The following is a 137,166-nucleotide window of genomic DNA, read 5'->3' on the forward strand; positions in this document are numbered from 1 at the left end:
AAATTTTATTTTTTAATTATTTAATTATTTTCTAAATTTAGCAGTGATTTTTTGAAAACTGCCACAAAATTAAATGTTTTAATGAATTTTGCGACGAATTTTCAAAACCGCTACAAAATGTTAAAAAAAATGTTGCTAAAAATGCATTTTGCAGCAATTTTTCCATGTTTTGCGACGGTTTAAAAATCGCCGCAAAAAAACCGCTGCTAAAAATTAATTTTGTTGTAGTGTAACCAGATATATTTTTTTTCTCTGTATCATGTATCTGGATATGTTTTATTTATACTTATCTTATATCCGAATAATTTTTTTTCCTTGTATTCCAATATAGGCTTCTTTGTTCGTCTTGTATTCGAATATAAATAGAATATTCCGTTATTAATTTAAACGGATATTAATTTTAGTTTTAATATTTATTAATTTAATTATTTCATTACTAATTCAATTGAAAGTTTTATAAATTATTATATTAGCAACAAAAAATTCAGTCCTAATTTTGATTTTAATTTGTAATTTATCTTTTATTAATTTTACAACGATAGAATATTCATTCACTAATTTTAAATTTAATTAGAATTTTTATAAATTCTACATTTAACTATGAAAAATTTATTTGTCAAATGAGATTTTAAATTTAATTTAAATATTTTATGAATTTCATATTTTAGCAACGGAATAGTTCGATCACTAAAACTTATAATTTAATTTTTAATTTTTTTAATTTTAGCGATTGAAGAATTTCATCTTTAAAAGATTTTAATTTTAATTTTAATTTTTTCCCATTTAAATCAATCATTAAAAAAAATTCTAAATTAAGTTTTAATTTTATTTTCTTTTAACGACGAAATTATTTCTTCGCAAAATATTTTTAAATTAAATTTTAATTTTATTTTATTTTAGCTACGGAATTATTCTGTCGCTAAAAGAAATTAATTTTATTTTAAATTTTTTTCATTTAGTGACGAAATTATTCTGTAGCTAAATTAAAAAATTAATAAAAATTCAAATTAAAAAATAAATTTTAAAATTAAAATCACAAAAATTATTTAATGTTAGGCGTATACAACAACAACAACATATCCAGCCTTTATCCCATTATGTGGGGTCGGCTACATGAATTCTAGACTTCCATGTATTTCTATCTTTTGTTATATTAGTGTCAGGCATATATATCACTAAATTTTAGAAATATTAAAAATTATTTACCTAAGGAAAGACCTGTCGCTAAACTAATTTAAAAAGGTTTTAAAAAAAATTTAGTGATGAATATTTCGTCGCTAATTAGAGATAAAAAAAAAAAAATCGTTGCTAAATTCCATCACTAAAAGTATTTTTCTTGTAGTGCATTAACATATATACTTCCTTAGTCTCACATTGAGAAAATATAACATATGCCTCATTTTTTTCTTTCTCTTTTTGTTTATAAAATGTCATGTTTTTCATATCAATAGCATTTTCTATCTTTTGCCTTCCTTGTGATTTAGATCTATTTCTACCTTTTTTTCTTGCCACTCTTATTTTGTCCCTCACCACTCCTAGTTTGAGGTCTTCCCCTCACAAAATGTATTTATCTACCTTTTCTCTTATTTCTTTAAGCTTTAATGTCTCTCTCCTTATACTAAAGAGATTCAACTACAATACCTAGGGTAAGAGTCTCCCTCCCATATTTGATAGCATTCTTGACCTCTTTATATATGTCAGGAATAACATTTAAAAAAAATGATAGCTTTATATTCGTTGGTAATTTTTTTTTACCACAATTAGTAATATCTTGAACAAGTTTATTGAAAATATCAAGATTATCATCTATATCTTTAGAGGGTCAATTTTAAAGTTAAAGAAACTCTCAGGTAAGAAGAGTTTGTTAGGAGTAGACTGAATTAAATAGAGTTTCTTTAGTTTTTTTTCTAAAGTTCTTGAGTAGTATCATGTTTACTAAATTTGCGTAAAATTGAATCAGACAAATGTAAGATAACAAAAGTATATATAAGTTCATCACTTTCTTGTTTTTCTTAATTAGTGACAAATTTATCAAAAGAATTATCAATAACTTTTGAAACCTTTTGTTGAACCAATTTTTTTTTCATTTTTTGTTGCCAAATTACAAAATCACATTTTCCATTAAACACACCTAACTCAAAGTGTTGTATAGTCATGAGATGCACAAAGCACACAAGTTGTAATAAAATACATATTCAAGTAAGCTTTTCTATACTACAAATACAGCCTGCTTTTAGACCCTCTAGATGCCAATATAAACTAATTCTTAGGCTAAGGAATGACTAATGCGGTATGGTTTCAAGGTGCAATTTTAACAGCAATTAAACAAATAGGAAATCAACAAATAAAATTGTCACTTAGTCACACATAGAAAAAAAAAAGTGAGTTAAAACCAAAATGACAAATAGAAAAACCAAAACAAAAGAACTCCTGTTGTCCTCTAATGAATCGTCAGCAATGGAGGAGATGAAGGTGGGGCTCTATTTGACTCCTACCTTTGTGTAAAATTTACTACTTTAAAGACACACACAAGGGGGTTACACTCGCCAGCGTACGAAGTTTATATAGTACAGAATTTAAAACTGGTAAGCCCAATTCATTTCCATAGAAAAGTCAATTATTAAAAGAAAAATAAAGACAATGTATGAAAGTCAATTGTGATATAGTATGATGTGATATGGAAAAAATTTAGATAGTGAATTGACACTAAAAATAAAACATCTTGGAACAAGACAATTTCAGTGCCGATCTATTCATTCCCCAAGCAAGCATAAAGTTATAGTATTATCAGGTTTGAAAATTAGATTATAAAATTTTGCTATTAATTACGTTTTTGAGATGATGATGGTTCTATTTTTAACATCTTCCATATATGACATAAGAAAATCTAATTTAAGTAACTATCATAAATCAAATATAAATATATTACACTTAGACTTGAGTATGGTATGACGGTACTTCCAATTTGGACAACCCACATACTTGGCATGAGGGTTCCAAGTTAGGCACATACTTCAATCCAAATATTTGACAAAAAATTTTAATCTAATTTCAAAACCTCAACTAAGCAATGGAGTTATGCTTGTTTGGGTTATTCATGGCATCAGACACTGTCTTTACCTCAGCCCAAGACTTACTTAGCCACATGCCTCTATTTACAAATTAATTGATAAAAATTAAATGACGAAAATTTAAATGACAAAAATTAAAAAATAGTATTTAAAGAACAAAAAATAATTACAATAAATTAAAATGGTAAAGCATCAATAGAAATTAATAACATCATGTAATAGAAAATAAAAACATCAGAAATGAAAACAAAACAGAATATAAAGCATCAATGTAAATCTAATAGAGAAATTTATAACAAAATGTAAGCAACGACAGAAAATAAAAATAAGAACAGTAATGAATAAAAACTGAAAATTAAGACTAATTCCTACTGTTATGCGTAAATTAAAAGATCTTCCGTTGCTGTGCGCTCATCTCCTTCTCTCACTGTGCGATTGCCTTCCGTTTTGCTGTCCAAAAATTCCCAGTGCACTGGGGCCGAGAATTTCCTTCCAGTGATGTGCGAAGGCTCCAATCCCAGTCACTGTGGCCGAGAATTTCAGCGCCCCAGCCGCTGCGTCCTTCTCCCCACCTCACTGTGCGTATATATCTCATCTCCCCCACTGTGCGATCTCTGCGTGTGTGTATATATATATATATATATAGCTCACGACCTTGCGCTTGGAGTTGAATGGATTTACAGGACCAGGAATTCTATTCACAGCAAGAGTTTTACTCTTCACAGTTTTTTCTCGTCAAAATTTTTTATCATTTTTCAAAAATTCTATTTTACCCATCAGTCATTGGTACCATATGATCTTCCTTTCCTTTTTACTCTGTACAGTCACTCCATCTTTTTTTCTCTCTCATTATATTCATTTCTTTCTTTCTCACACCCATCTTTTCATCTCTCTCTTTTAATGAGCACACACACAAATATATATATATATATATACAAAACATACACAGAGATAATTTATTATAATAAAATAAAATTAAAAAAATATAAATAAATAAATTATTTTTAAATATCTGTATTTTAATTCAATATAAATTAGCTAATTATAAATTTTTTAACTAATTTTAAATTTTAAATTGTCGTGAGTTAAATTTTTGATACTCAAAAAAATTTAAAATTAGTTAATTTATCTTATTAAATTACTTAAAGATGCATATACTTAAAATTAGTTATTCAATCAACTAATTTAATAAGATATATATCTTTAAAAATTAGTTGAATTTATTTAAAGATATATGTATTTTTTTAAAAATAATTTATTAAATAAATTCAATTAATTTATTTTAAAAAAATTAACTAATTTATTTATTAAATAAATTCAACTAATAAGATATATGTATCTTTTTAAAAAGAATTTATTTATTTGTATTTTTTATTTTATTATATTATAACAAAAAAATTAATTAAAATAAAAGAAAACTTTCCCAAAAGCCAGCTTTCGGGGAATGCTGGGTTCCCCGTGGCTTTCAGGGAACATTTTGATACTCAAAAAAATTTAAAATCAGTTAATTTATTTTATTAAATTACTTAAATATACATATACTTAAAATTAGTTATTCAATCAACTAATTTAATAAGATATATATCTTTAAAAATTAATTGAATAGAATTTCACTTACAGCCTAGGGACCGCATGAATTGACATTGCATGTGATTGGGTCTTTAATTCCAATCATGGGCCTTCAAATTTTGGGCTTCAATTGCACTTGAAGCTGGGCTTTAAATGGGGCATGCGCTGGGAGCTTCTTCAATTCCAATTTTCAATTGCATGTGGGCCCCAATTTGACTTCCTTGATTTGGGCCTCCCAGTCCCTGCTTCACGCATGCAATTTCAATTCAATTGTAATATGTTATATCATTATATATTATATATATGTTTATATGGTATGTTATACGCTTATATATTATATATTATATGGTATATATGCTTATATTATATATTATATATATGCTTCACGCATACACTTGTATGGTATATATTCAGGCATGAATATATATATATATGTATTATATTTATATATGTACTATAATATATTAGATCTTATATATATTTATATATATTACAGATTCTTTTCAACTTAATTTTTTTGATAAAAAATTAAAGGGAAATATATTTTTTTCCAAAATTTCTAATTTACCCCTAATTTTTTTTCTAAAATCTGATTTTTCTCTAAACCTATATATAACTACAAATTGCACATAAATATTCAATTAAATTAATTTTAAAATAAAATATAAGTATAATTATAACAAAATTGACCACTAATCAGAGTTCAAGTCTTAGATCGATTATGTAATGCCCCGTTTTCCCGAGCGCGTTATATAACTTAGGACAATTTCAGGACAATAATTTTTTTTTTTCAAACATTAAAACTAAACCACATCATATCTCGAATCCGTCACAGAACTTCCAATCATTTTTCTCGACAAAGAATCACTATACACATCAAATGCGGAAGTAAAGATCGAAACTTGATAACTTAACATTAATCATAAATAAATTCAATATTTCTCAAAACGTTCAGAATTTAAAGTAGCAGAACTCAAATATAGGGGCTATGTAACATATATTTCATTCTTCCTGCACTTTGCTAAGTGCTATTTCATGCCTCATTGATCCTTGTATCTGCTACAATTTTCTCCTGGAACGTTTGAAAATTTCAGGGGCAAAACTCAAGTTAGATGATGAATCATTTAAGTAAGGGTACATAATGCTATGTCATGTGTATATGCAATGTCTTTCATCGTAGGTGTCAACTGCACCCCTCATGCTATCTACCATTTTTGGGGCCACCTTTTTCGAAACTATGGGTGCACATTTGGTAAAGCAGCGGTGCCAGTTCGTACTTCCTACGGCGTCAATACGAGTGATCAATGATATCAACGTGTATTTATGCATTTCATAGTCATGTCATGTATGCAGTCTACGTGATTGATATATATCAGAGTATGTCAATATGATGAAAACATTTTTGAGGAAATACCACTTACCTTCTTAAGTTTATCGGGCTACCTCGAAATTCGTGCATCGCCTCGATTTGCGCACACTGCCTCAATTTGCGTGCCAACATCAAAATTCGCACAAGCTACTTCAATTTAAACCTCAAAGCATCCTAATCACCATATTTATTTAAATAAACATTAAAACCTATTTTTCCATTATTTCTGGTATTTTCTATAATTTTCTCTCTATTTCTTCCTATTTTTCTTTAATAAATTCAAACTAAATATTTTTAAAATATTTTCTCCAATATTTCACTACGAAAATTCATAAAATAATATTATGGAATTTCTAGAATTTTCTAGAGAATTTTACTCACCTTAACTTAGCATCTTCGGTTTCCTCGATATGCGTGCCATATTCCCGAAACGCGTCCCCGAACTATTTTGTCACCCAAAATCTCCAAAATATTAATAAATACCCAAATCCTATTTTTCGAGATTTTTCCAAAACTTTTCTCCAATTTTTTTTTTCTATTTTCCTTCTTTTTCTTTTTTTTTTCTTCTTCTTTTCTTTTTTCTCTTCTCCTCCTTCTCTTCTTCTTCTCTTCTTCTTCCTCCCGCCTCTGCTCTGCGCACAACCATGCTCATTCTTCCTTTTTCTTTTTCCTTTTCTTTCTTCCTTCTTTTCTCTTTCTTCTTCTTCACGCAGCACATGCGCGCACCTAGCAACTGAGCTCACGGCCATGGTTTCCATGGCCGTGGCTTTGCTTGCTTTTGGCTGCCATCGGTTGCAAACACTCCCACTTCAGTTCGTTCCGACCTCGCCAGCTGCCTCCATGCTACTTCGCCAGGCCCCATTGATGGCCTTTGATCGCTCGACCTTGCTGGAAGCTCGCGGCCATGGCTGTCGCAAGCTGTTGCAGCCAGTTTTGGCCGACTCCGACCACTTCCTCGGCTACCTTCGACGACCCACATCGCTCTTCTCTCACTCGCACAACCTCTCCCTCTCTCTCCCCATGCTCGGCCATGCTCTTCCTCTCTAAACTCTCTGTAACTCCCTCTAATTGCTTGCCCCTTGGCTTCCATTCTTCATCCCTATTTATAGCAAAATGTAACTTGGGCATTACTCAACTTGGCGTGCAAAATCTTCCAAACTTGCAGAGACGCGGCAAATTTGGAGTTGTAGGGCATGGCCATTGCATGCCTTGGTTGCTTTACAGAGGCATGGCCTCTGCGTCCATATATATATATATATTATATATTTTATATTATATTACACATTTAATTACATATAAATCCCAATTTTCTTCTTATATCACTTGGGCAATTTCGTAATTTCAATTATACCATTGAACACTAAATTAAATTACATTTTAATACAGAAAACGCAAAATTAATAATCCAATTTTTAGTTGAAAATGACGATTTCACCCTAGTATTCTTACTGGGCTGTTGTTTCATCCCAAAACCACTAAAGGGTTGCTCATTATGTAAAGCCGGAGCCCCCCTAGGGTTCTGTTGATTTTTCGGGAGCTTCCTACAACACTTCAGTTTTTCAGCCTAAATGGCAGTTGTATTTTAGTTGTACCGAAAATTGTTCTCGATCAGATTTCTTTCGATGTCATAAATCTTATCTCGATACACTCGTCGAGACCATATAATTTTCCTTAGACAATTTCACTCTGAGGCACTCTCTACAGTCGATTCGGTACTTATAACTGCTATCAATTTAATTTTTCGGTATTCTAAACTTATTAAAATTACGTGGCGGCCTTATACAAACATAGGGTATTACAGATTAGTCCTGAACCCACTAAGGTCCTAAGAATTGGTCCCAAGGAAAACCCAAAATCACCTTAGATCGAACTCAAATTTGTCCAAATCGAAAGAAAATAACCTCAACCCGAGAATGAATTCCAACAACCACTCGTTTTCTACTCTGACTATCACTATCACTTTCTCTCTCTCTCTCTCTCTTTCTAGCCAGTTTTAAAAAATTACCCTTATAAACACAATATATGTAGATAACTATTGAAGAACCAGATAGCATTTCACAAAGATTAGAATAAACTCCCTAGGTATTCGGAAGAGATGAGATGAGGGTAAGGAAAAAACTAGGAGAAACAAACTTGGATTTGAATGGCGCTAACTAAGTCTTTAGCAATTTCAAATAGGTTAGATCAAATAAGATGAGTAATAGGCTAACAGAGAAGAGTGATGGGCTAATAGGCTAGATAAAGATAAGGAGAATAATGGGTTTTAGATAGGGCAACTAATGGGCTTATGCCAAAAATGAGTTAGGCTTGGTTCTTATTTTGAGCAATTGGGCCAAGTCCATTTTCCTAAAAAAACAATATAAACTTAGTTGTCTTTTTATTGGGCTTCTTGTAAGTGGGTTTGGACTTTTCTTTAAATTTATTAATCTCAAACTGAAACTTATAATAATTTTATATTTATCTAATCTTACTTGGACTTATTGGTCATCACACCCCAACAATTATCTTTCAAGACAACGATTAAAATGTCGACCCAAGCAAGGCCACTGCTAGCCCAACCCATAACTCTTTTCTTCTCCTCCGTGTTACTCATCGGAACAACAAAGCAGCACATCTGTGATTATGGGTTGGGCGAGAACGGAACCAAGGGTTAGTTGAAGGGTCAACCGCATCTTCAACATTCCTTGATGTTTGATCATTGTGCATTTAGCAGCAGTTAATTAATTTGATGAATGTAGGCGGGCGAGGATAATGCGCGGGGATGATTGGAAACAAGGTTTGATTATGAGTTATTTTCCGAAGTTAAGGATAACAACAAAGGAAAAAGAAAAGATTCCAGCAGGCTTCACACAATAATTTCGTTAACAGCAAAATGGAAAAAAGACTAGTAAATTACTTTCCCATACTGCAGCTGGATAATTTGGAAGGACTGTGTATTACGTGGGATTATCATGTAGAACCACCTTAAAACAAACTTAGGTTACATCCCTCACAGAACGTTGATTGAGTGAGATCGTTGAAACCTTTGATTCCTTCCTGCGCATTGGACCTTAAATCTGGAGGTATAATTGTCTCTTGGTCTCCATATATGCCAAAGTGCATGAGTAGCAGCCACACATGAGTCAGAAATTCTCCGCCATGTCTAAGCTCTTGGGCGTGGTATTTCAGTTTACACTCCTTCGCGGCATAGCACAGCATCTCCACCCACATACTGCTCATGATCTCCCATCTTTCCTCGTTCAGTTTCTGCATCAACACACTGGCAAGATGTTTCGCACGTTTCACTGTGAGACTTTTGCAGCGCTCGCGAGGTATCTCTTTCAGGTGCTCACATGCATCAGCGAGTGTAAGTTTTTGGTTCTTCAGAATTTCCATTATATCTGCACAAGCCGTCAAGAAGTCGCCATCCGTGTTGCAGAAGGGTAATGTATTAGGACATATGAGAAGAAGATGCATCATGTAATTTGACAATCTTTTGGCTGCTTCTGAATCATCCGTAGGTTCTTCATCATGATAGCAGATGTCTGTGGCAAGGTGCCACAGAACAATAGCTTCGCCAAATTCTAAGTTCATGGTCCACTTGGGCGCTTGCCCCAATCCATGTTTAGTAAGTGTCCACTCACCTGCTTTCATGGATGATATCTGGGAAGGTTGTCCTGAATTCTTCTGTGATCTCTCTCTAAGCTGATTGATGATTAATGCTTTTATAGTCGGATTTGCTTTCCTCGAAGGCAAGCAGAAATTGATGCTTAGAAGTTTCCTCCAGCCACACACAGCCCGCACCATTTTATTGAACACGGTCGCCTCATATTTGGTGCAAAAGTTCAGTAAACTGAATTGTCCCATTTCCTCAGACCATCTTTGCCCCAGAGAGACTAGATGTTCGTGAAGAAAAAGTACTGGACTTGACAACTTGCTCTCGTGCTTACAAGCCCAAACCACTGCCCAGTCTGAAACAAGTTGAAGAAGAAGTCCAACCATCTCCAAGAAAATGGCTCCAAGTAGCAGAATGATGGTAATTTGGACATCATCTTCCAACTCTTCAGTACTAGGCTTGTCAACCATGAAGAATCCCACCAACACACAAACTACACAAGATAAGGTAATAAACCGGAGAATGAAACCCCATGCTGTAAAAATTGTGCCTACCTTGCTGAAGAGCATATCATACATGAACCCCAACTCAATCTCAATCTGTTTGAAAATGTCCTCAGGATCTCTATCCTCTTTGATGAATTTGTCTAGCGGCCTCTGGAGCACATGATGATAGCCAGGAATATGAGGCTTCAAGGTCTGGAAACAGATATAACCTTCAACCACGAGCTCTGTTTGTGAAGGAGGAGATATAACCTTGTTCGGTGTAGGAGCAAAATCCATAACGGTGTAATCATTTGGTTCAAGAAAACCTTCAGAGATTCCCTGGGCTCTTGACTTGATAACCCATGTTCGCTCTGCATACTTGATAATTCCAGAAATCCACATGAACAGACTCAGAACAGAGAGTCCAGAAGGAGTCCAGGTCACAATCAATACGTAACATGCTCTTCCACCTTGTGTTAACAGCGATATTAGGTGTTTCAGCCACAGCTGAGTTTCTTCGATGTATAAGAGAGTTATTGTGTCTGGACCTCCAAGACAGAACAGGATTACCGGTGCCCATAAACCCCTTAACAAACTTTCTGGTTTATGAGGGTTGCAGATTTCATCTGGCTTGAATTTTGGCAACACCGCTTCTTTATTAAGAGTGCCTTCGTCTTTGACTTTGGAGAGCTTCCCGAGAGCAATAGTTGCCAACAAGTCAGCAAAAATATACAGCAACGACACATTCACATTGATCAAGAACTTCCTTTTCGATCTCCTCCTAAAGCGTCCAAAAATGAGGAGGTACAACTGAGTATAGAGGATGTATAGAATTAGAATCCTGAGGTCCCATTCTTCCCAGAATTTCCGTAGTCCAGCACCGAAGCTGTACTCATCAACCGGAGACCCCGTATAGTTGTTTACAGCCTCGACAAGATTGTAATAATATTCTTGACATCCAGAAGAAGAAGACAATGCTGAGCACTTGGGACACTCGGGAGGATACAGGGCGGGATACTTGGCACATATGGGATACCTTGGGGCTGTGCTGCACATGATCTCTCTCTTCTATATCTGCTGCAAGGATGGACGAAAACAGGAAAAAAATAGCGACATGTACAGAACCAAACTATATTGAATAACAGAATTTTAGTTTGAATATCTCACATATGAACATGATCCATAATTGTTGTAAATAATATTCACTAATAAGGTAAAGTCATAACTACAACATTTGGAGATGCTGAAACTTTTCCAATTACAATCAGATTACATAAACGAGGAAATGTGATTTACTTCTGTTTCAAAATCCAGAAAGCAAAATTAATTGTAAAATTCTACTGTCACTGTGAAAATTTTCTCGTTTCATGTTGCTACAGCAAGGAGGAGGGCGTTTTCATTTTAAAATTTCAAAAATTAGGAACATGATTGTTGCAAAGATATAGATTGCTGTACCTTAGAACCACACGCGACTCTAAACGAAATGCACAGATATGGAGCTAAGAAGAATACCTCGAAGCAAATCAAGAAACGAACTGCAAATAAGAAAATAATCAGTACCGGGGAAAGGTTTGAGGCCCCACAGAGAGAGAGAGAGAGAGAGAGAGAGAGAGAGATAATGTTGTTTATTGCTGGGGAATGTCCTTTATATAGACGTGGACTGGAACAATTTATTTCTTCCATTATTAAATTTGAACAACCATGAGTAGATATTTAAATTATTTGTAAGAGAAGATGATTGAGATGACGAATGAGGAATGACGAGAGCAAGACTACGTAGAAAAGTCTCTAAGATAAATAGGATCCAAAGTGAATGGTTTAGTGAAATGGGTAAGTGCGGTTACCATTTATAGAAACTGTGGTTGGTTGAAGTGTAAAGTGTGAAGTGTGCAAGTGTGAAATACCAATACCACTACCATTTCCTCTCCATCCAGACTCCAGACTCCAGCTATATATAATATATGCTGCTGTATTATGGGTATACCAAAGAATATTAGATTATATTATATGGCTTTGAAATCAAATCTAATCTAATCTAACCTAACAGGTAGGTAGGGATCATTTATTTTAAGTTTTAGTGTCTCTTCAATTTGTTTGATCATTTTAAAGATGAAACAAAGACAAACCTCAATTAAACAGGGGCAGGGATGAAGCGCTTTTGTCTTAGAATTCTCATCAATCAATTATGGTTTGGTTTGGGGCCCCCTGCCCTGCCCTGCACTGCACTCAAATTAATTTATTACAAAGAAATTAAGAAAGAAACAAAAAAAACAAACACTAAAGTAACTTTTGCAGTCTTTCAAAAAGATAAAGGTAGAAAGGAATCACCTTTTTCTGTTTTCTCTTCCCCATCGTCCCCAGTAAAAATCTTGAAAAGATCTCTCAATAATGGGCATAACAAGTTTTAAATAGTGGAAAACATATCTCTCAATTTGATACGAATCAGAGTCGTGGACCAATCACATGATTCATTTTATCATCATTATGCTTCTATTCCAATTACACTATGCATATGCATTTGCATTTGCATTTGGTGCCTAATTTCATGTCACAAAATTGATTCAATCCTATAATATTTTGTTCTTAATTATTGTAAATTTTCGTCACAAACTTGTATTAGCAACAAAATTATTTTTTCAAAACGTATCATTATTCATTAATGATTAAATTTCTTATGACTAATAATAAGCTAGCGACAAATTTATTTGCATTGGTAATATATTTACTAGCAACCAAAATATCTCTTTGTTATTTTATAGTCTAAAATAGTCTTAGCGATTTGGCACAAAAATATTTGATGTTATTTGTGATTTCACTGCTCTAACACATACATTTATAAATAAAATTCTAGTTACGTTTCATCACTAAAAAATATTTGCAGATTTAATAGTTACTAATTTTGATCAATACTGTTAGTACAATTATCACCAAAATTATAATCGTTTATGATTTATCCATTGTTTCCAATTCTGACCAATACCATTAATTCATTCTCATTTGATTAAAATTCAAGATAATAAATCTTGTACATAAGTCTCTCGTATATAAATAACACATCTTCGTAAATCATTTGATAATTTTATTATGTTTGACATAATTAAACCTACAAAAACACAGAATAAGTATTAAGTATTAGTTGGCCCCACGAACGTAACATGGATGACAGTCAGGTAGCAGATTGCAAATAATGATATAGATTCGAGTCATGGCAGCCGCAGTGTGGGAGTTTCATCCTCGTATGAGGGTGATTCCTTGTGGATACTATGCACTGTGTCTCCTATCTGATGCGTCGTCATGTCCCATTTTTAACCCCTTCTACATGCGTAAGACAATATATAGGGGCCTTAAAGGTTAGGGATTTCAATTTTTACTGACAAAGTATTAGTTATAACGCGTATAAATATCACATAATTTTGGATCATCAAGAGTGAATGGGGTGTAGGTTGTGACTAGCACTGCCAAATCACATAATTTTGGATCATCACGAGTGAATGGGGTGTAGGTTGTGACTAGCACTGCCAACAAAGTCGTCTGTTATGAACCTTGTACTTGACATCAGTCACCTGTAACAAAGTCGTCTGTTATGAACCATTGTACTTGATACGATTGATTACTTAAATTTTAATAAGAATTTATAGGTATCAATTTTAATTATTTATTATATAATTTAAAGAAATCCTCCATATCTGCACAAGTCTCCTATAATTCATATTATATAGGTCATCAGAATGATAGCAGATGCATCACTGCGACACTTGCTCACTGGGTTGAGTAATCCCAAAATGTGTATTGAGTGTTGGAAGGGGCTGCTTTACAGTGGTAGTCGTCCCCAACTCGCCATAAGTTAACATCAATTGAATTGCATAAATATTCATTATTTAATAAAAACATAAATAAGGATGAAAAATAAAAGATTTAAGGGCTCGTTGGTATAATTTCTATTTTTTAAATTTTAGTTTTCGATTCTCTCTATTTTTTAATATTGAAAGCAAAAAAAAAAAAATAGTATTTGGTTATTCATTTTCCTTACTTAAAAATTTCATAACTTTTCAAAATTTAAAAACAAAGAAAAAAAGTTTTCATTCTCTATTATTAAATAATATTTCTATTTCTTTCTTTCTCACACTATTCACTATAAGCTAATTATTTTTACGTATCTTAAATCGTATTGTTAGTTGAGGAGAGCAACTAAACTTTTAATTCTTAAGAGTCTTAGACAATCTTATTCTAACATCACTATTTGTTGCGGTTGAAAAAAGGTCAAACGAGTCACAAAAATAGGAAAAAAATATAATATTAAAAGCGAGTACAATATTTTCAAACATGCTAAATTTTTACTTTATATGTAAAAACAAAAGTTGAGCATAAAAAATTAATAATAAAAATAATTATTCTATCATACCAGCTCAAAAAAGAATTCTAAGTATATTAAAAACACAAAAGAGAGGTCAATAAATATTATCAGAAATCAAAATATTCTGTCAAAGTTCTTAAATTTGATATCTATGATAATATTTTATGTTTTATATCATATGAATATAAATGTAAAAGACATTAATAAAAAAAACTATTATTACAAATATTAAATTTAAATATCCAAATAATATTCTTATATCAAAAACTCACGATAAAATTGTGAATGCACAACACTACCCCTTCCTTTCTAGCTATGTATGGGTAATTAAAAAGAAAACGAAGGGTAAGAGATTATGATTATGTCTTTCACACCAAGTACATGAATAATTCATGTAGGGGCCTTCTACCCCTTTTCCTCTTTGTCTTTGTCGTTCTCATAATCATAGACTAAGGTAAAATTTCCGTAATCATTGATAAAAAATTTCATCTCAAAATTGCTAGTTTTCATATTCATCTAAAAATTGTTTAGATTCTGTTCTTTTATTATAGTCCTAATTTGCATGGTATTGAGTTCTGAGTTAGTTTTCTTTCCTATTCATTTTAGTAGATGTAAACATTAAATTTTTTATTTACTTTCAATTAAATTTTACACTAAAAATAATTTAAAATAAATAATAAATATAAATTAAATAAAAAAAGAAATATCATATATTTTTTTTAATAACTCCACAATTAAATCCATTTCATGAAAACCAACTACGTGGGCTAATTTTCAACAATAATTGGGATATGCATCATGCATGGTAATCCTCACCAACTAAGGAGAAGTCTTAGAAATAGGAGGACATAAATAAATAAGAATTAATATAATAAAAAATAAAAATAAAACACAATGTCGTCAGACAAGATATTAAGTTTTCTATTTTTTAAATAAAAACGAAAATTAAACAAAAATAAAAACTTAAAACTGAAAGTAAGTTTTTTATGTCAAAACTATAAATGGTTAATATATATAGTAAATATCAAATATGGGAAGGGGCCGGGCAATATCAAAAATAAAAATTTGCGACGCTGTTATATAATATTAATAATATAACAAAAGAAAAAAAGGAATAAAATGGGTTATCCATAATCCTTCTCTATTACGTGCGACAGTTGACATAATTTGTATTTGCATATATTTTGTAGAGTTATAATGAAATTGCATAGGTTATGCAAAATATTTAAATCACAACGTAATGATTGAAACTGATTTGTCTAACAACATTTTTCATGAAAGAAAACTATAAAAGTTTTTTTATACGTCCACATTTTGTCTGTCGGAGACTCAAATGGCGATACCGGAGACAGTATAGAAGCGACCAAAAATTGATTCTAACTATTGTATTTTTTTCACTGGTTTCTATGCCTATTTATATATATCACATAGATATAGATAGACATATTTTTTTAAAATTTAAATTAGTAAGAATTTGAATATGTTCCTTCTGACTTAAAAGGGAGTTGACCGTCAGATGTTGGCTTTGAGGCGTCAAAGGATCTGGCTTCGGCAACGGCAACGATGCGGCGGAGGCTGGCACTTGCAAGCACTTTAACACTTAAGTAAGAATGAAAATTGACAGTATAATAGTAAGGCCATAACAGAACATACCTTGACATGTGATCAGATTAGTTTATATAGAAGAGAAAAAATTGGGGAGTCTCTCTATATACATGCTTGCCTTGAGTGTCGCAGAGTGATGGGACTGTGGTATCTAGCATCGGCGAGGCTCCCTGACAGAGGAGTGGTGCCAACAGACCTGTCAATAAATGCGGATGGAACTTGTAATAAACGTGGATGGGCGTGGGAGTGCCAGTATGCGGTGGTGATGATGGTCGTCGCAGGTTGAAGTTGGGCCGAGGTCGGGCGATCTTTGGGCCTTTTGAACTGGGCCAAACTTGGTTTGGTCTGTACAGTTCATAATCTAATTCAAATTCCAATTGTTTATCCCATTATATTGTTAGAATTCAAATAAGGATAAATTTGAAACAAATTCAAATTCTATCTTTTCACTGAGGAACTTATCCTAGTATAACTGCAATTCTAACAATCTCCTACTCGAGTACATAAGATAATGCTCAACTCATCTCCTCATACAAGACGTCAAGGGCACGACCTTGATAACAATGATAAGAGTACTAGTTATATATAAGAGGAAAGGTCCTCCTATATGCTTGTGTTGTGTGTTTGCAGGGGGATGAGATTGTGTATTCGAGGCCAATGAGGGTTCACAGACAATAACATGGTGTCGACGAGATCCTTATTAATGTAGATGAGATCCATCTTTAATGAGAATGCGATCTGCCTTTAATGAGGATGAGATCTTGAGCAGGCGTGGGAATATCTAGCATGCGACTATAATTGTAACACCCCGTTTTTCGAGCGCGCTATAACTTAGGACAATTCTGGGATAATAATTTTTTTTTCTTAATAACTATTGTTAAACCATATCATTTCTCATATCTATCTCAAAATCTCCATACATTTATCTAAAAAAAAAAAAATCATCATAAACATTAATTGCGGAAACTAAAATCGAATATAATATCTTAACATTAATCATAAATCAATTCTTACATCCTCATTAACCATAATTAAAGTTATATATTATTATTTCTCAAAACGTTCAGAATTCAAAATAACAAAACTTAAATACATAGGCTATATAACATACATTCAACTCATCATGCACTTTGCTAAGTGTCATTTCATGCCTCATTCATCCTCGTATCTGCTACAATCTTTGTAACACCCCATCTACTCATGGCGTGTTATGTCTAAGGAAATTTGGGTCTTATTTTTTTTTTTTTCGTTACATTATTCCCTTAGACCTATCTAGTGCTTGACAAAATATTTTATACACTAGAGATAAATACAATCTTATAAAGCGGAAGCTGAAATCGAATCTGATCATAACATCATATATATTGATAATTGAACATAATTCATAATATTCAAATTCCTTGTACAATACATCAGCTTAACACATACATAATACTGGAAATATTCATAGTACAACAAAACGTGGTACATCTGGCTCATTCCTCAATAACATCGTGTCGCTATACATATTCAATATCCGTACCATCACTGCAAATCCCAACTGGAACGTTGAATATTTTAGGGGCAAAACCCGAATTAGATGATGAACCATCTAAGTAAGGGTACATAATACTATATCATTTATGTATGCAATGTCTAACTCATCGTATGTATCAACTGCACTCCTCATGCTACCTACCATTCTTACGGCTACCTCTTTCGAAGCCAGGGTGTCTGGGGGCACTCTTGGTAAAATAGCGGTGCCAGTTTGTACTCCCTACGGCCTCAATGCGTGTGATCAATGATATCATCGTGTACATATACATTTCATAACATGTAATGTGTGCAGTCTATGTGATGGGTGCATAGTAAAACATGTCAATATGATGTAAAGAATCCCGAAAAATCGGGGTTTAGACATAAACACTTATAACCGTACTAATTCGTAACAGTACACTTACTATTGAGTTGCATCGAAAAGCGTGTCGGCCTTGATAACCGTGTCGAGCGTGCTATTTCCCAATCCTCTTGCCCTAAGGATTCCTAAAACATTAAATTTATTTTCAGAATATTAATTTACTATTTTCTCATAATTCCTACAATTTCTCTTTATTTCCTAAGTCTTATTTCTTTAAAATTACATAATAATTATCTAGACTTTCATATAACCCAATTTATCTTTACTAATATTCCTTAAATAACATTTCTAGCCTTCTGTAATTTTCTTGGAATTTTCTAAATTAAATTCCTATTTTTTCCTTATTTCCATAATAGTAAAACTACTTAAATAAATAATTAATTTAGCATTTTTCAGAATATTTTCACAAAATAAGACATAAAAAATTCTAAATTTTATGGAAATTTTTGCAAAATTTTTATCTATTTCTTTTTATTTTTTTATTTTATTTTTTTTCTTTTTCTTTATTTTCCTATCAGATATGTGCCAGCCACGCACCTTTTTCCTACTCGTGGGTGCGTGGCTGCACGCGCCCGACTAGTTCATCAACTCTTGCAGCTGCCTTGCCGCCAGTGATGCTTCCAGCCTCCAAGCTTCAAATGAAGCTTCCATCCCCTTAAATCTCGACCTCCCGAACCTGAATATAGACTTAGATTTGCGAAACACATAGCAAAAATACCTCGATTTTGCATTTAAAGCCTCGGCTCCGGTAATTAGCGATTTTTCGGTGAGTGCTCAATTCTCCTTCTCCGCTGCTCCGGTGGCCACCAAACTCACCAGAATGCTTGCCCATGACGCAAGGACCAAAACCCCACTCTCAAATCCTCCCAACACTACCTTAAATGCCCGATCTAAGAAATGAAATTTTCAGATGAAGGAGGCTGCTCATATGCGGCTATTTATAGACAAACACCCGCTGCGAACGGTCTTATCAAGGGCGTCACGTGTCCTAGAGGCCATTCCCGACGTCCTTTGAGGCATTAAAAGCCTCCCTCACATCTGGTAGCCGCTTACAGGCGCGACCAAAGCATGGCTGCGCGCCTGCTCCAGATTTTTAGAGATTTTTTTTTATATACATATATATACATATACCTTTATACATATACATACTTATACATATACCTATATACATACCTATATAGCAATGCGATTGCCAGAAAACCCAACATTTCTGATATTTTGAAATTTAACTTATGGTTAAATCATATACTTTTACAATGTAAATATACCTTATATCATTTAATTACAACATAAATAAATTTTTACTACTAAATTTATATATACTAAAATTTTAATAATTTCTCTAGGGCCTAAAATCAGGATTATTATTTTTGGTGTCCCTAGAGTATTACAATCTCTATTTAGAACGTTTGAATATTCCAGGGGCAAAATCTAAGTTAGATGATGAATTATCTAAGTAAGGGAACAAAACATTTAATGCTTATGTATGTATGCAATGCACATAACATCATAACTCTCATATTTGGATCAACTGCACCTTAAGATTACCCTATATTTTTCTAGTCTCCCTACTAGACCGAGGTGTATGGGTACACCATTGGCAAAGCAATAATGCCAGTACCTAATCCCAAACTCATGCAACATATGACCATGAATCTCATCATACTCATATGCATATTTTATAAATCGAAATATGTAAATGCAATCTACATGACATACTCATATCAAGGCATGACAACATGATAAGATCATTTATATAAAATCGAATTTTGGAATCGAACCACTTACAAATCAAGCATTTTTATAAAACTAAATCCAATTGGAAAGTACCACTTACCTTGCAAAAAGACAATTTTGCACTTAGCATAATTTTGCCTCAAATTCGCATTGAATTTCCAATCATACTCAATTATGAATCTTGACGTACCCTGAGCATCATAATTACTTAAAAAAAAATCAGATTTCTAATTTTCTCTCATTTTCTTAATTTCTCCTATTTCCTTCTATTATTTACTCAAAATTATGAAATAAATACTTTCTCATAAAATTTTCTCAATTTTTCTTCACAATAATTCCTAAAACGATATTCCTAAGCACCAAAAATTTCCTCATAATTTTCAGAATCCATGTTCTATTTATTTCTCATTTTCTCTTTTATTTTTAAGCATTTATTGCCTCAAAAATCCATAATAAATACCAATCATGCATTTATCTTCCAATTTCATCATCAACAATTCTAAAATATCATTTTCATATTTCTGGAATTTTTGAAAATTTTTTCGAAAATAACTCACTTTCTCATAGAGCGATTCGGTATTCTTCTATACTACGACGAACCCTCGATTTGCGTATCCAACGACGTCTTCTGTCATAAATTTTCACACGAACTACTAAACCCAGCCTATAGGATTTTTCTAGAAATTTTTGATATTTTTCTCTATATTTTATTTTTCTTATTGTCCTTCTTTCTATTTTTTCAAATCTCTCTCTCACTCTCAAATCTTTTTTCTTACAAAGTTTATCTCTCTAATTTAAGTGCTCAAACTTTTTAAGTTTCCTCTATTCATAGAAGGTTGAATTAAACTTAGCATAATTATAGTGACCCACTATCTTTAATTATTTTGTCATATTTTTTAATTATTTTTCACTAAATCTTACTCATAATCTTTAATTATTTGTCCATACCCTACTTTATCTCTCACATTTTTTAATTATTTCATCCATTATCTTTGATTATTTGTCCATACCCTACTTATCTCCCACATTTCTCAATTATTTCACCCATTATCTTTAATTATTTTGTCACATTTCCTAATTATTTTTCACTAAATCTCACCCATAATCTTTAATTATTTGTCCACACCCTACTTTGTCTCCCATATTTCTTAATTCTTTCACCCATTATCTTTGATTATTTATCCACACTCTACTTTGTCTCTTTGTCTCCCATATTTCTCAATTATTTCACCCATTATTTTTAATTATTTTGTCATATTTCCTAATTATTTTTCAATAAATCTCACCCATAATCTTTAATTATTTCTCCACACCCTACTTTGTCTCCCACATTTCTCAATTATTTCACCCACTATTTTTAATTATTTTGTTACCTTAATTATTTTTCACTAAATTTTCTTTTAAATAGATTATTCTTTCATTATTAATTTTAAACTCACTTTCTTAATCTACTAACTCTAAATCTATTTATTTAGTCTTTATTTTTTTTCAACTTAGATCACTAGCTCTAAACTCATTTATTTAGCCTTTCCTTTTTCAACTTAGCCCATTAACTCTAAGTCTATTAGTTTTCTCAATTATAATTACTAATGGATGTTAAAAATATTTTAAATATAAATAGTTTAAATCACTAATGGATGTTAAAAATATTTTAAATATAAATAATTTAATTATTTTTATTCTTAAAATACTAGGATATTAGAATAATAATGCTATTGCGCTAAGATCAAGCTTAGGATGAGATTGAGCCGTGGGCTAAAGATAAAGTTGAAGGCCAAGATTGGACCGTGGGCTGAACATAAGGTTAAAGGCCGAGAGTGGGCCGGTACGGTCCGCCTCGCAATCGGCTTATAAACGTTTTCCTAGTCCTTGCTCTCGTCATCATTGTTCAAACCCCTGTTGGTTCCCCAAGAGGGGTGGGATTAGCCAGCACCTTCATGATGATGGTCTCAGCACAGGCATCAATCAGGCCAAGACTCGTGGCCTGTTGAAGAACACTTTCTGAGGCCCTCAGGGCCTTAATCGATTGATTCCATTAGGAAGGATTCTCTGCTCAAAATGGGTTAGGGCTTTCTTCAGTAGGTTATTGGCGCTGTGAGTTTCGGTCATCTCAAGAAAGTAAGCAAGACAGGTGAGAGGTACAACATTTTCAGCTGCCATCTTCACTTCAACACCATGACAGAATCTCACAAGAAGCTCAAAAGCTTCTGGACCAGCAGGTATGTCCCTCAGTAAATTAGAGGCATCTTCATTGGGATTTTCTTTAAGTAACGCGGTAAATTTGGCTGATTTTGCTGCCAACAGGTCCTAAGCATAACAAATTCTAGGCCCATGGTCCACTGCGACACTTGCTCACTGTTGTACTTACCAAGCGTCCATTCACCTGCTTTCATTATTTTGGAACCCCAAAATGTGTATTGAGCGTTGGAAGGGGCTGCTTTACACTGGTAGTCGTCCCCAACTCGCCCTAAGTTAACATCAATTGAATTGCATAAATATTCATTTTTTAATAAAAACATAAATAAGGATGAAAAATAAAAGATTAAGGGCTCGTTGGTATAGTTTCTATTTTTTAAATTTTAGTTTTCGATTCTCTCTATTTTTCAATATCGAAAGCAAGAAAAAAAAATAGTATTTGATTATTCATTTTCCTTACTTAAAAATTTCATAACTTTTCAAAATTTAAAAACAAAGAAAAAAAGTTTTCATTCTCTATTATTAAATAATATTTCTATTTCTTTCTTTCTCACACTATTCACTATAAGCTAATTATTTTTACGTCTCTTAAATCGTATCGTTAGACGAGAAGAGCAACTAAACTTTTAACTCTTAAGAGTCTTAGATAATCTTATTCTAACATCACTATTTGTTGCGGTAGAGAAAAGGTCAAATGAGTCACAAAAATAGGAAAAAAAATATAATACTAAAAGCGAGCACAATATTTTCAAACATGCTAAATTTTTACTTTTTATGTAAAAACAAAAGTTGAGCACCAAAAATTAATAATGAAAAATAATTATTCTATCATATCAGCTCAAAAGATATTACTTACATACACCAATATATTTGAATACCATTGAAAAAGAAAAAAAGAATTCTAAGTATATTAAAAAAATTAAAAACACGAAAGAGAGGTCAATAAATATTATCAGAAATCAAAATATTCAGTCAAAGTTCTTAAATTTGATATCTATGATAATATTTTATGTTTTATATCATATGAATATAAATGTAAAAGACATTAATAAAAAAAAACTATTATTACAAATATTAAATTTAAATATCCAAATAATATTCTTATATCGAAAACTCACGATTAAATTGTGAATAATTCATGTAGGGCCTTTCTTCCCTCCTATAATTCATGGAGGGGCCTTCTACCCCTTTTCCTCTTTGTCTTTGTCGTTCTCATAATCACAGACTAAGGTAAAATTTTCGTAATCATTGATAAAAAATTTCATCTCAAAATTGTTAGTTTTCATATTCATCTAAAAATTGTTTAGATTCTGTTCTTTTATTATAGTCCTAATTTGCATGGTATTGAGTTCTGAGTTAGTTTTCTTTTCTATACAATTTATTAGATGTCAACATTAAATTTTTTCTTTACTTTCAATTAACTTTTACACTAAAAATAATTTAAAATATTAATTTAAAAATAAATAATAAATAGAAATTAAATAAAGAACGAAATATCATATTTTTTTTAATAACTCCACAATTAAATCCATTTCATGAAAATCAACTACGTGGGCTAATTTTCAACAATAATTGGGATATGCATCGTGCATGGCAATCCTCAGCAACTAAGGAGAAGTCTTAGAAATAGGAGGACATAAATAAATAAGAATTAATATAATAAAAAATAAAAATAAAACACAATGTCTTCAGACAAGATATTAACTTTTCTATTTTTCAAATAAAAACGAAAATTAAACAAAAATAAAAACTTAAAACTGAAAGTAAGTTTTTTATGTCAAAACTATAAATGGTTAATATATTTAGTAAATATCAAATATGGGAAGGGGCCGGGCAATGTCAAAAATAAAAATCTGAGACGCTGTTATATAATATTAATAATATAACAAAAGAAAAAAATGTATAAAATGGGTTATCCATAATCCTTCTTTATTATGTGCGACAGTTGACATAATCTGTATTTGCATATATTTTGTAGAGCTATAATGAAATTGCATAGGTTATGCAAAATATCTAAATTCTTGTGAAACGATTGAAACTGATTTATCTAACGATACTTTTTCATGAAAGAAAATTATAAAAAAAATTTATACGTCCACCATTTGTCCGCCCAAAACTCGAAAGGTGATGTCAGAAATAATATATGAGCGACCAAAAATTGATTCTGACTATTGTATTTTTTTCAATAGTTTTTATATCTATTCAAAGATATCACACAGATATAGATAGACATATTTCTTTTAAAATTTAAATGAGTGGGAATTTGAATATATTCCTTCCAACTTAAAAGGGAGTTGACCATCGTACATGGCATCAAAGGATCTGGCTTCGGCAACGCGGAGGCTGGCACCTACAAGTACTTTGAGACTCAAGTAAGAATGAGAATTGACAGTATAACAGTAAGGTCAGAGTAGAATATACCTTAACATGTGATCATGTTAGTTTATATAGCTAAGAAAAAATGAGGGAGTCTCCCTGTATACATGTTTGCCTCGAGTGTCACAGAGTGATGGGACTGTGATATCCGGCGTCGGCGAGGCTTCCTGACGGAGGCGTGGTGCCGACGGGACTGATAATAAATGCAAATGGAACTTGCAATAAATGTGGATGGGCGTGGGAGTGCCAGTATGTGGTGGTGATGATGATGGTCGTTGCAGGATGAAGTTGGGCTAAGGTTGGGCGGTCTTTGGGCTTTTTGAACTAGGCCAAACTTGGTTTGGTCTGTACGGTTCAGAATTTAATTCAAATTCCAATCGTTTATCCCATTATATTGTTAAAATTCAAATAAGGATAAATTTGAAACAAATTCAAATTCTATCTTTTCACTGAGGAACTTATCCTATTATAATTATAATTCTAACAATGTTCCACTCGGGTACATAAAATAATGCTCAACTTATCTCCTCATACAAGACTTCAAGGGGCACGACCTTGATAACAATGATAAGAGTATTAGTTATATATAGGAGGAAAGATCTTCTTGTATGCCTCCGTCGTGAGTTTGCAGAGGGATGAGACTGGGTATCTGAGACCGATGAGGGTTCATAGACGATAGTATGGTGTCAACAACACCCCCATTAATGTAGATAAGATCCACCATTAATGATAATGTGATTTACCATTAATGAGGATGAAATCTCGAGCAGGCGTGAGAATATCTAGCATGCGGCTATAATGATGCTACTGCAGGCTGACATAGAATCAGAATTGAGCTTAGGCCGAGATCAGGTCGTGGGCTGAAGATAAGGTTGAAGTCTGAGATTGGGCCTTGGGCTGAACATAAGATTGAAGTCCGAGATTGGGTCGGATACTGCCCATCTTGCATTTGGCTTATACACGTTTTCCTTGTCCTCGCCCTCGTCATCATTGTTCAAACCCTCTGTTGGTTCCCCAAGAAGGGTGGGATTAGCCAGCACCTTCGTGATGATGGTCTCAGCACAGGCATCAATCAGGCCAAGACTCGTTGCCTGTTGAAGAACACTTTTTGAGGCCCTCAGGGCCTTAATCGATTGATTCCATTAGGAAGGATTCTCTGCTCAAAATAGGTTAGAACTTTCTTCAGTAGGTTTTTGGTGCTGTGAGTTTCGGTCATCTCAAGAAAGTAAGCAAGACAGGTGAGAGGTACAACATTTTCAGTTGCCATCTTCACTTCAACACCATGACAGAATGTCACAAGAAGCTTAAAAGCTTCTGGACCAGCAGGTATGTACCTTAGTAAATTAGAGGCATCTTCATTGGGATTTTCTTGAAGTAACGCGGTAAATTTAGCTGATTTTGCTGCCAAAAGGTCCTAAGCATAACCAATGATTATCGAAGAAGTAAATGAATTTATTCTAGAAAGTCAAATGTGGGATAAAATTTAGGTGATATTCTTACCCTGTCAACAGTGAAGAGGATGCCGTCAATTCGGATTTGGATTTGTGTTGAGCATTGTCTTGTATGATGATGATGATGTTGAAAAATTGTTTAGGTGGTATAATGATAAGTATATTGCAATGACTCAAAGATTCTAAGGCACAAAAATTTGCTTTTCTTAAGATTTTGTTTGTCCTAAAATATAATGCATAAGAAATCCAAACAAGTCTTAAAGATACAATGGAATCAAGAATAATATTTGTTAACGAATGTGCAATTTTCGAAAATAAATCCGAACACACGGAACTAATAACAAACACAAGAAACTTTGTATTCTAATTCTGTAGTAAAAGAATACGAAGAATAGGTTTTTGTATGTACAAAAATTATGAAGTTTTTTTGTAAGAATTTAGGAGAAGAACAAGGAGAGAGACCACATGAATTCTCAAAAATCTATTTATCCAATAACATACCAATCTATTTATAGATAATGTTACAACCCTTTACCAAAGATACAACCAATCATATGTATTATAATCCTTCACAAAATGATATATCTAATTCTTGTGTGTTACAACCCTTTATCAAAGGTACACCCCTTTGTTAAATGTTATAACCACTTAATTTAAATTTAAAACAAATGACGCACAATCATTTACTAAAGGTTACAACCATTCATGTGTGTAAATAGAATTTGAAATGTTACAATCTTCGGTTCTTAACTTGGATCTCTTCCCAAATAAGTGAAAGGTTGTAACCATTCTTTTGAAAATCTCTCCAACAGATGATGATGATTCCGTTAACTTTCTTGTGGCCAATATCTTATTTCGATTCTTTCTTTAGCTACCTCTCCGTGGAATAAGTTCTATGTTACCAAGCAGATGAATTAGGCACTCCCTGCAAATAATCCATCGCCATGGTTGATCAAAATTAGGTACTATATATGTCCTACCCCTCTGTCAACTCCATCGATGAATTTATACTACTAGCAGGGAGACAGATTAGGTCTTTCTTCCTATAACGGGAAAAAAAAATCTAAATATTAATCAATCCCATCCTCATTTAGACTAGTGCTATTTGGGTTGGTTGGTTCAATCCTTAGGCTCCCTCAAAGGAAGAAATAGTTGTTTTGGGAGACATTAAACATCATTATTAGAAAGAATGCACAGTGAAAGCATAAATGATGGGTGAGAAAGTTCTTAAGTGAACATGCTTGCCGTGGCAATGGTTTTGGACGATATTAATGCAAGCGTTGTTGAAGCAAAGAAAGAAGAAGATGAGATACGAAATGTGCAGAGAACTTACAGGAGAGCAACGGCTATCGTTTTCGTAGTATTAGACGAAATAAGGATTTCTCTTTCTAGAAATCTCCAACGATCACCATCCTTCAAAAATGGAGGTTGCTTGTATTTTGAAAATGCTGCTGTAAGATTCTGATAAGAAGGAAGGTATCAGATTTACCACCGATCCAATTTATATGGGCCAGACTGATTTTGCCACATCATGGGATGGGCCCAATATCTGGGGGGGAAGCCCTCCAGAAAACAGTCAGTCTAATCCTTATAAAGTAATTTCGTAGAGACAAATATTATGATTAATAATTTCTAATGTTTGTATTAGTTTTTAGAAAGGAAGAAGAAGAACAGTGAAAGAAACCAAGCAAGGGCAAAATGGGTAGTTTACTCATCTCCCTACTACTTGGTTTAGGGTCGCGCTCTTGGACTGTATATTATGGTTCAAAGAATACAGAAAAAGAAATGAATATATATAAAAAACTAAGATACTATGTCTAGGTTCATATGAATGATATAGTGTGTCTCTCTCTCTCTGCTGTGTTTATCTTTTATGTCTATGATCTCAGTGAATATGAAAAGCAAACAAGATACATGTAAACTTGTTGTTTGATAAAAAGCCTCACATACTTTACAAACCATCATGGTTTGGTTCATATAAGTATATGTAGTGCTCTCAGGATACATATTAAGTGATTGGGTTATGATAAATTAAAATTTGTACTAATAGATTATGGGTTCGAGTTTTTTTCCTACACAATGAAATAAAATTTTTATTTATAATTTATCTTTTTTATCAAAATTAAGAACACGATAAAAGATCGCGCAAAAATAATAATCCCAAATAGATACAGTGGCTTAGATTGTTATACCCTGCCCTTAATGTTTGATCGTACTTCATTATAAACATCACAATCATATTATTATTAAAATTGCGTTGACGTGATACATGTGGTGTCTAATTTTTTGTGGGTTGCATCATTTTAATCGGATAAAATTAATTAAATTCCACGAGTGTATAAGTAACTGACTTAATTTAGAATTGTCGAGATAATGCCAATTTAAGATAATGTCAATATTAATTGATTAGATTATAACTTATGTTATGTTTATCAGTGCTAGCTTATTTTTAGACAACATTAGAATTTGTAAAGTGTTATTTTTCTCTTGTAGATTATAAATAAAGCGCTATATTATACTCATGAATTATAGAAATTTAAACAGATTTATTTTCTTCTATCTCTGTTTCAGTTTTCATGGTATAAGAAACACTAAGCTATCAAAACCAAATGAGTTCACACGCAGTATCAATCAAGACATAGTATTCAACTTCTATATATCAGTGAGCAACCACAGTTTGCTCCTTTGTTACACTATACAATTAGAAAGTGTCACCGATCTCGATTGTGGAGCATCGATAAAGAGGATCACCGGCCGAATCAATTTCTAAATAAGCACACAAAGGTAAGAAGAGAATAGGAAAAGTAGTGAAGAGCGTAGGGCATTGTGTCTTTGATATAACGAAGAATGCAAACAGAGACATAATAAAAGGAGCGATAAGCAGTCATGAATTGATTGACCATCCCACATTTTTGCACAAGTAGTGTTCCCACCATTAACCTGGCTCAATAGTTTTCATAAAATTCTCTTCCATGGTTGACCTCATACCCTTGATAGATTTTTCAAGTTGATTTTGAACTTCAATTTTATAAATTTTAAAAATGCCAAGTGCCTTAGATTTCTCAAAATAATGTGAACACACTAATATATAATGAGAGAAGCCATCGATAAAAAGTATAAAATTTTTAATTTTATACAGAAGTAGTCCCTATGACTAATACAACAACGCTTGCCCCATTGCCAACCCGCAAAATCGCTTCGCGTTTCCCAATCGTCCTATTTTGAGTGAGATCCTGCAAAGATAAACATATATGAGAAATAGCGTCAGGATCCACAATTCAAGAAGTAAGGTATTGATCAATCGAAAGATCAATCTCAAAAATACACATAGAAAGAAAAATACCTTGACCTCCAAACTCTTTCCTTTAAAGCTCCTCAGATAGTCTTGGTAGTTTCTTTTCTAATATCCATTCTGACTGCAAAAGTAACAATTACCCTTGTCTTCAACCTCCTTACCCTTTGACTCTATCTGACCCTCACCCATGTTGGCCCAGAGAATATTTCTCTTACTCTTCTTAGATTTAGGTTTCTTCTAGGAAGAGGACAAGACAATAGCGAGAACTTCTTCTCTACCCCTTTCTTTCATTTGTGACTGAGCAATTATTAACATATTTAATAACTTAGGGGGAGAACATTTAATCTTATTCATATAGAAATAAGTAATAAAAGAAGAGAAAGAATCTGACAACAATTGCAGGATAAGATCATTGAGTGTTCATTAGGAATTTTAAGGCATCCAGCTGATCAATCATATTGATCATGCTGATAGCACAGTCTCCAACATCTGAACCCTCAGGTATCTAGGCCTGAAATAACTTTTTTAATATCTCATACCGAGCTGTCTGACTATGCTCACTAAAGAGGTCCTTAAGATGTTGTATAATGCTTGCAGCATTCATGAAATGCTCAAACTGATGCTGCAAATCATTGGACATCGATGCGAGAATATAGTTACGGGCTCTCATGCTATGTTCTTTCAAAATCTCCCACGTGATAATCTCTTTATCAGTCTCAATTAGAGGAATTTCAATAGGTGATATATAGGACAAAGTATCATCTATCTTTTCCATATTGAACACTATTTTTAAGCTCCAAAACCAGTTAGAAAAATTTGGGTTAGTGAGCCTATTGGTTTCTCGAATACGAGTTAATGGATTTAAACATGCCATTTTATCTGTAGAAAATAAATAGATATATTAGCTTGTATATTTGTAAAACTTCATTTAATTAAGGACTTTTGATTAAATTGATTCTTCTATTAAATTTTTCGAATCCTATACTTCCCTGTAGAAAACGTGACTCACAGAATCCAATAGTGGGTGGTCGATTTTTCTTTCATAAGAATACCCCTCACATTTATAGGTTTTTAGAATACTCTCATAATTGAGTAGGCAACACTTGCCATCACATAGTATATGGAGCTTAATCGTTAGTTTCTAACCCATCATAAACCTCACATTTTTAGTTACTTGGCCTGATGGACTGGATAGATCTCACCCACTGTCTGGCTAAGTGCAATGAGTTGAACATCACCCTTCCTCACATTTTAGTTGGTTAGGTGAGACTTGTTGAACACCGCCCCATCTCATGGTTAATAGGAGAAATCAAACAATTTTTGATGAAATGCACCCTCACATTTATAGTTTTTTGGATACACCCAATCAGACTAATGAACTCCTATGATAGTGGAAAGCCACGATAAATCAGATTTACTGCTTAGATCTAATATTAATTTTATAGGAAATTTTTTGGACTTCTTATTTTAAGGTCTTATTAGATTCCATCATTTATTCCATTACACATCTATTACATAATAAAATAAATAATAAATTAAAAAAGATGACCATGGGCTTGCACATAGAATAAACTTGAGCCGTTAGAGTTTAAACCATGTCACACATCAACGCCTTGATGGACTGCTAGCTTCACCGCTTCTGCTATGATCAACTCCTTAACGTCGTCTTCAATTTACAACATTTGTAAAATAAAGACTAAAAGAAGTCATTTGATACTTATGCCTCAGTACATATCCGAATGAATAAATTATTATAAATTAAATAAAATCAAACGAAGCTCTGTAATATTCATTCATTCTAACCAAGCCCAAGCTTATTCTAAACATACATTTGCTTTTGCTGTTTCAAAATAATTTTGAAAACATTTATTCTGTATATGTCAAATAATACAATCCGACATCCAAACACGCATATCTAAATCTCCATGTTAATGTCCAATGTGAATTACAGCATAACCATAAAAAAACGAAGCAATTAGAGCATATTGTCTGGCTACTGGAACCGACACGTTGATTAAATGCAATATTTGACATATACAACTACATATAAACATTAAATACTAGGTTGAGGCTCTGATACCACTAAAGGGAATCATGTGTGTGGCAATATGGGTAAAAATAAAGTTGTTACTGTATATTAGATACACATAGCAGAATATAATATACATGTCATACATAATTTGGGTATTTAAACAATACATATATTCAACAATTGAATATAAATAAATTCATACATGTTGTCTGATGAAGGGATGAAATACAGAACCAATTTTTGTATTGAAACAGAGTCCACCTCAAAATGTGGTGAGCCTAGTCGGTTCCGCGTATCACTAGTGCTTGCATCTCAAAATTATACACGTGATATTTACATTTATAATTTATGGTAACAATAGAATTTACTGAGGAAGCAGAGGAAGAAAGAGATTAGGGGTGTGCACGGTTCGGTCTGGTCAATTTTTTGCCAATTTATTCCACCGAACCGCACATGGGATTTTCACATGTAGTCAAATCGACCTGTTTGATTTGGTGCGATTTTCACGATTTGCAGATAAATCCGAACATACAGATAAATCCAAATTCAAATATCTTGATCAGACAATGTCCACTAAAGATCTCAAGCTTCTGCAGTGAACCATCTTATTAACAAAACTCAGGAATGGAAGTGCAAATGGAAGAGATACCTTGTCAAAAATGGAGTTGGTATCGTTGGATCTGTTAATCTAGCATGAGGGGGAAAACAGATATGAGTCGTCTGTGGACTGGTGCGACCGACGATGAGGGATGGGTCGTCGCAACTCTCCGTCGCTCGTGGATGACAAGGGATGGGTTGTTGCAACTCTCCGTCGCTCGTGCGACCGATGGCTGGGGATGGGTCATCGCAACAACTCTCCATCGCTTGTGCGTGGACTGGTGTGACCAGTAACGGGGGTCGTCGCAACTCTTCATCGCTCATACCTCATGGTCTGGTGCAACTACCGACAAAGGATGGTGGGTGCAAGATTGGTGCAGCAGTCGATGTGGATAGGTGCGTGAGACAGCTTTGAGAGACGAAGAGGGGGAGAAGAAAGAACTGCTGAAATGGTTTAGGGTTACCCCACCCTCTTTTATATTTTACATTTTATTTTTTATATTTTTAATTATTATAATATATATCGAGCGATTTGGTTTGAAACTGAACCGTGAAACCCCCAAACTATGTGGTGTGCAATTTGGGGGTTTCTCAAACTGCACCGGACCGCCACTCTAAAAAAATCGCGTGGTCCGACATGGTTCAATTCTGTACGAGTGGTTTTCGCGGTGCTTCAATTTTTTTAAATACCCTTAAAGGAGATGGGTAGAGGGAGAGGAGAGCCAGAGCAATTACCCTTAATTAAATAAAATCTCCCATCCCGAAATGTCCATAAGTTTAGTAACATAATCTTTTGACACCTTCAAATTTCTTTATCTTCAAGAGTTCAAACTCTCTTAAAAGTCAAAAGCTTGACTGCCTTAACCCTATCACTTCCCTCAAATTCTTCTTTCAATTTGTCCTAGGCCTCCTTTGTTGTTTTCACAAGCCAACTTCTGATACTGCAAAATGAAGGCATGTAAGTGCCTTGGGACTTTTGGTAACCTGCTCCTCATGCTTCTTGATTTCATTAAAGGTAGCATTTTCTCTCAAAATTGAAACACGTGCTGCTCCTTTCTCTACTACATCCCATAAGTTGAGAGCTTTCAAGTAGGTTTTCATTTTAATAGTCCACTAATAATTCTCACAAGAAAAAATTGGAAAAGAAGCTTACTGATGCCATAACAAACACCTTTCAAAATTTTGGTTTAGTAAAAGGATAGCCGACTTGTTTTCTCTGAAACACACAATGTTTAATCTCTAAGAAGAAAGGAAAAAACAAGAGATTATACCCATAACCCATAAGACCACTGTTGAAATTCTCCACACAAGCAGTAAACACTTAACTTACAAAAGACATAAATTCAAAAAACAAATATTGAGAGAACAAAACTCATTTAGGCTTTTCTCTCACTTTTTTCATTAACAAAGACTGTTAGCAGCTGATTGCACGGACAAAATCTACGTAATACAACTAAAATATTTATTTACTTAGACAACATTCTTAGATTTAAGAACATACACATATTCCAAAATAACATCAGATTTTTTCACCATAATTTCTAAAATTAAACTGCAAAATATCTCCTTAAAAAAATATCACACATTCTAAAACACACAATCATTTCGTTAACAGCAAAATGGAAAAAATTTAAAAAAGACTGAGTTCCACACCTTCAAAGAACGTTGATTCATAGAGAACGTGGAATTTTTCGAATTTTTCGATTCCTTCCTGCGCACTGGCCCTTAAATATGGAGGTATAATTCTATCTTGGTCTCCATATATGCCGAAGTGAATGAGTAGCAGCCACACATGAGTCAGAAATTCTCCGCCACGTCTAAGGTTTTCGGCGTGGTATTTCAGTTGACACTCCTTCGCGGCATAGCACAGCATCTCCACCCACATACTGATCATGATCTCCCATCTTTTCCTGTTCGGTTTCTGCATCAACGCACTGGCAAGATCTTTCGCACGTTTCACTGTGAGACTTTTGCAGCGCTTGCGAGGTATCTCTTTCAGGTGCTCACATGCATCAGCGAGTGTAAGTTTTTGGTTCTTCAGAATTTCCATTATATCTGCACAAGCCGTCAAGAAGTCGCCATCCGTGTTGCAGAAGGGTAATGTATTAGGACATATGAGAAGAAGATGCATCATGTAATATGACAATATTTTGGCTGCTTCTGATTCATCCTCAGTTTCTTCATCATGATCGCAGATGTCTGTGGCAAGGTGCCACAGAACAATAGCTTCGCCAAATTCTATGTTCATGGTCCACTTGGACGCTTCCTCCAATCCATATTTAGTAAGGGTCCACTCACCTGCTTTCATGGATGATATCCGGGAGGTTTGTCCTGAATTGGTCTGTGATCTCGTTCTAAGCTGATTGATGATTAATCGTTTCAAAGATGGTTTTGCTGTCGTCGACGGCAAGCTGAAATTGATGCTTAGAAGTTTACTCCTGCCAAGCACAGCCTGCAATATTTCATTGAACACCGTCGCCTTACAATCGGTGCAAAATTTCAGTAATCTAAATTGTCCCACTTCCTCGGACCATCTTTGCCTCTTAGAGATTAGACGATGTTCGTGAAGAAAAAGTACTGGACTTGACAACTTGTTCTGTGGGTGCTTCCATGCCCAAACCACTGCCCAGTCTGAGACAAGTTGAAGAAGAAGTCCAACTATCTCCAAGAAAATGGCTCCAAGTAGCAGAACGATGGTAATTTGGCGATCATCTTTCAAATCTTCAGTCCTAGGCATGTCAACCATGAAGAATCCCATCAACACACAAACTACACAAGATAAGGTAATATACCGGAGAATGAAACCCCATGCTATAAAAATTGTGCCTCCCTTGCTGAAGAGCAAATCATACATGAACCCCAACTCGATCTCAATCTGTTTGAAAATGTCCTCAGGATCTCTATCCTCTTTGATGAATTTTTCTAGTGGCCCATTGGACACACGATACCCAGGAATATGAGGCATCAAGATCTGGAAACTGATATATCCTTCAACCACGAGCTTGGTTTGATTTTTGAGTCCAAATGAAACAGGCCTCATATCTGTGCTATAATTTTTTGGTTTAAGCAAACCTTTAGAGATTTCCCGGGTTTTTGACTTGATAACCCATATTCGCTCTGCATACTTCATAATTCCAGAAATCAACATCAACAGACTCAAAACAGTTAGTCCAGAAGGAGTCCAGGTCACAATCAAAACGTAGCATGTTCTTGCACCTTGTGTTAACAGTGATATTAGGTGTGTCATCCACGGCTGATTTTCTTGGATGTATAAGAGAGTTGTTGTGTCTGGACCTCCAAGATAGAACAGGATTATCGGTGCCCATAAACCCCTTGACAAACTTTCTGGTTCATCTCGTTTATTAAACTTGCCTTCATCTTTGACTTTGGAAAGCTTCCCAAGAGCAACAGCTGCCAACAATTCAGCCAAAGTACACAGCAACGAAACATTCATAAAGATCAAGAACTTCTTTTTCGATCTCCTTCTCAAGCGTCCAGAAATGAGGAGGTACAACTGAGTATAGAGGATGTATAGAATTATAATCCTGAGGTCCCATTCTTCCCAGAATTTCCTTAGTCCAGCACCGAAACTGTACGTTTGAAACTGAGATTCCTCATAGTTGTTTACGTCTTGGACAAACTTGTTAAACTGGGCATATTCAGAAGAAGAGGATAGTGCAGAGTGCGCAGAGCACTTGGGGCACTCGGGAGGATACAAGGTGGGATACTTGGCACATATGGGATACCTTGGGGCTGTGCTGCACATGGTCTCCCTCTTCTATATATGCTGCAAGGATGGACGAAAACAGGAAAAATAGCGACATGTACAGAACCAAACTATATTGAATAATATTGGCCATACTGTCCAACCAGATCCTAACTCCACAACTACAATCACGGAACCAAGATTACTCAGTCAAAACAGAGGAGATTGCAACTGATATTCAAAAAAAAAAAACATAGGAGTTTTTTTTTTTTTTTTTGAAAGGATGGACGAAAACAGGAAAAAAAAATAGAGACATGTACAGAACCAAACTATATTGAATAATAGAATTTTAGTTTGAATATCTCAGATATGAACATGATCCATAATTGTTGTAAATAATATTCACTAATAAGCTAAAGTCATAACTACAAAAAAAAAAAAAAGGTACCGCATTAGAATTTTTTGAAATTATGAAACATTAGCAGTTTCATTCTTCTACTAACAAGTAAAATGGATTCTTTTATTTGAAAATGAAGTCCAGAAAAACAAAAGGAACTTTACTTGAGGAAATTATATATGATTTCATTTCTTTACATAATTTACGCATTACAACATTTGGAGATGCTGAAACTTTTCCAATTACCATCAGATTACATAAACGAGGAAATGTGATTACTTCTGTTTCAAAATTCAGAAAACATAATTAATTGTAAAATTCTACTTTCACTGAGAAAATTTTCTCGTTTCATGTTGCTACAGCAAGGAGGAGGGCGTTTTCATTTTAAAATTTCAAAAATTAGGAACAGGATTGTTGCAAAGATATAGATTGCTGTAATCATATATTCATAAATACCTGGCTATGCGAGATGGCCGAAATGAATGAGTGAATCGCTTGAAAAATTCAATAAACTTAAACTCCTTACAACCACACGCGACTCTAAACGAAATGCACCGATATGGAGCTAAGAATACCTAGAAGCAAATCAAGAAACGAAGTGGCGTAACACGTTTGGTTCTCAGGTAGCAAATTGCACTCAAAGATGCAGGTTCGAGTTTTGGCAGCCACAGTGTGGGAGTTTCACCCTCCTGTAGGAATGGCTCCTTGTGAGCACCATGCACTGTGCTTCCTATCTAATGCGCTGTCGTATACCGTAAATAACCTCTATCATGTGTGTGAGGCAATGTGGGAGCTCTTAAGGTGATAGATTTCACCTTTGCACCAAAAAAAAAAAAAAGAATTGTAAATAAGAAAATAATCAGTACCGGGGAAAGGTTTGAGGCCCCAGAAAAACGAACTGCAAATAAGAAAATAATCAGTACCGGGGAAAGGTTTGAGGCCGCAGAGAGAGAGAGAGAGAGAGCAATAATGTTGTTTATTGCTGGGGAATGTCCTTTATAGACGTGGACTGAACAATTTATTTCTTCTACTATTTGAACAACCGTGAGTAGATATTTAAAGTATTTGGAAGAGAAGATGATTGAGATGACGAATGAGGAATGACGAGAGCAAGACTACATAGAAAAGTCTGTAAGATAGATAGGATCCAAAGTGAGTGGAAGTGTGAAGAAAGAGCAGTTTGCAGTTTGGACCTTTCATTCAAGTTTAAGGTTGAACGAATGGTTTTAGTGAAATGGGTAAGTGCGGTTATCATTTATCGGAAACCATGGGTGAAGTGTGAAGTGTGAAGTGTGCAGTGTGAAATACCACAACCACTACCACTACCAAAGAATATTAGATTATATGGCTTTGAAACCAAATCTAATCTAATCTAACCTAACAGGTAGGTAGGGATCATTTATTTTAAGTTTTAGTGTCTCTTTAATTTGTTTGATCATTTTAAAGACGAAACAAAGGCAAACCTCAATTAAACAGACGGGCAGGGCTGAAGCGCTTTTGTCTTAGCTAGTATTCTCATCAATCAATTATGGTTTGGTTTGGGGCCCCCTGCCAGCCCTGCACTCAAATTAATTTATTACAAAGAAATTAAGAAAGAAACAAAAAGGTAAATGCAGATATTAAAGTAAAGTTGTGTTTGATAGAAGTGAAAAATGAGGGGGGTGGAATTCTAATTTCATGGAATTCCAATTTTTATCCCAATCTTAGGAATTTCAATTCTTTGATTTTTAAAAAAATCTTCACTTTTTGAACTAAAATAAAATTCTCTTTTCATAGAATTAAAAAATTATTTGATAAAATTTCTTAAAATTTAGATAAAAAATAAATTATATTCTCATTTTTCACCCATTTCAAACGCACCCCCAACATAATCACTTTTGCAGTCTTTCAAAAAGGTAAAGGTGGAAAGGAATCACCTTTTTTGTTTTCTTCTCCATCGTCCCCAGTAAAAATGTTGAAAAGATCTCTCAATAATGCAAAACATATCTCTCAATTTGATACGAATAAGAGTCGTGGGCCAATCACATGATTGATTTTATCATCATTAAGCTTCTATTCCAATTACACTATGCATATGCATTTGCATTTGCATTTGCTGCCTAATTTCATGTCACAAAATTGATTCAATCCCATAATATTTTGTTCTTAATTATTGTAAATTTTTGTCACAAACTTATATTGGCAACAAAATTATTTTGTCAAAACGTATCATTATTCATTAATGATTAAATTTTTTGTGACTAATAATAAGCTAGTGACAAACTTATTTGCATTAGTAACATGCTAGCAATCAAAATATCTCTTTGCTATTTTATAGTTTAAAGATAGTCTTAACGACTTGACACAAAAATATTTGATATTATTTGTGATTTCGCTACTCCAACACATACATTTATAAATAAAATGCTAGTTACATTTCGTCACTAAAAAATATTTGCCGATTTAATAGTTACAAAGTTACTAATTTTGATCAATACTATTAGTACAATTATCACCAAAACTATAATCCTCTATGATTTATCTGATGTTTCCAATTCTGACCAATACCATTAATTCGTTCGCATTTGATTAAAATTCAAGATAATAAATCTTATACATAAGTCTCTCATATATAAATAACACATCGTCCTAAATCATTTGATAATTTTATTATTTTTGACATAATTAAATCTACAAAAGCACAAAATAAGTATAAGTATTAATTATAACGAGTATAAACATGGCATAGTTTTGGATCATCACAAGTCAATGGGGCATAGGTTGTGACTAGCACTGTCAGCTAAGCTGTTATGAACCATTGTACTTGATACGACTCGTTACCTAAATTTTAATAAGAATTTATAGGTATCAATTTTAATTATTCATTATATAATTTTTCCTAATTCAAGAGATGCGTGTGTATATATATAGTTTATTAGGTAAAAATGAAAATATGTATTGCTGACTTTTGAATCTTGCCTTAAATTTTTAAATATTTCTTCTCTTCGTATTGTGTATTAAAAAAAATGACTTGCAAGCTGGTCAGCACCTGGGCAGCCGGTGATTCATATATCCAAAAATGAGTTTGATCGAACAGTTGATTTTTTGTAAATTTAAAAATTAATTCTATAGTTAAAAAACTCAAAACACATTTATGGAAAAACGTCGTCGGCCACCATCCACGACAGATTTTGATGATCGGAATTGACCATTAGATTCGTTTTGACTCAATGACCCACATACCAAAAAATCAAAAGCATCTAATGGTTGGATTTTAATAAATCTAAGTTTTAATGTAAAATAAAAGTTGTCAAAAACTTACCAAAGAGACTATCGACGTTGATGGGTGAGTACAGTGGTGCAAATTAGAGGAGAAAGATGTAATCATCGTTGACGTTGAAGTTGGCGTTGTTGTAAGTGTTGGAGGTCCAAGTTGACGTCGATGTTAGAGAGGAAGCGTTGAAGGTAAAGAGGAAGTGGCGGAGGTGGTTGCTTCGACGAAAACAACAACAATCGGCGTCAGAGGTAGAGAAGAAGCGTCACATCAACCTCAACGTCGGCATGGGAATGGGCGATGGTGCCGTTGTGTCGGAGAGTTGGAGACGATAGGGGAGGGAGAGGGCTAAGCAAAAGGAAGGATCGATTTGGTCCTTTCGCCCCTTCTCTTTTCCGTGTTTGTGTGACATATTTTCACTTTTGCTGTTATAGTAAACCCAAAATGAAGTTGTTTTGTAAGTTTGGTTTAGTTGGATTATTTTAGTTATTTCAAGCAAAAAATTGAATCGAACACTAAAAATCAAATTTTTCAAAAAAATTAATTAAATTGAACCAACCAAACTTATTGATTTGGTTCAATTATTTTAATTTAATCGAAATTGTAGTCACTCCTACTGGTAATATCATTTTTGCACTTGTACGTTTCTCAACATGGGATGGTTTTCTAAGGCATTTTTCTTGAAAGAAATCCTCCATATCTGCACAAGTCTTCACTCCAGCCATAATTAAGTTGCCACTAATAGCGTTGCAGAAAGGGCAATCTCTCAGGACATATGACAAGAAGATGCATCATGTAATATGACATTATTTTGGCTGCTTCTGAAGGGTCGTCAGAATGATAGCAGATGTCTCTAGCAATGTGCCAGATTCAAGGCCCATGGTCCACTGCAACACTTGCTCACTATTATGCTTACCAAGCGTCCACTCACCTGCTTTCAAATATGTGAAGTCTTTACCATGGAACCCCAATAATTGCCAAAGTCGTCATCCCCAAAATGTGTACGAGTGTTGAAGGGGCTGCTTTACACTGGTAGTCATTCCCAACTCGCCATAAGTTAACATCAATTGAATTGCAAAAATATTCATTATTTAATAAAAACATAAATAAGGATGAAAAATAAAAGATTAAGGCTCGTTGGTATAATTTCTATTTTTTAAATTTTAGTTTTCGATTCTCTCTATTTTTCAATATCGAAAGCAAAAAAAAAAAATATTATTTGATTATTCATTTCCTTACTTAAAAATTTCATAACATTTCAAAATTTAAAAACAAAGAAAAAAAGTTTTCATTCTCTACACTACAAGGAAAAGGGGTATTGCCGGCGAACTTTTCCCGGCGATTTTAACAACCGTCGGGAAAACACCATAATCCCCGGCTATTTAAGGACCGCCGGTGATATTGAACCATCCCCAACAATTTCTAAAAATCGCCGGTAATTTTGACCCATTACCGACGGTTTTATAAAACCGCCGGTAATTTTTGCACATCCCCGGCAGTTTTAAAACCGCCGGGGATATACGATTTATATACCCCCACGCTCCCCCGCCCCCACCCTCACCCAAATTAATCTTCCCCTCACCCGGCCCCTTCTCTTACAAAGTCTCCCCCTGTAAACCCTAACCTTCTCTCGCCGCTGATTCGCTGCCTCCCTCACCATCGATCACTCTCAGTCGCTATCGGCCTCGCTCGCGCACTCTCAGTCACTCTCAGCCTTGCTCGCGCACTCTCAGTCGCTCTCGGCCTCTCTCTCTTACTCTCAGTCACTCTCAGCCTTGCGAGTCACGTTGTCTCTCTCGCCCAGTCGCTGCCTCTCTTTGAATCATCAGGTATGTCTATGTCTCTCTCGCCCTCTTTGAATCGAATTTTTAAAATTTCAATTCAATTAAATTCTATTTTATGCGTACAAATTCGATTACATCATCAAATCACATTATAATCTAACAAATAATTAATTAAACTGAAACTTGAAAGTGAATATGCTATGCAACTTGTGATCCCTCTGTGAATATTGTAGTCAATGGCAGGATTTTGGGGATATTTTTTATATACAATAATTCAATAACGTGTGATCCCTCTGTGAATATGATCGAGCAAGTCACGTAATGGTCACTGACTCACTGTTTTAGACATCAATTTGTTACTATGTGTCAATTAAGTTTGTTAGCAATGTCAATTAAGTTTGTTAGCAAGTCACCGTTAATATGTCTTCTTGATTAGCACCTTTTTCTCATGGGAGCCACCTTTCCTCTTAATTAGCACCTTCAAACATGTATAAATAATGAATTTTTACTATTGAGTGTCATGATAATTAGAGCTGGTTTTATTCAGAAAAAAAAATGAAAAAAGGGAAAACAATTAAATAAATAACTAAAGAAATTGAAAACATGGACTGTTTAATTATAATCGGTGTTGGACACCGTTTAAGTATCGTTTGTGGAAAAGGCTAACACATGAACTTAATTTAAATTAAAAATAAAGGAGTTAATTTGGTACTTGACTGTATTTAAAATAGAATGACTGATTTAACTCCACATATCAAAATATACTGAATAATTTAATACTTTGCCCTTCTCTCAACAAAAATCATCCATTCTCTTTTTCTTTTCTTGATTTCTTATTGCATACATGAAAGTAGGTAGGTATGTGTAGATATATCTAACCATTCATTAGGCTTTAAACAGAAGTGAGCAAGATATCCACAAATCAAAAAAGGAAAGTACGTAGCAGTTTGTTGCATTAGGTGCAAGATCCACTGCAACAGAAAATAACAAATGAAATTAAATTACTAAAAAACTTGCTCAAAACAATATTTGATTGCATGAATTGCTCACCTTTCAACCCTCCTGATATCATCTTCTCCAATAATTGCATTACTTTGATGTCTTCATATTATTTTTGCATCCTGATTTACCATGAACAAGCCGTGTAAGCTTGAACAGGGTAAAGATTGGAAAACTATAGCAAGAAAAGAGATGTGACTTATGCCACATTGAAATGGATTTTTTTTTATTATTTTAGCTCTAAATTGCATCATGCATACACAATTAGCATGGTTTAAATTAGCATGATGTGGTATGTATATATATTTATGTTCTTAGCTTTTTATGTTTTGATTTGTTATTTTTGTTTAATCTAAATTGATATGCTAACAGATTATTTTTTACATTCAAATCAATAATAAGCAATTACACTGATGGCACCTAAGAGGTAGACTCGTTGGCCAATTGGATCCATATCACGTATTACAAATTCACACCACAATGATTCACAATCAGTTCCATCCCATCATCCAACCCCAAACCCAGTCCCGTCACATCCCCAGCATCCTGAAGAGGACTTGATCTACTCACAATCCAACCCCCATGACTCACATAGTCAGCAAGGTAAATACCAAAAATTTATATGAACAATAATAAATTACTATTATTTTCTAATTCAATGTGAACTTATTGTGTTATTATGTTTTAGCAGGTACAAGCTCCATGTCATCTACTGCCAAGAAAGGAAGAGGAATATCAAGACAGATTTCAAAGTGGGGAAAGGAAAAGATTCATATTGAATTTGATGCTGAAGGACAACCAATTGGGGAGATGGCAAGTAAGTTGGAAACCCAACTAAGTGTGATGGTAAGGAGTATTGCTCCCCTTACATTTATTGATTGGAGATCACCAGGGATGGAACCATATAAGGAACGCATTTGGCAAGAGGTATTGGTGAGTAAATAACGTCTCCGATTTTTATCTATTTGACCCTAAACTTTTATACTCTAATAAGTGTATCAATGCAGGATAACACTGATGTACCCACAACATGGAGATCAATTTGCTTACAACATGCTTCCAAGAAGTGGAGAGAGTATAAAGCCACCTTGAAGAGACATTATGATTGCCATGAGACAGATGCGGCTCGTCTATCAAAAATACCGCCTGGGGTGAACCCAGAACAGTGGAAGGTTCTTGTGGAGTATTGGGGATGTGAGCAAGCACAGGTATGTATGATTTATGTATGATAGATATATCAAATGGATTCTCTATACCTAATTCTAATATCATATTATAAGTAGGAACGTAGTGCGACAAATCGTGCCAATCGAGATAAGCAAAAGATGGGTCACACCAGCGGTAGGCGATCACATCCTCAGGTTAGACACCAGGTAAGAATAGAATGGATATTAGTTATATATATTTATTGATAATTTAATTAGTAATGCCTAAACTTTAAACATTTAATATATTTCATGTCTTATATATGTTTTTAGATGACTATTGAAAGTGGAGATGAGCCAGATAGAATCAATCTTTTTAAAAAGACACACACCAAAAAGAGCGGAGAGATAGTAGACTCTACATCTTCATATATAATCTTGTGTATTTCTAAAATTTGAAAGTTGTAGATATATTTTATTTCTTTTACTTGTCAATTTATGTAACTAACTTGTGAAATATTTCTTGAGGAACAAATGGATGAAAGGTTGTCACAAATACTTGTTGATGAACAAACCCCAGATTCGTTAGAGGATGTCTTTACTCAAATACTAGGCAAAGATGGGCATGGCAGGGTAAGGATGAGAGGACTTGGAACATGCCCAACTAAGGTTAGACAAAGACAACAGTATCAGGTGCCCCAAGAGCAGTATGACCAAATGCGTGCGCAAATTACTGCCGAGCTAGAAGAAAAATTTCAAGTTCAAATCCAAAGTCAAGTTCAAATGCAAGTTTGTGCAATACTTGAGGCAATGGGACATACACCACCGGCTCCGGACAATACAGCACAACCGAGACAGGTATGTCGTTTCATTAGTGCATTTCGTGATTTAAAATTACATGTTTACTATATATATTAACTAAACTATTTTGAAATATAGCCATCCTCATATGCTAGTGCTTCTGCCGCACATACAAGCACACCATCACTCGATGCTAAATGCGCTAGATTATCGACATCAGAACGTAGTCATCATTTAGAGGTAATATTAATAATGCTAGTGCTTGCATGTTTTATTTTATTTCATTACACTTGCATGTTGCTGAGAATTCAAAATATTAATAATGGTTTATTATGATATCTTCATACAATAATAAATGTCTAAACATAAGATTATAAATCTGAAAATAATGGATTGATATGATAGCTTCAATTTTTTCTTATTCATTGATATGCTTTAAGTTTTTGTTTTTTCTTTTGAGGCTATCAATGGCAATAAATCAGTGGCATCTATTACTTTTCTGCCAGTCTATTACTTTTCCAAAATAATATGGCATTTCTAATTATTGCTTTCCATCATTGTTTTCATCTCTTGATATTCTAATGGTCTTCTTAATCCTTTTCAAAAATTTCACAATGAAAACACAAAATACATTTTTATAAATATATTTGTCCTAATTATGTGTTGATTTTTATCCTCATTTATTCTTTTCAATGTTATAATTGGTCTTTTCAATGTTATAATTGGTCTTGGAATTGAATTAGCTTTTTGGCTTGGTTCCAAGACTAAGTTTTGGCTTGGTTCCAAGACTCTGTTGTCATGTTTTAATTTATTAGTATTTTTTAGTCATGTCTCTTTAGGGATTCAAAGAAGCATTATTTTCGTGTCTTGCCTGAAATGGCCTAAAACAACTTCTTCTTCTTCTAATTTTTTATTTATTATTTTTGGTGGGGTTTATGTTATTCAAATTTTGTTTGAACTTTATATATTTTGTATCATATAAATCTAGAATGAAATTGAATACTCATCTAATTTGGTTATGATATGCAATTTCATAGTTAATGTACATACTTATAGATCTATTGTTTTTTAATGCAAATCGAAAAAATATGATATGCAATTTTGGTTGGAGCAGTATGATAGCGTAATCAAGGGTTATTTGAGGTCACTTGGACAAGTTTTAGTTTAGAGTTGATTTGTATGTGTAAAAATGTATTGTGTAATGAGACGAGACAAGATCGATTTAAATGATCAAATGTGTTGTACATAGATTTATTGTATATAATTGTGTGTAGTGGGTGAATTTTTTAAAATTGTTAGTGGTTTTTGGTTGTACAGGTTTTGATAATACATTTGATTAATATTTTTTTAAAAAAAAAATTTGAGTATTGCAGGCGGTTTAAAAACCGCCGGCATGCGATTTAAAAACCCTTTGCCAGCGGTTTAAAAACCGCCGGCAAAGGTCATGATTTCCCGACGGTTTTTAAACCGCCGGTAAAGAATGACCTTTTCCGGCGGTTTTATTAAACTGCCGGAAATTTATCGGCAATTAAATAAAACCGCCGGTAATGTTTTTTTACCGGCGGTTTATGAAAACCGCCGGCAAAAGTAATTTTTCGGCGGTTTTCAACCGCCGGTAAAAATTTTACCGGCGATTTTTTTACTTTTTCCAGCGATTTTTTAACCGCCAAGAAAAATCAAACCTCTTGTAGTGCTATCAATAAATAATATTTATATTTCTTTCTTTCTCACACTATTCACTATAAGCTAATTATTTTTATGTCTCTTAAATCGTATCGTTGAGAGGAGAGCAACTAAACTTTTAACTCTTTCGAGTCATAGACAATCTTTAAACTATTTGTTACGGCTGAAAAAAGGTAAAATGAGTCACAAAAATAGGAAAAAAAAAATATAATACTAAAAGCGAGCACAATACTTTCAAACATGCTAAATTTTTACTTTTTATATAAAAACAAAAGTTGAGCACCAAAAATTAATAATGAAAAATAATTATTCTATCATACCAGCTCAAAACATATTATTTAAATACACAAATATATTTGAATACCATTGAAAAAGAAAAAAGAATTCTAAGTATATTAAAAAAATAAAAAAGACGAAAGAGAGGTCAATAAATATTATCAGAAATCAAAATATTCAATCAAAGTTTTTAAATTTGATATCTATGATAATATTTTATGTTTTAGATCATATGAATATAAATGCAAAAGACATTAATAAAAAAAACTATTATTACATATATTAAATTTAAATATCCGAATAAGATTCTTATATAAAAAACTCACGAATAAATTGTGAATGCACAACACTACCCCTTCCTTTCTAGCTATTTATGGGTAATTAAAAAAAAACAAAGGGTAAGAGATTATGATTATGTCTTTCACATCAAACAGGCATGAATAATTCATGCAGGGCCTCCTCTCCCTCCTATAATTTATGTAGGGCCTCCTATCCCTAATCATAGACTAAGGTAAATTTTTCGTAATCATTGATAAAAAAATTCATCTAAAAATTGTTTAGATTCTGTTCTTTGCGGTCCTAATTTGCATGGTATCGAGTTATGAGTTAGTTTTCTTTTCTATTCACTTTATTAGATATCAACATTAAATAATGTGTTGAGTAATCCCAAAATGTGTATTGAGTGTTCGAAGGGGCTGCTTTACAGTGGTAGTCGTCCCCAACTCGCCATAAGTTAACATCAATTGAATTGCATAAATATTCATTATTTAATAAAAACATAAATAAGGATGAAAAATAAAAGATTAAGGGCTTGTTGGTATAATTTCTATTTTTTAAATTTTAGTTTTCGATTCTCTCTATTTTTCAATATTGAAAGCAAAAAAAGAAAAAAGAAAAAAAGAAAAATAGTATTTGATTATTCATTTTCATTACTTAAAAATTTCATAACTTTTCAAAATTTAAAAACAAAGAAAATAAGTTTTCATTCTCTATCATTAAATAATGTTTCTATTTCTTTCTTTCTCACACTATTCACTATAAGCTAATTATTTTTACATCTCTTAAATCGTATCGTTGGGCGAGGAGAGCAACTAAACTTTTAACTCTTAAGAGTCTTAGACAATCTTATTCTAACATCACTATTTGTTACAATTGAAAAAAGGTCAAATGAGTCACAAAAATAGGAAAAAAAATATAATATTACAATATTTTCAAACATGCTAAATTTTTACTTTTTATGTAAAAACAAAAGTTGAGCACCAAAAATTAATAATGAAAAATAATTATTCTATCATACCAGCTCAAAACATATTACTTAAATACACAAATATATTTGAATACCATTGAAAAAGAAAAAAAGAACTCTAAGTATATTAAAAAAATTAAAAACAAGAAAGAGAGGTCAATAAATATTATCAGTGTTATACAAAGATAAGCCTCGACCAGACACTCAAAGCAGCAAACACAGAATATTCAATACTGTAAGCATGCAATAATAAAAAATAAATCAAACACAAAACGCCAAAAGATTTACCGTGGTTCACCCGTTAATGAGAGCTACATCCACGTTGAGATCCAGCAAAGAGAGCTCACTCCACTATTGGAACAAAAACGATTACAACCTCAGTATACACAGATTCACTCTCAATCCTCACTGTACAAAACAATTCTCACCTTTAAATTGGCCCCATAATCACAGAACTAAAGACCAGAGGCCAAACCCTAGAGAGAAAATAAACATACGTAAACTATACACAGAGAGAAATGAATTACAAAGAATGATCAGATCAAACCAAACAAGAGGAAGGTAATCGGAGGCTATGCGCGCTACTAATCTCGAGGCCACTGTAGAGGATATAAAGAAAGCTCCAACGGTGGCGATCGGGTCGAATAATGGCACAACAGAACATCAACGATCGGGTAAGCAGCAGGCAAGATGACAAGGAAGTACGCCAAGCAAAACGACACAGGGGGTTGCCGTTTCGGCCATCCACTCAGAGGCCCAAAACGTTGCAGTTTTGGGTGGTCCTGAGGGTTGCCAAAATGACCCTCCAACCCCTCCATCAATTGCAGCATTTTGAAGCTTCATAAGAATACAACAATCTCCACCTTGAAGCTTTAACATTTTAGGGACAAGTCCACAACAATGGAGCATGCTACAACCTTTGCCTTCATTGCTCATGTTGGTTGTTCCTTCAACCAACCATGACATGCAGCAAGCCCAGATAGTGTCTGAACTTGGCTGCAATCACAATTTTTGTCATATCAGCTAGGTTATTTTCTGTAGGGACCTTTTGGATAATTACCTTTCTCTTGGCCACTTGGTCCCTCACATAATGGTATTTTACATTTACATGTTTTGTCCTTTCATGGTAAACAGGATTCTTACATAAATGTATAGCATTTTGGCTATTAGAAAAGACTACCACCTTACCTTGTTACATCTGGATTTCTGTAAGGATACCTTGAAGCCAGATGGCTTCCTTAAAAGCGTCAGTTACGGCAACATACTCAGCCTCAGTAGAGGACAGAGCCACCAGGGGCTGTAAATGAGACTTCCAACTTATACAATTACCACTTAGGGTAAAGTAATAAGCTGTAGTAAACTTCTTTGAATCTCGATCACTTGCAAAATCAGAGTCTACAAACCCTACCAAATCAAGTGTGTCAGTTCTTTTCATGTAATTCAAACCAACATTTAAAGAGCCGTTAATATACCTCAGTAAAAATTTTAGGGCTTCCCAATGATGCTTCCTAGGGTTAGACATATATCTACTAAGTAAAGAGATTGAAAAGGCAAGGTCTGGCCTGGTACTGATCATGGAATACATGATGGTTCCAATTACATTGGCATAAGGAATGGATTCCATTTTTAACCTTTTAGAATCTGATGTTGGACATTGGGCTTTAGACAAAATAAAGTGACCTCCTAAAGGTGTATTTACTGGTTTGCAATTTGACATTCCAAATTTCTGTACAGCCTTTAATAAATAATCATGTTGGTGAATCTTCAAACAATTTTTACTTCTGTTTCTCTCAATTACCATCCCTAAAACTTTCCTAGCAGATCCTAAATCTTTCATATCAAAGTTTGTGTTCAACATTGAATTTAGTTCATTAATCTTAGACTTAGATTTGCTAATCAACAAAATGTCATCAACATACAGCAACAAATATACAGGGATATCAGGGAGAATGTAGTAAAGACAATTATCATATTCACTCATCACGAAACCAATCCCAATTACAAAATTATCGAATTTCTTATACCATTGACGTGGGGATTGTTTTAGACCATACAGAGACTTTTTCAACAAACAAACAAAATCTAAATGTTTTTTGTTAACATAACCAACTGGCTATTCCATATAGATGATTTCTTCTAAATCTCCATGTAAGAAGGCAGTTTTAACATCAAGCTGTTTTAATTCTAGATCATATTGAACTACTATTGCAAGCATCAAATGAATGGTTTTAAACTTAACAACAAGTGAAAATATTTTAGTATAATCAATGCCTTCCCTCTGTGTAAAACCTTTAGCAACTAATCTAGCTTTAAATCTAAGGGGCTCAGATGGTAACATACCTTCTTTGATTTTGAACAGCCACTTACACTTCACCAGCTTTTGTTTCTGAGGTCTTGGGACCAATTCCTAAGTGTTGTTGGTTATGAAGGATGCCATTTCTTCATCCATAGCACATTGCCACTTAGAGCTATCTTGAGAGCTGACAACCTCCTCATAAGAGGTAGGCTCACTGCCTCTCAATTCCATGCTTGTCACCAAGGCACAATAAACAAGGTCTGAATAGGCATACCTAGCAGGGGTTTAACTGACCTCCTACTCCTATCTTGTGCCAACTAATAGTCCCTCAAGTTTTGCTGGGGGGAGTCGTGATGCTCCACCTCAGCCTCAGGGACTTCAGTTGGTTCCTCCTGATCACTTTCATGATCAGAGGATGAGTTACTACTAGGGTTGGGATTGACAGGGGTTGAGGTAGCTGGCACATCAGGCATTCCTGATGGCTGCTCCACCTGAAAGTATGTATTAGTTCCTATCACAAAGTCTCCTGGGATACTAGGTTTAGGTTCTGTTTCTGTATTCTCTAGTTTGCAAAGGAAAACACTTTCATTAAATATAACATCCTTGCTTATAATTATTTTTACTCTTCCAGAACTCTTATCCCATAACCTATAGCCTTTAGTTCCTTCTTGATATCCTACAAAGACACACTTTGAGGACCGAGGGTCTAGCTTTCCTATAGATTGATGAACATAGGCTTGACACCCAAAGACCTTTAAATTATTCAAATTTAACTTTCTGCCTGGCCATTTTTCTTCAAGGCATATGAAATTTAAAACAGTTGAAGGGCTCCTATTAATCAGGTAGGCAACAGTGGACAGGGCTTCTCCCCAAAGGGTTTTAGGCATACCAGCTGTAAACATTAGACATCTGACATTTTCTAAGAGAGTCCTATTCATTCTTTCAGCTACCCCATTTTGTTGGGGTGTGTTTCTAACAGTCTTGTGTCTAGTGATGCCTTGTGAATTACAGAATTCATCGAAATCTCTATTATAGAATTCTAACCCATTGTCTGTTAAAAATTTAACCCTCTTATCTGTCTGATTTTCGACTAAGGCCTTCCATACCTTAAATTTTTCTAATGTTTGGTCTTTAGTCCTAAGAGGGAATACCCATACTTTTCTAGTAAAGTCATCAACAATGGATAAGAAATACCTGTTGCCACCAAGAGTTGGTGTTTGAGAGGGACCCCATAGGTTTGCATGTAAGTACTCTAGGCATACCTTCGCCAGATGAGTTCCTCTATGGAAACTCAGTCTGTGTTGCTTGCCAAGAGTACAAGGCTCACAAAAGTTTAGGGACTCTGCAGACACTGAATCAAAATAACCTTGAGAAGACAGTGCCTGTAGACCTTTCTGGATCATGTGACCAAGTCTCAAATGCCAGAGATCTGTCTTATCAGTTTTAACAGTACATGCAGAAGAAACAGGGTAAAATGAACAACCATTTAACACATATAAGTCATGCCTTTTGGTACCAGTTAGGATTAGGTTATTATTTTTAAACACATGCATGAATCCATTTTCAGCAGTATAAGAATAGCCTAATTCATTTAGAGTACCAAGTGAAATTAAATTTCGTTTTAGACTAGGCACATATCTGACCTTAGTGAGCATTCTGACTTTGTTATCATGCATTTTAAGAGTTATGTCTCCTATTCCTTTTATACTACATGATTAATTATTGCCCATATAAACAGTGCCAGATTCTTTGTCACTAAAGTTTTGAAACCATGCAATATTAGGACACATGTGGAAAGAACACCCAGAGTCCATAATCCATTCATTAGTTACAGTTTCATCAGACACAGTCAGAACTTCAGCTAAAGTGTTAGAATTACTTGCAGTTATGGTTGCATTACCTCCTTGTTTCTGTTTTCGTAAAAGGTCATAACAATATTTTTTAATATGTCCCTCTTTCCCACAATGATAGTATTTCCATTTAGGTTTTTGTTTGCCCTTTTTTTCTTTGTTTTTACCCTTATTCCCAAAACCCCCAAACTGATCTCCATTACCCGAGTTGTTTTTCTTTTCAAATTTGCCTTTCACAAACAAGTTATTAGTAGGCTTCTTAGATGTATTCAATTCAAGTTCCTTAGCTTTAATTTCAAATATGACTAAATCTAGACTAGGTACAATTCTAGTATATTGAAAAGCATGCTTGACTACATTATATTCTTCTGGCAATGAGTTTAAAAGAATCATAAGCTCACTGGTATCACCCAGGGCTTGATCCGTTCCTCTTAATAATAAAGCAAGCTTGGTGAATTCATCTATGTTTTCATCCATAGATTTAGAAACATTCATTTTAAAGTTAAATAACATTCCCTTTAAATAAACTAAATTAGGAGCAGACAATACAGAATATAATGATTCCAATTTGTTTCACAGTTCAATAGGGGAATTTATGCCATCAACTTTATGAATAACACTATCACCAAGGTGTAAGAAAATAAGATTAAAGGCTTCTTCTCTTACCTCATCAGTTCTAGCCAACTGATCTGCTGACCACTTTCTATCGTCAGGCTCAAAGGCAATAAGCACTTTGTGATGAGAAAGCAGGACTCTCATCTTCTTTTTCCAACTACTGAAGTCATTTTTCCCATCAAATGTACCGATATCATATCGGGTTGATGTCATCTTCGCTTTGCATGAAGGAACCCTAAAACCCTAGACGCCAATAGAGACTTACACAGCAAACCCTTAACTGATAGAGACTCACAGCAACCCTAGAACCTTAGACCAACACAAATAAAAGAACAAAAAAAGAAAACTATGACTCGACAGATGAAATAGCACAGGCTCCGAAAATCCTAACGGTGAATACTAGAGAAATGGCTCTGATACCACTGTTATGCAAAGATAAGTCTCGACCAGATACTCAAAGCAGCAAACACAGAATATTCAATACTGTAAGCATGCAATAATAAAAAATAAATCAAACACAAAACGCCAAAAGATTTACCGTGGTTCACCCGTTAATGAGGGTTATATCCACGTTGAGGTCCGGCAAAGAAAGCTCACTCCACTATTGGAACAAAAACGATTACAATCTTAGTATACACAGATTCACTCTCAATCCTCACTGTACAAAACGATTCTCACCTTTAAATCGGCCCCATAATCACAGAACTAAAGATCAGAGGCCAAACCCTAGAGAGAAAATAAACATACGTAAACTATATAGAGAGAGAAATGAATTATAGAGAATGATTAGATCAAACCAAACAAGAGGAAGGTAATCGGAGGTTGTGCGTGCTACTAATCTCGAGGCCACTGTAGAGGATATAAAGGAAGCTTCAACGGTGGTGATCGGGTCGAATAATGGCACAACAGAACATCAACGATCGGGCAAGCAGTAGGCAAGACAACAAGGAAGTACGCCAAGCAAAACAACACAGGGGGTTGCCGTTTCAGCCATCCACTCAGAGGCCCAAAACGCTGTCATTTTGGGTGGTCCTGAGGGTTGCCAAAATGATCCTCCAGCCCCTCCGTCAAACGCAACGTTTTGAAGCTTCATAAGAATACAAGAATCAGAAACCAAAATATTCGGTCAAAGTTCTTAAATTTGATATCTATGATAATATTTTATGTTTTATATCATATGAATATTATAAATGTAAAAGACATTAATAAAAAAAACTATTATTACAAATATTAAATTTAAATATCCAAATAATATTCTAATATCAAAAACTCACGATTAAATTGTGAATGCACAACACTACCCCTTCCTTTCTAGCTATGTATGGGTAATTAAAAAAAACGAAGGGTAAGAGATTATGATTATGTCTTTCACACCAAGTACATGAATATTCATTCATGTAGGGCCTCTCTTCCCTCCTATAATTCATGTAGGGCCTTCTATCCCTCTTCCTCGTCGTTCTCATAATCATAGACTAAGGTAAAATTTTCGTAATCATTGATAAAAAATTTCATCTCAAAATTGTTAGTTTTCATATTCATCTAAAAATTGTTTAGATTCTGTTCTTTATAGTCCAAATTTGCATGGTATTGAGTTCTGGGTTAGTTTTCTTTCCTATACAATTTATTAGATGTCGACATTAAATTTTTTCTTTACTTTCAATTAACTTTTACACTAAAAATAATTTAAAATATTAATTTAAAAATAAATTAAATAAAGAACGAAATATCATATTTTTTAATAACTCCACAATTAAATCCATTTCATGAAAAGCAACTACGTGGGCTAATTTTCAACAATAATTGGGATATGCATCATGCATGGCAATCCTCAGCAACTAAGGAGAAGTCTTAGAAATAGGAGGACATAAATAAATAAGAATTAATATAATAAAAAACAAAAATAAAACACAATGTCGTCAGACAAGATATTAAGTTTTCTATTTTTTAAATAAAAACGAAAATTAAACAAAAATAAAAACTTAAAACTGAAAGTAAATTTTTTATGTCAAAACTATAAATGGTTTATCTTGTATCCAGATATGTTTTATTTGTATTTGTCTTATATCCTAATATATATATTTTTTTGTATTTGAATATGAACTTTTTTGTTTATCTTGTATTCGAATACAGATGGAATATTCCGTTATTAATTTAAACGGATATTAATTTTACTTTTAATATTTATTAATTTAATTATTTCATTGCTAATTTAAATAAAAGTTTTATTAATTATTATATTAACGGCAAAAAATTCAGTCCTAATTTTGATTTTAATTTGTAATTTCATCTTTTATTAATTTTGTAACTTAATGATAGAATATTCTTTCTTTAATTTTAAATTTAATTAGAATTTTTATAAATTCTACATTTAACTATGAAAAATTTATTTGTCAAATGAGATTTTAAATTTAATTTAAGTATTTTATGAATTTCACATTTTAGCGACGAAATAATTCGATTGCTAAATCTTATAATTTAATTTTTAATTTTTTTTAATTTTAGCAACCGAAGAATTTCATTGTTAAAAGATTTTAATTTTAATTTTAATTTTTTCCAATTTAAATCAGTCACTAAATAATTCTAAATTAAGTTTTAATTTTATTTTCTTTTAGTGGAGAAATTATTTCTTCGCTAAATATTTTTAAATTAAATTTTAATTTAATTTTATTTTAGCGACAAAATTATTTCATTGCTTAAAGAAATTAATTTTATTTTAATTTTTTTTCATTTAGCGACGGAATTATTCTATCGCTAAATAAATTTAAATTAAGTTTTAATTTTGTTTCATTTAGCTGCAGAATTATTCTGTCTCTAAATTTAAAAATTAATAAAAATTTAAATTAAAAAATAAATTTTAAAATTAAAATCACAAAAATTATTTAATGTCGGGCGTATCTGTTACTAAATTTTAGACATATTAAAAATTATTTAGCTACGGAAAGACCCATCGCTAATTTATAAACGTTTTAAAAAAAATTAGCAACGGCTATTCCGTCGCTAATCTATTGCTAGTTAGTGACAAAAAAATTCCGTTGTTAAATTCCGTCACTAAAAAGTATTTTTTTTGTATTGCATTAACATATATACCTTTTCGGTCTCACATTAAGAAGATATAACATCGGCCTTATTTTTTTTCTCTCTTTGTTTGTTTTTCTCTACACAACAGTCTTTTATAAAATGTCATATTTTTCCGTAACAATAGCATTTTCTATCTTTCGCATTCCCTGTGACTTAGATCTATTCCTACCATTTTTCTTGTCACTCTTATTTTATCCCTCACCACTCCTAATTTGAGGCATTCCCCTCACAAAATGTATTTCTCAACCTCTTCTCTCATTTCTTTTAGTTTAAATGTTTCTCTCCTTATACTTAAGAGATTCAACTACAATACCTAGGGTAAGAGTCTCCCTCCCATATTTAATAGCATTCTTGACCTCTTTATATATGTCACGAATAACATTTAAAAAAATGATAGCTTTATATTCTTTGGTAATTTTTTTACCACAATTAGTGATATCTTGAACAAGTTTATTAAAAATTTTAAAATTATCATCTATATCTTTAGAGGGTCAATTTTAAAGTTAAAAAACTTTCAGGTAAGAAGAGTTTGTTAGGAGTGAACTAAATTAAATAAAATTCTTTTAGTTTTTTCTAAAGTTCTTGAATAGTATCATGTTTAGTAACTTTGCATAAAATTGAATTAGACAAATGCAAGATAACAGAAATATATGTAAATTTTTCACTTTTTTGTTTTTCTTCATTAGTGACAGATTTATCAAAAGAATTATCAATAACTTTTGAAAATTTGTTAAATCAAAATTCCTTTCATTTTTTGTTGTCAAATTGCAAAATCACATTTTTCATTAAACACACCTAATTAAAAGTGTCATGCAGTCATGAGATGTACAAAGCACACAAGTTGCAACAGAAAACAGATTCAAGTAAACTTTTCTATACTACAAATACATATTGCTTTTAGACCCTCTAGATGCTAACAAAAACTAATTCATAGGCTAAGGAAGATGACTAATATAGGTATGGTTTCAAGATGCAATTTTAATAGCAATTAAACAAATAGGAAATCAATAAATAAAACTGGCACTTAGTCACACAGAGAACAAACAAGAAAAAAAAAAGTGAGTTAAAACCAAAATGGCAAATCAAAAAACCAAAACAAAAGAACTCCCTCTTGTGCTTTGATGAATCGCCAGCAATGGAGGAGATGAAGGTAGGGCTCTGTTCGACTCCTATCCTTGCGTAAAATTTACTACTTTAAAGACACACACAAGGGGGGTTACACTTTCTACTGTAAAAGGTTTATGTAGTATAAAATTTAAAATTGGTAAGTCCAGGTCATTTCCACAGAAAAATCAATTATTAAAAGAAAAATAAAGACAATGCATGAAAGTAAATTGCGATGTAGTGTGATGTAATATGGAAAAAATTGAGATAGTGAATTAACACTGAAAATAAAACGTATTAGATAAGACAATTTCAGTGCCGATCCATTCATTCCCCATGCAAGCATAAAATTATAGTATTATCAGGTTTGAAAATTAGATTACAAAATTTTGCTATTAATTACATTTTTGTGATGATGATGGTTCTATTTCTAGCATCTTCCATACATGGCATAAGAAGATCTAACTTAAGCAACCATCATAAACCAAAATACAAATATATTACACTTAGACTTGAATATGGTATGACAGTATTTTCAATTTATGCAACTCACATACTTGGCAAGAGGGTTCCAAGTTAAGCATATACTCCAATCCAAATCCAAATGTTTAGGCAAAAATTTTTAATCTAATTTCAAAACCTCAACTAAGCAATGGAGTTCGACTTATTTAGATTATTCATGACATCGGAGAGTGTCCTTACCTCAGTCCAAGACTTACTTAGCCACACATCTCTATTTACAAATTAACTGATAAAAATTAAATAACGGGAATCTAAATGACATAAATTAAAAGATATTATTTAAAGAATAAAAATTAATTACGATAAATTAAAATGGTGAAACATCAATAGAAATTAATAACATCATGTAATAGATAATAGAAAATAAAAATATCAAAAATAAAAACAAAACAGAATATAAAGCATCAATGTAAATCTAATACAGAAATTTATAACAAAATGTAAGCAACGACAGAAAATAAAAATAATAACAGTAATCTTATATATAGTAATGAATAAAAATTGAAAATTAAGACTAATCCCTACTGTTATGCGTAAATTAAAAGATCTTCCGTTGCTGTGCGCTCATCTCCTTCTCTCACTGTGCGATTGCCTTTCATTTTGTTGTCCAAAAATTCCCAGTGCACCGTGGCCGAGAAATTTCCCTCCAGTGCTGTGCGAAGGCTCCAATCCCAGTCACTGTGGCCGAGAATTTTAGCGTCCCAGCCCGCTCCAGTCCGGCCCTTTTTGCCGTGGGCCTTAGCCCACAGGGCCTAGGGTGGCGGGTCGATGGGCCTGGCCCAGAGGCCCTGGTAAGCCGGGTCCACCAAGCCCGGTCTCTTTTTCTTTTTTAAATAATTTTTTTAAAAATAATACATATATAAATATCAAAATAATGTATATACAAAAATTGATTATTTTATTTTTAAATAATTTTTTATCTTAAATTTTAAATATTATTTCATCATTTTATATTTCAAAATTCTATATGCTCTGTAAATTTTTTTGTGAATTGATATGAAAAATAATGCATATATAAAAAGAAGAATGTTTATTTATAATTTAAATATATAAAAAATTTAACTTAAAAATTTTACAGCCGCTGCGTTCTTCTCCCTACCTCACTGTGCATATATATCTCCCCTTCATTGTGCGATCTCTGCGTATGAAGGGAAATTCTATTTGGAACCACACATTTTGCTCTCTGTAACTCACTTTTAATATTCCTAAAATACCCTTAGATGAAAATTCATATTTGCTCTTCATTTAAATATTTGACGCTCAATCACCCATCATTACTCTTCAAGCGCGTGCACTCACTTTCTCGACCTCCATCGCCACAGTCACTTTCTCACCCACAATTGAACATCGTGAAACTACTATTATTCAACATCGAGCAGCAGCCACTATTATTCAACACCAAACCTTGCTCAGCCCAGTTCTTCTTGTTATAGCCATTTTTATCAGCAATGGATGATTATTATCTGCAAATGTTTACGCAGAGTTTGACAAAGAAGATAATGAGAATTCCTGTTTCTGCAAGAAAAAACAAAATTTATAACATCTATCACTAGTTCAATTACATAATTTATATATACATACACGACATATGAATTAAAAAATAAAAAATACACTGCCTTGGGGGCTAGGGGATGCCCCGAACCCCGGGATTCGGTCGATTTGGGGTTCCCCGAACCCTGAGATTCAGGGAACCCTTAACTGCCCGAACCTCAGTGTTTTGGGTGTTTGAGGAACCCTGAACCTCAGGATTCAGTAAGCACCCCAAATCCATGGATTCGGGAAAAATCAATTCTCCCAAACCTATGAGTTCGAGAAAAAACATTTTTCCCAAAACCATGAATTCGGGAGAATGTAATTCTCCTGAATTCAATTATATAATATTATACTATATAATATGTATATAGAATGCAATAGTATCCATTCTCCCAAACCCATGGTTCGGGAGAATGGATACTATTATATGTATACTATACTATTATATATTATATGTATATTATAATATTATATATTATTATATGTATACTATTATATACATATATATTATAACTATATACATATTATAACTATATACATATATATATAATGATTTTGTATATAAATTATTCCGAATCATCGTTCCCCGAATCATTGGATTAATATTATATATTTTTTTTGAACTAATGTTGTTTTAATCTTAATTTTTCTTTTGAGTTAATTTTAATTTTTTATACCAATAACTCAACTTAATCTGATCCAAATTCTATTGTGCGAAATTAGGTAAGTTCAGCTTCAATTTTGTATATCATTTGCTTTCATATTTTCTATCATTGGTATCAGCTAGGTTATGGTTACTTTCATATTTTTCGAGAAACCCCTTATTTTCGAAGGGCGAGATTCGGAGAACCCCATACCCCCTGAATCTCGTTGTTTGGGGGGTTAGGGGTTCCTCGAATTGTAGGGTTCGGAGAACCCCTAACCTCTTGAAGGAGGGGCATTACCTGGTTTTGCGATTCCGGAGAACTCCAATGAAAAGGGTGGGCAAGGCAAGCGAAGTGGGAGACGGCGAGAGGTCGGCGGTGGTCTGTGAGAATGGTCTGAAGAAGAAAAAGAAGAATAACAGGGTTTGATACACGAAGAAGGAGAATAGGAAGAAGACTAGGGTTTGATGCAAAGAAGAACAACTTGGATGCGCGTGGGGTGTGTTTTTTGAGGGATGAGTATTTAGAGGGTATATTTGATATATAAATGGTTAGACAAAGTAATAAATGTGGCTATAAATAATAAAATTTAATATTTTACATGTAATAATTGCAAAAAGCAAAACTTATGATTGCAAATAGAATTTCTCATATATATATATATATAAAGCTCACGCCATTGCCCTTGGAGTTGAGTGGATTTACAGCCTGGAAAATTCTATTTGTAACCATACTTTTTGCTCTTCGCAATCAGTGTAAAGTAAAATATTAGATTTTACTATTTACAACCATATTTATTACTTTTTGCAACCATTTCTATTCCAAATATACCCTTCAAATACCATCCTCCAAAAAAGACATTCCACGTGCATCAAATTCTCTTCTTTTTGTTAGAATTATTTGTTGCTGTATTATTATAATTATAACTTTTCAAAGTATATTAAATTATTTGTAATAATATTTTATTTTAGTATTTGCTGTTAGATTTTATTTAATTTATGACAAAATATCATAAATTTAATATAAATTTTAAAGAAATAAAAATAAACATAATTTTATTACGATTTGTATTTAACTCAAAAAAAATTAAAATTAAAGCAATATTAATTCAAGAAAAAATAAATATAATATTAATCCAAAGATTCGGGGGACAATGACCCGAAATAATTTATATACATTTGAAATAATTTATATATAAAATTATTATATATAGTATAATATGCATATAATATATAATACATAGTATACATATAATATATTATATACATTTTGGGAGATTGCAATTCTCCCGAATTCAATTAATATAATGTTATATATAATATATAACATAATATAATACTATATAATATGTTATATAATTAATATAATATTATATAATTAATTATATAATATGTTATATAATTGAATTCGGGAGAATGCAATTCTCCCGAACCGAGGTTCGGGAGATTGCATTCTCCTGAATTCATAGTTTCGGGAAATTCATGACTTCGAGAGAATTGATTTTTCTCAAATTCAAGGATTCGGGGTGCTTATCGAACCTTGACATTCGGGGTTCCTCGACCACCCAAAATCCTAGGATTTGGGGCATCCCCTAGCCCCCGAACCTCGGGGTTCAGGGGAATCCCCCAGCCTCAAACCCTGAGGTTCAGGGTATCTCCCACCCCTCGAATCTCAGGGTTCGGGGGCATCCCCAGTCCCCGAACCTCGAGGTTCGGGGCATTCTCTAGCCCCCGAACCCCGGGGTTCGGGGCCAAGCCTCGAACCCCGAGATTCGGGGTTTCAAGGCGTATTTTTTATTTTTTAATTAATTTTTTTTTATTTATCCCTCGTGTATGTATATGTAAATTATGTGATTGAACCAGTGATAAATGTTGTAAATTGTGTTGTTTATCACTGGAACATTCGTTATCTTTTTCGTCAAACTCTACGCAAATAATAGTGGATAATAATCTTCTATCGCTGATAGTAACTAGTAATTGGTTATGGTGATGAGAACTGGCCTGAGCAATATTTGGTGTTGAATAATAGTAGTTGTATAATGCTCGGTGTTGAATAATAATAGTTGTGCGATGTTCAGTTATAGTTGTGGGTGAGTAAAATGGCTGTGGCAATCGTGATTGAGAAAGTGAGTGAACGCACTTGAAGAGTAATGATGGATGGTTAAACGTTAAAGATTTAAATGAAGGGCAAGGAATTTTAAAAGTATTACAGAGAGTATTTCCCTTAGGGAAATTCTATTGAGAACCCAAAAATTTACTCTTCAAAACCCACGTCCCATCAAAATTTTCAATAATTTTAATATACATTTTTTACCCTCACAACCCACAACCAACTCTCTCCTCCGATCACCTCTCATTGTCGGCCATCACCTTGCATCTCTCATCGCCAGCCATCACCTACATAAATATATATATACACACTTATATATATATATATTTATATACACACACAGCATGGCCGCGGCCATGCAACTCAACACACACACATATACACTCACACACCTATATAAATATATATATACACACTCACACACACTTATATATATATATATATATACACACACACAACATGGCCGCGGCCATGGCAGCTGCGGCCATGCAACCTAGCACTCACACACCTATATAAATATATATATACACACTCACACACACTTATTTATATATATATAACCACAAGTTTCATGGCCGCGGCCATGGAAACCCCCGCATCTCGCTACAACCCTCGCACCGCGAGGTGCGGGGGTTTCTGAACTCCCCGCACCTCGTGGTGCGGGAGTTTCAGCAATACCCGCACCTCGCGGTGTGGGGAATTAAGCCTTCCCTGACTGAGCAGTCGGGGAAGGCTGGTTTTATTTTTATTTTTTTTAACTAAATTTGTTTGATTATAATAAAATAAAATAAAAAATAATACAAATAAATAAATTCTAAATATTTGTATTTTAAGTAATTTTAAATTAATTAATTTTAATTTTTTTTAATTATAAAAAATTCAACAAGATGATTTAAAATTTAAAATTAGTTAAATTATAATTAATTAAAATATAGATATTTAAAATTTATTTATTTATATTATTTGGCAATTTAATTATATTTGCTATTTTTTATATTAATTATATTTTTATATTTCACATTTTAAATATATGTGTGAGAATGAAATCAATGATATTTTAAAAAACGAGTAAAAAAATTTAAAAGGCCTAAACTTAAAAACATAAAAAATAAATATATTAATAAAAAAAATAAAAAAATTAAAAGACCTCCACACCTCGGTGCGAAGGTTTGAGAATCCTCCGCACCGCGAGGTGCGGAGGTTCGAGAAATCCCTGCACCTCGCGGTGCGGGGTTTGCTGAGATCCCCGCGCCTCGCGGTACGGGGGCTGCTGAAACCCCCACACTTCTCGGTGCGGGGGTTTCAGCAGTTTCCGCACCACGAGGTGCAGAGGTTTTCATGGCCGCGGCCAGGCTTTTGTGTGTTAGTGTGTGTGATATATATATATATATATAAGTGTGTGTGGTGTTGGGTTCATGCCGACCGTTGTGTGTGTGTATATATATATATATATAAGTGTGTGTGTTGGGTTTATATATATAGAGAGAGAGAGAATGTGTGTGTGTATGTGTGTGCGCGCCTGTGTGTTGGGGGGGTCGGCCGCCATGGCCGACCCAGCAACTGGGTTCATGGCCGCATGTGTGTGTATATATATATATATATGTATTTGTGTGTGTATGTTTGTGTGCAGGAGAGAAATAGAGAGGCTGACAATTGGAGAAGAAAGTGAGTTGTGAAGGGGTAAAATAGGAATTTTAAAATTAATGTGAAATTTTATGAGATATGGGTTATGAAGAGTGAAAACAGGGGTTGTAAATAGAATTTCCATTTCCCTTACAGCCTAGGACCGCACGTTTAAAGCCACTGAAAGCCCTCCAATTTCCATTTTAATTACCAAATTGACATTGCATGTGATTGGGTCTTTAATTCCAATCACGGGCCTTCGAATTTTGGGCTTCAATTGCACTTGAAGCTGGGCTTTAAATGGGGCATGCGCTGGGAGCTTCTTCAATTCCAATTTTCAATTGCATGTGGGCCCCCAATTTGACTTCCTTGATTTGGGCCTCCCAGTCCCTGCTTGACGCATGCAATTTCAATTCAATTGTAATATGTTATAACATTATATTATATATATATATGTTTATATGGTATATTATATGCTTATATATTATATATTTTATGGTATATATGCTTATATTATATGTTATATATATGCTTCACGCATACACTTGTATGGTATACATTCACGCATGAATATATGTATATGTATTATATTTATATATGTACTATAATATATTATATCTTATATATATTTATATATATTACAGATTCTTTCAACTTAATTTTTTTTGATAAAAAATTAAAGTGAATTTTTTTTTTTCTAAAATTTCTAATTAACCCCTAATTTCTTCTAAAATCTCATTTTCTCTAAATCTGGATATAACTACAAATTACACATAAATATTCAATTAAACTAATTTTAAAATTAAAATATAAGTATAATTGTAACAAAATTTTACAAAATTAACCATTAATCAGGGTTCAAGGCTTAGATCGATTGAACTTAAACCCACTAAGGTAAAGCTAAGAATTGGTCGCAAGGAAAACTTAAAATTAACCTTAGATCGAACCCAAATTTGCTCAAATCGAAAGAAAATAATTTCAACTCAAGAATGAATACCAACAACTACTCGTTTTCTCCTGCAACTATCTCTATCACTTTCTCTCTCTTTTTCTCGCCAATTTTAAAAAATCACCCCCATAAACATAATATATGTAGATAATCGTCGAAGAATCAGATAGCATCTCACAAAGATCAGGATAAACTTCTTAGGTATTCGGAAGAGATGAGATGAGGGTGTGGAAAAAAATGAAAGAAACAAACTTGGATTTGAATGGTGACAACCAAGTCTCCGATAATTTCAAATAGACTAGATCAAATAAGATGAGTAATGAGCTGAAAGAGAAGAATGATGGGCTAATAGGCTAGATAAAGATAAGGAGAATAATGGACTTTAGACAAGGCAACTAATGGGCTTAGGTAAAAAATGAGTTGGGCTTGGCTCTTATTTTGAGCAATTGGGCCAAACCCGTTTTCCTAAAAAATAAGATAAACTTATTTGAGCCATTCTTTTATTGGGTTTTCTATAAGTGAGTTTGAACTTTTCTTTAAATTTATTAATCTTAGACCAAAACTTATGATAGTTTTATATTTATCTGATCTTACCATCTCGCCTTGGACTTATTGGTCATCACACCCCAACAATTATCTTTCAAGACAACGATTAAAATGTCGACCCAAGCAAGGCCACTGCTAGCCCAACCCATAACTCTTTTCTTCTCCTCCGTGTTACTCATCGGAACAACAAAGCAGCACATCTGTGATTATGGGTTGGGCGAGAACGGAACCAAGGGTTAGTTGAAGGGTCAACCGCATCTTCAACATTCCTTGATGTTTGATCATTGTGCATTTAGCAGCAGTTAATTAATTTGATGAATGTAGGCGGGCGAGGATAATGCGCGGGGATGATTGGAAACAAGGTTTGATTATGAGTTATTTTCCGAAGTTAAGGATAACAACAAAGGAAAAAGAAAAGACTTCAGCAGGCTTCACACAATCATTTCGTTAACAGCAAAATGGAAAAAAGACTAGTAAATTACTTTCCCATACTGCAGCTGGATAATTTGGAAGGACTGTGTATTACGTGGGATTATCATGTAGAACCACCTTAAAACAAACTTAGGTTACATCCCTCACAGAACGTTGATTGAGTGAGATCGTTGAAACCTTTGATTCCTTCCTGCGCATTGGACCTTAAATCTGGAGGTATAATTGTCTCTTGGTCTCCATATATGCCAAAGTGCATGAGTAGCAGCCACACATGAGTCAGAAATTCTCCGCCATGTCTAAGCTCTTGGGCGTGGTATTTCAGTTTACACTCCTTCGCGGCATAGCACAGCATCTCCACCCACATACTGCTCATGATCTCCCATCTTTCCTCGTTCGGTTTCTGCATCAACACACTGGCAAGATGTTTCGCACGTTTCACTGTGAGACTTTTGCAGCGCTCGCGAGGTATCTCTTTCAGGTGCTCACATGCATCAGCGAGTGTAAGTTTTTGGTTCTTCAGAATTTCCATTATATCTGCACAAGCCGTCAAGAAGTCGCCATCCGTGTTACAGAAGGGTAATGTATTAGGACATATGAGAAGAAGATGCATCATGTAATTTGACAATCTTTTGGCTGCTTCTGAATCATCCGTAGGTTCTTCATCATGATAGCAGATGTCTGTGGCAAGGTGCCACAGAACAATAGCTTCGCCAAATTCTAAGTTCATGGTCCACTTGGGCGCTTGCCCCAATCCATATTTAGTAAGTGTCCACTCACCTGCTTTCATGGATGATATCTGGGAAGGTTGTCCTGAATTCTTCTGTGATCTCTCTCTAAGCTGATTGATGATTAATGCTTTTATAGTCGGATTTGCTTTCCTCGAAGGCAAGCTGAAATTGATGCTTAGAAGTTTCCTCCAGCCACACACAGCCCGCACCATTTTATTGAACACGGTCGCCTCATATTTGGTGCAAAAGTTCAGTAAACTGAATTGTCCCATTTCCTCAGACCATCTTTGCCCCAGAGAGATTAGATGTTCGTGAAGAAAAAGTACTGGACTTGACAACTTGCTCTCGTGCTTACATGCCCAAACCACTGCCCAGTCTGAAACAAGTTGAAGAAGAAGTCCAACCATCTCCAGGAAAATGGCTCCAATTAGCAGAATGATGGTAATTTGGACATCATCTTCCAAATCTTTAGTACTAGGCTTGTCAACCATGAAGAATCCCACCAACACACAAACTACACAAGATAAGGTAATAAACCGGAGAATGAAACCCCAGGCTGTAAAAATTGTGCCTACCTTGCTGAAGAGCACATCATACATGAACCCCAACTCAATCTCAATCTGTGTTGCAATGTCTTGAGAATTTGTATCCCCTTTCATGAATTTGTCTAGCGGCCTCTTGAGCACATGATAGCCAGGAATATGAGGCTTCAATGTCTGGAAACAGATATAACCTTCAACCACGAGCTCTGTTTGTTTTTTGAGCTCAAGCTTCCTGTTCAGTGAAGCAGGACTAAAATCCATAACGGTGCAATCATTTGGTATAAGAAAACCTTCAGAGATTGCCCGGGCTCTTGACTTGATAACCCATGTTCGCTCGGCATACTTGATAATTCCAGAAATCCACATGAACAGACTCAGAACAGAGAGTCCAGAAGGAGTCCAGGTCACAATCAAAACGTAACATGCTCTTCCACCTTGTGTTAACAGTGATATTAGGTGTCTCAGCCACAGCTGAGTTTCTTCTATGTATAAGAGAGTTATTGTGTCTGGACCTCCAAGATAGAACAGGATTACCGGTGCCCATAAACCCCTTAACAAACTTTCTGGTTTATCAGGGTTGCAGATTTTATCTGGATTGAATTCGGGCAACACGGCTTCTTTATTAAGAGTGCCTTCGTCTTTGACTTTGGAGAGCTTCCCGAGAGCAATAGCTGCCAACAAGTCAGCAAAAATATACAGCAACGACACATTCAGATTGATCAAGAACTTCCTTTTCGATCTCCTCCTAAAGCGTCCAAAAATGAGGAGGTACAACTGAGTGTAGAGGATGTATAGAATTAGAATCCTGAGGTCCCATTCTTCCCAGAATTTCCGTAGTCCAGCACCGAAGCTGTACTCATCAACCGGAGACCCCGTATAGTTGTTTACGGCCTGGACAAGCTCGTAATAATCGTGACATCCAGAAGAAGAAGACAATGCAGAGCACTTGGGACACTCGGGAGGATACAGGGTGGGATACTTGGCACATATGGGATACCTTGGGGCTGTGCTGCACATGATCTCTCTCTTCTATATCTGCTGCAAGGATGGACGAAAACAGGAAAAAAATAGCGACATGTACAGAACCAAACTATATTGAATAACAGAATTTTAGTTTGAATATCTCACATATGAACATGATCCATAATTGTTGTAAATAATATTCACTAATAAGGTAAAGTCATAACTACAACATTTGGAGATGCTGAAACTTTTCCAATTACAATCAGATTACATAAACGAGGAAATGTGTTTACATCTGTTTCAAAATCCAGAAAGCAAAATTAATTGTAAAATTCTACTTTCACTGTGAAATTTTTCTCGTTTCATGTTGCTACAGCAAGGAGGAGGGCGTTTTCATTTTAAAATTTCAAAAATTAAGAACAGGATTGTTGCAAAGATATAGATTGCTGTAATCATATATTCATAAATACCTGGCTATGCGAGATGGCTGAAATGAATGAGTGAATCGCCTGAAAAACTCAATAAACTTAAGCTCCTTAGAACCACACGCGACTCTAAACGAAATGCAAATAAGAAAATAATCAGTACCGGGGAAAGGTTTGAGGCCCCAGAGAGAGAGAGAGAGAGAGAGAGAGCAATAATGTCGTTTATTGCTGGGAAATGTCCTTTATATAGACGTGGATTGTACTGCAACAATTTATTTCTTCTACTATTTGAACAACCATGAGTAGATATTTAAATTTTTTGTAAGAGAAGATGATTGAGATGACGAATGAGGAATGACGAGAGCAAGACTACATAGAAAAGTCTCTAAGATAGATAGGATCCAAAGTGAGTGGAAGTGTGAAAGAAAGAGTAGGTTGCAGTTTGCAGTTTAGACCTTTCATTTAGTGAAATGGGTAAGTACGGTTACCATTTATAGAAACTGTGGTTGGTTGAAGTGTAAAGTGTGAAGTGTGCAAGTGTGAAATACCAATACCAATACCTTTTCCTCTCCATCCAGACTCCAGCTATATATAATATATGCTGCTGTATTATGATACACCAAAGAATAGGAAAATTCTATTTAGAACCCGTGTTTTTACTCTTCATAATCCAAATCTAATAAAATTTCACACTAATTTTAAAATTCCTATTTTACCCTTCCCACAATCCACTTTCTTCTCCAATTGTCCGCCTCGCCTCTCTATTTCTCTCCCGCACACAAACATACATATATATACGCACACACACATATGGCCATGAACCCAGCTGCTGGGTCGGCCATGGCGGCCAACACCTTCCCCCAACACATAGGCGTGCGCGCACACACACAGATATATATATATATATACACACTAACACACAAAAGCACACACACTTTTATATATATATATATATATCATACACACACAAAAGTCTGGCTGCGACCATGGAAACCTCCGCACCTTGCGGTATGAAGACTGCTGAAACCCCGCATCGCGAGGTGCGGGGGTATCAGCAAGCCCCGCACCGCGAGGTACGGGGATTTCTCGAACCTCCGCACCTTGTGGTACGGAGGTCTTTTAAATTTTTTATTTTTTTAATTAATGTATTTATTTTCTTAAGTTTAAGCCTTTTAAATTTTTTTACTCATTTTTTAAAATATCATTGATTTCATTCTCACATATATATTTAAAATGTGAAATATAAAAATATAATTAATATAAAAAATAACAAATATAATTAAATTTCCAAATATAAATTGCCAAATAATATAAATAAATAAATTTTAAATATCTGTATTTTAAGTAATTATAATTTAACTAATTTTAAATTTTAAATCATCTTGTTGAATTTTTAATACTTAAAAAAATTTAAAATTAATTAATTTATCTTATTGAATTACTTAAAGATACACATGATTTAAGTATTAAATCATCTTAGGTGTTGAATTTTTTATATTTAAAAAAAATTAAAATTAATTAATTTAAAATTAATTAAAATACAGATATTTAGAATTTATTTATTTGTATTATTTTTATTTTATTTTATTATAATAAAATAAATTTAGTTAAAATAAAAAATAAATAAAACCAACCTTCCCCGACTGCTTAGTCGGGGAAGGCTTAATTCCCTGCACTACGAGGTGCGGAGATTTGAGAAATCCTCGCACCTCGCGGTGCGGGGGTTGCTAAAACCCTAGCATCTAGGTTTTCATGGCCGCGGCCATGGAACTTGTGTGTATATATATATATATAAGTGTGTGTGAGTGTGTATATATATATTTATATAGAGGTGTGAGTGTATATGTGTGTGTGCGCTGGGTTGCATGGCCGCCGCCATGTTATGTGTGTATATATATATTTATATATATATATATTTATATAGGTGATGAGAGATGTAAGGTGATGGCCAGCAATAAGAGATGATTGGAGGAGAGAGTTGGCTATGGAGGTAAAAGAAATATATTAAAATTATTGAAAATTTTAATGGGGTGTGGGTTTTGAAGAGTAAATTTTCGAGTTTTGAATAGAATTTCCCCAAAGAATATTAGATTATATGGCTTTGAAACCAAATCTAATCTAATCTAATCTAACCTAACCTAACAGGTAGGTAGGGATCATTTATTTTAAGTTTTAGTGTGTCTTCAATTTGTTTGATCATTTTAAAGATGAAACAAAGACAAACCTCAATTAAACAGGGGCAGGGCCGAAGCGCTTTTGTCTTAGCTAGAATTCTCATCAATCAATTATGGTTTGGTTTGGGGCCCCCTGCCCTGTCAGCACTCAAATTAATTTATTACAAAGAAATTAACAAAGAAAGAAAAAAGCAAATGCACACACTAAAGTAATTACTTTTGCAGTCTTTCAAAAAGGTAAAGGTAGAAAAGAGCCACCTTTTCCTGTTTTCTCAATAAAAATGTTGAAAAGGTCTCTCAATAATGGGCATAACAAGTTTTAAATAATGAAAAACATATCTCTCAACTTGATACGAATCACATGATTGATTTTATCATCATTAAGCTTCTATTCCAATTACACTATGCATTTGCATTTGCATTTGCTGCCTAATTTCATGTCACAAAATTGATTCAATCCCATAATATTTTGTTCTTAATTATTTTCGTCACAAACTTATAGTGGCAACAAAATCATTTTGTCAAAATGTATCATTATTCATTAATGATTAAATTTTTTCTGACTAATAATAAGCCAGCGACAAACTTATTTGCATTGGTAACATACTTACTAGCAACCAAAATATTTCTTTGCTATTTTATAGTCTAAAGATAGTCTTAGCGATTTGGCACAAAAATATTTGATGTTGTTTGTGATTTTGCTGCTCTAACATATACATTTATAAATAAAATTCTAGTTACATTTCATTACTAAAAAATATTTTCAGATTTAATAGTTATAAAGTTACTAATTTTGATCAATACTATTAATACAATTATCACCAAAATTATAATCGTTTATGATTTCTTCGATGTTTTCAATTCTGACCAATAACATTAATTCATTTTCATTTAATTAAAATTCAAGATGATAAATCTTGTACATAAGTCTCTCATACATAAATAACACGTCTTCGTAAATCATTTGATAATTTTATTATGTTTGACATAATTAAACCTACAAAAGCACAAAATAAGTATTAAGTATTAAGTATTAGTTATGATGAGTATAAACATGACATAATTTTGGATCATCACGAATTAATGGGGTGTAGGTTGTGACTAGCACTGCCAATAAAGCCGTCCCTAATGAACCATTGTACTTGACACCATTGTCACTTAAATTTTAATAAGAATTTATAGGTATCAATTTTAATTATTCATTATATAATTTAAAGAAATCCTCCATATCTGCATAAGTCTCCAGTCAAAATAAAGTTGCCACTGGTAGCGTTGCAGAAAGGGTAATCTCTGAGGACATATGACAAGAAAAAGATGCATCATGTAATATGACATTATTTTGGCTGCTTCTGAAGGGTCGTTAGAATGATAGCAGATGTCTCCAGCAATGTGCCACAAAACAACAGTTTTGCCAAATTCTAGGCCCATGGTCCACTGCGACGCTTGCTCACTGTTGTACTTACCAAGCGTCCACTCACTTGCTTTCAAATATATGAAGTCTGGACCATGGAACCCCAAAATGTGTATTGATTGTTGAAGGGGCTGCTTTACACTGCTAGTCGTCCCCAACTTGCCATAAGTTCACATCAATTGAATTGCATAAATAAGGATGAAAAATAAAAGATTTAAGGGCTCGTTGGTATAATTTCTATTTTTTAAATTTTAGTTTTCGATTCTCTCTATTTTTCAATATTGAAAGCAAAAAATATATATATATATATAGTATTTCAAAATGAAAGAATGAAAGAGAGATTTATAAATATTATTAGAAACCAAAATTGTAAGGTCCCATATTTGTAATGAATAATACGCATCATGTTCCGTTATTCTCTGACGTTAGAATAATCGTATTCAAGGATCTAAATGACAGATTGTCAATCTTTGTCAGCTGAATCGATGGAAGAAAATACCCAGGATGTAAGTATCCAAAAAAAAAGGTATATCTATGCCAAGTGTTTCAAAGCAAGATTTTTGATACTGAAAGAAATCAAATTAGAGATAGTTTTTTGGTACAATTATGACTTAGGCTAAAAAATCGAATTGTCGTAGGGAATTTTCGGAAAATCAACAGAACCCCAAAGATGTTCATATTTAGTTTGTAGAATAACCCTTTAGTGGTTTTGGGTTGAAACAAAAAGGTTTATAGTCAAAACGTAAATTCGGGCCTAAGTGTAATTTCTTAATTTTGCTTGAGGGAGGTCAAAAGGACGTTATTCCTGAATCTTCGGAGATGGAATGAAAGGTTTAGATCTTGAAGGTCGAAATGGAACTATTGGAAAGCTCAAGGGCTTCAAGAAAAGGACCAAAGTGAAAGTGAAAATTTGTAAGGGGTTAAAGTGTAATTTTACAAAACCTTGCAATGAGGAGACTGCCATAGCCGACCATCCACCTTGCTGGTCGTTGAAAGCCGCTTTCGACTACGAGAGGCTCGAGGAAGTGGCTGAGGGATTTCAAGGTCGGGCCTAGGCCAACATAATGATCGATTTTTCCATGCTTTCTAGTTGTTTCTTGGTCGGAATTTGGTGCATAATTTGAGGGTTGAAGATGATGTTTTGGCTCAATCTAAGGAAGGCAGAAGCCTTAGAGGCTTCATATTGAGTAGCCATGAGCGTTTGAGAGCTCGGGGTTACCTATAAATAGAGGATTTAAGAGTTGGTCGAATGTTTTAAGAAAATTAAATTTGAAGATCCAAGCATTTGAGAAAAAATTGAGGGAAATGGATAAGGGTCTTTTGTTCCCCATATCTAGAGGATTGTTTTTGAAAAATTTGAGCTATTTTCATTAAGGTTTGAGAGAGATATGAAGTTTCGTCGAAAAAATGAGTTTCGTCGGAATTTAGAAAAATCAGTCAAAAAATGGCTTTGATCGAGCAATTTGAAGCTATAATCCTGTAGAGGGTGAAAAGAGGAAGGCGTAGGTTCAAATGGGAGGCGAAATGGAGCTTGGAGAAGGGAGAAAATTCAAAAAAACCGAAAGTTGGTTCGTGACTGTGCGTAAGGAAGATAACCGACGTGTGTAAGTCACGCGCCGACAGGCCCTGCGAGTAGGGTGCATGAGGCAGCAAGGAGGTGGCGCATGTGGGCACATGTGGGCTCTAAAAAATCTGCAAAAAATACTAAAAAAAATCAGGAAAAATAAAATATGGGGGCTTGTGTTCAAAGCTTTGACTTTTGGGTTTCGTGATTTTCGCGCAAAATAGCCTCGATAAGCGTGCATTCAAAGAATAAGGTAAGTGGTTCAACCCAAAACCAGTTTTATGCAAATGATTCTATCATATTGACATGCTATGTTATATTATGCATTATGCAAAGTGCATTTACATGTATTAATGATGAATTATGCATATATTCACGATGATATTATTGATCATGCAACGCATAAAGGTTTGGGATTAGGGACTGGCGGCGCTACTCTGTTAAGGGTGCACCCATACACTTCGGCCTGGTAAGGAGACTGTTAAAATGGAGAGTAGTAGTTGAGTGCGATCGACTCAAATGAAAAGAATGATGTTATGTTGCATTGCATGCACGCACGAGATATGAATAATGTACCCTTACATCGATTATTCAGAATCTAATGTGGGTTATGCCCCTAAACCATTCAAACGTTCCAGCTAGGGTTTGCAGCGAAGGCACATAAATGGATGAGATGTAGCAATTCAAGTTGTCATGGTTTTGATAAAGATGTTTCTCTGCATTTTTCTTCTTCATAAAGAACCGAATATGTCCTAGTTATGTTATGTTTCAAGTCATGTTAAAAAACTTATGTTCTATTGATGAATAGTCTTATATTATGGAATATGTTCGAAACGATCATGTATTATTAATATGGTTTGATGTATGCTTAGATTCGATTCATGCTTCCGCTATTGGTGAATACCTACCCTAGCATTTATGATGTATGATGGTTCTCATTCTAGGTAGGTAAATGGGAAATTTTGGGAATTTATATGATGTTGAGATTGTTTTTAAGGAAAAAAAAATGTGACCGAAATTTCTTAAGTTATAACATGCCTGAGAAAGTGGGGTGTTACAGTTAGTATCAAAGCAAACTAAGTAAGAAACCTAGTGATGGCTTTAGGAAAATAGAATCATGGGATTTAGGGTCTTTTATATATAGAATTGCTAATGGATTTCATGATAAAATGTTAGGATGGATGGAAATTTCCCTTATCAGGTTCTAGTAGATCATTGGGCCAACCGGATTAACTCAAGGGAGCCAAACCCCAATGAGAACATTTATGAGATACTAGCAAAGATGGAAGATATAATTGAGGATATAACACTTAGCTACCGTCAGTGGCTTGACCTAGCTCAATTTCGAATAGATTTTCTGGTAGGCGTCTTGGAAGAAGAGTTGAGAACAGTTGTCGAATGGGTTCAGGAGAACAAAGAGTTGGACATATTTTTCTATTTTTGTGAGAGGATTCGTCACTTGTTAGACAAAATGAATGAGGAAATAGTCGAAGAAGAGCCCATAGAGGAATCAGAAGAAGAAAATCCTAGTGAGGATGAGGAAGAAGTGAATGTGGTTGAAATCGAGATTGAAAATGATCCCCCTGAGTTCGAGTATAGCAGTTTCAATGATGAGATGGACTTAGAGGAATCATATAGTGACCATGAGGGACCTACTTTCGAGTCTGAAAATGAGGCCGATGCATGGGTTTGGAGGTCCACCAGTCCTAAGTAAAAGGACATCTAGTAGTTGTAATAGTTTTGTGAAATATTGTATCAATAGTGTTGTATCCTGATATTTTGAGAATCTATAAGAGATATGCTTCACTGTTTTGAATTAACGATAAGTTAAATTTGGGTGAATGAGAAATTTTTTTTGCGATCTAATAGGGAACCATGTTTTCATATGGTAAACACCCCCCAAACTTATACAATAGAGCCTACAACGTCAAACCATCAGAGAGATATTGAAGGGCGTGCTAACGACATTCCAGGAAGTAGCTCAAGTCACGAGGAAAGAGCGAATGGAAGCCGATTGGACCAGATCGAAAGAATTATGGGAGGCATGGTGGGAGCCATGCAAGGAATGCAAGTCCAAAAAGGACGTACATCTAGCATGTTGGACCTATACCACTATCAAAACCTGCCCGTCTTTCAAGGGAAGCTTGGAGCTGACCCCTATGAAGGAGAGTTTTGGATCGAGCAAACCAAAACATTGCTCAACCATCTCCACTGTGGTGAGAACGAGAAAGTAAACTGTGCAACTTTTATGTTTCAAGACGAAGCGAATAGATGGTGGAAATGAATAAAGAGGACGGTGTCCGCTCAAGCACAAGCTAGCATACCGTATGTCAGTTGGGATCGATTTAAGGAGCTGTTCAACGAAAAGTATTTCCCACCTAGCCTTAGGGTGGTAACAAAAGAGAGAATTCATGGAATTGAAATAGACTGGAGACATGACTGTGGCGTAATATGAAGATGCTTTTACTCAACTAATCAAGTATATGCCGATATACGAGACCAATGAAAGAATTAAAGTGCAGAAATTTTTGGAAGGATTGAAACTAAAGATCCAGAGAGCCCTTAGTAATGTCAATACTTGGTCCTATGCTGAAGTAGTGTTGCAAGCAATGACCTCAAAGACTAATCTAAATCGAATTGATTCCATCTAAGGAGCAAGCCAACAACTTCCCATCTTTAGGCCGAGTATAGGAAAGAAGTTAGATCTCAAGAAACCTCAGGGCCGAGTATAGGAAAGAAGTTAGATCTCAAGAAACCCAGTTCAAACCCAGTAAACCTTGCTCGAAATGAGGTAAGTTGCACTCTAGGAGGCCCTGTAGGTAAGGAATGAATGTCTGTTACAACTGCAGGGAAGAATGACATATCAACTGGAATTGCCCAAGAAGGGACCCATATGCTACAACTGCAATCAGCTGGGACATTTGTCAAGAGATTGCCTAAAGATGAAGCAGATGAGACAACTTCAATGGTTAACAGGAAACTCGAGAATTCAACAGGGAAGAGTATTCAACCTGACATGACAAGACACGTTTGAGGATCCGACAGTCATACAAGGTACCATGTTTACCTCTGGTATTCCTATGCATGTATTGATAGACTCGGGAGCTAGTCATTCATTCATTTCACAAGCATTGGCCAAGGTACTAAGGGAAGAACCTGATGATCTAAACTGTTGTATGATTATAGCAATCCCAATGGGGAAATCTTTAGAAACTTCCTCATGGTATGAGAGTAAGAAAATTCAGATAGGAGAAACCGAGTTCTTAGTAGACCTAATTCTTCTTGAAATCCACGATTTTGATGTAATCCTAGGAATGGATTTCCTAACCAAGTACAATGTCACGATGGATTGTAAGGCTAAAATAGTCAGTCTCAGGAATGGAGACTCGATTATTAAATTTAGGGGCTAGGGTAGGGCAAATGAAAAGAAATGGATCTCGGCCTTAAAAGCGGACAAAATGTTGCGAAAGAGAGCTTATGGGTACCTGGAACACGTCCAAGATAAGATAGAAGACCCCATAGAAATAAAAGATGTGTTGGTAGTCAAAGAATTTGAGGATGTGTTTCCCGGAGAATTATCAAGATTGCCCCCACAACGCAAAATTGAGTTTTCAATAGAGATTTTGCCGAGAGCGAGCCCAATTTCTATACCACCTTATAAAATGGCTTTCGTAGAAATAAGGGAATTAAAGACTCAACTTCAGGATATGTTGGACAAGGGATTCATCAGACCTAGTATGTCACCATGGGGAGCGCCGGTTCTATTTGTTAAGAAGAATGATGGAAGTATAAGAATGTATATAGACTACCAGCAATTGAATGAGGTAACCGTCAAGAATAAGTACTCACTTCCTAGGATTGGGAAATTATTTGACCAATTGCAAGGAGCAAAGGTCTTTTCAAAGATTGACCTGAGATCAGGGTACTATCAATTAAGGATCAAAGTAGATGATGTGCCCAAAATAGCTTTTTGATCTCGATATAGTCATTACAAATTCCTAGTTATGTCATTTGGATTAACCAATGCCCCAGTGAAATTTATGGATACGATGAACCAAATTTTTAGACTGTATTTGGACAAATTTGTGATCGTGTTCATAGACATCTTAGTTTATTCTCCTTCTGAAGAAGAACACAAACATCACTTGAGGACTGTACTGCAAACGTTGAGGGAGCACATGTTGTATGCCAAGTTCTCTAAGTGTGAATTTTGGTTAAGTTGAGTAGCATTTTTGGGACACGTTATAGCAGCTAAAGAAATAGCAGTAGATCCAGCAAAGGTAGGGACAGTAATAAATTGGAACAAGCTAGCACAGTTACCGAGATTAAGAGTTTCTTAGGGTTGGTTAGATATTATAGAAAATTCATAAAGGGATTTTCAAAGATTGCTTCACTGATTAGTGGTTAATTTTGTAAAAATTCTGTTATAATTTCACCTTTCTTTTGATCTTAAAAATGGTTTAAATTAGATATTAATATATATTTTATGGTTATATGTAAGTTTAAAATGAAAAATGAATGAAATGAAGTTCTAAAGTAAAATTTAATAATAATAATAATAATACATATATAAATATATATAATACATATACATCAATACATGCGTGCATGTAATATATATATATATATAATATAATTTAATATATATGTGCCATGTGTAATACATATATATAATATATAATTTATTAATAACATTCAATTGCTTGTTTGTAGGCATGAAAAAGGTGGGCTTGGAGACTCAAATTGGATTGAAGAATGAAGAATTAAAACCTATGAAGAATTAAGACCCAACTTGAGCAAGCCTATGGAAGACATCATTTGGAGAAAGCCCAAGTATTATTTTTAATCCTAATGAAGATAAAGAAAACCCAATTGTAGAAATCTATTTTTATTTTTTTTAATATTTATTTTATGAATGCTTTATTAGGTATGTATTTTAGCTAAAATCCATTTAACTATTAGGTGTGTATTATAGCTAAAATTCATTTAACTTTATGAGTGCTTTATTAGGTGTGCGTTTTAGCTAAAATTCCTTTAACTTTAGGTGTGTATTATAGCTAAAATTCATTTAACTTTAAGTGCGTGAGTGCCCATTAGATATAATTATGTCTAGTTGAATAATTGAAATTATGTGGTTTGTATTGCATTTTGTGGGCTATAAATAGTTCACTTGATTGCATTTGTAAGGGTGATTATTATTTTTGAATAAAAGTTTAATTGTTTCCTTAGAATTCTCTATTTGAGAATTACTTTTGTTATCTCTTATTTTCTTTATTGTTTTCTCTTGTGATCTTATTTTCTTTCTTTATTCTCTTGAACTCTTATGTCATTATTGTTACTTTATTATCCATAGCCTAAATGGCCAGTTAATTTATGCTTTTAAATTTCTGCAATTTTAATTCTTATCATTTAATTATCCACCGGCTAAATGGCTAGTTAATTTCTGCTATTTTAATTCCTGTCATTTAAATTATGTTATTTAAATTACGACATTTAAATTTCTGTCAATTAACTTTCAAATAGAGATGAGTGGCTAAATCCAATCTTGGATTAAGACAAGGACAATGTCCAACGCTAATGATTCTCAAAGAAAGCTGCGCTTTAAATGAGTAACATTAATTTAAATTTAAGTATGAGTATGTCTTGATTATTGAGAAATCACTATGTTTGGATTGTAGCGTAAGCCTAACTTAAAGCTTTCATATCACGCATGAGAGTTACTAAAACTGGAAACATTATCATATCCAAACCCGGATGATTAATTTAGTTGTTTTTGTGTATTAATTGCAATTGGATTTATGGTAGTTGTTTAAATTAGAATCCTGCATATCATGTACGAGGATTGCTTAAACTAGAACTATCATCATCTCTAATTGTATTTAATAACAAACCCTCATATCTGAAATTAAATTAATGTTGCTAATCTTTTATTCTAAAATTTTGGAATCAACGGGTTGGTGCTGAAATTGTCTTAACTCAAGTACTATCCAATTTCATATTCTCACATTTAGTATTTATTTCAATTTCTACCTTGCTTTATTTCCTAGTATATGTTGTTTAAAAAACCATAAAAAAATTTTGTTGCCAATTTGTCCAAATGCGTGTGCTTGTGTGTGACATTCTTTTTCCTTTGCCATAAATAAATCTCTCAGTAGACGACCTAAACTCATCCAGAAAATATAAATTTAAATTTGGACTACAACTGCACTCGTACACTGATGAGTATAAATCTCTCACCAAATTAAAGGAAAAAATATAAAATTTTTATTGTGTTTTGTTTTGTGTTTTAATTGCAGGGTGAAAGTGCAGCCATTCACCCCTTACGAAGCTAACTTAAAAGGGCATAAAGTTTGATTGGGATGATCGGTGTGAAAGGAGTTTTCAAGCACTTAAGGAAAAACTCACAACTGCTTCAGTTTTAGCCATCCCGAATGGGTCCAGAGGCTATAAGGTATATACGGATGCCTTACTGAGACAGTAAGGACAGTAAGGTAGGGAGAGTAAGGACAATAAGGTATATCTAGCAAAGGTAGGGACAATAAGAAATTGGAACCAGCTAGCACAGTTATCGAGATCAAGAGTTTCTTAGGGTTGGCTGGATATTATAAAAAATTCATAAAGGGATTTTCAAATATTGCTTCACCTCTTACGAAGTTACTCAAAAGGGCGTAAAGTTTGATTGGGATGGTCAGTATGAAAGGAGTTTTCAGGCACTTAAGGAAAAACTCACAACTGCTCCAGTTTTAGCCATGCTGAATGGGTCCAAAGGTTATAAGGTATATACGGATGCCGCGAATAATGGGTTGGGATGTGTGCTAATACAACATGATAACGTAATTGCCTATGGGTCCAGGCAACTTAAGAGGCATGAACAAAATTACTCGACCCACGACTTGGAGTTAGCTGCTGTAGTGTTTGCCTTAAAAGTGTGGAAACACTATTTGTATAGTGAAAAGTTTGAAATCTTCACCGATTATAAGAGCTTGCAATATGTATTCTCCCAGAAAAATTTTAACATGAGACAACGTCGATGGATAGAATTCTTAAAAGATTATGATTGTGTTATTCAATACCATCCTAGCAAAGCCAATGTTGTGGCTGATGCCCTGAGTAAGAAGGAACCCATCTGTATGGCTAGAATGATGATGTTCGAGTGGAAGGCAATTGAAGCTTTCCGCCTAATGATAATAGGAGTTACCCCGAAAGGGAATTCTTCCTACGTAGCCAATCTCACCATTCAATCAGATTTGATGGAGCAGATACGATAAGCCTTTCATAAAGATTGTAGAGTGGAATTATGGGTTGATGAGCAAGGACAGGTGAAGACCTTGAAATTTGAGTTAAGAGATGGCATACTTCGATTTCAGGGGAGAGTTTATGTGCCTCGGGTAAAAGAATTAAGACAAGCGATCTTGAAAAAAGCCTATCAATTTGAGTATTCAATCCACCCAGGAGGCACCAGGATGTACATAGATTTAAAGATCGTATATTGGTGGCCAGGAATGAAGAAAAGCATAGCACGGTATGTTATTCAATGCTACACGTGTCAGAGAATAAAAATTGAACATCAGAAACCAGGCAGAAGTTTGCAACCGTTAGAAGTCCTAGAATGAAAGTGGGAGCATATTACCGTGGATTTTGTAATAGGACTACCGAGAAGCCCTAAAGAAAATGATGCCATATGGGTGATTGTTGATAGATTAACTAAGTCTGCCCATTTCCTAGCTATGAAGGTAGGCTAGCCTATCAATAAGCTTATCCAGTAGTACCTCAATGAAATTGTCAGACTACATGGGGTACCAGTAAGTATTGTCTCGGACTGTGACCCAAGGTTTACTTCAAGATTTTGGGGAAGTCTTCAAAAGTGCTTAGGTACTTAACTTAGGTTAAGTGCAACTTATTATCCTCAAACTGATGGCTAATCAGAAAGAACTATTCAGACTCTAGAGGATATGTTAAGAGCATGTGCGATAGATTTCTAGGGAAGTTGGGAAGAGCACTTACCGTTGGTAGAGTTTGTTTACAATAACAGTTATCACAACAGTATTAGTATGGCTCCTTATGAGGCACTATATGGACAAAAGTGTAGGTCCCCAGTTTGTTGGACTGAAGTTGGGGATCGAAAAATGTTGGGTCCTGAGATAGTCCAAGAAACTACTAATAAGATAAAGACTATTCAAGAAAGAATCCGAGAGGCTCAGAGTCGTCAAAAGTCTTATGATGACACCAGGCGAAGGGATTTAAAATTTCAAATCGATGATAAAGTGTACCTGAAGTTATCCCCTCTAAGAATGGTAACTTGAGGCCACAAGAGAGGCAAGTTGAGTCCCAGATATATAAGGCCATATGACGTTATAGAAAGAATTGGGCCTGTTTCTTATCATCTCGCTTTGCCTATAGCTTTATCCAACCTCCACAATGTATTTCATGTATCACAACTTTGAAAGCATGAGCCAGATCCATCATAGGTTATGTAACACCCCAATTCCCAGGAGGGCATTATGTAACGTAAGATTCCGGGATATAATTTTTTTTCCCAAACAAATAACAGAAACCCAACACAAACACCATTCCCTGAAGATCCCGTTACACCTTCTCAGTTTGTCAATTATGAACTATCAATAAACTAAGACAAGTACACCAACTCAAATGCGGAAGCTAGATCGAAACCTCAATAAACCATAACCGAAACCCACTTTATTAATAATATAAAGTCAACCAACGTTTACATGACGTCATCAAAATAAACAACATAACAAAAAGGACATAATATAAAACATCTTCTAATCGCCGTCACTCCTTAGCAATTCCTTTTCCCTTCGCACCGCTGCCTTCACCTGGAACGTTTGAATATTCCAGGGATATAGTCCAAATTAGATGCTGAATCATCTAAGTGAGAGTTCAAAATCACATTTTTCATGAATGAATACAAGACATGAAATAAACCAATACACCCAGTAAGCTCTAACCCAAGAGAATCCCCAGCGCTTAACCCTACCACGGGAAAAGAGAAATCTCTCTAAAAGCTATGCCACCATACCGACTCGACGACACGACGCGATTCTAGCTTAAATGGGGCTGCCAACGCATCTCACTAGAATACGTTCCCACCTTAAGCATCCAAGAACCACCATACAATCCCAACTCCAAAATTTCACATGGACCACCTAGTCATCCTAGTGCAACTTCCCTGGCCAAATGGCCTGACACGGAAACCAAAGCGACTATCCTGACATGCTCACCAGCATCAGATACCCCTATTATTCCTTCACGCCCTTGGAGAATTACGGCTACACTATCCAGACAACATCCTAGGCTGACATCCCACATGAACAACACTGTATGGACCACCTAGTCATCCTAGTGCAATTTTCCTGACCAAACGTCTGGAACGAAAATCAAGGCGGTTATCCTGACATGCACACCAGCATCAGATACCCCTATTATTCCATCACGCCCTTGGAGAATTATGGCTACACTATCCAGACAACATCCGAGGCTGACATTCCATACGTACACACAAAACTCAAGACAATGCCATATTTCACAATTCAATGTATCATGTAAACAACATTTTATAAAATGCAATGCACCAATTTAAAACGTTTAGGGATGAACCTCCCTCATAAAAACCAACCGTCACCGGTTACCATTTCAATGCACAAAACCATTTTGCATGAAATCACACACATGTTCAGATAGGACAAGAACAATAAATCAAGTTTTGGGGGCGAACACTCACCTTAAATGAAACTCAAATGCCTCAAATCTCGTGCTGAACCTCGCTTTTTGTGTAACTCCTCAAGTATTTTGACCAAACCACCTCCTCACACGCCCTCACGCGCTACCCAAGTACTCTGCGCGTGTGATGTTTCGCGTATGCTTAAAAAGCCCTCTATCCACTCAACCCGAAGCAATCTTGTCTAACACGAACTTCTCACAATTTCGAATGAGAGAATCCTTAGCCATGAACCCCTATTTATAGGTTTTGAAAACTTAGCCACCAAGAAACATATATTCTGCAATCATTTCAAATCTTCCAAAATCTTTTTCAATCATTCCAAATCTTCTAAGATTTTCTGCAATCATTGTAAATCTTCTAAGATTTTCTATAATCATTCCAAATCTTCTAATATCTTTTGCAATCATTCCAAAATCTTCTAATATCTTTTGCAATCATTCCAAAATCTTATAAGATCTTCTACAATCATTATAAATCTTTTAAGATCTTCTGCAATCATTCTAAATCTTCTAAGATTTTATATAATCATTCCAAAATCTTTTAAAATATTCTGCAATCACTACCAAATCTTCCAAGATATTATATAATCATTACCAAATTTTCTAAGATATTCTGCAATCATTACCAAATCTTCCAAGATATTATATAATTATTACCAAATCTTCTAAGATTTTATGCAATCATTGTTATCCGAATCAAATCTTATTCAAATCAAATCTTCATCCAAATCAAATCATATCCAACAAAATCTTATCCAATCAAATCTTATCCTTAAAATCATCATGAGCCTTCATCTTATCTCTAATGTCATCATGACACTTCATCCTTATTTCTAAAGTCATTTATGAGAATTTTTCCGAATCTCCCAAATGCCCCTAGTAAAAAGGTTTCAATAATTACACTTTGGTCTGAACTTTTGGATAATTGCACTTAGACCCTTTTCAACATGGTCCCTGGACTAATTTTTAATTGCATTTTAGTCCCTGAAGAATGGCTTAATTACGCCAATACCCCTGATTTTTAGGTAAATTACACTTTTACTCGAATATCAAAAATTACAATTTTGCCCTTGGCTCAGAAATTAAACTTTTATCTCTAAACATCCATAACCCCTTAAAACATCCTATTTCCTCAAGTATTTGAATCTAAAAATCTCAAGTATTACATCCCTTACGATCATTCGATTTTCTCAACTTGATAGATAGTTGTACCGAAAACTGTTTCCTATCCCACTTCTTTCATCACCAAAAATTACAACTCAAATCACTGGTCAATACTATACCATTTTCCTTGGCTATCTAGGGTCTGGGGTACTCCCTTCGTCTAATTCGGCAATTACTTAACTAAATTCTCAAACTAATTTTCAGTTATTTGAACTTACTTGACACTTTGCAACATGGGGTAGTACAGGTTATGCCATCAGAAGTTGACAAAGTTCAAGAAAATCTTTCCTACCTCGAGAGACCAGTTAAAATTTTGGATCAAAGAGATCAAGTCTCGAGGAACAAGTCAATTCCACTAGTGCAGATGCTATAGAGAAATCCAATAGGCGAGGAACTAACGTGGGAGCGAGAAGAAGATATATATGTGAAGTAATTTTTCCTTCTTGTTCGAAGACTTAGTAGATAAAATGGATTTGGGGTAAACAAATTTCGAGGGCAAAATTTCTGTAAGAAGGGGAGAATGTAAGGTCCCATATTTGTAATGAATAATACATATCATGTTCTGTTATTTCGTGACATTAGAATAGTTGTATTCAAGGATCTAAAAGACAGATTGTCAATCTTTGTCAGTTAAATCAATGAAGGAAAATACTTGTGATGTAAGTATAAAAAAAAAAAAGGCATATCTATGCCAAGTGTTTCAAAATAAGATTTTTGACACTGAAAGAAATCAAATCAGAGACAGTTTTTCGTACAGTTATGACTTAGGCTGAAGAATCGAATTGTTGTAGGGGACTTCTGAGAAATCAACAGAACCCCAAGCAAGTTCATATTCAGTTTGTAGAACAACACTTTAGTGGTTTCGGGTTGAAATGAAAAGGCTTACGGTCAAAATGTAGATTTGGGCCTAAGTGTAATTTCTTAATTTTGCCAGAGGGAGGTCGAAATGACATTATTCCCAAATCTTCAGAGATGGAATGAAAGGTTTAGAGTTTAGGGTCGAAATGGAACTATTGGGAAGCTCAGGGGCTTCATGGAAAAGACCAAAGTGAAAATAAAAATTTATAGGGGTCAAAGTGTAATTTTACAAAACCTTGCAATGAGGAGACTGCCATGGCCGACCAGCCACCTTGTTGGCCGCCGATAGCCGCTTTTGACTACAGGAGGCTCAAGGAAGTGGCTGAGGGATTCCAGGGTCGAGCCCAAGCCGACATAGTGGCTGATTTTTCCATGTTTTTTGGCCATTTCTTGGCCATAATTTGATGTGTAATTTGAGGGTCGAATGATGTTGTTTTGGCTTAATCTAAGGAAGGCAGAAGCCTTAGAGGCTTCATATTGAGTAGCCATGAGCATTTGAGAGCTCGGGGTTGCCTATAAATAGAGGATTTAAGAGTTGGTCGAATGTTTTAAGAAAATTAAATTCAAAGATCCGAGCATTTGAGGAAAAATTGAGTGAAATGGATAAGGGGATTTTGTTTCCCATATGTAGAGGATCATTTTTGAAAAATTTGAGCGATTTTTGTTAAGGTTTGGGGGAGATACGAAGCTTCGTCCGAAAAATAGGTTTTGCCAGAATCTGAGAAAAACCAGTAAAAAAATGGCTCTAATTGAGCGATTTGAAGCTATAATCATGTAAAGGGTGAAGAGAGAAAGGCGTGGGTTTAAACGAGAGGCAAAATGGAGCTCGAACGAGGGAGAAAATTAAAAAAAACTAGAGCTGGTTCGCGACTGTACGTAAGGAAGACGACCGGCGCGTGTAAATCATGCGTCGATAGGCCTTGCAAGTGGGGCGCGTGAAGCAACAAGAAGGTGGCGCATGCGGGCACATGTGGGCTATCAAAAATCTATAAAAAAATCAAGAAAAATAAAATAAGGAAGGTTTGTGTTCAAAGTTTTGGTGTTTGACTTTCGGGTTTCGTGGTTTTCGCGCAAGATAGCCTTGATAAGTGTGCATTCAAAGATTAAGGTAAGTGGTTCAACCCAAAACCAATTTTATGCAAATGATTCTATCATATTAACATACTATGTTATGTTATACATCATGTAGAGTGCATTTACATGTATTAATGATGAATTATACATATGTTCACGATGATATTATTGATTATACAATGCATAAAGGTTTTGGATTAGGGACTGACGCCGCTACTCTGCCAAGGGTGCACCCATACACCTCAGTCTGGTAAGGAGACTGTTAAAATGGAGAGTAGAAGTTGGATGCAGTCAACTTAAACGAAAATAATTATATTATCTTGCATTGCATACATGCATGAGATATAAATGATGTACCTTTACTTAGATGATTCAACATCTAATGTGGGCTATGCTCCTGGAACATTCAAATGTTCCAGCTAGGGTTTGCAGCGAAGGCACCAAAATGAACGAGATGTAGCAATTCAAGCTGTCATAGTTTTAATAAAGATGTTTCTCTACATTTTTCTTCTTCATAAAGAACCGAATATGTCCTAGTTATGTTATGTTTCAAGTCAAAAAAACTTATGTTAAAAAACCGAATAAGTTAAAAAACTTATGTTCTATTGATGAATAGTCTTGTATTATGGAATATGTTCGAAACAATCATGTATTATTAATATGGTTTGATGTATGCATAGATTCGATTCATGCTTCCGCTATTGGTGAATCCCTAGCATAACATTTATGATGTATGATGGTTCTCATGCTAGGTAGGTAAATGGAAAATTTGGGGAATTTATATGATGTTGAGATTATTTTTAAGAAAAAAAATATGACCGAAATTTCTTAAGTTATAACATGCCTAAGAAAGTGGGGTTATCCATAATCTTAATAATATAAAAAAATTTGAAACATTGTTGTATAATACTAATAATATAACAAAAAAGGAAAATGTACAAAATGGGTTATCCATAATCCTTCTCTATTACGTGTGATAGCTAACATAATGTGTATTTGCATACGTTTTGTAGAGTTATAATGAAATTGCATATGGTATACAAAATATCTAGATTATAGTGAAACGATTGAAATTGATTTGTCTAACGACCTTTCTTCATGAAAGAAAACTATAAAAGTTTTTTTATACATTCACCCTTTGTTCGCCAGAGACTCGAATGGTGATACCAGAGACAATATATGAGCGATCAAAGATTGATTCTAACTATTGTATCTTTTTCATTGATTTTTATGCATATTTATAGATATCACACAAGTATAGATAGTCATATTTCTTTTAAAATTTAAAGGAAGTTGAATCTAATTCAAATTCTAATTGTTTGTCCCATTATATTGTTAAAATTCAAATAAGGATAAATTTAAAACAAATTCAAATTCTATCTTATCACTGAGGAACCACAATTCTAACAATCTCCCATTTAGGTACATAGGATAATGCTCAACTCATTTTCTCATACAGGACGTCAAGGGGCGCGACCTTGATGATAATAATAAGAGTGCTATATCAAATAATCACCAATGCCAATATAGTACTGTTACAAAAAGAAATAAAAAAGGGCAATGTCATCTATGTCTTAAACAATACACAATACGTCAATCAAATGCTTCCAATCTCTCGAGAGTAACTTTGAACAACATTTGATCATCATTTAATATTCTTGCACTCATGATTATCACACAGATGATCGTCTGGACTATGAGATGCAAAACTTACACGACGTGGCATAGATTATCTTTCATAAAATTCGAATCAATCCATCTTTTGATTCAACCACTTGCCTCGACATGGCCTGCCTAGCTACTTTCTTGCTGGCTAATTGGGTGATATATTAAAGTAGTGTAATTGAATCTCAACTTCATGAAATAATTTTAGGTCAGAAGGCATATGTGAATAGGGTCCTACGCAGTGACAAAGAGAAAACAATCTTGTCACTTTCCTATAACAATTGAACAAGCACATGTTGTATGACGTGCATGTTACGGTGGAGCTCTCACTGATCAAGGATGTCACACTCAAAACACAGTATAGATGTCAACCCAGTCACCACATATGCATTAGTCTGAGTCACTGGCTGCACTCCCACCCTGCAATTAAAACACAAAACAAAACACAATAAAAATTTTATATTTTTTTCTTTATTTAGGTGAGAGGTTTATACTCGTCAGTGTACGAGTGCAGTTGTAGTCCAAATTTAAATTTATATTTTCTGAATGAGTCCAGGTCGTCCACTGAGAGATTTATTTATGGCAAAATAAAAAGAATGTCACACACAAGTATACACGCATTTGGACAAATTGGCAACAAAGTTTTTTATGGTTTTTTAAACAACAGATATTAGGAAATAAATTAAGGCAGTAATTGAAATAAATAACTAAAGTGAGAATATAAAATTGGATAGTACTTGAGTTAAGACAATTTCAGTGCCAACCCGTTGATTCCCAAATTTTAACAGATAAGGTTAGCAACATTAATTTAATTTCAGATATGAGGGTTTGTTATTAAATGCAATTAGAGATGATGATAGTTCTAGTTTAAGCAATCCCCATACATGATATGCGGGATTCTAATTTAAGCAACTACCATAAATTCAATTGCAATTAATACACAAAACAACTAAGTTAATCATCCAGGTTTGGGTATGATAGCGTTTCCAGTTCTAGTAACTCTCATGCGTGACATGAAAGCTCTAAGTTAGGCTTACGCTCCAATCCAAACCTAGTGATTTCTCAATAATCAAAACATACTCATACTGAAATTTAAATTAATGTTACTCATTTAAAGCGTAGCTTTCTTTGGGAATCATTGGCGTTGGACACTGTCCTTGCCTTAACCTAAGATTAGATTTAGCTACTCATTTCCATTTAAAAGTTAATTGACATGAATTTAAACGACGTAATTTAAATAACAGAATTTAAATGACAAGAATTAAAATTGCAAAAATTAAAGAGCATGAACTAACCGGCCATTTAGGCGGTGAATAATTAAAAGACAAGAATTAAAATTGCAGAAATTAAAGAGCATAAATTAACCGGCTATTTAGGCGGTGAATAATAAAGTAATAATAAATGACATAAGAATTAAAAAGAAGAAAGAAATGAAGTAAGATTACAAGAGAGAATACTAAAAAAAAGGGGAAAGAACAAGAACAATTCTCAAAGAGAGAATTATAAGGAAACAACTAAACTTTGATTCAAGAATAATAATTACATTTACAAATGCAATCAAGTGAGCTATTTATAGGCCACAAGATGCAATACAAACTACACAATTTCAATTATTCAATTAGACATAATTATATCTAATGGGCACTCACACACTTAAAGTTAAATGAATTTTAGCTATAATACACACCTAATATTAAATGGATTTTAGCTAAAATACATACCTAATAAAACACTCATAAAGTTAAATGGATTTTAGCTATAACATCCACCTAATAGTTAAATGGATTTTAGCTAAAAAACACTCCTAATAAAGCTCTCACATAAAAAATAAAAATAGATTTCTATAAATTATTTTTTTAATCTTCATTAGGATTAAAAATAATCCTTGGGCCTTCTCCAAATAATATCTTCCATGGGTTGCTCAAATTGGGCCTTAATTCTTCATGGGCTTGAATTCTTCATGGGTTTGATTTCTTCATGGATTTAAATTCTTCATGGACTTTAAATCTTCATGGGCTTTAAATCTTCATGGGCTTGAATTCTTCATGCCTAAAGCAAAAAAAATAATTTAATGTTATTAATAAATTACATATTATATATATGTATTACACATGGCACATATATATTAGATTATATTTTATATATATATATTATATGCATGCATATAATAATGTATATGTATTATATATAATTTTATATATTATTATTATTTACTTTAGAACTTCATTTCATTCATCTTTCAATTTAAACTTGCATATAACCATAAAATATATATTAATATCTAATTTAAACCATATTTAAGATCAAAAGAAGGGTATAATTATAATAAAATTTTTACAAAATTAACCACTAATCATACCCCCCAACTTAAACATTGCTAGTCCCTTAGCAATCAGACTGTACACATGCCAAGCTTTAATAACTGTATGAATGTAAAAATTTCAAATTCGAAACCGAAATGCATAAAATTGATTAAATAATTTAACATTCTAAATCAGATTTTTGGTTAAAAGTCATACAATCTCAGGAATAGTAATTAGGATAACCAACACACAGATTTACTCCCTCAAAGTTTTGACTTCAAAACTTACTATGGATTTTCCCTCCAATAAAAAGGATTCCTCAGGTGTACACACAAGGGGGTGCACCATTATAAGAGTAAATGTAGAACAAGTACAAAACTCGGTGTCATCCCAAATACAAGGAACGTATTTTCATGAAAGAACAAGGAAATTGACATAGCTTCATGATTGGAATAATGCTCTAGATGAGTAACTTCTGAATTTAAACATGATTCCCTACTCCAAACTCGAATTCTGAGATCACATGATTTATAGCATCAAAAGGGACCAGATTGGGTTGTAATGGGGCTATGAGGTTAATACGAGTTGTCAAAGAAAAGGTAGAGTGTGCAAAGGGTGTGTGGGGGATTTTTTTTTTTTCAGCATTTATTTTGAAACAATGTGCTGAATAGCTTTAGAGAATTTTTTTTTTCTTTTTTCTTTTTTTTTTCTCTCTTTTTTTTTTTTTTAAATATGAAAATAGCTAGACAGACTAATTCCCAAAATCACACCAATTTGGACAAAATTCATATGGTTATGGGTTGAATAAGAGTAATGAAAAAAGTTATACTACCAATGGCTCAAATGGGCTAACAAGGGATGTTAATTTGAAGAAAGAAAAAAAAAGTTTAATAGGCTCAAAATGAAAGAAATTGATCCCCCTATCATGCTTCTCAGTTATCTAATTCGGAATTTGAAACCAGTCAAATTCATCCACTATCATACTAGACATTCAAAGCGAATTGATGTTTTGAAGCCATTGAAAAGATAAGATAACAATAAAGCATATTTAGAGTAAGTGTTATTTCACTCAGAATTAACGGTTTAGTAGGCTCAAACACTCACTTGGGTAATAGTCTCCACTTTTGTTGAGGGATCATACAGTGTACTAATCAGCTAATTACTGTTACCTTTGACTTTATGACCGATAACCAATTTCTAAATTTTGAATCCCTGATGAATGCAAATTACTTATTCTCATGCATATACGTTTTCAAATAAGAAATCAATGCATTCATGTTTCGTATTGCAAACTTAACCGGCTATCAGTGCATAACTTCAAAGCTTTAGGAATAGCGTTATTTAAAACACAATTTTTTTTTTTTAAGAGCAGATAAAGATAATTAATTCCCACAAGACTACAAACTAGTAATAACAAACTCACAGTTAAATATGAACCAGATGATTCATAACTAGACCTTACACCCCCCAACTTGAATTGCAGTAATAAATTAGGGTTGTTAGGAATACCTGTAACTCCACAAGTCCATAGATTTGCTGTGAACTGTTAAAACTTAAACAACAAATGAGCATACCATATAGATATATATTTATATTTTCACACCAAAATAAAAATTTCATGTAAGTCATAAGATAAGCAAAATGCGTCTCAAGAGTACAAAAAGTACTCCTTACTCAGCCATCTTATCGAAGACTTTGCTAACAACATTCCACAGTTTTTTTTTTTTTTTTTTAAGAACACAACCTAGAAAAATCCTGCAAGTTGTTCAATAACTAGATGCGTCTCAAGAGTACAAAAAGTACTCCTTACTCAGCCATCTTAATAAAGAGCATTTCTCACAGTGATAATTCTAAATTAATCGGACCCCTTTGGCGCTTGTTACTAATTGCCTTAGACCAGTCTATTCGAGGCTCATGAGGATCATATTATGGAACATAAGTGTATAATTTCTCTAGCAGTTCATCAATAGTAGATGCAGAAATGAGAATCTTTCTTGCTGAAAGAGAAATGAACTCTTTGTCCACAACCTGATCAAGAAAAGAGAGTAACCCATCGAAAAAATGGTTAACATTTAAAAGTCCAATGGGTTTGGTATGGAGATTACTCTTGGCCCAGGAGATTATACAAAAGATTTCTTCAAGTGTTCCAAAACCTCCTAGTAAAGCAGTAAAGGCATCTGACTGATAAATCTTGCAAGCCATGCGTTCAGACATAGAAGTCGTTTCTATAAGTTGACCACGTGTAATCCCGGAAATATGTGGTTCAGCCAAAGGGATTGACATTACACCTACCACAGATGAATTTCCAAGATGTACAGCTTGTGAAACATAACCATTTAATCCACGACTTCCCCCTCCATATATCAAATTAATTTTTTTCTCTCCTAATTTTTTACCAAGTTCGTTCGCTGCAAGTGCGTAACAAATACCGCTCCCAAGTTGAGAGCCACAAAGTACACATATGGTTTTAATTCGACGAACTAATTGGCCTTCCATGTTTGTTCCTTTTGTATGTCCTGAAAAGAAGTTTGGCAATCAAAAGTAGCTATACAACAATTCAACAAGAAATAAATACAAAGAAAAATCATGCGTATGTATAAGTAGTTGTGATTGTGGCTCACATCTTCCTCTGGTTTTACGTCCAGAAATGGCTTAAACACTTTCTATGAAGCGGGGATAAGCTTCCCATCCAATTTTCTTATAGATTGGCAAACATGGTCGTTTTTAGTCAGATTCCCAAGACTATAGCGTTGGTGGTCACTTCTGAACTGGGTCCATAAAGCAAGAAGTTCTCTTTGCACTATTCCACATGGATGCGTCTCAAGAGTCAATCGGATATCATCCAAAGACTCCTTACTCAGTCCATCCTTTATGAAACTAATTTTATCTTCTCGATTTATGGACGTAAACCCCACAGATTTGCATCGTGTGTTACAGGTCCATCGAGCACATTTGTAACAACCATTCACTCTTTTCGCTCTTCTTTTCTTTGTAAAACTACTCTTCCCTAAGTCTGGAAAATGCTTAAAACTAGGTGAAGTTTCACCAGCTAATCGAACTTTTGCTTCGATCAGCCAACGAATATCTTCAGGGATGTTATTACGCATCAACAGACTAAGTCTTTCACACCTAGCATCATAAATTTTTTTCAGATCATTCTGTGGGAGAGATGGATAGTACTTGTGAATTTTTGAGAGATAAAGATCCATTTTTTTTTTTAAAAAAAAAAAAAAACAACTATAAGAAGAAAGTAAAGAACTATAAACTTTACAAAAGGGATGAGAGTACCTGATCGGAGAATAACATAAAGGAGAGAAGACTGAGCTCAAGAAGGGTGGCTTGCCTTATACAGATATGGAGTCTCTTATAGAGCAATGGGTATCACTATTCTACACTCGACTCGAGGCATGCCATAATTGCACCGTCAGACTTGGCGTCTCTTTTTCAACGCTTGGTGCCTCATTTTTCAACATTTGGCAGTGTGCCTCTTTCTTTATAGAGTAGTGTGATTGCACTGCCTGAAAAGAAAATGGCTACCACCAACGTCAATTTTGTCTCTCTCAATTCAAAATTTTTTTTTTATTAATTTTTTTTTGTTTTGTTTTTTTGGGGTAATTTTGTTTTTTTGTTTTTTTTTTTATTTTTTTTAGGGGCCCAATAAAATCATATACACCACACAAGACAATATTATCAAGTCATCCAAAATCAATTCTTTAAGTACACCTTACCCCCCAACTTAAATTGCATATTGTCCTCAATTGGCAATAAAATGATAGAAGATAGGTATACCTGACGGTCTTTAATGCATGAACTCGTATGGAAAAATTTTATTTAGACTGCACACAGAGAAACGTTATTTGAATAATGTAGAAAGAAACAATTTATATATATATATTTATATACTTTTTTTTAATTTTTTTTGTTTTTATTTATTTATTTATTATTATTATTTTTTTTAAATCTAGAGACATCCATTTAACCTAAATGGAAAGGTGGTCTTTTAACGTCAGATTCCCAGACGATAGAAAACTTTCCCTACTCATCAGATGATGATGGATCATCCAAATCCACAATGCCTTCATTCTCCTCAACACTACCCCGGTATGGTTTTAACCTATGACCATTGACTGTAAGAAGTTGTCCTGACTCCGGATTTTCTATCTCAAAGGCCCCATATCCTGAGATGGACTTGATTACAAAGGGGCCGACCCATCGAGACTTCAATTTTCCTGGGAATAGATGCAATCGAGAATCATACAAGAGTACCTGTTGCCCTACCTGAAAGCTTTTTCGAATGATGTGCCGATCATGTAACTCTTTCATGCGAACCTTGGCCAATCGTGCATTTTCAAATGCCTCATTCCGAATTTCCTCAAGCTCATTCAATTGGAGCTTTCTAGATAAGCTTGCTTCAGTTAGACTCTTGTTGATCTTATGAATTGCCCAATATGCTTTATGCTCAATTTCCACCGGCAGATGACAAGATTTACCGTATACTAGCCTATAGGGAGACATTCCCAAAATTGTTTTGTAAGCTGTCCTGTATGCCCAAAGAGCGTCTACTAGTCTTAAGGACCAATCCTTACGATTAGCAGCAACAGTCTTTTCCAATATGCGCTTAATCTCCCTATTGGCTAGCTCGGCTTGACCATTGGTTTGGGGATGGTATGGTGTTGCAACCTTATGCAGTACACCATATTTCTTCATTAATCCTGCCACAACTTTATTACAAAAATGAGAACCCCCATCACTGATGATTGCTCGTGGCATCCCAAATCGACTGAATATGTTTTCTTTCAAAAATTTCACAACAGTCTTATGGTCATTTGTTCTAGCCGGGATTGCTTCTACCCATTTGGACACATAGTCAACAGCAAGTAAGATGTATTCATGAGCAAATGAATTGACAAATGGGCCCATAAAATCCATACCCCAACAGTCAAAAACTTCTAACACTTGGATCGGATGTAATGGCATCATGTTTCTCCTTGACAGACTTCCTAACCTTTGACATCGATCACAATTTGAACAGAACTTGTACACATCCTTGAACAGTGTCGGCCAATAAAATCCACTCTAAAAAATTTTTGCAACTGTTTTCTTGACAGAAAAATGGCCTCCACATGCAAGAGTATGACAGAAATTAATGACACTTTGTTGCTCATGATCAGGTATGCATCTACGGATGATTTGGTCAGGACAATACTTGAAGAGGTAGGGCTCATCCCAAAAGAAGGTTTTGACTTTTCTGAAGAATTTATGCCTATCTTGCTTACTCCAATGGTCTGGGATCAGACCAGTTGCCAGGTAGTTCGCAATGTCGGCATACCAAGGGACAACAGATGATGCACGGATAACATTCACTTCAAACAGTTGCTCATCAGGAAAATTGTCATGAATTGGTTCATCAAATTGTGTGAGATCTTGACTTGGAATCCTTGACAAATGGTCAGCCACCACATTTTCTACTCCCTTCTTGTCTCTGATTTCAATGTTGAATTCTTGCAAGAGTAAGATCCATCGGAGGAGACGGGGTGGGGTTTTGCATCTTGCTTTGTGAACAAATACTTCAGAGCAGCGTGATCAGTAAAAATGATTACTAGTGACCCTACGAGGTAAGATCGGAACTTGTCCAGGGCAAAGACAACTGCTAGTAACTCTTTCTCTGTAGTGGTGTAATTCTTTTGTGCCTCATTAAGAGTTTTGCTAGCGTAGTATATCACATGAGGTTTCTTATCCTTCCTCTGCCCTAACACAGCTCCTACCGCGTAATCACTAGCATCACACATAAGTTCAAACGGGAGGGACCAATCAGGGGGCTGAATGATAGGTGCTGAAATGAGTGCATCTTTCAATTTATCAAAAGCATTTTGACAGGCAGGACTCCATTCAAACGGAACATCCTGAGACAACAAATGGCACAAGGGTCTTGTTATGGTGCTAAAGGAAGCAATGAATCTCCTATAAAACCCTGCATGTCCCAAAAAACTTCTGATGTCTTTCACATTCCTAGGGATGGGGAGTTTTTGAATTGTTTCAATTTTTGACCTGTCTACCTCCATCCCCCTAGATGAAACGATGTGCCCCAAGACTATGCCCTGTTTCACCATGAAGTGACATTTTTCCCAATTGAGTATCAGATTTGTTTCCTCACATCTTGCTAAAACCTTTTTCAGATTCTCCAAACAGGCCTCAAAGTTACTTCCATAAACAGAAAAGTCATCCATAAATACTTCAACAATCTGCTCAACCATTTAACTGAAAATGCTCATCATACACCTTTGAAAGGTGGCTGGAGCATTGCATAACCCAAATGGCATGCGCCTGTATGCAAATGTCCCAAATGGACATGTGAAAGTAGTCTTCTCTTGATCTTCTAGTGCAATTTCTATCTGATTGTACCCTGAGTACCCATCTAAGAAACAATAGTAGGCTTGGCCTGCTATTCTCTCCAGAACTTGATCCAAGAAAGGCAAAGGAAAATGATCTTTTCTTGTCACAGAATTGAGCTTTCTATAATCAATGCACATACGCCATCCTGTCTGGATGCGTGTGGGAATCAGTTCATTGTTCTCATTTTTTACAACAGTGACTCCAGACTTTTTGGGTACTACCTGTGTTGGACTTACCCACTTAGAATCAGAGATTGGGTAAATTATTCCAGCATCCAATAGCTTAAGCACTTCTTTTCTGACAACTTCTTTCAAGTTGGGATTTAATCTCCTTTGCATTTGCCTAACTGGTTTTGCTCCTTCTTCCAAGAATATCTTATGAGTACAGATCAAAGGGCTAATACCTTGCAAATCTGAAATGGTCCATCCTAATGACTTCCTGTGTGCTTTTAGAACTTCTATCAGTTGTTGCTCTTGCTGAGGTGTCAAACTTGAAGAGATCACCACTGGGAATGCTTCCCCTTCTCCTAGAAAGACATACTTCAAATCACTGGGCAATGGCTTTCTCTCAGGCGTGGACTGATGGCTATCAGGAGCCATGAGCTTACTGTCCAAGTTCCTTAATGGCTCTAAACCAGGCATCCATGTAGGCTTCTCACTTTCTTTGCCTATGACTTCCACTTCTTTTATTTCTTCAAGATCTTTATTTCCTTCTTTGGGTCTTCTCATGAACTCTTCAAAATAGTCATTGGTCAATGTTTGGATCAAGTCTACCTCCTCCACTTCACTTTCAGTGTCTTGATGTTTGGCTACCCTGAAGATATTCATTTCTACAGTCATGTTCCCAAAAGATAGCTTTAACACACCATTCCTACAGTTGATGATGGCATTTGATGTGGCAAGGAATGGTCGACCTAAGATGACTGGCATAGGAGGTTGAGGCCCCTGATGCGGCTGGGTGTCCAAAACGATGAAGTCTATTAGAAAGTAGAACTTATCGATTTGTACCAGAACATCCTCCACAATTCCTCGTGGAACTTTGACTGATCGATCAGCCAGCTGAAGGGTTACTCTAGTGGGTTTAAGCTCACCTAATCCCAATTGTTGATACACACTGTATGGCAACAAATTGACACTAGCTCCTAAATCCAAGAGTGCTCGATCAACCTTTTGACTTCCTATGATGCATGTAATGGTTGGACAGCCTGGGTCTTTGTATTTGGGAGGAGTTTTCAATTGGAGAATGGCGCTGACTTGTTCAGTCAGGAATGCCTTTTCATGCACATTTGTTTTCCTTTTGACAGTGCACAGATCTTTCAAAAATTTTGCATATGAAGGTGTTTGTTTGATTGCATCCAACAGCGGGATGTTGATTCTCACTTGCTTGAACACTTCATATATATCTGCATTTTGTTGCTCTTTTTTCAAATGATTCAACCTTTGTGGAAAAGGTGGTTTGGGCCTGTATTGAATTTCTTTTTCATCTTCTTTTTGTTTTTCATTTTTTTCATTTTTTTCATTTTTCTCATTTTTTTTCATTTTTTTCATTTTTTTCCACGGTGGATTCATGATCTTTTGGTTCTTTTTCTTCATCAACATGTTGGTTTATCCTAGGATCAGTTGGTTTCTCAATTATTCTTCCACTTCTTAGGGCAGTCACTGCTTGCACTTGTTCATGAGTGTTGGTTTCACTATTTGAAGCTTCTACTTAGTTGGTTTGTCTAATTGGGTTAGGATTAGTTTGGGATGGAAACCTTCCGGGTTCTCTCACACTCAATGTTTGTGTTATCTTGGTCAACTGGCTCCTAATGTCTTCTATGGCTCTGTTTGTTTGGTCTTGATTTTTGACAAGTTGAGCAACCTGATTGTTGATACCTGTTTGACTTTGGATGAACTGGTGCAAGGTATCTTCCAAAGATCTCTTATGAGGAGGTTGGTAAGTATTGGATGAAGAACCTTAATTTTGTTGGAAGGTGTATTGTTGTGCAGGGAAGGGAGGTTGAGAATGATTTCCAGAATCATTTCTCCAAGAAAAATTGGGGTGATTTCTATTATTGAGATGGTATGAATTGTAGTTCTGATTATTCCCATAATAGACTCCACTCTGATTTTGATTTTGTCTCCCTTCAAAGTTGTGTGAATGATTGTTATTAGTCTGCCCATACAATACCTCCTTGAAAGCAGGTAAGGTAGGACATTCTTCAGTTGAATAATCTGTTGCATCACACACAGCACACTTTACTTCCACTTGATTAACAGATTGCACCTTTTTGGGTTGCATGTTTTCAACTTTCTTTGTTAAAGCAGTTAATCTTGCATTTAAATCGTCACTCTCACTCAGTTGGTATCTCCCTCTAGGTTGTGGATTTTCTCTTGAATCAAGAGCAGATGTTGGACCAACTTCCCAGTTCCTTGTATTCTCAGCCAATGTGTCAAAGAAGTGGAAAGTTTCTTCTGGAGTCTTCTTATAGAATTCTCCATTGCACATTGTAGAAACTAGCATTTTTAATTGGGGAGTGAGTGAATCATAAAAGAAACTGACCACTCTCCATTGCTCAAAAGCATGGTGCGGACAAGTGTGAAGAAGGTCTTTGAACCTTTCCCACGCTTGAGCAAAATTCTCATTTGGTTTACAAGCAAAGTTCATGATTTGTCTTTGAAGAGTAGCAGTTCTGTTGGCAGGGAAGTATTTTTTTAAGAAAGTTGTTTGCATTTCTCTCCAAGTTCCTATAGATCTAGGTGGGAGAGTGCTTAACCATATTTTTGCCTTATCTTTCAGTGAGAATGGAAAGAGTTTTAATCTTATGACATCCTCATTTGTTGTATGGTCCATGCAAGTGCTACACACTTCCTCAAATTCTTTCATATGAGTATATGGATTTTCAGAATCCATGCCATGAAAAGTTGGCAACAATTGGATTGTGCCAGGTTTGAAGTTAAACCTATGATGGTTGATGGGAAGAATAATACAAGAGGGGGTTGTCTGTCTAGGAGAATGAAGATACTCCCTAAGGGGTCTGGTCATCTCCTGATCAATGGGATCAGGGTCACCGTGGTCACTACCACGTGCAGACATGTTGTGTGCAAGTGGTATGTTCTCATTGTGTTGAGACATGAGTGACTGAATTTCTACAGTTCTACCAGACCTAAGTATCATACACAATGGAAAAAAATAAAGTAAAAAGAAACAGAGTTACCGAATTTATCAAGAGATGCTTATTCTTAATTTTTTTTTCCTTTTTGTTTTTGCCTCAATCTCCCCGGCAACGGCGCCAAAATTTGGCTGCACTCCCACCCTGCAATTAAAACACAAAACAAAACACAATAAAAATTTTATATTTTTTTCTTTATTTAGGTGAGAGGTTTATACTCGTTAGTGTACGAGTGCAGCTGTAGTCCAAATTTAAATTTATATTTTCTGAATGAGTCAAGGTCGTCCACTGAGAGATTTATTTATGGCAAAATAAAAAAAATGTCACACACAAGTATACACGCATTTGGACAAATTGGCAACAAAGTTTTTTATGGTTTTTTAAACAACAGATATTAGGAAATAAATTAAGGCAGTAATTGAAATAAATAACTAAAGTGAGAATATAAAATTGGATAGTACTTGAGTTAAGACAATTTCAGTGCCAACCCGTTGATTCCCAAATTTTAACAGATAAGGTTAGCAACATTAATTTAATTTCAGATATGAGGGTTTGTTATTAAATGCAATTAGAGATGATGATAGTTCTAGTTTAAGCAATCCCCATACATGATATGCGGGATTCTAATTTAAGCAACTACCATAAATTCAATTGCAATTAATACACAAAACAACTAAGTTAATCATCCGGGTTTGGGTATGATAGCGTTTCCAGTTCTAGTAACTCTCATGCGTCACATGAAAGCTCTAAGTTAGGCTTACGCTCCAATCCAAACCTAGTGATTTCTCAATAATCAAAACATACTCATACTGAAATTTAAATTAATGTTACTCATTTAAAGCGTAGCTTTCTTTGGGAATCATTGGCGTTGGAAACTGTCCTTGCCTTAACCCAAGATTAGATTTAGCTACTCATTTCCATTTAAAAGTTAATTGACATGAATTTAAACGACGTAATTTAAATAACAGAATTTAAATGACAAGAATTAAAATTGCAGAAATTAAAGAGCATAAACTAACCGGCCATTTAGGCGGTGAATAATTAAAAGACAAGAATTAAAATTGCAGAAATTAAAGAGCATAAATTAACCGGCTATTTAGGCAGTGAATAATAAAGTAATAATAAATGACATAAGAATTAAAAAGAAGAAAGAAAGGAAGTAAGATTACAAGAGAGAATACTAAAGAAAAGGGGAAAGAACAAGAACAATTCTCAAAGAGAGAATTATAAGGAAACAACTAAACTTTGATTCAAGAATAATAATTACATTTACAAATGCAATCAAGTGAGCTATTTATAGGCCACAAGATGCAATACAAACCACACAATTTCAATTATTCAATTAGACATAATTATATCTAATGGGCACTCACACACTTAAAATTAAATGGATTTTAGCTATAATACACACCTAATATTAAATGGATTTTAGCTAAAATACATACCTAATAAAACACTCATAAAGTTAAATGGATTTTAGCTATAACATCCACCTAATAGTTAAATGGATTTTAGCTAAAAAACACACCTAATAAAGCTCTCACATAAAAAATAAAAATAGATTTCTATAAATTATTTTTTTAATCTTCATTAGGATTAAAAATAATCCTTGGGCCTTCTCCAAATAATATCTTCCATGGGTTGCTCAAATTGGGCCTTAATTCTTCATGGGCTTGAATTCTTCATGGGTTTGATTTCTTCATGGATTTGAATTCTTTATGGACTTTAAATCTTCATGGGCTTTAAATCTTCATGGGCTTGAATTCTTCATGCCTAAAACAAAAAAAATAATTTAATGTTATTAATAAATTACATATTATATATATGTATTACACATGGCACATATATATTATTATTATTTACTTTAGAACTTCATTTTATTCATCTTTCAATTTAAACTTGCATATAACCATAAAATATATATTAATATCTAATTTAAACCATATTTAAGATCAAAAGAAAGGTATAATTATAATAAAATTTTTACAAAATTAACCACTAATCAGTCACTCAACTAATAAATGCTCACATCATGCTATTCTTAGGTTTAATATGGAATTCGAGATAGATCCATATTCGCCTTCTTCAAATAAGCTTCATCTTAGCAGTACTAAGGTGACAAAAAATGACCTTGGATACCCCTCATGTATCAAGACACTTACACTGACAATATAAGTCTAAGAGTAAGCTGTCTCATTCTGCACACTACATAGGTGTTAAAGCGATCATCTACGTGAGAGGACCGATACAAGTCTGGTGACATTCACGAACATGTGCAGCTATTTCAATATTTTCCATCTCAACAACATAACGTCGTATCATGAAAAAGAAAGAAAAAAAAAAGATAACAAATATCCGTCAACATGAATCAATATGAATGTCACAAACAGTGATTAAATGTAGAATTCAAATTCTACGTAATCCCATACACTTAACTTGGGATTCAAACACATTCTTACTAAGTGACTTTGTCAAAGGGTCAATCAACATTTCAGCACTAAGAATATAACTAAAGATCATTCCCCTATCCCTAAATCATTTAATGTAGTAATATCTTCTTCTTATATGCTTTGCTCTATCATGGAATTTGAGGTCTATTGAGCCAACTTGCCCTATTCAAGTTTTAATGATTAACAAAAATGATATTTTGAATAAATATATACTAATTGTAGTACCAAATTATTTTTAACTAATTTATAAAATATTTTTTTATATTATATGTAGTACCAAATCTATTATTTTACATTAAAATTATTTTTTAAGTAATTTTAAAATGCATAAAATTTTTCTATAAATATATATTTTTAAAATGCTACAATAAACAATGAAAATAATAAGATGTATTCACTTTGTTCACATCTTGACTCATCAATCAAAAATTTAAATTAATCATAAAATTCTTGTAGGCTACTTATTGGCTTTGATTTGGTCTCTTAATTCACTATTTCCCTTTTCAGATTCAATCTTTTAAACTTCTAATTTCATTTCTCTAGATTTACTTGGTTTTGCCCCATAACCAAGTTTACGAATATATCTAGATTTTGGCTTCAAAACCTTTTAAAAAATTTGATATCCAATTATCTTAATACCATTTTTCATTGCTTTTTACCCAAAGAGCATTCATTTGTTTCTATAAAAATAAAAATAAAAATAAAAGTTAATTCAATATAAAAATTTATATAAATTAATAATTAAAATAATATATCATTAAAAATTAATAAAATAAAGTTACATAGTTTTCTTGAGCTTGTGAATGGGTCCAAGTACCATCACTTTTAAGATGTGACTCAAAGTAAAGTTCTACTTCAATAGGGTCGTCAATTTTGTTTTCTTGATTTTCTGTTATATTTTCTTCTAAATTTTCTTTCAAAATTTTCTCAATAAGTTCCTAAATTTAAAATTGGTAAAAAAAATTATACATATCAAATAATTTAAAAAAAAATACAAGATAATTTAAATAATTATAGTTTAACTTATAATTAATTAAGCATACCATTTCATACATGCTACATTCAGTGGCTTTTGTTTCCCTGTCTTTTTTCATCCATATACTTTTCTTTTAACTCTAACCGCGATAAAATAGAAACAGTGAGTCTCCTAGCCAGCAATTTTTCCTTTGAATAAAAATTGATAAGAAACCTCAGTGAAGAAGACGATCTAAATAAGAAAACCAGAAATAAAGATTCAATAGGAGAACTCACTCGAGCATTGAAGAAGGTGAAACACTGCTATTGACCCTAGAAAATTTATCAAAATTAAGAAACGATAGGGATGTATCAGGAAAGTGGAATAAAAAAAAAAAAAAAAAAGAAGCGGGAAAGGTTAGAGAGAAATTTTGTAATTACATCTTATATGCCCAAAAATCGTGACAAAATTTTTTATGACAAATTTTTTTTTATCATGTTACGTAAGTTGAATTGGTGCCAAAATTTGGCGCTAAGTTAATTTGACAATTTTGTAATAAAAATTATTTTATCATTATAAATTATCTACCTCCTTATATAATGACAAAATATTTTTTATTGCAACTTTACTCACTTTTTAAATTTTGCATGAGAAAATTATTTTATCACAAAAAAATACTTTCAGTGACAAAATTTAATCCATCACAATTAATTTTATCACAATATACTAAAATTCTTATAGTGTGATTTGATTCAATTTTTTCGATTATAAGTTAGTTTGATTTTTTTTGATTAATCAATCGATTCGATTTAATTTTTTTCTGATTTAATCAATTAATAAATTTCAATTGGTTCAATTATCAAACTGACCATTTACTCATCCTAACTATCAGTCTATCATCACAAATAGGGTAAAGAATCAAGAGTTTTTATACCACTTTGAATAACTAAAATTCAAAATTTAGTCAACTTGAGTCTATTAAAATTAATGGATTGAAGATCCCAAGTATAAAAAGGGGGAGAGTAAGGATGGGTACACCAGAAATTAAAGTTCTCAAAATAATGTGAACATACTAATATATAAAAGTATAAAGTAGTTGTTTGTGACCACCCAAAATTTAAATAAAAAGTCCACAACTACTAGCCCAACCCACTCCCTTATAATCAGGATCTAGTTCTCACTTCGTTGAATTATCTTTGAAGACAATGATTAAAATGTCTACCCAAGCAAGGCCAATGCTAGCCCAACCCATAACTCTTTTCTTCTCCTCCGTTTCTCTATCGGAACAGGAAGAAGCAGCTCTGTGATTCATGCATGATGGGTTGGGCGAGAACGGAACCAAGGGTTGAAAGGGTCAACCACATCTTCAACATTCCTTGATGTTTGATCATTGTTTATTAAGCAGCAGCAATTAATTAATTTGATGAATATAAGGGGGGGCGAGGATAATCTTCAACATGGTTTGATTATGAATTATATTCCGAACAGGAGGAAATTAAGGATAACAAGAAAGGAAAAAAGAAAAGACTTCAGCAGGCTTCACACAATCATTTCGATAACAGCAAAATGGAAAAAAGTTAAAAAAAGACTAGTTACTTGCTTTCCCATACTGCGGCTGCATAATTTGGAAGGACTTTATATTATGTGGGATTTCCTGTAGAATCACCATCGTGACAACTGAGTCTACTGTCTTCAAAGAACGTTGATTGAAAGAGATCGTTGAAACTTTTGATTCATTCCTGCGGACAGGCCCTTAAATGTAGAGGTATAATCCTCTCTTGGTCTCCATATATGCCAAAGTTCATCATTAGCAGCCAGACATAGGTCAGAAACGGTCTGCCATGTCTAAGCTCTAGAGCGTGGCGGTATAGTTCACAGTGAATTGCCGCATAGCAGAGCATCTCCGCCCACATACTGCTGATGATCTCCCATCTTTCCTTGTCCGGTTTCTGCATCAAAGCACTGACAAGATCTTTCGCACGTTTCACTGTGATACTTTTGCAGCGCTCGCGAGGTATCTCTTTCAGGTGCTCACGTGCATCAGCGAGTGTAAGTTTCTGGTTCTTCAGAATTTCCATTATATCTGTACAAGCCACCGAGAAGTCGCCATCCGTGTTGCAGAAGGGTAATGTAGAAGGACATATGAGAAGAAGATGCATCATGTAATGTGATAATATTTTGGCTGCTTCTAAATCATTCGTAGGTTCTTCATCACGATAGCAGAGTTCTGTGGCACAGGTGCCACAGAACAATAGCTTCGCCAAATTCTACGTTCATGGTCCACTTGACCGCTTGCTTCATTCCATATTTAGTAAGGGTACACTCACCTGTTTTCATGGATGTTATCTGGGAAGGTTGTCCTGAATCCATCTGCGACCTCGCTCTAAGCTGATCGATGATGATGCTTTTATAACCAGGCCTGATCTCCTCGAAGGCAAGCTGAAATTGATGCTTAGAAGTTTCCTCCAGCCACACACAGCCCGCACCATTTTATTGAACACGGTCGCCTCATATTTGGTGCAAAAGTACAGTAAACTTAATTGTCCCATTTCATCAGTCCATCCTTGCCTGCCAGAGATTAGATGTTCGTGAAGAAAAAGTACTGCACTTGACAACTTGCTCTCCTGCTTCCATGCCCAAACCACTGCCCAGTCTGAAACAAGTTGAAGAAGAAGTCCAACCGTCTCCAAGAAAATGGCTCCAATTACCAGAATGAAGGTAATTTGGACATCAGCTTCCAAATCTTTAGCACTGGGCTTGTCAACCATGAAGAATCCCACCAACACACAAACTACACAAGATAAGGTAATATACCGGAGAATGAAACCCCATGCTGTAAAAATTGTGCCTACCTTGCCGAAGAGCACGTCATGCATGAACCCCAACTCAATCTCAATCTGTGTTGAAATGTCCGTAGGATTTCTATCCTCTTTGATGAATTTGTCTAGCGGCCTCTTGAGCGCATTATAGCCAGGAATATGAGGCTTCAAGGCCTGGAAATAGATATAACTTTCAACCACGAGCTCTGTTTTTTTTTTGAGATCAAGCATCCTGTTTTGTGAAGCAGGACTAATGCCAAGAAAATCCGTAACTTTGCCATCATTTGTTTCAAGAAAACCTTCAGAGATTTCCCCGGCTCTTGACTTGATAACCCATATTCGCTCTGCATACTTGATAATTCCAGAAATCAACATGAACAGACTCAGAACAGAGAGTCCAGAAGGAGTCCAGGTCAAAAACAAAACGTAACATGCTCTTCCACCTTGTGATAACAGTAATATTAGGTGTCTCATCCATAGCTGAGTTTCTTCGATAAAAAAGAGAGATAATGTGTCTGGACCTCCAAGATAGAAGATGATTATCGCTGCCCATAAACCCTTTAACAAACTTTCTGGTTTATCAGGGCTGGAGATTTCATTTGGATTGAATTCGGGCAACACCGCATCTTTATTAAGAGTGCCTTCATCTTTGACTCTGGAGAGCCCCCCAAGAGCAGCAACTGCCAACAAGTCAGCAAAAATATACTGCAACGCAAAATTCGGATCGATCAAGAACTTCCATTTCGGTTTCCTTCTAAAGCGTCCAAAAATGAGGAGGTAGAACTGAGCATAGAGGATGTATAGAATTAGAATCCTGAGGTCCCATTCTGCCCAGAATTTCCTTAGTTCAGCAGGGAAACTGTTCGTTTGAACCCGAAATTCCTCATACGTGTTTACATCCTGGACGAACTTGTAATACTCGGCACGTTCAGAAGGAGAAGATAATGCAGGGCACTTGGGACACTCGGGAGGATACAGGGTGGGATACCTTGGGGTGGTGCTGCACATGGTCTCCCTCTTCTATATATGCTGCAAGGATGGACGAAGAGAGGAAAAAAACATAGCGACATGTACAGAACCAAACTATATTGAATAATAGAATTTTAGTTTGAATATCTCAGATATGAACATGATCCATAATTGTTGTAGATAATATTCACTAATAAGGTAAAGTCATAAATACAAAAAAAAAAAAAGAGGTATCGCATTAGAATTTTTTGAAATCACGAGTGTTCTTTTTGTATTTTAGTTTTTAGTTTTGAATTTATTTTTAATTTTGTGTTTTGTGTTTGCTTTAAGATTTTTAAAAACACATTTTTCTTTTTGTCATTTTAAAAAACTATTTCTCAAAACAGAAATTTGAAAAACGCATTTAGTTTAAAATTTTGAGAAAAATTATTTTATAATATTTCATGCCTAAACCAACCACAATCGTCGCCACTAGCAGTCACCAGCGACCACCGCCGACTGAAGATTTCCGCGATCAGATATTATCATTAAGGCTTAATACATAATTTAGTCCCTGAACTAATAAAAAAAATGGCTTTAAAGATATCAATTAAATTGTGCTCATTGTTCATCCCTGGACAAAATAATTTATACATTTTTAGTCCCTGACTTAACCGACGTTAACTGAGACGTTAACTTTACCACGTCATGCTGCCACGTCACCTATACGTCACTCCTCAGTACTGCCACGTCACCACGGCTTAATGCATTTTTAGTCCCTGGACTAATAAAAAAAATAACTTTAAGGATATCAACTAAATTGTGCTCACTATTCATCATTGGACAAAAAAATTTTATACACTTTTAGTCCCTGACTTAACCGACGTTAACTGAAATGTTAATTTTGGCTCGTCACGCTGCCACATCACTCATAATATCCACATCTATTGTCCATATTTTTATAAAAAAAAAACATCTCCACAGTTGGGCTCCCCGACCACGGCCATGGGGAGGCTGGGTTCCTCGATCCAGCCGTGGCTAGGACCGAGAACCTAATGGTCGGGCGATTGGCCGCCATGGCCGTCAGCTGTTGGGGGTCGGGGAACCCTTGAACCTTGGTCCCCGACCCTTAGTCGTTCCCTGATCACTGGGTTTAGGGTCCTCGACCCCCAATCGTTCCAAGGCGATCGACAATGGCTAAATCGACGATAGGTGCAGAGGCAAGAGTGGTCCAGAAAGAGGGAGAAGGGGGAAAAATGGCTCCCTATGGCCGCTGGCAGCCATGGCTTGGTGTGTGTTGAAGTTGTTTTTTTTTTTTTTATAATAAAAATATGGATAGCAGACGTGAATATTATGAGTGACGTGGTAGTGACGTGACAGCGTGACGAGGCAAAATTAACGTCTAAGTTAACTTTGGTTAAGTTAGGGATTAAAAGTGTATGAAATCCTTAAAACCATTTTCTTTATTAGTCCAGGGACTAAAAAATGCATTAAGCAGTGGTGACGTGGCAGTACTGAATAGTGACATGTAGGTGACGTGGCAGTGTGACGTGGCAAAGTTAATGTCTCAGTTAACATCGGTTAAGTCAAGGACTAAAAGTGTATAAATTATTTTGTCCAGGGATGAACAGTGAGCACAATTTAGTTGATATTCTTAAAGCCATTTTTTTTTATTAGTTCAGGGATTAAATTATGTATTAAGCCTATCATTAAAAACACTAAGCCAAGATGGTAAACATATACAAAAATGAGCCAAATTTAATAGATTGATTTTCATAGATCTAATTTTTAATTTTTGACTAAAACTGAAAACACACTGTTAATCGTCATTGGCCACTGTGGTCGGTGGTTTCTAGAAATCAAAGTCAACCACTCGACACTCTCATCAATATTGACCAACATACCAAAAAACCAACAAGATCCAATGATTGAATATCCGTAGATCTAAACTCAAACTTTCAACCAAAACCTAATTTTTGGACGGGCTAGGTGGAGAGAGGGAGAGAGACAGCAATGGCAAGAGTGACGGTGATGCGAGCGGCAGGGTGGGGGCGACTGGTGTTGGCGGGTTTCTCCCTCACGGTTAAGGCCGACTAAGTGTGGGTGACGACGGTGCAAGCAATTAGTTTAGAATTCTGAGAAAAATTATTTTATGATATAATTCATTACAAGAAAAATCGAATTTAGCGACGGAATTATTCTATCGCTAATTAGTGACGGAATTTCCATCGCTAATTTTTTTAAATATTTTTTTAATTTAACGACGGAATACCTGTCAATAAATTTAGCGACGGAAATCCCGTCACTAAATTTTAATTTTTTTTATTTAAATTTGTTTTATTTTTTAGCGACAGGAGTAAGCCCGTCGCTAAATTTTAATTTTTTTATTTTTTAGCGACGGGGTTGACCCCGTCGCTAAATTTTCATTTTTTATTTAATTTTTTTTTTTTTAGCGACGGGGATGCCCCCGTCGCTAAATTTTTATTTTTTTATTTATTTTTTAGCGACGGGAGTAAGTCCGTCGCTAAATTTTAATTTTTTATTTGATTTTTTTTTTAGCGACGGGGTCAACCCCGTCGCTAAATTTAATTTTTTTTATTTTTTAGCGAATTTGAATTTTTTTATTTAATTTTTTTTTATTTTTTAGCGACCGGGATGGCCCGTCGTTAAATTTAATTTTTTTTTTATTTTTTAACGAATTTGAAATTTTTTATTTCAATTTTTTTGTGTTTTAGGGAGGGGCATACCCCGTCGCTAAATTTAAATTTTTTATTTAATTTATTTTATTTTTTAGCGATAGGTTCAATCCCGTCTCTAAATTTTAAATTTTTTTTTTTTAAGTTTTAGCGACAGGAGTGACCCCGTCGCTAAAATTTAAAAAAATAATAAAAAAATTAAATAAAAAATAAAAATTTATTGACAAGTCACTCCAGTTGCTAAAAATTAAAATAAATAAAATAAAAAATTAAAATTTAGCGACAGGATCAATCCCATCGCTAAAAAATAAAAAAATTAAATAAAAAATTTAAATTTAGCTACGGGGTATTTCTTGTCGCTAAAAATTAAAAAATAAATAAATAAATAAAAATTAATTTAGCCATGGGGTATTTCCCGCCGGTAAAAATTAAAAAAAATTAAATAAAAAAATTAATATTTAGTGATGGGCCAACCCATCGCTAAAAAAAATTTAAATTAAAATTAAAAACTTTTTTTAAACATATCACAATAATTTTTACTAACATTAATATTAGTAAAAATTAATTTTTTAAATATATTAAAATTAAAATCAAAATCAAAACATAATTTTTCACTACTAATATAGTAATTAATAAAGTTTTATTTAAATTAATAACGAAATAAAATTAAAATTAATATTCATTTCCCTTTACTAACATTAAATATTAAAAGTAATATCATTAAATAAGTTAGAGAAATTTTGGTGTATAATATAATTCTGAAATATTTGAAAGAGAATAGTATAAATATATTTTTTATTTATCAATGAACAAGAAGGCTTCTAGATCAGTTGGCTCTTGCGTGAAACTTGGTCATAAGAGGTTGGGGGTTCGAATCTTATTGAGAGCATTAGATAAGCGACGGGTAGAACTCCCGTCGCTGATTCCGTCGCTAAATTTCAGCGACGCCTTTTTTAGCTACGGAAAGGTGCCGTCACTAAATTCGTTGCTAAATTTTTTAGCAACGAAATTTTTCATCACTAAAACGTTGATTTTTTGAAGTGATATTTTATTCTTAAACCAATCACTGCTAGCCGAAGATTTCCATGATCAGAGCTTATCATTAAAAATGTCAAGACAAGGGGGTTAACATACACAAAAATGAGCCAAATTTAACGGATTGATTTTCATAAGTCTAATTTTTAATTTTTGACTAAAACTTAAAAACACATTGTTAATCACCATCGGGTACCATGGTCGGTGTTTTTTGGAAATTAGAGTCAACCACTCGACACTCTTATCAATATTGACCAACATAGCAAAAAATCAGCAAGATTCAATGGTTGAATCTCCATAGATCTAAACTCAAACTTTCAGTCAAACCCAATTTTTGGTCGAGCGAGGTAGAGAGAGAGAGAGAGAGAGAGAGAGAGAGAGAGAGAGAGAGATGGCGATGACGGGAGCGATGACAATGCAAGTGGCGGGGTGGGGGCGACCAACGTTGGCGAATGAGACGACAGGATATGTCGGTGGCAGGTTTCTCTGTCAAGGACGAGGTCGATCGAGTGTGGGCAACGACAATGCAAGTGGTAGCAATGGTGATGTAGATGTGATGACCAAAGCCCCAGCGGTGGTAGCTGCCCGCCTGAAGAATGGAGAGGATGAGGAGATGGTGGAGTAGGTGGTGAGTGTAGAGAAAGAGGGGGGGTCGTTTTCCATGTTTTGGATTTTTTAGCATATTTTGGCTGAAAACACACATATAATATAGTAAACACGTTTTTAGTGTTTAGAAAAATTGAAAACTAAAAATAACTTGAAAATAGCAAAGAAAACAAACCAACAGTTTCATTTTCTACTAACAAGTAAAATGGATTCTTTTACTTGAAAATGAAGTCTAGTAAAACAAAAGTAACTTTACCTGAGGAAATTATGATTTCATTTCTTTACATAATTTACCCATTACAATATTTGGAGATGCTGAAACATTTCCAATTACAATCAGATTACACAAATGAGGAAATGTGATTACTTCTGTTTCAAAATCCAGAAAGCATAATTAATTGTAAAATTCTACTTTCACTGAGAAATTTTTCTCGTTTCATGTTGCTACAGCAAGGAGGAGGGCGTTTTCATTTTAAAATTTCAAAAATTAGGAACAGGATTGTTGCAAAGATATAGATTGCTGTAATCATATATTCATAAATACCTGGCTATGCGAGATGGCTGAAATGAATGAGTGAATCGCCTGAAAAATTCAATAAACTTATACTCCTTAGAACCACACGCGACTCTGAACTTAAACGAAATGCACAGATAGAGAGCTAAGAAGAATACCTCGAAGCAAACCAGAATTGCATCAAAATTCGTGCTTTCAACCACTGCGAAACAAAAGTTGTTAAACAAATCAAGAAACGAACTGCAAATAAGAAAATAATTAGTACCGGGGAAAGGTTTGAGGGGGAGGGAGAGAGAGAGAGAGAGAGCAATAATGTTGTTTATTGCTGGGGAATGTCCTCTATAGACGTGGACTGGAACAATTTATTTCTTCCATTATTTGAACAATCATGAGTAGATATTTAAATTATTTGGAAGAGAAGATGATTGAGATGACGAATGAGGAATGACGAATGATCCCTGACGAGAGCAAGACTACCTAGAAAAGTCTCTAAGATAGATAGGATCCAGAGTGAGTGTAATTTAACGTGAAATACCAATACCACTGCCACTGCCACCGCCTTTTCCTCTCGACTCCGACTATATATGTTGGGAAAATTGCGTTATTTTTCTCAAATTTAACTTCTCCATGTAAAGTATCGTATAAATAAATAATACTTGTACAGATAAATAACATGTGAATAATTGTACCAAAAATTATACTAAAAAAAATTCTAAGAAAAATTGAAAGGGTTACAAGTTTACTTAAAACCTAGAATTCTAAGACAAATTTTTCTTATAAATGCATTCAATAGCACAATATATCACTAATATCACTACAAATATATCCGACAAAAAAACTATTGAATATAGCAATAAATAGAACTCTAGAATTTAACCTAGGTCCTCGAACACCATAAAAAAATACTTCACTATTTTTCAAAGAGAGATAAATACAAATAAGAGAGGAAAATACAATTTTGGGATAGTTTTACAAAGAAATTGAGGGTTTCTTTTATAATAAAAGGAAAGCCTCCCATCCCTCTCAATCAACGATGTGGGATTGGGATAACAGCCACCAAATCAACAGAACTCCATTTTGGGCTAATTTTTCAAATTCCAACCGAATTTCTCAAAGTTCTCTCCAAAGAAGCTATCATCAATAGTGTCTTTAATTGCATTTTGAAGTGCCAATTTCAAATATTAAAAATATTAATCAAGTGCAAACAATGTTGAAACTTGATCGATGTCACTATCTTAGTCATCATATCAGTATGATTTTCAGTGGTTCGAATCTTCTGAATTTGTATCTCACATTCTTTTAGAATTTCCCGTACAAAGTGATATCTTACGTCGATATACTTCGTCCTTGCATGATAAACTTGGTTCTTTGTTAAATGAATAGTACTGTGACGATCACAATATATCTTGATGTATTTCTGACCAACTCACAATTCATCAAATAACTTATAAAGCTAAATTACTTCTTTCACGGCCTATGTAACTGCTATATACTCTGTTTCTGTTATAGATAGAACAATTGTAGACTGTAAGCTAGACTTCTAATTGATCGGTGCCTTTGTTAAAGTCAACACATAACTAGTCGTAGATTGACATTTATCCATATCACCAGCATAGTCAGAATCACAATAACTAACTATGTATTTACCCACTTTCTCATCTCGCTCAAACACTAAACCAATATTTACTGTGTTTAGAATATATTGTAGAATTCATTTTACAACTTGCCAATGTTCCTTTCTAAAATCATGCATATATCTGCTCATAACTCCAACTACTTGTGAAATATCGAGCTTTGTACATACATAGCATACATCAAACTACCAACAATATTTTTTTACGGAACTTTTGACATATAGTCTTATTCCGCAGTATTCTTCGGAGATAAGAATGCACTAAGATTGAAATGAGGAGCTAACGGGATACTCACAGATTTTGACTTTTTATTCATACCAAAACATTGTAGTACTTTTTTCAAATATGTTTTCTGAGTCAAACAAAATCTTCTTCTTTTCCCGTTTTTGATTATCTCTATGCCGAGAATCTTCTTGGCTTCACCCAAATCTTTCATAGGAAATTTTATTTGCAACCATAAGTTTTGCCCTCCGTAACCCACTTTTAATATTTCTAAAATACCCTGAGATAAAATCTCATATTTACCCTTCATTTAAATTGTTGACGATCAACCACTCACCATTACCCTTAAGCGCGTGCATCCACTTTCTCACCCACCATCACCATAGCCACTTTACTCTATTATTCAAATAACAGCAGCTATAGTAGATCAATATAAAATAATAGAAAATTATTAATTATTAATATTTTTAAAAATTAAAATAATTTCTTAATATTATCAAATAGCATGCATCTATATAATTTATATTTAAAAATAACATAATTTATAACATCGATCACTAATTAAATCACATAATTTACATACACTACGGATAAATTAAATCACATAATTTACATACATGACGGATGAATTAAAAAAAAATAAGATTAATTAAAAAATAAAAAATAAAAAATACCTTTCGAAAGTGCCTTGAAGCCCCGAACCCTGAGGTTCGGGGCCTGGGGAATGCCCCCCGAACCTTGGGATTCGGGCGATTTAGAGTTCCCCGAACCCTGAGATTCGGGGCATCCCTCAACCTCCGAACCCCAAAATTCGAGAAGTTGAAGGAACCCCAAATCCGTGGATTCGAAAAAAATCAATTCTCCTAAGCCCTGAGGTTCAGGAGAATATATACATATTTTATATATTATAATATGTATATATATAATAGTTTATGTAATATAATTATAACTATATATATAATATATAATTATAACTATACATATAATATGTATGTATATATATAATAAAATTTTTGGTTTTTCATAAAATATAGTTATAATATATATATATAATTTTAATTTTTCATACTAATAACTCAACCTAATCTGATCCAAATTTCACTGTACGAAATTAGGTAAGTTAGGGGAACTCCTTACCCGTGAGATTCGGGGAACCCCATACCCTTGAATCTCGCTGTTCGGGGGGTGAGGGCTTCCTCGAACCCTGAACAGCGAGATTCAAGGGTAAAGGGTTCCCCGAACCTCGCGGTTCGAGAACCCCTAACTAGAGGGGCATTTTTTGCTATTCCATGGAACTCCAACGAAAAGAGTAGGCGAGGCAAGCGAAGTGGGAGATAGTGAGAGGTCGGCGATGGTCTATGAGAGTGGTCTGAAGAAGAAGAATAACAGGATTTGATGCGCGAAGAAGGAAAACAGGAAGAAGACCAGGGTTTGATGCGAAGAAGAATAGCTTGGATGCGCGTGGGTGTGTTTTTTGAGGGATGGTTGTTTGGATGGTATATTTGGTATATAAATAATTGGACAAAATAATAAATGTGGATGCGAATAGTAAAATTTAATATTTTATCTGTAATGGTTGCGAAGAGCAAAACTTATGATTGCAAATAGAATTTCCCATCTTTCATTTCTAACTCCTAATTCAACCGAGCCTTTAATTTTTTAATTTCTTCATTATTTTTTGAAGTTATTAGCATATCATCAACATATAAAAGAAGATAGATGAAAGATCTATCTTATAACTTGCATAAATACACATAATGATCATATTTCCTTCTTGTATTCCTCTGCCCCAACATAAACTTATTAAATCATTTGCATCGATGTCTTGTATATTGTTTTAATCCGTACAACGATTTGTTTAGTTTGCAAACCCAATTTTCTTTACTAGCAACCCTGAATCCTTCTAGTTAAGTCATATAGATTTCATCTTCCAAATCATCGTGTAGAAACGTGATTTTCATATCCATCTAAACTAGTTCCAAATCTAATTAGGCTACCAAACCTAGCAAAATTCTAATGGATGAATGTTTCACAACTGGAGAAAAAAACATCATTATAATCAATTCTCTTTGTCTGAGCGTAACTTTTAGCCACCAACCTTGCCTTGTGGCAGACATCATTCTTGTTAGGAAATTCTTCATTTTTTACATATACCCTGTTGAGCCAACTTGCTCATATTAATTAAGTTTGATGATTACCAAAAATATTTTTATGATATAAATGTATTTCTTTCTCATATAAAATAAATAAATTTATTTTAAATTAAAAGTGGGTACAAAGAGTAAATTTATTTTGAATTAAAGGTGAGACATGTTTTCTTATTGTTGGAGAAAGTATAAATATTTTTTGAATTTCAAACTTCATATTAACCCTTTCTTTAGTGGCTAAAATGCTTATAAATACCCCCAAACTCATTTTTTGAGTATCCATTGCACATCCAAATATCCCCAAAGCTCTCAAGCTAATTTTCAAGCATTCCAAGGCTCTCAAAGATTCATTATTCATCCACCGAAGAGCCACAAGGCAAGAGAAGAAAAGGTTTTCAAGTCTTCTACGACAAATCCGAACTTCTCTATTTGAGGTTACAAATTTATTTATTTATTTAAATATTATTGTCTTGTATAATTTGTTCTTAATTGCTTATTTGTGTCCAAGTGTGGATAAATTATTTGTAAATATTTAAATTATTATTAAGGATTGTATAGATTTCCTAGATCCGTTAAAATCTAGGTGAATCTAGTTTTCAAGGTAAGCTAGGGAGAAAACCTTGATGTAGTGGTTGCCTAGAACCCATTGTAATCTAGGTGTGTATCTAGTTTCTAAGGTGAACTAGTGTGAAAACCTTGGTGATTTTGATTTAGTGGAACCCCAAGGGTGGTTAGACATTGGGAGAATGGATTAGGTGTGTGTGGAAACATTGAACCACTATAAATTGTGTTGTGGCTTATTGTATTTATTTTTGTTATATCTTGTGGCTTACATTTATTATTAATCTCAAATACAATTTATTATATTTATTAAATATATATTTTTCAATAAATTCATTAATAAAAAATATTTATTAAAATTGAAAAAAAATTTAATCACTCAATTCACCCTCCTATTGAGTGGGCATACCCTACGGGACCAACAATTGGTATCAGAGCGAGTCCTAAAATATTTGTGATTATCAATCTCAAATCTTAGGATAAGATCTTATAATGACCTCTTATTTTAACCAATCCCTAAGTGATGTTTCAATCCCCTCTAGTCCTCCAATGCTCATTAGAAATGATTATACCTTTTGAAAGATTAGGATGAAATCCTATATCATTTCCATAAGCTATCTTTTATGGAGACTTGTTAAGGATGGATTTGATCTATCCTCTCAATATGAGGAAGAATGGTCAAATGAAGACCTAAGATAAATAGAAATGGACCATAGGGTAAGGTATTTAATTCTTAATTCTTTAACGCCCAGTGAGTGTAAAAAATTGTCTTTATTCTCCACATTTCATGAATTATGAAAAGAATTAGAGAGAATTCATAAATGAACCAATAATTCTAAAATGAGTTTTCTTATGTCTCAATATCAAGGATGTAAGTTATGGTTTAGTGAGAAAATTAGTAATTTGAATGGATGGTTTGAAAAAGTCTCAAATACTTTTAGAATGCTAAGGAAAATGAATGAAAATGCTAAAGAGTATAATGAAAAGAAAACATTAGCAATATACAAAGGTGATGAGAAAAAGAAAAAGAAAAAGAAGAAGGAAGAAAAAAGAGCAAAGAAATCAAAGAAAAATGTCATTCCCGCATGGGATATGAATGATTCTAGTGAGTCATTCCAATCTAATAAGGAAAAGACACATGTATGTTTTATGGCTATAGAAGAAGATGAAGAAGAGGAAGATAACTTAGAGTTAGAAGAATTACAAAAAGCATACGAAGAAGTATATACAAAATATATATCTATTAAGAAAGAAGTAAAAATAATCAAGAAGAATCATAAATAAGAAAATGAAAAACTAAATAGTGAAATAAAGAATTTAAGAGAAAAATCACAAGAACTCAAGAAAGAAAATGAAGATAAATTAGAAGATCAATTAATTAATCTTGAAGAAGAAAATAAAATATTAAAAACTCAAAATGATAAATTATTAGTAGAAAAGAAATCCATAGAAAAAAGTTTAGCCACATTAATTTAAAAAAAAAAATTCAAAACCTAAACCAAGGTACAAAACATCTAAAAGAGAATGGAAACAACCTAGATGGAGACCCCAAACTAAGAGAAACAATATAGTATAAATGTAGATACCCAAAGGGGTAATACAAACAATGATTGAGTTAGATAATAAAATCTTAAATGTTGCTCCTCATCCACATACATCAAGAATAATTAAATCATTTGATCCCAATGAAGAAAGATTCAAGAGACCTGTCTATAAATGGCTGCCCAAGGCTAAAACTTAGCCTTATGTGTGCCAATGTGCATGAGATCCACATGGGAAACATGTTATATTTGCTTAATTGGAAGCTCATGGCACAAGAGAGGTGAAGAGTTCTATGGTTTAAACCTCACTCTTAAAAATAGGATGGAAAGCCAATGGGATAAATGGAAATATGAGAGGTTTGATTTTTGGGTAATCACCTTATTCCTAAATTCTAAAATTATTATGGCTTGAAATCTAAGTTTGTCAAATGTCTTAAAATGTGAAAAATCATCCTATGGCATATAAAAGAATTGGACTTAATAAAAATTTCCATGCTTATGTCTAAGTTTTATTCCATGGTGTTTAAATGTTTGAAATTCTTTGAGATTTTGTTTGAAAACCCTCATTTCCATAATGTTGATCCAACTTGCATGACCTATTGTGATAGATATATTTTTGGAGTCATTCAATGCAAGCAAAATTGGTTCGTTTGGAAGAAAAATGAGGTTTTGGACAATTTAGTCCTTATTTTCTAGAATAATTTTTTTTTATTTTGAAAGGGTCTAAATATGTTGTATGCTTAAATATTTCATTTATGAATGTATTAGGACTTATAGTATATATATATGTGTGAGTTACGTCATGTGTTACATAAATGTAAATAAATAAATAATTTATATATTTAAAAGCTTAAGTAAAGAATATTTATTTAATCAATTATTATGCTAAGTGTATTTGGAAGAAATTTGTTGTGCAAACTTTGTTTCTGTTTTTTTTTTAAATAATAATAATAATAACAATAATAATAAATTAAATTAAATTAAATTTAAAAAAAAACAACACAAACCTTATAGTTTATAAAAAAAAAAAAAAAAAACTCATGTTAACCCTTCGTCTCTATTCTCTTTCTCTCTCTCGTCGCCCGCGTCCTCCATCATCCCCTTGGTTGCCGTCGTCTCCGTTGTCCCCTCGTTCGCCGTCGTCTCCGTTGTCCCCTCGTTCATCGCCTTCACCACCGATAGCCATCGTCTCCCTCGTTCATCGCTATCTCGTTGATCGGTTCCACGGTGAGTTCTTATTTTCATCGCCTCTCTTGTTCATCTGTTTGCTTTCCCTCTATGATCTTCCCCCTTCATTCAGAGCTACCGTAACTTAGGCTCATCATGCTATTCTCACAGGGAAAGAAAAACGAGTAGTTTATGCTTTAGTAGCTACCGTTTCATGTCATATATTTGGTAGATCTCTCAAAAGTTTCATTCTAGTATTCGAAGTAAGTTTAAATCAGTGCCTATCTAGTTTTTCGAGGTAGGTTTGATACACTTAGAGCGATTTTTCTGTTTCTTTTGTGGTTACTCAAATATACAATCTGAATAATAGTGTCAGATCTGGCTAAATGAGATGCTGATCTAATCTACAAGGGTTAGATCTGAATGTTCGAGGTGTAGATCTGAGCGTTGGCAGCACGGATCTAACCAACGGTGGTCAACCTTTCGTCTATCTGTTTCTTCGTCTATCCATTTGTTCCTCCGTCTGTCCATCTGTTCATCCATCGATCCGTATGTTCGTCCATCTATCCGTCTGTTCATCTAGCCATATCTACTTAGATCCGACCAAATCAACCCAATCGCCCATAGCCGTTCATCACCCTTGCCTTCTTCCTCTCACCCTCACCCTCGCCCTTTCGCCTCTGTTGATCGAAACCCTAAAAATAGTGACAAGACATTTTTTTAAAAGAAAATTAATAATAATAAATCAAAAATAAATAAATAAAATAAATATAAAATAAAATAAAACCAGAAGATCATATTAGGACCCAGTTTTTCATGCGGTGCCTGCAAAGTATTAAAAGAAAATGTACTCAATCATGTGTATTTGCCCCTTACTTTTTTCATGAAGAAAGAGCTACTAATTTTGTAGCCATCCATAAGGTTTTTGGTGCCAGTAATGCCTCAAAACTACTGGACTAGCTTCCGATTAATGACCGTTATGAGGCTGTCACTATACTCTTGTATGAAGCACAAGGTAGGCTTCAAGATCCTATTTTTGGCTGTGTACCTAACATTTTTTCCCTCTAACAGCAGATCGTCAATCTTCAATTTCATCTATATTTATTGGAGGAATTACTATTTGTAACCTCTTATGCAAACCCTCTCAATGTTCAAAATTGGTTTCACCCAGAAACCAATTCAAACCCATGTTATGACAATGGATCTTTCCTCATGGATGATCCAAACCCTATTTGAAATTTTGAAAACCCAGTCATCCAAGAAGAAAATGTATCGTTTCCTTATTTCCAAGAGGCTACTTTGTAACCTTATCCAGTCGAAACTAGCAACAGCCAATGACCATTCCCAGATGATATCGATAAACTTGGATCTGTCGTGTTCAGCAACCACCATCAGCACTGAGCATCGGTAAAATCCAAAGTTATCAACGTGGATGACTTAGATTACTACTTTGTAAATTTTGTAATGTTATTATATCCCTTGACTGTACTATGATTACTTTCTTTGATATTGTGCAATCTTGAATTATGCTCGATATTGTGGATTATGCTCGATATATTTCTCTCATGAGCTATATTGTTTATATATCTTTATTTTCTTCGTTAAAAATGTCTTTTTGATTATGACAAAAAGGGGGAGAAGAATAAGATGTTATGAGATGAGAGATTATATATATGAGAGTGTGAATTGTATATTATTTTTGTATGGGGAAAAAAATATATTATGATATTTTTTTGTGTATGTGAGAAAATAATATATGTGAGAGATAGGACATCAAGCAGGTGCAATCAAGGCAATCAAGTCTGGTCTTTAAAATTCTTAAAAAATTATTTTATCTATTAAGTTATATCCAAAACATTTTTATGCTATTAGTATTTTTGAAAGGGAGAGCTTATAGTATAAAATTAAGGGGGAGTTTAAATTTTTTTTTATCACATTAAGCACCTCATAAATCATTTTTTTATCATCATCAAAAGGGTGGGAGGGAGAATGTTGAGTCAACTTGCTCATATTAATTAAGTTTTGATGATTAATAAAAAAATTTTATGATATAAATGTATTTCTTTCTCATATAAAATAAATAAATTTATTTTGAATTAAAAGTGGGTACAAAGAGTAAATTCATTTTGAATTTAATGTGGATTGTCTTTAAACATGTTTCCTTCTTTTGATCATTTATGTCTCAAAAATTTATGTCTCAAAATAATGTTTTTATTACTTATACAAAAAGTAAATTTATTTTGAATTAAAGAGAATTGGTTTTAAACATGTTTTCTCTTATTCATGCAAAAAGTAAATTTATTTTGAATTAAAGAAGATTGTTTTTAAACATGTTTTCTTGTTTTAATAATTTATATCTCAAAAACTTATATTTGAATTTTCAAATCTTGATTTCTCATGCAAAAAGTAAATTTATTTTGAATTAAAGGTGAGACATATTTTCTTATTGTTGGAGAAAGTTTATACATTTTTTGAATTTCAAACTTCATATTAACTATTTTTTTAGTGGCTAAAATGCTTACAAATACCCCCAAACTCATTTTTTGAGTATCCATTGCACATATTGCACATCCAAATATCTCAAAATCTCTCAAGCTAATTTCCAAGCATTCCAAGGCTCTCAAAGATTCATTGTTCATCTACCGAAAAGCCACAAAGCAAGAGAAAAAAAGTTCTTCAAGTCTTTTACGACAAATCCGAACTTCTCCATTTGAGGTTACAAGTTTATTTATTTATTTAAATATTATTTTCTTGTACAATTTGTTCTTAATTGCTTATTTGTGTCTAAGTGTGAACAAATTACTTATAAACATTTAAATTATTATTGAGAATTGTATAGGTTTCCTAGATTCGTTAAAATCTAGGTGAATCTAGTTTTTAAGGTAAACTAGAGAGAAAACCTTGGTGTAATGGTTGCCTAGAACCCATTGTAATCTAGGTGTGTCTCTAGTTTCCAAGGTGAGCTAGTGTGGAAACCTTGGTGATTTTGATTTAGTGGAATCCCAAGGGTGGTTAGACATTGGGAGAGTGGATTAGGTGTGTGTGGAAATACCAAACCACTATAAATTGTGTTGTGGCTTATTGTATTTATTTTTGTTATATATTGTGGCTTACATTTATTATTAATCTCAAATATAATTTATTATATTTATCAAATATATATTTTTTAATAAAATCATTAATCAAAAATATTTATTAAAATTGAGAAAAATTTTAATCACTCAATTCACCCCCCTCTTGAGTGGCCATATCTTAAGGGACCAACATACCCATTTGCATTCAATTGCCTTATTTTCTTTCGATAAGCTAGATAGTCTCCATGTGTCATTCTTCTAAAGAGACTGCATTTCTTCATTCATGGCTTTCCTCCATTTTTCATTTTCTAAATTTTGGATAACTTCATTATAAGTGGTAGGAATATCATCATTTACAATTAGAGATGCATAAGTCACCATATCAACAAAATAAGCAAGTTTTTTAATCTCCCATTGTGGCCTTCCTATTACAATTGATTCCTATTGACGTGGAGGTTCTTGGGTCGGAACCTCTTCTTCATCTAACAACTCCTTTACCGCAGGAGTGTCTCCATTTGATTCATTATTTATTGTTGAGTCAATGATTATTATATCAAACCTTACATGTTTTGGAGTATTCTCCACCTGTTGTGGAGCATCATTAATCTAGTGCACAACTTCATTTGTTACCTTATTCAACATGGTAGATTCATCAAAGATAACATCTCCACTAAATATTATCATCTTTGATTCAAGACACTAGAGTCGATATCCCTTTACCATAAAAGTGATTGCCATGAATAATGCTTTCTTTACTTTTGAATCCAACTTTGATTCCTTAACATGGTAGTATGTAGTGAAATCAAACACATTAAGGAATTATAATCATTAACAGGTTCTCCAGACCACACCTCAAAAGGTGTTTTTCACAAATAACAGTTGATGGTAATCAATTAATAAGGTGACTCGCATATGCCACAACCCTAGTCCAAAATTGTCTGCTCAACCCAACATTAGACAACATACATCAAACTTTCTCCAGCAATGTTCGGGTCATGCGTGTAATACTCGAGAACTTTGAGTAATTAAGAAATGAGTATTTTATTAAAAAAAATGGGATTTGAGGAAAATAGGTATCAAAATAGCCCTAGAAATTGACCGAATCGATTGTAGAGAGTACTCTAGAGCCAAAATGCCCAAATAAAATGATATGATAATGTCGATTATTTCAAGGAATGATTTATGGCATTGAAAGAAGTTGGATCAGAAATAGTTTTCGGTATTTCTAAAATACAACTATGGAATAGGCTGTAAAATCGAATAATTGAAGGGGGCTTCCGAAAAGTCAAGGGAATCCTGAGGGTTTTCATATTTTGTATGAAGAGCAACCCTTCAGTGGTTTTTGGAAGAAACAAAAGGGTTTGCGGCTAAAACAAAGATTCAGGCCAAAGTGCATTTTTTTTTAATTCGTCGGAGGGAGGCCGAGATGGTGAGTTTTCAGAATCTTCTAAGAAGGAATGGAAGTTTTTAGAACTTGAGGGACTCATTGGTAATATTAGAAAGTTCAGGGGCTTTGTGAAAATGGGCTAAGGCATAAGAGACCAGATTAGGTGGGAGCAAAAGTGCAATTTTTCAAAGTGGAATGAGGAAGAAAGCTTCCATGGCCTACCAGCCTCATCTGGTCACCGACCAATGCCTACTGACCATGGGGAATCGAGCCAAATGGGCCGGGGATGCATCGGGTCGGGTCTAGGCCGACAAGAGAGCTTGAGTTAGCCACATTTGGAAGCTTTCTAACCAAGTTCCTGGCCGGATTTTGAAAGCAACAAAAGTGATGATTATGATCGGTTTTAGTTGCAACTAGGTCGATCCAAGGGCGGTAGAAGCCTTAGAGGGGTCGGTTTAGCAAGCTTGGAGTGTTTGAAAGCTCGGGTTGCCTATAAAAAGCAATAGCCGAATGCTTTGAAGAAATTGAATTTCTAGATTCGTGAGTTTGTGAATAAATTGGGAGAATTGGATAATAGGCTTTTGTTTCCCATGTCCATAGCTTCGAGCAGTCTGAAAATGGCTCTGTTTGTGGGATTTTAAGCTATTATCTGGTAGAGGGTGAAAAGAAGAAGCCATAAGTTCAAATGGGGGGTCAATCGGAGTTCGGATGAAGGAGATATGACCAAAAAACTAGAGGCAACGCAGCAGTCTGGCGAGTTGAAGGTTGAAGATGACCGGCGCGTGTGGGACACGCACCAGTTGGGCCCTGCTAGTGGGCGCACGTGAAAAAACTTCTAAGGGCGCATGAGGGCACATTCAAGCTCCAAAAATTAAATTCCTCTAAAATCAAGCTTTAGAGGTCTATGCAAAAATTTTTGGATTTGGAGTTTTTGTTGTCTTGATTTTAGCACCAAACAGCCTCGTTTTGCATGAAAATGCAGCATCCGGGTAGGTCCAGTAATTTTCTCTTGAAGTTCATAGGTTATTATGATTTGTTGTGAAAAAAGATTGGAGAAAATAGATTGAGAGATATTTATTTGTATTTTTAAAGGCGAAAATGGAAGAAAAATGGAGAAATTATGTGAAAAATAGGTTTTTGATGATTATATGTTGATTAGGGTGCCTTGAGGATTAAAGTGATGTGATTTTTGCAAATTTTGAGTTTGGCACGAAAATCGAGGTCGAGCACGCAAACCGATGTGGTGCGCATTTTTCAAGGTATCATGAATTTTGTCAAATGTGAGAATTTCTACCCCAAACTTGTTTTATTGTGAGATTTCTAACTCTAAAAAATTGGTTTGGTTCTATCTTAAACTTGATTTGATCCATGCAAATGTTTTGCTGCATGTGAATAGTTTTAACCTGTGATGGTTGTTTTCATTGGGTTTGTCCCGAAATATTTTATGCATGTGCATTGAATTTTGTGCGATAAATTATGTACATGAAATGTTGTTTAAGCATCGAGTTATGATTTGTGGCATTGGAGTGTTTTTATGGGATGTCAACCTAGGGTGGCTGGTTGTACATATGGGATAGGATGTCAAATTATGATGTGGCACTTGAAGTGACAGCACTAGGGAAGCGTGCCAAGAGAAAATGCCCACTTGTGACGGGGGCTGGGAGTGTACACCACCCTGGACCAGCAAGATGGGGGCTGCGAGTAGACACCACCCCAGATGCCTTGCGTGGTAGTATTGTTTTCAATTGGACGTGGATTCCCAGGATGGTGTTGATCATCATTTGGCTAGGATTTGTGTTGACGTGTTCCGTAAGCTTCTGAGTGGGAATGTAATGATGACGGGATGGTTCCTGGGGTTCATGCATTGACGTTGCTCCCTCTTAAGCTAGGACTGTGTTATGTCAATGTGTCGATGTAGTTGTGTTGCCTTTAGAGAGATTGTATTTTCCCTGGTTAGGGTTAAGTGTTGTGGAATTCTCTTGGGCTGGGTTTTGTCATGATTTTCTGTTGTTTCATGTCTTGCATATATTCGTGAAAATATTTTTGAATTCTCACTTAGATGATTCATCATCTAATTGTTGGACTTTTGTCCCTAGAATATTCAACGTTCCAGGTGAATGCAGTAGTGTAAAAGGGAAAAAATTGCCAAGGATTGACGGCAACTTGTAGGTGGATCGTAGCCTATATTTTAGATTATATGCTTTTCATTTTGATGATGTCATGTTAAACGATTGTATAGTTTTGGATATTATGGATGGAGTGATTTCAGATTATGTACCATATCAGGTTTCGATCTAGCTTCCGCATTTGTGTGATTATATTACTTGTCTTAGCTTGATGATCTAAGTTTGATGTGTTGAGAAGGTAATCGGGATTGTCGGGGAAGTTATGGATTTAAGTGTGATGTAGTGGAAGTGTATGTCTAGGAAAATTTTGTCTAAAGAAAGACTTGATATTTAAGTGTGTCCCTTTGTGACCCACATCTCTTTCCTAGGAACTTACCTAATGTACTATTCACATACAGACACTATATTATATATTTATGAAAAATATATATATCCCTGAAATCCATGATGATGTTTTTCGCATTTATAACGCCCCTCGGTTGGAGCAAAGTGTTACAATGCGTCCTGCCACCCATTCTGTTGCAGTGTATCTATGATTGTAAAGTGTCAAGCAATACCTTCATCTTGATAGACTTTGTTAAGTGGATCATTTTTATACCCATGACCATTATCTGTTCTGAGTTATTTGATCATTTTGTCAATCTGAGTTTCCACCGTATTTTTTCATTTAAGGAAACACTTCATCATTTTTTCTTCAAAGTATACACCTATACTATTCGGGAATAATCATTGACAATGGTGACGTAGTAGTGTTTGCCTCCATAGATGTTGTCTTGGAAGGTCACCACATATCTAAGTGAACATAATCCATCATACCCTTGGTATCATGGATTGCAGTGGCAAATTTTACTCTCATTTGCTTTCCTTTGACACAATACTCACAGAAGTCTAATTTGCAAGTCTTGACACCTTCCAACAATCCTTGCTTAGCTAGAATTTGTAAGGATTTTTCAACTGCATGTTCCAGATGTATATGCCATAGTTTGGTTGCTTCTGTATCCTTGTTATCATTGGAAGCTACTGTTATCTCAATAACTGTATTACCCTGATAATAATACAGGTCATTCTCATTTCGAATCCCTTTCATTAATACAAGTGTGAGAAAGATCGCCTTCATAACTCCATTTTCTGCAATTACTTTAAGTCTGTTAGATTATAAAGTTCCCATAAAAATAAGATTATTTGTCAAACTTGACACATATCTCACATTTGTCAGTATTTTGGTTGATTCGTCATGATTCCTCAGATAGATTGTGTCAACTCCGTTTGTTTCACAAGGGGTGTCATTTTTTGTGTAAACAACTCCTACATCAAGTTTTTGAAAGTCAAAGAACCAGTCCCGATTGGGAGACATATGATGGCTGTAACCCGAATCCAAAAGCCAAGCACCAGAATAACTTGTCGAAGATGTAAGAACAAGTGAAAGGTTTGAGTTTTCATTATCAAACTCAGCTACATTTGAGACAAATTTTCCTTTGTCAGGTTTGGCTTTAGTTTTTATACGTTGCTTCTTTCTTATCTTTCTTTCTCAACTCATAACTATACAAAGTAGTACAAACTTCACTAAGAGACAGCTGAACCTTCTCGTGAAGTAGAGTAATTTCAAGAAATTCAAATTTCTTAGGAAGGGATCCCAACAACATCAATGTCAAATCCTCATCTTTGAATGTTTCATCCAAATTCATCAAATTAGCTATCAACTGGTTAAAGGTAGTGATATAATTATTCATCTTTGTACTAGCAGCATAAGTAAAGCGGAATAATCTCTTTTTCATGTAGAGCTTATTCTAACCGTTTTTCTTCAAAAACATTTCCTCCAATGCCTTCATAATGTACTTGCAGAAGTTTTCTTTAAAAATGCATACTTTTACTTTTTGGACAAGCATGATCGAATTGTACCACACGTTAATCGATTAATGGTCTTTCATTCTTTTTCTTTTCTTCAATAATGATATATAGACTTTGTTAAAAGAAAGCATTTAGAACCTTACAGTGCAACATGCTAAAATGGCCCGAACCGTCAAATACCTCCACTACAATTCTTGTATTTGTCAAATTTTTCTCCAAAGTGGACGAGGAAAAGACTCAAGAAATGGATGTTTTTGAACTCCTTTCGTTTGCCATTTCTGTTATCTTTTGTATTCAGTGAAATATCAATAATTCAAGAAAATTTTTTATGATGTGGAAGATCAGACATAACTATAGACATAACTATAATCGTAGAGCATATTAAAAAAAACTTGACAAAAAGGATATTTTTTATATGGAAGATCAAACATAGCTACAACCACAAATCATACTAAGAAATCTTGGCTCTGATATCACTTATTGAAAAAATGGGACTATTTTCTCCAAATTCAACTTTACTATAAATAGTACTATATAGATGAATAGTACTTATATAGGTGAATAGAACATAAACAATTGTACTAAAAATTGTACTGAAAAAAATTTCATGAAAAAAATTTTAAGAAAGACTGAAAAGGTCACAAGCTGTTTCACTTAAAATTCAGACTTTTAAAATAGGTTTTTCCTAAACGTGCACTTAATAACACAATATATCACTAATACCACTACAAGTATACCTAATAAAAAACTATTGAATATAATAACAAATAAAACACTAGAATTTAAAGAGATTTGACAATTTAACTTACGTTTTTGAACACCATAAAAAATATTTTATTATTTTTCAAAGAAAAAAATAAAAAATATATAATTTTAGGATAAGTTTACAAAGAATGGATAATTTCTTTTATAATAAAAAAAACCCTTCCCTCTCACTCAATCAACGATGTGGGATGGGAGAGCAGCCACCAAATCAACAATATATACTGTATTATGGGTATATATTACGAATTTAAATCCACAATCAAATCATCAATAACTCAAATAGGGAATTCTCATCAATCAATTATGTTTGGTTTGGGGCCCCCTGCCCTGCCCTGCCGGCACTCAAATTAATTTATTGCAAAGAAATTAAGAAAGAACAAAAAAGCAAATGCATTCAAAAAGGTAAAGGTGGAAAGGAATGACCTTTTTCTGTTTTCTTCTCCATCGTCCCCAGTAAAAATGTTGAAAAGATCTCTCAATAATGAGCACAACAAGTTTTAAATAATGGAAAACATATCTCTCAATTTGATACGAATCAGAGTCGTGGACCAATCACATGATTGATTTTATCATCATTAATAAGCTTCTATTCCAATTACACTATGCATTTGCATTTGCATTTGGCGCCTAATTTCATGTCACAGAATTAATTCAATCCCATAATATTTTGTTCTTAATTATTGTAAATTTTCATCACGGATTTGTGCTGGCAACAAAACTATTTTGTCAAAACATATCATTAAAAACGTATCATTAATGATTAATTTTTTTGTGACTAATAATAATTTACTGACAAATTTATTTGCACCGGTAACATACTTACTAGCAACCAAAGTATATCTGTCTTATTTGATAGTCTAAAGTTTGTCTTAACTGCTTGGCACAAAAATATTTAATGTTTGTGATTTTGCTACTCTAACACATACATTTATTTCATCACTAAAAAATATTTATCGTCTTTGATTTAATGGTTACAAAGTTACCAATTTTGATCAACATTATTAATACATTTATTATCAAAATTATAATTGTCTATAATTTATATGATGCTCCCAATTTTGAAGAATACCATTAATTCATTCTCATTTGACTAAAATTCAAAATAATAAACATTATACATAAGTCACTCATACATAAATAATACACCTTCTTCTAATTTTATTATTTTTGATATAATTAAACTTACAAAAGCACAAGTATAGAGATTAATCATGGTGGGTCGCTTGATGGGGTACAATTTTGGATCATGACAAGCCAATGGAGCTTAGGTTGTAGCATATCACTGCTAATTAACACGTTGCTAGACTTGACACCACCTATTACCAAATCTTAATGAGAATTTATAGGTCTCAGTTTTAACTATTCATTATATAAGTTTTGCTAATTCAAGAAATGTGTGTTTATATATATATAGTTAGTTAAAAAATGAAAATATATGTTGCCGACTTTTGAATTTTGGCTTAAATTTTTAAGTATTTTTCCTTTTTTTATTGTACTAAAAAAACTGACTTGCAGGCTATATAACGCTTGATGACTATACAAAAAAGGAAAAACATAAAAAGTCTACAATATGTTATTATCAAACCTCTACAGTAAGTTCAAAACGGAAAAACATTGACACTAAGTTATGAGAAGATTTAAATCTCCTTGAAAGGAGATCAATGGTGGCGGTTGGTAGGGTTTGCTTCTCCGAAAAAACATTTATGTGTTTTTTTTTTAATTGTTTGTTTGTATACAATTACTTTGTAGGTATATATTAAGAAAAATTATTTTTAATACACAATAATATATAAATGACTTGCACCACATAAAGTAGAGATTATATGAACCCATTGTATGGAGATTTTTTAACCTTGGTTAACCTAAAAAGGACCCCTCCAATTACCCTTTTGTTCCTTTCAACCCAGCGAGATTGGTTGCAATAGTGATGAAGTGTCGTGATCCGATGATCTGCATGGCAGAGGGTGGTCGACACCTGCAAACACTCCGACGCTCAAGTCAGTAGGGATTCAGAATGTTAGATTGTGGATAACGGTTGGAAAGAATATACCTTGGCTTGCAATTAGGCTGGTGTATATAAAGATGAAGGTACCTTGCGTGACTCCAATCGTCATGTGAGAATAGAGGGTCGAGATGCACAGTAATGATAGGGATCATCCTCAATGATCTTGGATTTGATGAGGATTATAAGCTAATGAGGATCAGTGCACGACTTGTTCGGGGTTGATGAAATCTGTTATTGGCGCAAAAATCTCGACTTAGATGGAAACATTATCCGAGCTCTTGGGCCAAGATCTAGCCTAGGAACCAAGTTAGGTGCCAAGTGGTGGGCCTACTATCTGGGCACGACTTAATGGGTCAGTACGATCCAGAGCCCCCTAGGTTGGATGTTAGTAAGTGTGAGCATCCGAGCTCAAAATGTAGCCGAGGTGGTGATAATCCCTGGTTTGCTTTAGCCTCGCACCAAGGTGGTTGGAGTCGAGCTTGCTAGGGTCGAGTTTGACGGAGTCGAGCCTAATAGTTCCAGGGAGCATTTTTTTGAGGTATTGACAAGTAGCTCAGGCGATCTTGAAATTCAAGGTGTCAAGTCCAGAAGAAAAGGGCGTCGTGAGCAGATAGAGAGCCATTCCGTCACTCCCATTCATGGTGTTAAACACATGTCAAGCTGCTTGACAGGTGGTGTGATCTCTGTAGGTGATTGACGACGCCTGATCTCTATCTGTTGGATGCATCGAGCCTCAATCTCGATAGTTGAGTGATATCTATATAAGGGCATCTATAGGTCATTTTCCCACTTTTTTATTCCATTTTCTATATTCATAGGCTATTTTTAGACTTTTATTCTTCTTCGAACTTCTTGATGACGAGAATCAATACTTGCTTTAACTTATGTATAATTCCAAAACATGCTTTATAGCATTCATATAAAAAAATATAAGTTTAACACTTGAAAACTTTGTTTTAATAGAAAGAAATGAGAAACTTAAATAGGTTTATTTATTAGATATCCATAAAAAAAAAATTGAAACTTAAATTCTTAAAATCACCACACGCTACGTCTATACTTTAAACTCCTTATTCATATTCACCTGAGGGGGAAAACATAGAAGGGGTGAGATAAATCTCAGTAAGCACAAATGAACTATTAATCATATTTAAACATAAGATAACTTGAACTTACATCATGAGGAGACACGAAAGATTCTATTAACTTGTAGGGGTAAGAACCTTCGTGCATAGCTACTAAACTCCAGTCCCGAAACTTGCCTGTAAACATGATATGAAAAACCATAACTTGATTTCATAAAAACACATAAATAGATCATAATGTACTTACCTTCAAACTTGGTTGGAAGAAAAATAAATCTTAATATTTTTCTCTTAACAAAACCCTCACACCTTGTTGTCTAGGTTATAGCAAGGAAGAAAATTTGAGGAGTAAATGGAAGGATGAAGAGTATTTATAGTCATAGACTTGAAATTCCATCCAAAACTAAATTAGAGCAAGATTTGAAATCCAAAACTAAATTGGAATAAGATTTAAAATCCAAAGCTAAATTAGAATATGATTTGAAATCCAAAACTAAGCTAAATTGGAATAGGATTTGAAATCCAAAATCTTTAACTTCCACATTTTCCCTTTACATTCACTTAAACCCATTTTCCAATTTATATTTGCAACTCAATAAATTCTACAAACTCTCAATCGCTCTCCCATATGAATTCAAACCTTACATTTTCTCTTAAAGATTAAATCATAACAACTTACTTAGAAAAATCAACTTATTCATGTCATATCTAGAGAACTTAATTTATTTATATCCATAAAATTCAAAAAATCCTCAAGAATATTCTAGAAATTCATGTGTCATGGTAGGGCTAAAATCTGGATTATCTAAACTTTTCATTTTGGTCCCTAACGATTGAAAATACTTATGCACCTCGTAATTGATTAAACAAGTCCTCGATCCTAGGAAGAGGATACTTGTTCTTAATAGTGATTTTGTTCAATTCTCGATAATCGATGTACATCCTCATTGATCCATCTTTCTTCTTGATGAACAATACCAATGCTCTCCATGGGGATAAACTAGATCAAATGAATCCTTTTCTCAACAGTTCCTCTAACTAAGTCTTTAATTCGTGTAACTCCTTTGGTTCCATCCTATAAGGAGCTTTAGAAATTGGTGCAGAACCGAGAACTAGGTCAATAGTGAACTCTACTTCCTGTTCTGGTGGCATTTCATTCAGATAGTCTGAGAAAACTTCTGGAAAGTCCTGCACTATCTTAACATCATTCACTATTAATTCTTTTCCTCCCTTAGCCACTATTGACATTAACAATCCAATATAACCTTCTAACCACAAGAGTTTTTTATCCTTTAACGTTGAAATGACACGGGGAAGGAGTTTTGTCTCGGCTATTAAAAGATGAAGTTCTACTCTTTTAGGACACTTACAAACTACTTCCCTTTTGAAACAAAAAATGGTCACGCGGTGATTGGATAGCCAATCCATTCCCAAAATCATGTCGAACTCTTGAATATCTAGGACATATAAGGTCATTTCTAAAAACTTTCTATTGATCTCCACCTTAGCTATATATACTGCATAAGTTGTGCTTAATACACCTCTTGAGGGAATAACTACTTCTAAATGAGTACTTTCATGTTCCTTAAGTGCATTGAATTTACTCAGGAACTTAGGGGATATAAAAGAATGCGGGGAACCAGAATCAATCAAAGTATAAGCAGGTATTCTGAAGATAAGAATGTTACCCGCCAGCACGTTGCAGTCCTGATTCTCCTCTTATCCTGTGAGTGCATACACCCTAGATTGACCCTTAGGGGGATAATTTCCTGGCTTATGTTGATATGGTTGTTGCTACTATTTCTTTAGTTGACCCTTGGGATAGAATCTAGCCACATAACCCATTTCACCACAACTATAACATGCGCTGGTTCCCATGAGACACAGTCCAGCATGGCTCTTCTGACATTTGCCACACATTGGATTCAGTTAGTAATTTCATGGTGTTGGACCTCCTTTATTTCCCTTCTAATAATCCTGCTTTCCTTTACCTTTATACTCCCACACTACAAAAAAATAGGTTTTTTGCGGCAGTTTTAACAACCGTCGCAAAATTAATTAATTTAAAATTCAAAATTAAAGTTCACAGCGATTTTAACCAACCGTCGCCAAATTCTTTAACAAATTTTTTTTTAAAAAGTTAAATTTAGTGGCGGTTTTGTCAAAACCGCCGCTAAATTCATTAATAAAAAAATTAAAAAATAAATTTGGCAGCGATTTTAATCAATCGCCACCAAATTCATTAATAAAAAATTTTTAGAAAAGTTAAATTTAGCGATGGTTTTGTTAAAATTGTCACTAAATTCATTAATAAAAAAATTAAAAAATAAATTTGGCGACGGTTTTAATCAACAGTAGCCAAATTCATTAATAAATTTTTTTTTAAAAAGTTAAATTTAGCGGCGATTTTGTCAAAACCGCCGCTAAATTCATTAATAAAAAAATTAAAAAATAAATTTCGTGGCGGTTTTTGTCAACCGCCGCAAAATTCAGTAATAAAAAAATAAAAAATTAAATTTTTAAAAAATAATAATTTAAAAAATTAAATTAAATTAAAATTTACAAATTAATCTAATTTTTTTTATTTTTTTAATCAATTAATTTATTTAATTCAATTAAATTAAATAATTTATTTATTTTAAATTTACCAATTATTTTATTTAATTTAAATTAATTAATTTAATTTAATTAATTATTTTAAAACATTTAATTTTCAATTAATTAATTTAATATGTTAACTCTTTTTTAGGTATTTTGAGAGTTTAATTATTTAATTTAATTTAATTCAATTCAATAGAAAATACAATTATTTTTTATTTTATTTAATTTGGGGTTAAGTGTAATTTCAAAAACTTGAGTTTGTGGGTGCAAAGGGAATTTTGAAAAATAGTGGTTCAATTACTTTATAAATAATATGCGTGAATATATTATAAGGTGGCTTTGCAGATCAGGTGGCATCGCGCGCACACGCACGTATGGCAGGTCATGGGATCGAAACTTGGGGAAAGAATTTGCAACAATTAAATTCCAACAGGCGCTGGTGGGCGTGCGCGCAGGGGCGAGCCTCGCGCGCGCGTGTTATTTTTGTCCACTGTGGAAAATAGCTAAAATTACCAAAATTGCCATTAAATTTTTTTAATAATTAAATTTAATATTAAAAAAATAATTTAATATTAAATTCGATTAAATTTAGCGGCGGTTTTAAAATCGTCGCTAAATTTAAAAAACCGCCACTAATTGCGGCGTTTTTCAAACCGCCGCTAAAAATATCATTTAGCGACGGTTATACCAGCGGTTGTTAAAAATCGCCACTAAATGCCAGTTTTTTTGTAGTGCCACTTAAGTTTTTCTAGTGGTTCAGACTACAGTGGCCTATTATTGCTACTAGAGCTTTCTTTAAAGTTGGCTAGCTGGGCCTTGGCTAGCACCTCATGATATATACCTATCTCAAAACTTACAACCGCTTGTCGGAGATTATCTCTCAAACCCTGTTCAAAACGCCTTCCTCGTTTCAACTTTGTATCCACCATTCCTGGGGTAAAACGCAATAGCTCCTTAAACTTTCTTTCATATTTAGTCAACATCATGTTGCCTTGTTTCAAAACAAGGAACTTTGACTCTTTCTGGTTGCGGATATTGGTTGGATAGTATTTTTTGAGGAAAAGTTCCTTAAATTGATCCCAAGTCCACACATGTCCCTGAGGTCATGAATCTGGTAGTCAAATCCCACCAGTGCCTTACTCCCTGTTGTAACATGAATGCAGCGCAAGTCACTTTCTTAGAATCTAGAAAATCGATTAGATTGAAGATTAGCTCAATCGCAGCTATCCAATCCTTAGCCATGAGAAGGTCCAGCCCACCCTCAAAAGTTAAGTGTTGAAGCTTCCAAAACTACTCAACCAGGGTCACATTGTTTCCTAGATTTTCTTAGAGAGCTACAACTAGTGGTGTGACAGGCCTAACGATAGAGTGTCGAACAGGCTCATAAAGAGAAGGTCGAGCGAAAGAATTGAACATCATCTAATTTTATTGATAAGAGGACCTTGGTGTAGAACCAGATAATATACCATGTAATAAAACTAAAAAGGAAAAAATGGCATAATGAAAGAAAATAATAAATTGAATCTAAGTAAGAAAGGCAAAATCAGACTTTTAGGCGATGTCTTCGTGTTTCAGTTTTTAATTTTGAATTTTGAATTCATTTTCAGTTTTGTGTTTTGAGTGTCTGTTTTGAGATTTTTAAAAACACATTCTTTTTATCATTCTGAAAAATTGTTTCTCAAAATAGAAAATTGAAAAACGCATTTACTTTGAAATTTTGTAAAATGTTATTTTATGATATTTTATTTAAGAAATTTGATTCAAAGTAAATTATAAATATTTATTAATAAGTTATAAATTTAATTTAAAGAATTTAAAATATAATATTAGAGATAACTGATAATTTAATCATATATATAATGTATTAAAATTACAAAGTATTTTCTAAAGTCATTTTTAATTTGACTCAACTATTAAATTCATAATAATTTTTTTTTTATCTACAAATTGAAATCTTACATTAATTTTGAGATTTAGATTACCACAACATAAATAGTGGACCGTCTGGGCCCAATCTCGGCCCTCTCTTTAGACCCAATATCGGCCCAATCTGGTCTTTCTTCTAGACCCCCACCTTGGTCCAGCGCCAACTTGCCACAACATTATTGCAATCCCGCTGGATATCTGCGCGACAGTCCCAGATCCTGTCTTCATTAATAGCGGATCTCATCCACACATGAATAAGGGTCCTGTTACCACCATACTACTGCCTGGGAAGCCCCACCGGCGCCGGATATATACTCAGTCCCATCACCTACAAACGCATGACTCATGCATCCAAGAGGACATCTCCTCCTTCTATATCAACTGGTTATCTTCAGAGTTAATGTATGTTTTCTGAACTCTGACCTATTGATACACTAACTCTCCTTACTCTCTTACTCACTTGACCGTCGGAGTGCTTGCTGGTGCCAACTGCCCCCAGACGGACCCATCACCGAAGCCCACACCCCGCCTCCGATCGTCCTCTTTTGGGTCAGGAAGGAACAAATATTAAAAAATAAATAAAAATCATAAAATAGCAAAATATTAATTTATCCAAAATTTTAAAAATATCATTAAAAAAATTAATAAAAACTATATTACATATTCAATGGGCGTGGAGAGCAGTGAAGGAAGGAAGAAATGGTAGAGGGCACTGGCGGACGGTGGCGGTGGCGGGCATGGAAGGCAGATTTGGGCGTGGCAGGCAATGGCAGTGGCCGATCTGGGTGTGGAGGGTAGTGACTATGGCGGGCAGATTTGGGCGTGTGCCTGGCAATGACAAATCTGGGCATGGAGGGCAATGGTGGGTGGTGGCAGTGGCGGATCTAAACGTGGGGGTGGCAAGCAATAGCGGTGGTGGGCGTGGATGCTGGTGGTGACCAAGCTTGAAGAGAAAGAGAAGGGAGAAGAAAGGCGGAAGAGAAGAGGTATTTTCCGTGTTTTGGATTCACTCGCTGGTTTTAGTTGAAAATGGCCAAATTGCATTTTTGTTGTTTTGAGTTTTGTATGTAAAATTTTTTTGTGTTTTGGAAAATATATTTTTGAAAATAGGTAAATAAATGCGTTTTGGGTGTTTTGAAAAATTAAAAACAGAAAACGGCCCGAAAACAATAAAGAGAACATGTCCTTAGCAATTAACGATGACATATTTGGTCTCCCAAACATCACTTAAAACTTTTTGTTACCCTTTGCACCCAAATAATTCATTTGTAAATGTTGCTTGTGTTTTTAGAAATGAAAATGTTATATTAAGGATAAAATTTAACGGTTTATATTTGTAACATCCCGATAATTCGGGAATAATTAATGATTATTAATTTGATTGGTAATAGTTAATAATTGTTAAATTAATTGGGAATAGAAAATATTTAGCAATTTAAATAGGGAATGGTTAATAATTATTAATTATTGTAATTAAGGTAACTATTAATTACTGTATTTATGGTAATTATCGAATATTTTTAAGTTTAAGGGAAATATTATTTTATTTTATGTTAGAGTGATGGGTAATTAATTGTTGAAAATATGGGTATAAAAGTTATTTTTATATGGGGTGTATGTGAGAACTTATGGAAGTGTGGAGGTCTAAATGTAATTTCTGAAACTATGGAATCACCTTAAGTTTAATTTAGTGTGTATATATGTTAAGGATGGCAAGCAACGCGGGTGGTCGCGCGTGCACGTGTGCTGGGTGAGGTCACAGGTTTGAGGCCCTGCGAGAGTGCTCGTTGTGAAGGATTTTGGCTAGAATTTTCCAGCCAAACCTTGCCCAAAACGACATCATTTTGGGCAAGGCGGTTGGGGGTTGCTAAGCGGCCACGCGGCAGCCGTTGGTAGCCTCTCCTTTTTCCATTTTAAGCTTCATTTTGCAACAGAAATTGAAGAAGAATCGAGCAATAACAGAAAGAAGAAATTGAAGAAGAAAAAACCGTGCACAGTAATGGAAAATTGAGAGGAAAATTCCAAGAAAAATAGGTAAAATGGAGTTAAATTAAAGTTTGAATATATAGGTAGGTTAAGTAATTTATGTGAATAAATTTATACGGTTTATAATTTAATTTTAGGTACAATTTCGTTAATTTTAGAAGGTTATATCTTATTTTGCAGCGTGTAATAGTTTAGCGGTGTACAGGCATATAAACACTGAAATCAACGAAATAAAGGCAAGCTTTTTATTTCCTTTGTGATTCTCATTCGATTTATGAATTCTATATCATTCCTCAACCCGATTTGGTTATATAAATTAATTATGTACGTTATAGTTAATTATTATCCAAATTTTATTAAATTAAATTAAATAGAAGACTTTCGGGATTTAATTTTGTAAATGCTTACGGGGTATTGTATTGCCCCCATTTCCTTGGGAATGATGTCGAACTTGGTTGGGGTTAGGTTTTTAGTGAGTTAGTGATGGTTGTGGATACCCTCCGGGGTAAGTTGTTGTAATCGGAAGTCTCGAGATTTTCTTGTGTAAGTCGTAGGGTGTAGGATATACAGCTACTGACCGTCAATCGTTGGGTCGGGGCAGTTGATGGTTGGATGTATGGGTAACAGTTATTAGCTATTACGATAGACCATAGACGGGTCGAGTGACTGGTACCATCGAACACCCACTTTTG

At 34.0% G+C, this 137,166-nt stretch overlaps 2 protein-coding genes across 5 annotated transcripts; both read right to left on the bottom strand.

The window, feature by feature from the left end:
* Positions 1-8,865: 8,865 nt before the first annotated feature.
* Positions 8,866-11,704, bottom strand: LOC127802030 (uncharacterized). 4 transcript variants are annotated; one of them, XM_052337662.1, is made up of 2 exons: positions 11,545-11,704; positions 8,866-11,163 (listed from the first exon to the last, which is right to left on the bottom strand). In XM_052337662.1, exon 2 carries the CDS (start codon positions 11,143-11,145, stop codon positions 8,974-8,976), a length of 2,172 nt encoding a protein of 723 aa, XP_052193622.1. In that variant the 5' UTR covers positions 11,146-11,163; positions 11,545-11,704; the 3' UTR covers positions 8,866-8,973. The 4 variants fall into 4 exon arrangements, with proteins under 4 accessions (XP_052193622.1, XP_052193620.1, XP_052193619.1 ...); XM_052337660.1 differs by having other exon boundaries at positions 8,866-11,166; positions 11,545-11,699; XM_052337659.1 differs by having other exon boundaries at positions 8,866-11,166; positions 11,602-11,698.
* Positions 11,705-33,070: 21,366 nt separating this feature from the next.
* Positions 33,071-110,674, bottom strand: LOC127802029 (uncharacterized). The gene is made up of 5 exons (XM_052337658.1): positions 110,558-110,674; positions 110,430-110,468; positions 105,589-105,620; positions 64,998-66,487; positions 33,071-33,927 (listed from the first exon to the last, which is right to left on the bottom strand). Exons 3-5 carry the CDS (start codon positions 105,606-105,608, stop codon positions 33,260-33,262), a joined length of 2,178 nt encoding a protein of 725 aa, XP_052193618.1. The 5' UTR covers positions 105,609-105,620; positions 110,430-110,468; positions 110,558-110,674; the 3' UTR covers positions 33,071-33,259.
* Positions 110,675-137,166: the final 26,492 nt, after the last annotated feature.

This window comes from Diospyros lotus, chromosome 5, assembly GCF_014633365.1.
Source record: "Diospyros lotus cultivar Yz01 chromosome 5, ASM1463336v1, whole genome shotgun sequence".
NCBI lineage: Eukaryota > Viridiplantae > Streptophyta > Magnoliopsida > Ericales > Ebenaceae > Diospyros > Diospyros lotus.

Coding starts and splice junctions, on each gene's coding strand:
- LOC127802030 (XM_052337662.1), bottom strand. CDS start 11,145: ATGTGCAGCACAGCCCCAAGGTATCCCATATGTGCCAAGTATCCCGCC.
- LOC127802029 (XM_052337658.1), bottom strand. CDS start 105,608: ATGTGCAGCACCACCCCAAG. Junction 66,488..105,588: donor ATGTGCAGCACCACCCCAAG/GTATCCCACCCT, acceptor CACAGCCCCAAG/GTATCCCATATGTGCCAAGT. Junction 33,928..64,997: donor GATATCATCCATGAAAGCAG/GTGAGTGGACAC, acceptor CCATGAAAGCAG/GTGAGTGGACCCTTACTAAA.